At 38.9% G+C, this 133,376-nt stretch overlaps 8 protein-coding genes across 11 annotated transcripts in view; 4 read left to right on the plus strand and 4 right to left on the minus strand.

The window, feature by feature from the left end:
• LOC108681812 overlaps positions 1–12,330 on the plus strand; it is a 14,400-nt gene extending 2,070 nt beyond the window's left edge. The window contains exons 4-9 of the mRNA XM_018170887.2: positions 1,440–1,545; positions 2,153–2,368; positions 2,800–2,980; positions 3,522–3,930; positions 7,876–8,002; positions 8,779–12,330. Coding sequence (XP_018026376.1) covers positions 1,440–1,545; positions 2,153–2,368; positions 2,800–2,980; positions 3,522–3,930; positions 7,876–8,002; positions 8,779–10,893 — 3,154 coding nt within the window. The 3' untranslated portion in view covers positions 10,894–12,330. The remainder of the gene's footprint in view (positions 1–1,439; positions 1,546–2,152; positions 2,369–2,799; positions 2,981–3,521; positions 3,931–7,875; positions 8,003–8,778) is intronic.
• A 195-nt stretch (positions 12,331–12,525) lies between these two features.
• Positions 12,526–27,027, minus strand: LOC108681806. 3 transcript variants are annotated; one of them, XM_047883048.1, is made up of 10 exons: positions 26,893–27,027; positions 23,191–25,758; positions 22,799–22,887; positions 22,340–22,497; positions 19,855–21,595; positions 17,918–19,006; positions 17,572–17,680; positions 16,295–16,413; positions 14,787–14,881; positions 12,526–13,397 (listed from the first exon to the last, which is right to left on the minus strand). In XM_047883048.1, the coding sequence occupies exons 1-10, from the start codon at positions 26,928–26,930 to the stop codon at positions 13,320–13,322; spliced, it is 6,084 nt and encodes a 2,027-aa protein (XP_047739004.1). In that variant the 5' UTR covers positions 26,931–27,027; the 3' UTR covers positions 12,526–13,319. The 3 variants fall into 3 exon arrangements, with proteins under 3 accessions (XP_047739004.1, XP_018026369.1, XP_047739002.1); XM_018170880.2 differs by having other exon boundaries at positions 22,799–25,758; XM_047883046.1 differs by lacking the exon at positions 14,787–14,881 and having other exon boundaries at positions 22,799–25,758.
• A 15,520-nt stretch (positions 27,028–42,547) lies between these two features.
• On the plus strand, positions 42,548–47,323 carry LOC108681809 (SET domain-containing protein SmydA-8). Of its 2 annotated transcripts, none has more exons than XM_018170884.2 (4): positions 42,548–44,016; positions 45,021–45,116; positions 45,636–45,754; positions 46,593–47,323. In XM_018170884.2, exons 1-4 carry the CDS (start codon positions 42,780–42,782, stop codon positions 46,713–46,715), a joined length of 1,575 nt encoding a protein of 524 aa, XP_018026373.1. In that variant the 5' UTR covers positions 42,548–42,779; the 3' UTR covers positions 46,716–47,323. The 2 variants fall into 2 exon arrangements, with proteins under 2 accessions (XP_018026373.1, XP_047739024.1); XM_047883068.1 differs by lacking the exon at positions 42,548–44,016 and adding an exon at positions 44,351–44,485.
• A 14,039-nt stretch (positions 47,324–61,362) lies between these two features.
• On the plus strand, positions 61,363–80,138 carry LOC108681814 (transcriptional repressor p66-alpha). The gene is made up of 11 exons (XM_018170888.2): positions 61,363–61,606; positions 61,960–62,609; positions 64,528–64,919; positions 66,654–66,797; positions 67,222–67,411; positions 67,765–67,970; positions 69,001–69,195; positions 70,293–70,515; positions 72,341–72,489; positions 73,639–73,803; positions 74,594–80,138. The coding sequence occupies exons 1-11, from the start codon at positions 61,590–61,592 to the stop codon at positions 75,629–75,631; spliced, it is 3,369 nt and encodes a 1,122-aa protein (XP_018026377.1). The 5' UTR covers positions 61,363–61,589; the 3' UTR covers positions 75,632–80,138.
• A 1,236-nt stretch (positions 80,139–81,374) lies between these two features.
• On the plus strand, positions 81,375–87,039 carry LOC108681807. The gene is made up of 5 exons (XM_018170882.2): positions 81,375–81,680; positions 82,443–82,554; positions 83,225–83,333; positions 84,508–84,626; positions 85,423–87,039. Exons 1-5 carry the CDS (start codon positions 81,552–81,554, stop codon positions 86,469–86,471), a joined length of 1,518 nt encoding a protein of 505 aa, XP_018026371.1. The 5' UTR covers positions 81,375–81,551; the 3' UTR covers positions 86,472–87,039.
• Positions 87,040–90,385: 3,346 nt separating this feature from the next.
• Positions 90,386–98,221, minus strand: LOC108681808. The gene is made up of 6 exons (XM_047883073.1): positions 98,087–98,221; positions 96,597–96,815; positions 95,862–96,074; positions 94,492–94,666; positions 93,828–93,962; positions 90,386–92,671 (listed from the first exon to the last, which is right to left on the minus strand). Exons 1-6 carry the CDS (start codon positions 98,219–98,221, stop codon positions 92,457–92,459), a joined length of 1,092 nt encoding a protein of 363 aa, XP_047739029.1. The 3' UTR covers positions 90,386–92,456.
• Positions 98,222–103,323: 5,102 nt separating this feature from the next.
• LOC108681811 lies at positions 103,324–111,451 on the minus strand. The gene is made up of 8 exons (XM_018170886.2): positions 109,430–111,451; positions 108,881–108,937; positions 108,117–108,340; positions 106,464–106,671; positions 105,830–105,975; positions 104,924–105,080; positions 104,090–104,215; positions 103,324–103,822 (listed from the first exon to the last, which is right to left on the minus strand). The coding sequence occupies exons 1-8, from the start codon at positions 111,292–111,294 to the stop codon at positions 103,741–103,743; spliced, it is 2,865 nt and encodes a 954-aa protein (XP_018026375.2). The 5' UTR covers positions 111,295–111,451; the 3' UTR covers positions 103,324–103,740.
• Positions 111,452–117,723: 6,272 nt separating this feature from the next.
• LOC108681810 (vesicle-fusing ATPase 1) lies at positions 117,724–121,475 on the minus strand. The gene is made up of 7 exons (XM_018170885.1): positions 121,109–121,475; positions 120,305–120,497; positions 119,806–119,980; positions 119,543–119,668; positions 119,002–119,160; positions 118,268–118,357; positions 117,724–117,902 (listed from the first exon to the last, which is right to left on the minus strand). The coding sequence occupies exons 1-7, from the start codon at positions 121,266–121,268 to the stop codon at positions 117,816–117,818; spliced, it is 990 nt and encodes a 329-aa protein (XP_018026374.1). The 5' UTR covers positions 121,269–121,475; the 3' UTR covers positions 117,724–117,815.
• Positions 121,476–133,376: the final 11,901 nt, after the last annotated feature.

The following is a 133,376-nucleotide window of genomic DNA, read 5'->3' on the forward strand; positions in this document are numbered from 1 at the left end:
TAATAGTTATAATAATAACTAACAATAATAATAATAACTTTTTGGTTTCTGCCATATCAAACCAGGAATATTTTTTGCATATACATATTCCATATATTTTATGTACATTTATAGATACTTCATTTTAAATTTGTGTTTCATTCCTTTGCATATTTTGCGTTGGCAAATTTAAATAAATTTCTCCAATTTACAGGACTTTTAGAGGGATGTATTGTTGGTGAACTCATGATCTGCTTTATGGGAGGTTTAAATCGATGAAGTGAATGAAAAACTCTGAAGCTTGGGTAATGAATTGGCTCCACGCTGTCATTTTAGTCCGTTACAATCTTATTAATTTGCCAGAGTTCATGGCCATGAATGAAAATTCAACTGTCACACCAGATTATTTTAATACTAGTTTCATCTTAATAAGTGCACATGGCTCAATGGAATTTTTTGGTATTTTTAGGACCCTTATTCTAGCGTTCGCTTCAGATTTTGTTTCAAATTTATATTTTGGGGTATAATTTTGCCAAGTTATCAGATATTTATGTATCAACGAGGTGAAGTTTATATATACTGGGACTGCCCTTCATATATGCTGACATCATGACATTCCAAGGCATGATTATTTTAGCTGGCCTCTGAAATGAAAGGAGGCCAATTTCTTTACACAAAGTTCAAACATTATAGGACAGTATTTATTGACTGAATTTACAAATGCCTTTTTATAAGTTGAAAATACCTTCGATTATTTGGAAAAATATTTTAATCAACATCTACTACCGTACCTACAATTTTGGGACTTTGAAAAAAAGAGCTACATATTAATGGCCTTGTAATTAAGGGCTTAGCTGATTCAATAATTTATCAGGAAAAAATAAATTGATCAATGTTGTCAAAGTTATGTAACTGATTAAAAACTGCAAATATTCTGAATTTTAACCAATGAGATGTTAAGTTTACAAGATGGGGTTTTTATATTTATACACTTAAGATTGGAAGCTAGAAAATTTCGTGAAATATTTGTTCAAAAAAAGTCCTGTTTGCTTTACAGTTCATGTTAAAAACTATACTTCTGACTCAGGCTAGCATTCATCTTATACCCGGACTAAAGCTTTTTTCGGCATGTGATGGACTTGCTTTGACTTACCTTGATGGAAAAATAATTTAAAAACAAAGAAAACGCCCAGCAAGTTAACCATTTATTCAATGAAAACATTTTTATGGTGAACTTTAAAGATATGGTGAATTTGTTTTGACGTTTTATTTGCTTTAAATTCTTATTGTACTTGCAATTTAAGCAGACTAGTAATATGATGGACATGATGGTGTAAACTCTAACGATATGGTGAACTTTCTTGGACGTTTTCTTTACTTTCTAAATTCTTGTTGTACTTGCAATTTAAGCAGACTAATTATATAACGGACATGATGGTATACGAGATGCTCTTGATCAGATGTCTGCTGACGCTGGAGGAGGGAGAGCCGCGTGTGGCAGGGCTGGTGCTGTGCTCGCTGCTGCTGCCGTCACCCAGTCAGCACTGCCTTGTATATTTCCTCAATGTGAGACTAATTCACTTATTTGTACTTGAGTAAGTACCATCAAGTGGGATGATTTCGGCAACCAGGGGTGACTGCGGCCATCACTACAACAAAAACAAATGGCAGCAAAACAAAATAATAAATGTTGGCCAAAGTCACCCCGGTGGACAAGGTCACCCCAGTCACATTGGCCAACGTTTATTATTTTGCTTTGCTGCCATTTGTTTCTGTTGTAGTGGTGGCTGAAGTCACCCCCGGTGGCCGAAAGCACCCCACTTTACGGTACTTTCAGCCCTGTCCTTGCATTTCAAACACTAAGTATTTACCATTTCAACATTCTTAAATTGTTGTAGGTATTATTAATGGTTTAGTACTGTAAACCTTTTCTATAGATTTTCAAATGTTTTTCACATGGCTGCCTTCTCCTGCTTACAATTTGTGGTTAGTTAAATGTTGTCTTCTCTACCAGATAAGGATTTAAGTAAGACTTGCACGTATTTTATCATGGCGGTTAAATTTTTCAGAAATTCAAATGATTACTCATAATTCACTGTTTCCTGTTCATAAATATTTCATTACTTGCACACTTTTTTGTTTTCTCGTTCACTCGATAGTTTCTGTTCCCCAGTTCCTGAACGAGATAGTGCAAGAGAGCAGCAGTAATCGCATGGACGCGTACAACCTGGCCGTTGTCCTGTCACCCAACCTGCTCCCCATGACCCTGAGCCACCCCACCCTTACGACCAACCCTACCAACAACCCCACCGGCTGTAGGAAGTCTAAGTTCGATGCTTCTGCTATCACTGAAGACAACATCATTGCTGCTAACATCGACATAATGCAGGTCATGAGAGAAAATTAATCCTTGGCATGGATTATAAGCAAAAGAGGAGGAAGTAGAATAAAAAAATTAGTTTTTAAGTTGTTGTAAAATATAACTGGAAGAAATAAAAAACTGGTGAGGTCATGGTTTCAGAAAGGACGAAAAACGTTACCAGTAAGTCCATAGACTATACTTATTGAAGCGATATAACGCAGCAATATAATATTTGTACGTGATTGCAAACATTTACAATAATTGAATGAATAATTTAGAAACACAGAATTTTAGTGACAAGATCACACATACAGAATTTCATTTAGTGTGTATGGACTATCACGCAATCTCGAACGCTTCTTTTATGGTTTGGAGTGATTTTGTAAAACTTCAGAATTGCTTTGTTTGTGCGATATTATTTGGAACAACCCATCTAACATCGATATGACAATTTTCAGGAGCTGATCAAGCACCAACATCGCATGTGTCGGGTCCACGTAGACGTGTGGTCAAGCCTCTTGCAGGAGCAGCAGCTGCGCGCGTCCGCGCCTAACGAGGCGCAGGACGCCACTGACGGCCCGCGGGTTGCTATAGCAGCACTGCCTAAGAACAAGAAGCGGAGAAGTGCTTCCATTCATCGTCAGTTCAGTAGCACTCCCGTGTTATAACTCCTTCTTGTTAGCAATTTGGCGCTCTAATGTCATTTTTCATAAAATTTAATAGTTGATGATGAAAGATTAAATTTAAGCATATATACGACCTGTCGGCTGACAGTGGAAGCTAAATCGAAATTCATCCAAAGACAATTCTTAGGAAATTCCATCTCTAGAAAACGCATCCTAAGTCGTTCTCTTTGCTGAACCTTGTTCTTGATACCTCTCATGAAGTCTTTGTGATGCTTGATTGCTTGTAAGGCTTTAATATTGGGAAAATTTCATCACACTCCAGAACAATGTATGTTCTTATGTTTTTAGTTGGTCCCTGCTGCTTTCCTCTTAACAAAGATTTCTCTAGTATCGTTCAAGTCTACGTTCTCATGCGATTGATATTTTTGTATAAGGTTATTTTTATTAGTTTTTCAGGCTAAATGTTATTGCTTATTAATTAATCTGCAATGTTCATAGGGCTAATATTTTTGTGCCTAAAGTTCATTTGTCTCATCATCCATCCACTGCTCCAGGTTTGATGTCTGGTCTCCGTCGTGTGGTGGGGGCCCAAGCTGCTGCTGCTCTCCCTGAACATCTTCCCATTAACACCAACTCCCCCCATCCCCTCCAACAACATCGTATCACCCGACACACTTCTTCCCCACCTCCACATTCTCGATCCACCAGCTTAGCTCCCACCAATCGTCACCCATATCGTCTCCCCGCCGTATCTTCCCCACCACATCTCTCCATAGCCGGCCGCGTGCAAATTGCATCTTCCCCATTACGAAGCCCATCTCGTCTCCCCATAGTTCCTTCCCCAGTGCTGCTCTTCTCCCCTAGTCACGCCAAGCCGAGCCTTCATCCCCTTGGGGATGGCATTCCTCTCCGGCTGCGGAGTCCTGGCAAGCGGAAGAGCAGCGTACTGCTCTCCAGTGGAGAGTGAGACTTTGCTATCTGTTGAATTAGTCAAGCCTTCAAGCCTTGTTACATTCAATGCTTTCTGTTGAATTATTCAAGCCTTCAAGCCTTGTTACATTCAATGCTTTCTGTTGAATTATTCAAGCCTTCAAGCCTTGTTACATTCAATGCTTTCCGTTTAATGCTTGTCACATTCCGTGCTCTCTGTTGAGTGCTTCAAGCCTTGTTACATTCCATGCTTTCTGTTTAATGCTTGTCACATTCCGTGTTCTCTGTTGAGTGCTTCAAGCCTTGTCACATTCCATGTTTTCTGTTGAGTGCTCCAAACCTTGTTACATTCCCTTATTTCTGTCAATTGCTTCAAGCACTTGTTTTTCATTCACTGTTTTGTGTTTAATGTTTTAAGACTTACGACGTGCATTGGTTTATGTTGAATGCTTCAAGCCTCACTACATTCCATACGCTAGAAAAAAAACCCTGTGATTGTTTTAAACTAAACCGCACGTTTCTTCCAAAATAACCTTAGAATTTAATGTGCCGTCTGTGTCGAATCAATATTTGATGCTTAATTAAATTGTCTTGTCGAATTCAAATCAGTTGTTTCTTTTGAACTATGTGCATGGTGTGCTTCAGATTTACCGCATTACGCCTATGAATTAGTGCTGATTGTCTGGCTCTTTGATTGTCTTTAATTTAATTGCATGTTTTTAACCTATTATGAATTTCTTATATTTTTCGCTTTCCCAATACTTAAGGCTTGATTATAAAATCTACACTAAATTACAATTTATTTGCATTGACAAAACTCGATTTCAATTTGAACTTCCAACACCAGTGCAGCTTTAATTTATCTGCAAAAATGCAAGCACGGCCACAAGATTAACAGAAATGTCTGAACCTCTTCCGTCCAGCATATTGATGTTATCATCTGAAAGCATAGCATCGAGATAAGCATTGGTTATTCTAAAGCTCTGTTGTAATGTAACCATGAAAATTTATAATTTTTTTATTTTATTTCTTTACATTTTTACATACGGATCAACTTGTAGAGGATGAGGTCTGTCTAATTGACGGGATAGAGGAGTTTCAAAACTCCCAAGTGTTTCTTTGAATAGGAAAGGAATCTCCAAACGAAATGATCTGGGCCAAAACTAATTTATAGTAACTTTCCTACGTGTTATTGGAACAATTTACTCGGAAAATTTATCAACTTGGCTTAAATCGAAGTAATCGCACATTTAATTGAATTAACTTTTTTTTCATTTCGTATGTTTTGAATGTTCTTCGGCTCAATAGTGATAAATCTAAAAGCCATTTAGGCCTGTAGGCTTAATTAAAATAATACGCGCCTCGTTTAAATTAAATAGAAATTTTAATTAATCAACCATCTAATTATCATCAATATAGTGATTTCAAAATGAGACGTTGAAATTTATTTGCTGCGGCTAAGTGCGGAAACTAGGGGCCGAGTGGTTAAGACGACCATATTGGAGCAGCAAGTTGCAGATTTGTAACTCGCTGCTGGCTATTAAAAATTCTGCAACGTCAAGAATCGGCGTACCGCCAATCTTTGGTTCATCTTTAATGCTAACCACACTTTATTTTATAGGTTATTGATAAATGAGCGCTAGAACTTACTTTGCTTAACTTGATAGTGCACATTCGTAAAGACATAGCATTGTTAACGAGTTGTATCGTCTATGCTTTCGAATTACGGACATCCCATCTGAATGTGTTATTTACAGATAAAGGTCATAGTGCCGTGTTACCCGGAAATTATTTTAAAACGAAATTCAGACAGAAATTAAAGAGCTGAAACTGAAAATCTGTATAAGATATGGCATGCATACAACGGCCAAATAATTACCGATTACTACAATAAACTAGAAAGTTGATGAGCAGTAAACATGAGAGTAACCATTTGTCGATGTTTCAAGTAACGGCTCGGATAACCAAAATAACTCGAAAATCTAAACATTTTGCTCAATTGATTTATAATAGAAGACCTCGCAACTGAACCCACTCGCCGCGCCTTCCTTTATTGAAGATCTATTGAAAATTGGGGAAGATACATAACAGTTACTTGTTGGAACCTGCTTTATTTCTTGGAGCCGAGCTAGTGTATAAGGTTTCACCCATTTTTGATTGTCTATGATTGTCACACGCCCTACATCAAAACTTTTGCTGTGGAATGATTACGAGAGTCTCTCGTTCGGTCAGAGCAGGTTGGGATCGGTAGAGAGGGGTTAACGAAACGGGAGCCTACAAGCCCGGTGCTGTCGTGTTGCTAATTCTACCCTGATCGACGCCTCTATTTCCTCGTCGACTATGGTAGCTAGCGAGAGTTTCTATTGATATGGCGGCAGGTCATTGCCGACTAATGACTAATGAATTTATTCTTCGTCATCAGACATCCAACTAATGGAAAAAGTTCATTCTCTGGTTCTCATTTATCAGCTTTACATTTACGAGGGTTGAGAAGCTTGTTGGCTAGAAAGCTTCCAACGTACTCAGAGAGGCGTTTGAAAGCCCTTTATAAAGCTAACCTTAGTCCGTCATCACTTGGTTGATTGATTATTCCGTCACCGTCAACGAAGAAATGAGAACCTTGTACATCATCGTTACGAACTAAATCTTGCGGCCGAACAATTACAAGAGCACTAAAACGAAACATTCAAGCTACAAATTAAACAGGAAAATTTACTAAATCTAGTCCACCTGCTTTTATATGCTATGCCAGCTGCTAGTTGCAAGTTACTGGGGTTCTTATCGCTTGCCAGATGGGAACCTGTACCTTTATGGAGTGGCCAGAGTGCAACTGTAGACTTTCTCTCGGTGTCCATTAAAGAAAGCGAGATACTGAGTCCCTTCGAACGCGACTTGTCCTGACGTGTAACCCACAAGTTTTGACCTCTGTGCTGGCTGACCATACATCGCCGCTGGTCTGCTGTTCAGTGCCCTGCGGTAGGAGCGTCTCCCTAGACCGATCACCGTCGTTAGAACTTAAATTAAAACGTTACGAGTACTCTGACCTCATACACGCGGACGAAGTTACCCTGCCTTTAGGTGCTTTATCGTTTCCTTCCATGACACAGGCCAAAATTGCGCGAACTGTGTTACGAAATCAATGTTTGAACCATTGTAATTCTCCCGAAAGATAATTTTCCATTGAAAAAATGTTTGATACGCAGCAGCTAGAGTTGTGCTTCCAAGAAAATAATAATCATAAGGTTGTGGGCGACCGTGTCCTTCCTGTCAATTAAGTGTCGTTGTGTTTAATTGGTCATCGCTTGACCTTACTTGCTAGATCCGTTTCCTATCCGAAATTACTTATTATTTGTATATTATATTGTTATTGTTGTATTTCGGCAGAAGCCTTTTATGTAAGTTTGATTGAAGAGCAGAGCATGTTTTATTATTAATAATCTCCTTATTTGTTTTTTTTTTTCAACAAGTCGAACAAAATTTCTTGCTGGCGCCGAGAGATCAAAAAGCAGGTTACCAAATTACATTTAATGGAATGCGACGTTTCGAATATACAATACTCATTATAAAGCGGGTAAAGGGTTTTGCAACACTCGAAATTGAACTTTTGGAATGACAGTAGTACAAATCAAGGGTATTGGGAATACAGTTTGAAAACCAAGTTAAAATTACTCTGAAAATAATTTCAGTGTCCGGACGAATACTGTAGTTCAGAGGCTGATAGCTGGAGACCCGCTCGAAACGTTGCATTCCATTAAAATGTCATTTGGTAACCTGCTTTTTGATCTCCCGGTGACAGCAAGAAATTTCGTTACACTCATTGAAGAAACAAATAAGATTGTTAATAAGCAGGCATGCTCTGGTCTTCAATCAAACTTATATTGGTATTGAGTACCAATTTATAATATACATGAACCGCTAAAAAACGCATTCACTTATAGTATATTGGTCAAATAAGATAATTCAATTATTTTCACCTAGGATCCACGATGAAGACCTGCCGAAGAAGAAAGCTCGTCTGGGAGCAGCGCCCATGGAGCGCTCTGGCACAGCTCGACTCTCCTACGCGGCCGCCGTCGCGGCGTCCCCTAAAATGCCTCCACCTCAGGTACTGCGAGATTTTTTGTTACTTTTTTAAAATTTTAATGGGATGCGTTAACGTAATTTCAAAGTTCCTACAAAGCTAGCGCCCCATACATGTTTTTGAAGTAGCGGTTCTGAAGTGTGGTGTCAGTTGCACCTGGGCAAGCTGTATGCCGTGTTATAATTTTCAAATTATTCAATTTACCTTTTTCTCGGAAGAAGAAAGAATCGAATCCGAGAAAATTCAATTGTCTTCCATGTACTTTGATTGTAGATAATGATCTATATTTACTGTTATTCCCATGGACATGGAGAATTTGCATTTCAACTTGATTCAAGTCAGAGGTTAGGTTCAAAATTACTTATTGATCTCTCGATGGCAAGTTTATAATCTGAAATTACCTTCTCACTGAACTGTTGACTATATAAGATTAGCACCAGCTTTCAGTTGATTGCCGTATAACCTGTATATAGCTAGAATAGGATTTGCATCACTGCGGCTGAAATTATCCTTCAGACAGAGAGGTTTAGTTGATAAAGCAATGCATGTGGATACTTTTGCCGATGTGGATCGTTAACGGAGAAACGTCTGCAGACGGTGAACTGATTATTAGACATCGGTGTTTGGAAAAAATTGTTTGTTTTCTAAATCATGGTAATTTTACAGCTATAAATATTTTACATTAATGTTTTGACAGTAAAATAGTATTTTTAAAAAGTTCTGTGAATCTTGCATGATCTATAAATATTATCTCGAAGACAGAGTTCGCGTACTCGCCGCTCATGTTGCCGTGTGTGCAGGTTCAGCCGGCCACGGCGGTCGTCAAAGTTCGACGCTCGGCAACTACACGGGAATCCTCAAGCGGCATTCGTCGGTCGTCATTCGCACGTCACCCCAGCCTTGGTGTCTTCATTGAGCCTTCGCTGTCCTCAAGCAAAAAGTGTTCACCACGTCAACGCCGATCACTCAATTCGAACTTAGGCGAGATGCTGGTAGGCATTGGCGAGAAATGGATCGTCAAGTCCGATAAAATGATTGAGCCTAAGCCTAAAAAAAAGCCAACGCTAGTGCTATACCCTTACGCCTCAGACGAAACACCTATCGCTTCATCAGCTCCAATCACAAGTCAACGATGTCTGGCAGATGAAACAAAGATAAAGGGTGTTGAAACAAATATCGAAGTTATGAGTGGTGAAATACAACCGCTTCTTTTGTACAAGAGCAAAAGCGAAATTATTTCTCGCAGCTCTGAGCAACAATCGGTTTCTCGGACGCCTCTCAAAGTGAGCAAAGCAGAAGACCACGTCAAGTTCCAGACAACTCCAAGCATAGATTCATCCATGAAGTTTACTGCTGCCACTCCTAACAGAGACCAATTAGAGATCCCCGCTACGCCGGTTAGTGAGGGATTCACTCCTCGCCAGAGTTCAGGTCGTTGTAGCAAACGGGCTCGACGTAAAGCTCGCAACGCCCGCCTCGCGCTGCAGTCAGAGCTTGACGGGGAGTCCGATACTCCAAGCCGACCCTCCCCTTACGTTGAGCCTGCTGAGACTAAGCAAACTTCGCGCGACTCTCCAGTCGTTGTAGAACCCCCGGCGAGAGGCGGAAGCGATTTAGTGACTCTAGAAAGTCAGTATGAAACCATCAAAGGTGCGGTGGAGACTTTGGAGAAGCAAATGGACGACGCTGCTTTTGATGAACTCAAACGATCCTTGTTTGGGGATGAAGAAATAACCTCCATCGCTTCCCTAAATCACAATGAAATCATTCAGAGTGCGTACGATCGAATGAAGAAAGAAAGCAGTTTGCTTGGCATAAGTCCATCTGAAAATTTGTCACGACGGTTAGACCGGGAACTGAAGATCCGTAGACGGAGAAGCGGAGAAAATTGTGTTGTTCGGTCACCGAGCGCCCGTAAAATTGGGACAATCCGTAGACGGTCAAAAGAATTGGTAGTTAAAAGCCAGCAAGGGTGCACTTCAGTCGAGGTTCCAACTGACCTCAAGGGTGCTCGCACTCCACGTCTGAAGGAAGCGCTGCTTAAGTCTCCGCTATCGCATTCTTTGAAACGTGGCCGACCCAATTCAGTGCGTTGCGGCCTTCCCTTCGTTGTGCGTCCTATGGAAGCTGATGTTTCTGTAGTAAAACCTCGCAAAGACACGCCCCCACTCTCAACACAGTCCACTCTAGTAAATGCAAATGTTGAACCATCCACTCCCAACCTTTCAGGTAACCCCGAAGAACTTCAATATAAGCTCAGTCCTGGAAATATGGATGATCATTCCTTGCCTAGCGTCATGCCGGGTGTTACTTTGAATGAACTTTCATCCGTTGAAATGGAGAACGAACATTGGGTAACTGCTTCAGATTTCCTTGAAGAGGTCGAAAGTCAAATTTGCAACGAGACCTCAGAAAGCGGAACTCCCTTAGGCAAACAGAAAGACGGTAATCGCCCGTCCATTGCTGCTCTCAAGAAGCAGAAGAAAGTTACAGCTAACGTGCAACTCTTCAACCAGCTGGGCTGCAATACGCAGCAGCGACGGCAGTCTCGAGTGTGCGCCACTCCCATGGGCGCCTGCCCTGCGTTGCCCAGACCTGCGGTGTCAGAACGACGTCAACAAAATAGTTTATCTCAACAACGATCTCGTCCTCGTGCGTCTCTCACGCCTCGTCACTTCGCAAATTGCAGTGCATCGCGACGCCCCAGAATGGTGGCCGTAGTTTCACCCCTCAAAGAAAACTTTGTCAATGTCACACATGTCACGGCGATGCCCTCTGGTAATTTCGAACAAAGCGTTTTCAAAACGCCACAACGTCCGCCTCCTGCCACCCCTAAGCGACCCAAAGGCCATGTTAGCATTACTCATCTCTCGCTAGAGTCACCCGGGAGAGTTGAGCGTCAATCATCGTTCTGATGCTAATGATTTGTTCTTTCCTGTCCGATGATAAGGATTAATTTTCTACATAATCATGTCTGTGATTATTCAAAATGTCTTTTAAGTGTACCTATGCATCCAAGAAAGTAATCATCACTATGTCTGACCATTGTTATATATGTGAATCGTGCCCGCGAACTTCACTTACTCACCAAACTGCACTTGATGTTATGCAGTTTACATTGAACGAAGACATGTAAATAGGTTTTATTTGCTTTCATTGCTACTCAGGAGACAAGGCATTCTGTCGGGTTACTTAAGCGAATCGAAGACGAACTTATTTAGCCCAATTCATTTTTTGTCGTTCATGTATTTCTAAGATATACCTCGTTTGCATTCAATGGAAGTTCGACACAACCACCTGTCAAATACGTGTGAACTTCTAATTTCGTAAGGTATGACGTATTCGGTCAAGTCAAACCTCTGAGAAAGACATGCGCTATAAAAGGACGTGCGTTATGTCTGAAAGAAAGTTCCACATCCAGAAATTGTTTTTTCCCACGGTCATACTCTGAAAAAAAGCTTTTATGTTTATTTTCTAATAATGTATTACGTTCCAAATTAATTTAGATTCTACTGCTTCTATTGATATTTTTACGAAGTGACGTTGCTTTTAATTTCTGTAGGTTTCTGTTTCTCCCGACCATACCTACGAATCCTTCAATTGATTTAATGTGATTTATAACGAGGTCAAGAGGACGCGTCTACATTTTCAGAGACTTGACTCTTGAAGCGGTTTTTGTTCAGTGTGTTTCTAGACGTTTAATGTGTTTAACTATATAAGAAAAATCTAAATGGAAAGTTCATTTGACATGGAAACCGATTGTTCTGATGTACTTCGTTACAGGAACGTTTATTCAGAATTATCAAGGTTTACTGAACGTATTTGAGATTCTTTCAGTAGCGTAATCACTTCCCGCATAACGGTAAGTGTCAATTCAAGTGAAAATTTATCAACTCGATCGAACGCTTCTCATCGTTCATCAGAACGTATTCTGCTTAATTTTATCCAAAAGCTTCAATGAAAATAATCGTCTATGTCTCAAGTGGAATATTGTTTTTTCTGCGAAAGATCACACGAATATATTTTTCGTATCCTTGACGAAAGTTCCTAGTCGGTATGCACGTGTTATCAGCTAGATCCATGACATTAGGTATACCGTTATGTAAAATAAGGCATCCATTCATTCATTAAGCATGAACGAATCTTGTAAGTTTTTGTTTAAACCTTACAACGGATAAACTACGGTTTTTTCGCCCAGATCCTCATTGAATATTTAAAAGCCTTCACTCCTGTCATATTTGAATCTGCCTAATTTTTTTTATTCATTTTAGTGCTGAAGCGTACGGTCAGTATGAAGAATTTCTGTTCAGCAGAATCAGCTATCTGTACTGTCAGAAAATAACGCGGTTGCACATCACAGCGTTCTCACTTAAAATTTCCTTTTTGTTTTGGTGACGTAAAACGTCGCTCATGGTCACGGTCATTATTGAATTTTCTCCCATTTACTGAAATTGATGCACAACCCTCGTTCGTATCGGGAGGTTTAGTTGAAAATTCTAAACTTTGTTGTCGACGTCGCGCTTTGTGCAAAAGCCGAAAGAAATTCGTCCACTTAAACTTCTTTACTTCAAATTTCCGATTCGAAAAGTAAGGATGTGACTACAAATACCTGAAAAAACAGGCGCCACGAACGTTCAAAAAAAAAATACTAGAAATTATTGTGAAATCTCGAGAACATTCGAGACTCCTGAAAAGTGAGATTTCCTAATCGATCAAATAAAAACTTTTTCATAACGAGCAAATAAGAAAAGGTTGTATTACTTGGAGCATCAAGTAGTAGTCAATACGACATTCAATCTCCTTGTTAAAAATCTAGCACCGCTATGAAAGATCGGGTAAATTGAACTTCTAACCTCTACTCCACCATTGCACATGATGCGTATGTACTAATTTATCAAAAAACCTATATAAATAAATTTTCCTGTAAGAACCTGAATAAACTTAGATGAGCTTTCACGAATAAAAATGGATGTTATTTTTGTTCAGTACAGTGATTGATGGTAATACAGAGCTAACGGAAACTGCAGAAATTAAATAGGCAATGCCTACAGAGAAGAACATCCCTTGATTTATTTTCAGGTTTCTAACTATCATCAACTCCTATTAAAAAACTTATAAATGAAAGCAAGACTAGTTCATTTCCTCTAGGTCATAATGAAAATATAACAGAGAAGACATGCTGGAAAAATGACTTTCTTCTGTTAGACGCGAGAAATCCGAAAAGTGGAGCTATACTTTCTTCCGTTGACGCAAGAAATCCGAAATGTGGAGCCACACTTTCTTCCGTTAGACGCAAGAAATCTGAAAAATGAAGCCATCGTGACATCATTCAGAGGAGACATCACGGAGAAGTGATGAACGACAGAGGACCGGCGCAGAGTGGGCAGCTATTCTCGATCTGCTTCCAATGGTGCAGACACTGCAAATGAAAAATGAAATGAGAGTGGTTTAGAAATTTCATAATAAGGAAATAACACGTATATATTGAGCAATTATTCCTGGACATCCAAGCTAGTACGTACACATAAGTCGTACACATAGCCAACATTACAGATAGGCGATGGCTGCTGTTACAGGCCTCCTGTCATGAAAACCCGCGTGCTGGACTATCGAGATAGAGCGAGACTGTGAAGTGCATGACAAGTCCTCGTTTTTAACTGCCTATGTAATGCACCCAACAAATATCTATAAGTAATTATACCGCCTTAATACGAGGCATTCTATTTTAATAATCCCAGCATTGATGAAGATTCCCATTACGAAAGATAAACATCCATCGCGTTTTTACATATATGTTGAAAGTGTACTTTCGCATAACATAGTTTGAAATAACGTCAAGGTTTACCCAATTTAAAAATTATTCCTAACATGCGGTCAATCGATTTACACACATAATTAACAACAATATCGTCAGCCCATAAGCAACAACTTACGTAGACACTTGTAACCCACAGCCAAGACAATAATCGGCTGAGGCAAGTAGGTATTAGCAATAGAACATATTATTGTCCTAAGGCTGCCGTCAGAACAATGAAAATAATATAGGGTTTACGTAGTGTTAGAATAAACATATCACCTATATGCAACATGTACTGCGAGTTGTCGGATTCTAGTGTAAGGGTACGCACACAGTGAAAGCAGGTTGCCAGCGTGCTGGTTACCTGCTCAGGCTGGTGCCTGAATCCATAGAATACAGAAGCCTATTCGTACAGGTTTTCACTGTCAACACTTACATTATTATCCTATGTTCATTCTTGTGGCAGGTTGGAGCAGGTTGCCCGCACGGGCAAACCTGCTTCCACTGTGTGCCTACCCTAACTTCTAGGTCCCTTGCCTTATTTCCCTGTAAGAGGAAGCACCCGCTTCTCCTATCGCTCTCTAGCTTCTGGTCTTCGGCTTCAGCAGGTTCTAGCCGCTCTTAGTTACGGTGTTAAAGTAAACCTTAGCAGAAGACTCAGCTTTCATTCAACCCCACAACCGTGATACTACCATGCCATCGCACAGTGAAAGCTCAACAGGTAGTGAATGAAGTAGGCTAAAGGTGCTTGTACACGGGGACAGTACTGGCGGCAAGTAGATCTGCCAAATGTCTGCCGCTTGGTGTCTATCCCGCAAGTAAGCTTAGACACGAGGCAAGTTTAAGGTGCCGCCGTACCGGTAACGACTAGATACCGACACGGCGGCACCTTAAACTTGTCTGGTGTCTAAGCTTACTTGCGGGATAGACACCAAGCGGTAGACATTTGGCATTTTTCTCATCTACTTGCCGCCAGTACTGTCCCCGTGTACAAGCACCTTAACAGCTGACCTGGGCATGGAAGCAGTGGAAGCAGGTGAGCACTGACGTCTTCTTGCGGCCATAGGGACCCCCGCAGATCATGCAGCAGCTGCCCTCCTCGGACCCTAGGGACGTGAAGGATACATACGGACGTGGCTAATGGCTATACGAGCGATACGGACGTGGCTACACGCGCGATACGGACGTGAAGGATGCACGCGCGATACGGACGTGAAGGATGCACGCGCGATACGGACGTGAAGGATACACGCGCGATACGGATGTGAAGGATGCACGCGCGATACGGACGTGAAGGATAGCGCGATACGGACGTGGCTACACGCGCGATACGGACGTGGCTACATGCGCGATACGTACATGGCTGAAATAACAAATCAAATATTGATAGGTAAATCAGAAGAAGAGTTCAACACTCACAGACTTGGGCCAGCGGGCGCGTCAGCCGCACTTACCACATAGTCGCGCTGCTCCTACATGGATTATGGACCATGATGTGAATCCTCTCAAGGTAAAATGAATCCGTGTAGCCAAACCGAGAAGTTACTTATTCCTAATAAAGAGATCTCCCAGAACAGCATTACTAAATAATATTCATGAAATTTAACTTAAAAAAATAGAATTTAAACGCATCAAAGCAAAAGAGATCTCCCAGAACAGCATTACTTACCTGAATAATATTCTATATTTATGAAATTTAACTAAAAAAATTAATTTAAACTCATCAAAGCATGAGAAAAGAATCAGAGCTAATGATGGACTAGACAGCTAGGATTATCTAAGAACTTTTTAATGAAAGGGTCCCAGCATTAGGAGTATCTTAAACTAGGAGATGAGCCGCATTACCTTCCTAAAAAGATACACACAATAATTGTCGTGTAATTTTCGGGACGTCATTGAGGTAGAGTCTTGCCTTAGGCAATACTGACGAGAGTGTACTCCGAAAATATGGACCAATAATAATGAAATCAATGGTCCATACCATACCATTCAACTAATATAGTTATCCGAAAATATGCACAACTTGAAATATGGACCATTAATGCAATACTGAGGACAATTTCAAGGCAATGGACTAACGAGTAGAGCGTTCATGTACAATATAAACGGTGTAGGAGTTCGGGTCCAACGTAAGTGTGAGAAATCGATCCAGTAAAACAAAGAATAAAACCATAATTATTGGCCTGTCCTAGATATTAAATATACGCATAAGTTTATCTAAAACATGATCTAATAACCTAATAACGCATCATCCATTTACTGATAAATATTCGCGTACGTGAACTCTATCCGGATGTTAATTCTGATCCGAAATAACTCAAATTCTTTCCTTATGTTCAGAGGCGATACAGTGGAAATCTCATATCTGAAGATCATTTAAAACATTACTCACCTAAAGCAGAGCAAAAAGAAATAATTCTTTTTGTTTTCGATAAGTTTAACATAACAAACATTACTCACCTAAAGCAGAGCAAAAAAAAATAATTCTTTTTGTTTTCGCTAAGTTTAACACAACAAACCTTTACTGTGACAAAGTTTTTCCCTGAAGAGCGCGGCAATCTCAGCGAAAGTTTTGCCTAAGATGGAGCCACCAGCGCAGTCCTCCCGCACTGCCTTTAGGAGCGACTCGAGACGAGCCCTGGAGTAAAGAAATTATCATTTATTAGCAAATAAAATAGCAGCCCAAACTAGAGGGAATGGTCATAATGAGGGAATATACATGGAGTAGTAAATCATTAATATCAAGAGAATGCAAGGGTACATGTATGCAATACAGACAGTTAGGGTCGAGCGAAGAAATGGAGGGAATGGTCAAAAGCAACTGGAATTCGGAAGGCGTTTCGAATCGAATTTACTACAATTTAGTAAATTAAATCGAATTTACTTCTAATTGACTTGACTTCTAATCAAATCAAGTGTCTAGTAAGCATGCCACTTCTTTACTCGAAATAATTTTCGTGGTGGAAAAAAAGAAGCACTGAGATAATACACATTATGTATGAGACTAGATAAAGCTATGGAAAAATATATGTTCAGATTTGAAATGCCTAGCACCATATCGAACCCGGTGGAAGTCTAGTAGCTACTTGAAACTATCGTCAGTCATGAAAAGATCCGGTCAAATGACACGATTTTAGATCTTCTGTGAACAAGGCACGAAAAGGAAAAGAATCGGCGACAGGCCACATCAGGCCTACACTTCAGCGCCGAGATCAATATGTTATGTTACGTTATGTTATGAAGGGTTGCTGCAGACCTCTAGATGTTCGAACCCCATGCTTCAGCGTAAGTCTTTACAGTATACATGTTTAGCTCAACGATGCCCACAAGGCACGATGAGTGAAATAACTTAACTACACATATAAATTCGCCTAATTAATATCTTAATGGATTCCTGAGAGCGTAAAATTATTGGCAATCAAATACAAAATTATGGATTAAATACAAAGCAATTACAATGGGAGAGGCGCTCAACCTGCGATCACGACGAAATTAGAATTAGTGGTCACACCCCAACACATTTTCCCCCCATCATTATACGATAACTAACAACGCGAAACAATACTACGTAGTTTGTCACGGTATGTCCGGAACACATACTAAAGTTGCTCAAGTTTTTCTACAAGCATCACAAAAAAACAGCATAAATAATTCAATTCATAATCATGCAGATATACATCGATAAGTTAGAATGTTGTTGATAGTTTGGTATTATCAAAAACTATCATAACTCGAACGGTCTGGCACCCTGAACGCATTATTGGGAGCAGAGAAGCAGTAAGAGCTTCACACGCACCTGTCAACGCAAGGGAAGTGCTGCAGGAGGTAATATTTGAGCTCGTTGACGTCTACAATTCTTGAAGAGAACGCCGCTCCTCTTCTCACACCAGCAGGCAGACTGAATTCTGAGTGAGCCACAGCGGGAGTTAGTATATCATGCTAGTCAAAACACATTTAAAGCAGAGGCATTTAATACCAATTGTTTGAAAAGCATTTCAGAATATGCACAGAACATCGGTAATTAGATTCAATCATAACGTATATAATAGACAAATTAATCTATAACGAGACAAGAACCTCCGACGAGAAAATAATGCCAAACGTAAGTGCTAGCTACAGTCATAATTGATGTAGTTTATTACCGCCACCAACGATGGGTGATGATGGACCAGGCGAGACGGCGTCCAAAGATGTCGTCCGATGGCGTTCGGCGCGTCCGCTCATGGCGGCGGCGGCGGCGGCGGCGTCATCCGGTGTCGGAAAAGGAAGATCCTCGTCCCCAGCATCTCTCGAACCCGATGGGTGCATCGGGGCTAGGGCCTCTATGAGGACATGGCTAGGTTTTGAGAAGAAACTTTTTTCCTTCGTCAAGTAAGAAGGACCGTTCGACGATGCCACAGTATCGCCCTCACTTCCAACGACGCCAGACGTGTTGATGGTAGCAGAGGCAATGGGCTCATAGTTCAAGGAAGATAACGGAGGGATAAACGCAGGCACCTCCGCAGGAAAAATCTTGACAGTTTGTTTGGCTCTTGCTGAGTCAGTAACGACGCCCACAGGTGAGTAGGCACCAACGGTTCTTAGAGCTTCTGCGCCCCCAGATAATTTGCGCACACTGCTCGGCGAAGAGTTCCATGCCGTTGGGGAATACGCATTTTCCTCTTCAGGCAACACGGAGATCTTCGGTCCATCAGGAAGCAGCGACGGTAGGTGGTTGGACGAGGAACGTGTCTGAAGAAGGGAACGAGATGAAACAGGATACGGCGTCGCGGGTCTAGAATCGGCATCCATGAATTGATGGTTTACAAGGTTGCAGGAAGAGGAAGCCAAGAAGTCCCCTTTTTGACTTCGATCAGAATCGACTTCGGCCATCGCACGAACCTCGGACGAGCAAGCTGTCGGCAGCGATCTGGTTCGAGCCCTACGAACGCCGTGTCGCCAAAGATTGAAGGGTACCTTTTCACGGCTACCAGTATATCGTGAACTAAAACCACGCATACCGCTTACTTCTTCCTCAGGAGAACTAAATGCAAACAAACTAGCTTCTTCTTCACTGTGCGTAGTTGCCTTTTGTGGGACGCTCAATTCCCTCAAGTTCGTGCAGAGTCCAACGAATTTGCTTCCATCAGACTGCCGAACAAGATCTGCAGCTTGAGAGTGATTATTTTCAGTTGCAGGAATATTTGAAGGCTGCACCGATACAACTTCTGCGTTGAAACTGTCTTGAGCTTCTGAAAACCAACAAAAAATGTTAAAGATCGAGGAAACTGGAAATATTTCGATTTTTAAAATGGTTGTCACATAAATATGCCCCCGGCAAGCTGCACTACTAAACTGATAGCATTGGATTAGGTCTCGAACGGCTGCACGACAGAACCACAAGATGAGCGAGCTAAGTGATTCAAAGTAGACATTGAGTGGCAACAGAACTTGAGGGTTTATCTATATCCACTTCAATATATTTCAAATTATCGTCGTTTCATTCACGATAAAGCCCCAGTCGTAACTTTAAGTTGTGAAAGTTGTGTCGTAACTTTAAGGCGTGAAAGAGAGTCGAGTAAGTGAAATGCCTCAAATATCGGAAGTCAGTGTGCATTTTCATGCCTTTCAATTCAGAGACAAGTTTCGACAAATTTGAGATGGACCTGCATCAGCAAACCTGAAAAGAGGCGTAACTGTACGTTTCAATTAAATTATAATTATTAATGAATTCAACTGCTCTAATCATCAACGCATTCAACAAAATATTTGGGAAATAATACATACTATTCATAAAACACAAATATATTGTATTAGTTGGAGGTAATCGGCCACTGTACAGGATTTTCATGAGTTATTTTATTACAAAAAGTTTGGAAACGACTTGCCTAGACGACTCGAGTAGTCGTCACGAGCTTTCCTGCTACGAGTCGCGACGACCCAATTGAGTAGCCGCGATTGGTCAAGTCCTCATCAACCCCAAATTCTCAAATTTATTTATTCTATTACCCCAACTCATTCAGTTTTCCTGAATTACCTCAAACTCCCATATCGTATAACCACAGAAACTGCCGCAAGATTATACATTGCCTACACCAACCTCCATATCCTGCTCGAGGTTCAGGTTGCAGTGCGCGTGACGATCGCTGAACAAGTTGTGCCAGACATGCTTGTTGATAGCATGACAATTCGCTCTTCGTACAAAGACTTAGGGCTGGAATTAGTTTTAGTGGTGCGCTTTCCAACGGAATAGACTCTTGTTCATCACAATTGGTTCGTTTGACAGGAGATGTCTCAAAGGCGGCGTCACTAACAGAAGGTACTCCAGTTGCATCGATGTACAAGCCAGGAACTTCGACTCCTTGAACATTTTTACGGGAAGAAAACCCATCTGTTTGATCATTGCTCTCGAGAACGCCTGCTTTTTGTAAATCCTCCCCACTCTTAAGGATGGATGCTTCTACACTGTGATCTTCAGGCGAGTGCGCTAGCGGCAAATCAACGCCTGTCACGACACGATCTTGACATTGAACGTCTCCATGGACGAAGGACGCAGCTTCATGTGGTTTACCTTGCGAATCAACACTCGCGCCCATTCCTGCAGAGCAACGAATGTCATCCACGATCGCGCACGCATTCTCCGTATTACTTACGTCACAACTAGTTCCTTCTACTGAAGTTCGACGAAGTGGAATCTCGAGCGAGATATTGCGAGTGTCAGCTGAACAGACATTAACACTTGTGACATCGGTTTGAACGAGTTTGTTTTCAGTCGACGACGCTTGATCAGTTTGAGTGCGACGAGTTCGGAACATCTTGCCAGACGATGGTCCTCCAAGACAGCCTATTAAAGGCGAAATGGCGGAGGCAACAGACCGAGAGACTCCATGACGAATAGACAAGCTTTTCGGCATTACGTAAAAAATGTTGGACTCCCACCTATCACGACCAGGGAACACCATGGTCTTTGCTAGTATCTCAGTTTTGAAGTCCGCAGAAGCGTAGGACTGAGCGAGTGTTTTGCTCCTGTCAAGCAAAAAGTGCAAAGACCGAGTCTCCCACAAGTGAAGAAACTTTTGTCCAAACAGCTCTTCATTGAACAATTCAGGCGACCTTGATATAGCCATGAGAACATGCCAGACTTGATCTCTGAGTTCATCCATAGCCACACGATTGGCAGAATATTTTTGCAGCAAGCACTTCATGCTGACAGCCGTAAAGAGGTCGATTTCATTACTAGAATTTTCGTGTGAGGCTGCTGGGTCTTGTGAGCTACTAAGCTCGTGTTGCAAGACACAATCGTGCCCGTTTTCAAAGCCTTTAGCGTCGACATTGGCAGACTTAGGATCTTTCTCAGCTAGTTTGTTCTTTACTGAATCAATCCCGTAAGGGAAAGACGCAACTCGATCTTCTAGCGTCTCATTTTCAGGATGTGCGCTATCCGAAGACAGATTTTCAGCAAGCGCTAGCCTTTCAGTACCTTGTTCTAAACAAGGAGCCGCTGAAAGTTGTGCATATTTTATCTGGCTCAACGCTAGTTTCAAACTAACGCAATCTTCTAGAACAACTCTCAACATATTCATAGCTTGTTTCGATTCTCTCCGAAAACCATCGTTACTCATTTTCAGATAGAAGTTTTCCTCCGTCACTGCAGCGATGTACGACGCCAGGTCGTTCTTAAACCGAGAAATTTGCGCAAGCTGATCATCAGTTACAATTGGGCGCGTCTTCAAATCCATTACCAGTTCCCTGAGCCGAGAATTCTCACTCTTGAGACTTGAGTTCTCGTCGCGCAGGTGGCGACAATGCACCAAGGAATGACACGTTTCCTGGAAATGTTCCTGTAAAACGTCAATGGAAATTTATAAACACATCATAACCTGAGGCGACTGAATAAACTCTTCTTTAGGGAAAAAACTTGATAAAAACTTGCATTTCAACCGAGGTTTGATAATTTATCATCGGCGGAAAGCTTAGGTATTGCATACTCACATCCCCCGAAAAATGCGACGTTAATTAAGGTAAGAAAAATTTGATTATATAATAGATACCAATCGTTCAAACCAAATAATGTGAAAAATGAAAGAGCGCACATTCAGTGAAGCTAACGAGTCGAGTCTAAATATTTAATTGTGACTGATTTGGCGTTTTGATGTTGCTGTTCGTTAAAAATTTCGTTTGTGTGACGAGGGAGGAATAGAAATAGGAAAATTACGAAGAAAATACGAAAGATTTATGAAAATCTTAAACGCTGATGAGGCTATGGCTAGTCCACAGTCTGAGCGATTGCAAATTGATAAAACAAAATATTTTACAGCCGGAAACAAAATATGAGATCTGGGCACTCGGTACAAGATTATAACTGCCTGATGAGTGAATAAATTAAAAAATATTACTCAATACTCACTGCAGTGAGTGACAGAGAGCGCATTTTCTCGTCGACGTAAACTTGAGGTCACGGACAGACGGACAGACAGACAGACAGACAGACAGACGGACATGGCGAGCACAATAGTGCATTTTTTCCATAAATGAGAAAATGCGCTAACAAGGGTTACAAATGAACAGAGGTTCTATAACAATACCGTGGCCACAATGCGGGTGGCATGAGAAGATTGCTCGTCATCAGGCATCTCAGGAATAGGCTCCAGAGCGTACGGGTAGCCAGGACTGGGGCGAGGCGACGCAGATATCATCGGAGGTTCTGATCGATGGTCTTGCATAAAATGAAATGACGCAAGTCCTGCAGAGGTAGGTGCAAGATTAAGCCACAATTTCTCATTTAGGTTTTTATAATCAATTCAACTTACATGCTACCAAAATTGAAAGAGAAATACAAATGAGTTATTGCTCATTTGCGTTAGTTGGTGTTAGATTGTGGTCAATATAAGAGCACGTAAAGGTTCGTGCGATGAAGCGCTTGAATCAAGCTTTACGACCTATACAGGCCAAGGAGTCATTGTAGCGCGTTCGGAGTTCAAAGTTTGCATGCAATACCTAGGCTAAAATACAGACAATCATGTTTTCAATCAACAACCAATTACCTGCATCTCGAGCAGCATCGCCGAACCCGACAGGAAGTTCCTTCCCTTGTTCAGCGGTCAATAGTTCAAGAGGCTTCTTCAGGCTCGATTTCATCTTGTTATGAGGCCATGCCTCCATGACCTCACTTTCGCATGCTCCTAAGTGTGTAGGCATATTTCTTCCTGCGCTTGTAGAGTCGGCAATAATTTGGAAAGGTTCCCCTTCTTCTTTTGTAGCTTTGACAGCAATACTGTTAGGTTCCCGCGCAACGTTTATTGCTGGTTGGGATATGCACGCGCTTACTAGTTTTTGAGGTTTATCAACTTCACAAGAGCTACTCGATTGAGAACAACGAGCTAATGCAACAACCGGATCAACGTTAGAATAATTGAATTTTTCAGAACATCCTGATTCATCAATCTTGGAGTCATTATCTGTATTAACAGCGGGCACCATCGTATCTGCAGAGGTTTCAGATCCAGCTTGCGCAGTCGTGCTTGAAGAACTCCGGCAACGCAAAGAACTATCTCTCGTTTGGTCTTGTACTGAAAAACACTCTGTAATTTCAGTATATGATGCTTCGGGTCGGTCGCGACGCTCCAAAATACTAATAGAAATTGAAGAATTCTCTTCTTCTTTGTAAGATTTTGCCAATGAAGTTTCGTGGCGGTAATTTAAGTCTGAGTTGGCAGTGGAAATTGATGAATCGACGACTGAATCGTTACTAGCCTTGGACATAAGCTCAGGAGACTCATTTAACTCCGATCCACCAATAAATACGTAGCCGTCCAACAAATTAGGTGTGTGAAAACGATGCAACGCAGAATTTGCCTTCTCTAATATATTTGCGCGATGAGGCATTCTAGGAAATGTGGTAAACCTACGTGGAAAAGTCATGTGTTCATCCAAACTTCTATGATCATCTGGTAAAAAGTTACAAGTTGAGGAACTTAACTTTGGAGTTGGATACAATTTTCCATGAACTTCAGTTGTCGAAATTTGAGGAAGTTCAGAATGGCGTTGAATTATTTCAGTTGTTTCCTGGTTGTTCTGGAGGCCTTGGTTTGTGATTGCTCCAGAAAGGTCTTCATCTATCACAGCAGCCAACTTTTCATTGGCATCAATTCCTCCCTGTGCAATAAAGGGCTCAGGGGCATGATCATGCAGGCAAGGTTCTTCGGACTGAGGTGTAGGTGGACAAACGCTTAGTACTGGATAACAGAGTTCCGGGTTTGTATCACCACATCCACCGGGAGAGTTAGGAGCCGCGCATGGAAGTTCGACGCTATCGGCTCCTGATGACACGTGCTTATCATTTAGGGGATCTTCGGGAACAATCTTCGTGTTTCCAGCAGGTTCAGTTAACATGTTTGGGCACGGAGATAAATACGTGAACTCAGATGCTTCATTGTCTTCATCTAATATGGCAGCTTGGTTGAAATCAGACTCCGTCAATGAAGGGAACGTAAAAACATCCTGGTGAGAGCGATCGTACACGACGGGAGTATTGCTTGGTACCAACGGAGTGCTAACCGCTTGAGGCCGCCCCACGACAATATTGGTACGTCTTTCCTTATTCTGCGCGATGACCAAACGAAGCTCCGCTTTAAGTTCATCCAAACGAGACGCGTCGCTGTCACGGCTGTGCTCTTCGTGCTCCATGTGTGGTTTGATATTGAACGTTGTGGCATCGCTGTTCATATCTGAAGCTTCACGGAGTACTTCATTGCTGTGAAAATCTGAATTGTTAGATCTGGCAAGTTCCAAATCATCAGCCTCAGAATCTTTCATGAGGCTCGAAAGTCCATCAAAGGGGTTGGATCGTCGGTAACAAACAATGCTGGACAGAGAGAGGTTGCACTTGCTAGGTTTGCGCACTGAAGGCAATGAAGGTTCTTGGGAATCGTCAAGCTCGTTCTGATTACTAAGCTCAACATTGCAGCTAATCAGTGGCTGAGACGTCGATAGTGACTGCGATTCCAAGTCACTTGCAGAAGCATCGATGGAGGCAAAGCAATTTGATCGTGATGATAGATCCTTCGAGTCATCCGAAGGAAGGGATCCGTCAAATACCGAACTGTCGACAAGGTCAAAGTAAACAGTTTCGTCCACCGGGGGATAGACAGCCGTTTCTATGATTTTTGAGGCTCTTGCACTCTCACGTTTCCCAAGTAAGTTAGTCTTTACACCAGGAGAAGATTTGACTGCATCGCTCAAAGACAACCCATCGTTATTGTGATCAACTACACGAGCGCGATGCACATCAGGCTCTACAGTAGGCAGCAGAACTTTACGCTTAGATAAAGAACTTATCTTCAGAGACTCGCTGTTTTGAAGCGGAGAATTGGAATGATATGGACCTGATATCGAATTCCCAGATGTACTTCGAGCAGGTAATTTCACATTCACATGTAAATCGCCTGTCATTTGAGGGTAATTTTTGCCATTATTTTCGGCTGCTGACTCTTTGGAAGAGGTGACAAGAGAAGGTCGAACATCCCAAGCAAGTGGTGAAAAACCCTGCGCCAATTCGGCGTTGGCACCAAAAGCAGGCAATTTCATGACAAATCCATTTGGAGACGACGCGTGTCCATAATTCTCACAGACTGCATCGCTCGTTGACGCAACATCGACAGCAGAATTTCTTCTGGTGGCACCTAAGCTAACCGAGTCAATTTTAGAACTTGATTCTTTGTTAGAAATTACTGGCCCTTCATTACTTTTTTCCTCAGATGTAACGGCTTTCAAGACAGAAGAGCTGGAGTACGACACAGATCTAATGCTAGTATTCTTTCGCTTTAAGCTTCTTTTGAGCATATAAAAGCCTTCAGAATACCTAACTTGAGAGCTCGACTGAATAAAATTATGAAGCCCAGTGTGCTGCACAATCGTTTGCAGAAGAACAGAAGACCCAATAAGGGCTGATAGCTGAGCGTCGTCGTGTGACACTGGGCCATCCTGGAGCAGAGCATGAAGATTGCTGAAACAAAATAAAGAAGTTTGTCAGCATGTTCTTACAAGACTTAATTAGGGTTAGCAATCGCAAGGCTTCATCTCTTCATCGTTAAATTAACGATACTCGCGACTAACAAAAACAATGCCTAGCGGGTCAAAAATTGAAGAGAGTGGACATCAGAATAGGCTAAAATACACAATTTTGACGCTGATTTTAATAATTCGTGTATTGAGAGAAGTAAAAACTTGTTTAGTATACCTAAAGTACGATACAGAGGCAGTTCGATGGATATTCACTGTTCTTACTAGCAAACCGTCGATTCGTTCATTGGTTGACGGCGTGCAAAAGACGATATAGCACGGCCAACGGAGCAACCGTACGAATTAATTTCTAATTTAATGTCATCGTTTATCGATGCCATCGTTTCAGTTGGTAGCCAGCTAATCAGGGCATGGGTTTTGCATTATATTGCATAGCTTCCGTCAGTGTGCAAACAACTTTCATTCATAGTACCTGAATTTCTACTTTCAGATATATGCTAACAAGGTTTAGTACCTATGGGCAAAACTTTAAGGCCGTGCTGAATGCAGCAACTATTCTAAGAGGTAAATTAAAGTCCATGGCACATAAAAAAAAACACTGCTGGTATTTTGCATCTAGGTTTACTTCTCTACTGAGGAGCACTTGAGAACATGCAGAGCAAGTTTATATGCAAAATTTGAAATAAACTAAGATTAAAACATAAAGCAAATTCATGAAATTTTTATGGGTGACATTGAAACAAATAAAGATATGTACTTCCTAACTTATGAATTGGTGCATCAGTCAAAAAGTTGTATTTAGCTATGAATAATTCCAGCTACAAGCACTTGCCTGTTCATCTCATTAAATACCTATGTCGAGTGTGTAAATATGCCAACTCCTGTAGAGTAAATGAAGAAATAACACAACTAGCATTATTTATTATTTGAAAATGGTTGTTCAATCTCTACACCTCAATATTAGATTTTCTACCTATTCTGCAGTTAATAGCATGAATAAAATTCATTGCAACTCACAATGGGAGTAAATGCTTAAACAACTTAAAATTAAAAAAAACTGCAAGGGAGATTTTCTACTTAACATAATATCTTAAGAACATAAATTGAATTCACTCACTTAAAAAATTGTTTGATGTGACCACTTGCAGAACTCATTGCATATGTTTATTATATTCTGGGTCTGGCAATAGGTTTATTCTGTTTTTACAGTCAAGTTAATAATAATCTCTAGATCTGATGAATCTTCACAAGAATGAACTGAAAAGAATTAGTGTTAGAGAAAGCAAAAATAGCACAATGCATCATATAGGCTTCATGCTGAGCACATTTGTCAAGATGTGAAGCACGAGATACAAAATTAATAATTGTGAAAATCCCACTAAACAACCAATTGACATGAAGGAAACAAATTGGAACTTAGATAATGAAAATTTTGAACATGCATGGAGCATGCCGGCACAAAATGTGCTCAAATGCACCTTCAACGCAACCTGAGCTTGTCATTTCAAGCAACTCATACCAACCCTCTTACTTTGATCGTTCTGTGTTCAAACATATAATTCAAATTTTCTGACAACAAATTTGAACAAAAATTAGTTTAACAAAATCGAGAAAAATTTTCACCAAAACTTTGTTGCATTTTTTTATTACTGTTTTCTAATTCTTATAGCAAAATTGAATACACTACAAATCAATCAAAATTTTATAGTTTGTGAGTCAATTCACTCCAAATTGAAAATTGTCAAAAATTTCTGACTAAACGCAAAATAATTGTAACTGCACAAGAAAAGTGAACAATTTTTCAGTGCAGGCTGCAGAGCATTAACATAACTTCAGTGCTGTATACCTGTAGTGACTTCAATTTATATTTTAGAATATAAATGTTAAGTGCATTAGTCTCTCAGCTAAAACCTAAAACTCATTTAATACAGATTTCTCTAAAAACGTTACTCATGTTGATTTTTATCTATGTACCAAACTTTCCAAATGTTTACAAAAATGCGTTTATAAAAATATTAAAAATTCAATTTTCAGAAACCAATTATTACATTTTGATAATACCATTGTGATTCTTTAGTACCAAAACAATGATTAATTATTGGAATATATTGCAAACATAAAAATTGTGTTATTAGAATCAAGATTTTGAGTAAACTCTTGCTTATAACCATTAACTTAGCTGCTCCCACCCTCTAGTGTCTCTTATATTGGCAACCCCATATGAACTGGAGCAAGCTCAAGTCCCAGCTCTGCAATCAATCCCTCAATTAAATTCTAAAATTCATAAATCAGAAAACACCGTCCTCAAATGCAAAATTAGTCTTTCTATTTAAAAAGGTAGATAAGGCAAAATGTTTGAACACCTAGTCACCTACTTACTCTAGGGCAACTCTAGAATTCTTGTTATAATAATGTCTCAAAATTTTTCTTAATGTAAATACGTTCCAATGAAGTATTGCTGCATTACTTGTTTTCAAGTGCTGTAAAGTTCAGAATTATATAAAAGTTAAATTAAGTTCATAGTTAATAAGTTTAAGTAAATTTTCAAGGGACCTGAACCTTTATTTCATTTATTTTCCTTTCAGCTGACAGTAATGTTGAGTCCACCTCAAAATTCAAGTTCACTCAGAGTGTTCCCTATTTTATAGTTCAATTTCTCCTCCTTTAAACCTGAATTTCTCCTAAGTATAGTTTGTTGTAGCAGATAAATGCTGAACATGCGCATGTGGAAGCGTTTCTATTAAGGGGACCGACTACCCTAAAATTTTCAATTTTGGCGTTTTCCGATTTTTGTGCTCATCTTAAAGCTTACTTTTTGACGCATCCAACCGTACCAGAATCGTCATTCTACGTCGAAAAATGATTTCATAACAGCCTCCCGAAGGGAGGGAGTTTTTAGAGCCCTTAACTAAAGCCTATGGGATTAATTAGAAGGCTAGACACACTAAAATGGAATGTCTGGCGTAAAGCGGCCAATCATGGCATTATCCGGTGCTCATACTCATCTTAAAGCTTACTTTCTGACGATTCCATTGGTGGCAGAATCATCTGTGCTCATACTCATCTTAAAGCTTACTTTCTGACGATTCCATTGGTGGCAGAATCATCTTTCTACCTCCATTTTTACGTTCACCACGCCCCATGGAACGGGGGGCGGTGGGGGGCGCCTTAACAAATTCCTAAGGCATTAATTATGGGGCTTGACTTGATATACTGCCAGCCAGGTCTTTCAGTGCCCATCATGACAGCGAGGTGAAAGGTATGCAGCCACTTGCTCTATGCCTTCCTCACTTAGTTTTAAGGCTTGGTTGCGGTATGTTGGCTACGTTACGACTCTTTTACGTCATTTTACGTGCCGCCCAGCAGTTTTTTGGGCGTCCTGAAAACCTCCGATTGGTCACACGGCAAACCTATCTCCTCCTACAGTTTTCAAGCTACAGCAATGAGACACATACCATTCGACTTGCAAAGACCATACCTATTGAACTGAAGAGCATTTTTTTGAATTTCTGTCTGGTTCGTTTTTTATATGGGGGAGAGGGAAAAATGAGAAAAAATGAGAAAAATGGGATAAAATGCACATAAAAAAAACTAAGGGAAAATGAGAAAAATGCTCATCAAATCTATAGGTATGGTCCTTACAAACCGAATGATATGTGTCTCGATGTTGTAGGATGATATTTGTAGGAGGAGATAGATTTTCTAAAGTATCCCTTTTTAGCCATTTTCTATGAATTTCACGTTTTCTATCAATTTTTTCAAAAAATTCATAGAGGCAAAATGTTCTTATTTTTACATTTTACGTATGTATGTGAAGTTTCATGATGATCGGATAATAACTGTAGAAGTTTTTCCAGAGGGTAGTCGGTCCCCTTAAAATATAGGTAATGCTTACAAGCTTTCACACCTCAAATATTCTACAAACATTAGCACTGCCATAGAAAGAGAAAATAATTCTCTATTCTTATCATAGTAATCATTTGCAGTTATTGAAGGAAGGAAATAATTTATTCCCACCAACAGTGCACCAAAAAAATACTATTATATATAATATATTACAGATCAATCCTGCATGTTGACCAACTGCATGAGTAACAACACACAAAGTACAAAACTATCAGCCAAGAAATAAAGGTAAAGGACCAGTTTAAGCTTATTCTAGAGAATATAAATGATTATCTAGAATATTTGAGAATTAAGGTTATTCTCTAGAATAACTTTAATTATTATATAATTAATATTATATAATTAAGGTTATATTATTATATAATTAAGGTTATTATAGAGAACATGGAATGTGCAACAAGGCTGAAATAATATATGGAAAATGAGGGCACCAGTACAGATAAGATATTGAATACATATTTATTCGAGATATGTTTTGGTTATTACTAGTCATAACATGACATCTAAGTGGAGAGAAGATCTTTGTGTTGTGATACCCAAGTAATCCTGAGAAAATTTGTGAAATAATTTCATCATTAGATATAATTCCACCTTGTTAGCAGCCTAACATGTACTACCATGAAACTCGGGGCCTTGGAGCAGTTATAGCGCTTGCCTGTTTGCGATACAAAAATGGTAATGCACCTAGTATAATATAAAATATATTAGTTTATTGCATTTGTAGGTTATCTCATGGTACTTCTGAGCATATGGTTTTCTTTTCTTGAATGTCAAATAGTCCAAGCCACCCAATTTTATAGTATCCCTGATGAATTTCACACTGTGTGGGCCATGATCAGTGGCCCTGTGCCTAGGTTTGGTTGCAAAAATTGCGTGAAACAGGACACTTTCACCTGAAATTAAAGTAAAACGCAACTAATGGTGTATGTAATCTCTCCACAAAGAATTTTGACAAGAATCAGAAAAATCCAAAATGGGCTTTTCATGAACAATAGTGAGCCAATGCAAATTATTTAGTGCAAAGCTTATTGACAGGAGTCACAAATAGGGAAAGAATTTGTGAAAATTTCAAGCTATTTCCAAACTAACACTACATCATTAAAACCTATATCATCAACTTGTTCTGCTATCAACACTTTGTCAAATACCTTCACAGATTTTCAAAGAAAATTTAGAGACTTTTCAAGGAAACCTGTACCAAGAAAAACAAACATTTTCTGACAGTTTGCCACAAATTCCAGTGAAAACACAGGAATTTGTAGAGTAGAAGAAGCATGGTTTTTAAATCACTCAAATAGGTCTCTGACCCAAGAGGAGAATGTCATATTTTGTAATAATAAAATGATATGTGGCACAGGTAATCCAGAGTCCAGACTTGATTGGTTGAACTTATGTAGGACTCTACATTGATTCTGAAATGCTTACAGCCTCCACACGCCAGATGTCCAATAGTTTATCAAGGGTTTGCAGAATGTTTAGTTCAAACTTAAAAAACATTGAAAGTGTACTTTAAAATAACAATAATAATGCAACAAGGAACAAAATGGTATAATATACCATTAATTTATCTTGGGTGATCATTTTTTCATCCAGGCTTACCCATCATGGCCATGATGTTTTATGATCACAATAATATGATAAATTTTTAGCTCTTCCATTATTCTATCAAATTTATAATGCAATTAAAGACAGAGTGGAGCCAAGTTCCATCTGATATGGGGTTAAACTTTTTAATTTTTATTGATCAGGATTTTTAGTTAGAATAATTTGATACATTTATACAATGAAGAAAATACATGCTTCAGAGGCATGTATGCTTTGTCAGTCCTACGCCTATTTTTAAAACTCGCTCACAAAAATTGAAGACATGTGAGTGACAAAAAAGGCATAAATAATTTATTGATGAATTTACTAATGTCCATTGTGATCATACTAATGCTAAACAATGTCATATAGGTAATCATTTCATTGGCAGCTTGACATACCCCTCACCTAGTGAATGTTGTTATCAGTAAATAATAAATAGTTAAGCCCATACATCTAAGAAAAAGCATAAAAATTTCAGATCTCTAGAGCAATCAGAAGTGGGCTAATTTTTGTTGTCAATGTTAACAACAAACAAACAAACAAACAAACAAACGCAAAGCTAAGCTAAGAAAAACGTGTTAATTAACATATTTCTCCAGAACAATGGTAAAAATTTTTCATCACAATAATACTTGAGATAAAAAATTTACAAAATTTATCTCAATTAATACCAATTGAAATTGAAATCCTAGACTAGTATTCAAAATTTCAAACTATCTTATTTATGAGAAAGGATATACAGAGCCCATATACTTCCTATGTCTACTATGGGAACCTCATTCCATAGGAGACAACTTGGCTTGAAGAGGAAGCAGGCCATAGTACTAGTTGGGAGAAGTCCTACTTTTTTGCTGAAATATTGTGGCTCATATGTCATATAATTTCAGAAGGTATAAAATCTTGCAGCTCTAATGTATTTTTCGTTTGATTGAAGAAATTGCTGTTCACAAACAGGTCATTTCACAAAATTTTTAACTTCCACAGTACCTACTTAGTAGCTAGTACCATGCTCCTGCCAAAATATCCAGCATAATGTGTCAACCCAAAACCTTTTGTTGGAGTTTGCATAGTTGCAGTCATATCAGACTGAATTATAACTGCATTTATTCTTCAACAAAAACACAAACTGTAAGCAATACATTATCACTTGTTAAGTTGCTTCTAAAGTAAAGACAAATGTTCTTGTAGCTGTTTCTATAGTACAATTAGAGATTTGGTGTACCACATGCACAGGACTTTGCAAACGAGTTTGTGCCTCATAAATGGCTGGGATATGGAAATCACAGCTTGCAAATCCATAAAATCATGGCTTGTAAAATCAAATTGTGGTTCAGAGAGTAGACGCTTTCCTCACTAGCCATAGTAAACTGGCCTCTAAGGGAAGGAGGCCAAAAAAATTATAAAATAAATTTTTCAAAAGGGGTTAGTACAGTACTGCCAGTAATACTTTAGATAAGGTGCATCAAAAAAAAAAGGGTGTTTTTTTTTTAATTATACATTTTTTGGGGTGTAGATTAAGAATCTGAACTCCGTTTTTGGCAGTCAACATCGGAAAACCGATTTTTTCTGATTTTTTATATATTTTATATAGAAAACTAACCAAACCTAGCGCGATTTTGGGGTTTTACATAGGTTTACAGTCATTCCCAGATCGATATAGATCATTTCCAGTCAAAAAAAAATTTCTGATTTTTGATGAAGATAAAATGCAAGTTAAATCATGGATGCAAATGCCGTGTAGTTATAGCGTTTTTAACTTAGCCTGGGTGACCCATATACTCTTGTTGTTGTTTCTTAAATATCTATAAAAATCTGTTTTCCGATGCCGACCGGCAAAAACAGATTTCAGATTCTCAATCTACACCCCAAAAACATATAATTAAAAAAAATAACACCCTTTTTTTGGATGCACTTAATCTAAAGTAATACCGTACTGCCCTCTCCCCCATATGATGGTCCCCAATCCCCATAATAATTCTTGTCAATTTTATTGCATTTGCAATTATGGCAGACAGCTTAACTAATCAATTTGGAACTTCAGACAAAATTTTTCCAAAATTGCAGGTTAAAATGATTATTTGTTAGTATAATTAAGAAAAAAATCTAAGTACTGGTATACTTTTTCTCATTTTGTTAATGTAAATTAACAAGGGCCACAGGAAAAAGTTAAAATTATCCACAAGCATAGCCTATAGGCAATTTCTATCTCATTTCAGAGTGGTTTCAGACTTTCAGCCCAATTTTTCAGTTAGCTTTGCTAACAGCAATGTAACTAAAATATCTTTGACAAAAGAAAAAAATGCAGTATACCCAACATAAAATAATACTTGAGTAAAGCAAATTTGGATGCATACACCATTTTGATGCAAACACCATTTCACAATTCACAGTGCCAAATGTCAATGAGATTTTTTTTAGAATCAGTTCATTTTTAATTTCCTCATTTACTCAAGATTCAAAGTTCAAACCAATATATTATATATGCTGGTATCCATAATACTTTACTAGTTTACTGGTCTACCGTCTACTCATAAATCTCAAACTTTAACATGAAGAATTTTAAAAATTTCTGCTTTGCCACTACGAGTGACTACTTTGATGCAAACATCATTTGAACAAGCAATCTCCAGTTCTCTACAATTTCATGCAACAAGCACGGTTCAAAACTTCAAATAGAAATATTGTCTTCCATGGCTATAGAAATACCTAGATTGACCATTCCCATTCATAGATTGGATTTTTTTTTTTGCGCTGTAAATTCAGTTAACTCAAAGCTCCTAAAGACAAGTCCATATACCTAGAAAAGATTGTTTAGCTACATGCCTGACAGCCAGTGGCAGACTGGCAGGATCAATATTGTTAATATGAACCAAAACTTTTTGAATGATACTAGCCTATTACAGCCTCAGCATGGGCAGAACAAGTAGGCTAACATGTAATTTGTAAACGCTGAGTCGGCTAAGAAGAGACTTTCAGTCTTTCAGATACAGCTTAGGGAGCTTACCAAGCTTAGCACCTCAGTCTTCCACTTCCAGTTGGTCAGTCCCATGAGTCACGACAGTCCCATGACAGTTGGACAGTCCCATGAGCCATGATCTCATCCCCACCCCAGGTAAATAACACTAACAGACTGCTTATACTTTATAGCTAGTTACAGACGAAGGTAATCTAAACTCTAACGCTTTTTCAAAAGGTTAGAAAGTGTGCTGAAAAAGATTTGGAGAGTATTTGTACTTTGTAGAATTTTACCATTCATAAAATGTACAATAATATTGCGCGTCTTTGAACTGTATTAACTCTACATTTCACTGAATCACTGATTTCGATACTATGGAAATGACAAGCGCGGCTGGCAGCTGCGGTCGAAGTCGTACATTTAATTCAGTGTGGCACAGCCGCACAGCTCAGTCACATTTGAGGAATCCAAATCAAATAAATTAAATACTTACATATAAAAAATGAATAGGGTACATTTATATATACCTACGTATACCATAGTATTAGTAAATTGTAAATAAGTATACTTATAAGTTATAAATACATGACAATGGCATTCAAGATTTAAAGTATGACGACATGTTTCTAAAAATAATGCCCCAGCATCAATCGAAAACATTAACTTAGCTTAAAGAAGTGGCAAACATTTGCCATGCAAATGCATTGCAATTTGGGCACGAAATGCTACTGATTCGAAGCCATGAACCGGTCAACGCCTGAATGACGATGAAATGAAATTGTGAATGCACTTAGCTACGCAGCCAATCGGTTCATTCGGTTGATCTTTGATGGCATCTACATCTTTAAATGCCATACAATTTATAATCCCGCTATATTATTAGCCTCCGACTAAAAATGGAAATCAGAAATAATATCAGGTCATCACAGATCTATGTTATATTAGATGCCATTTTTTTATAAATTTGGCTCATCTTAGTATATCAAAAAACTAATCACACTTAACCAAATAAAAAATATTTATTCTCTTTTGTATCAATAATCTTTTAGTTCCAGAAATTTCTGAGACTGAAAGTTTGCATTTTTTCATTTGCTGATGGAGAAGTAGTAAGCTTCTAAACACATATTTGATCGCTTACTTGAAGGCATTAAAATTCGGCATTGACTTCCTGTTTGTTCCGAGATTACTCATTTAATTGTCGCTGAAATAACGAATTGAAGTAAATACAATTTAAATTTTTGACAAAAAAAAACTCAACCAACACTAAAATAAGAACAAAAAACTAGCGCGATGTAAATAATTCAAATTCTACCGAAATTGAAAGCATTCCCATTTATTTATTTGCCATTTACATATTGTGAGTTAAAAAATTGGCATATTCACGAGTCTCTCGGTCAGCTTATTCACAGAACTTAATAACACCGTCAGTCGTCACTCGAAGACCGAATCGGCACTTCAGCGAACTCGCATGCGCACTCGAATGCAAAACCTAACTTCACTTTCAAAAATCTAAAATAATTCCGTTTGCAGCGCATTGATAATATCTACTTATTTTTCAAATTTGAATTAAATCCGTTCATTATTGATGGATTTATGGCTGGCAGAGTTGAACGTGAAGTTGGGTTTTGCTATTCGAGTGCGCAGGAAGGGACGCAAACAACTGAAATAAAGCCTCCACAGCGCATCAGTAATACCTATTCACGTTCACCTCGCAGGTTAGGTCGAAGTCAGGGGTCAAGTTCCAGTATTTTGTGGCCACAGCTTATTGATAATATCTACCTATTTTTCAAATTTGAATGAAATCCGTTCATTATTGATGGATTTATGGCTGGCAGAGTTGAACGTGAAGTTGGGTTTTGCTATTCGAGTGCGCAGGCGGGTTCGCAGGCGAGTTCGCTGAAGTGTCGATTCGGTCACACGAAGGATTTCGTGGTAACGCAAGTAACCTACAGTGGGCGATCAAGTTTCCCGGCATCAAATTGGACTTTTCTCTAAACTGGATAAACTTACAAATCTTCTATCTCTTCCAGTTGCATTACCAGGATCTAACATTTATTAACAATATTTCTATTATAGGTAAGTATGAGTTTAGTGGGCTTAGTATCATGATTATTACATTTTAATATTTGTTGCTTGTTAACTTGCATTTATACTATCATTCATAGACAAGCTTATAAAAATTTTGGTTATAGCCGGAAATTTTAAACTGGATTTTTTTCTGATCACATATTACGATTCTGTTTTTATTGTGTGCATAATTTGCTAAGAAAAATATATTTTTTCATTATTTAACTCTTTAAAATTCTAATTACAGTTATCTCTTCAAGTTGTTTGACGTTACTGTTGACTCATGGAGCCAAATTTTTTGTTAAGGAAATTTGACTCACGAATTCCCACTTTCTCTTTATTCTTTGAGTTTGGCCGATAATTTAAACTTAATTTCATTGTTTGCAGGATTCTTTAATAACTAATTTTAATTGTGATCATGCGGACTTATCGACTTATCATCTGAAGTTTCGTGAGATTGAAATGTGTATAAGGATGCGTCTCTACCGGGCAGCTAATCCGTTATACTGTAAATCATTAGCATTATTTTTACATTTGAAGAAGATCAAGATATATTCTATTTGTAGATAATCCAGCGAAATGTACAGAACCCTTCTCGTGTTGCTGAGTAGATAATACATCGATATTTATACAGCGAGGCATACAGAACACTTCTCGTGTTGCTGTATAGATAATACAGCGATGCACACATTACTCTTCTCGTGTTCCTGTATAGATTATACAGCGATGTCTATACAGCGATAAATACAGAACACTTCTCGTGTTGCTGAGTAGATAATACATCGATATTTATACAGCGAGGCATACAGAACACTTCTCGTGTTGCTGTATAGATAATACAGCTATGCACACATTACTCTTCTCGTGTTCCTGTATAGATTATACAGCGATGTCTATACAGCGATAAATACAGAACACTTCTCGTGTTGCTGTATAGATAATATAGCGATGCACACATAACTCATCTCGTGTTCCTGTATGGATAATACAGCGATGCATGCATAACTCTTCTCGTGCTCCTGTATATATTATACAGCGATATCTATACAGCGACGAATACAGAAACAGAACACTTTTCGTGTTGCTGCATAGATAATACAGGGATACATAAATAATATAGATAATACAGCGATACATACATAACTCTTCTCGTGTTACTGTATACAATATAGATAATACAGGTTATCTACAGAAGGGTAGCAGCGGCCAAGTCTTGTACACTAGGCAGGGCTGGCACGGCGCTAACATAACACCCCGCATTACAGGGGCAGACCTGGCGGAAGAAGGTCGTGTGTGCGCCTAACTTCCGTCGTGTTTAACATAATTCAATATAATTAAATTTAAATTAATTATTCTCGTTCAAGAAAATCTACTGTCTAATTGAAAATTTACTGTCAAATTACGAATTATAATTCGCGGTTTGCACAATACTGTTTAGTGGCAAAATTGAAAATACTGAAGAGTGTCGATACTAATGTGGGGAAATTATATTCGCATTGGATTGATTTCGTGATTTGAAGATATATATCAGTGAAGAGCGGATAGATCAACTGGAACCTTGTGATAGATCAGCTGGAACTATCCTGTCTATCCATATATGATTATGTTTATTTGGGTCTTGGCGTGAATTCATAACAAGACCTAATAATTACATGCTTTTTTTTATAAAAAAATTGGCACCTAAATTTCCAGCTAAATAGTCTTGACTGTGCATTTAAGTCTGCACAAATTCATTCAAATATCGTCAGAAATAAGAAAATACACAACGCAATCTTTACAAAATTGTTAAGATTATCGTAAAAAATTATTTTTAACAAGACTGTTAGAAATGAAACAAGCACGTGCAGTTTCAGCTTTCGTTTTGTTTGCACTAGAGTGAAAAAGCTTGGCAGCGTCGAGATGGACGGTACGCGACGCTAATGTTACCGTGACGGAGACACTGCACGGCTCATTCTTCTGAGTGTGGACAATGCTAATGGAGGAGAAGCTAGCGTTTACTGCCTGCAAACTGTGGCAACACTGATGAATGGCAACACTAAAGAGTGGCAACACCAAAGAGTGGCAACGCTAAAGAGTGGCAACACTAAAAAGTGGCAACACTCAAAAGTGGCAACACTCAGGAGTGGCAATAATAAAGAGAATAATTTAAAGGACTGCCTAATTTTGCAGGAAATTTAATTTATTTAGACGAGATGTTACACCTGACACTTCAATTTTACTCTGAATATTATTCATTTCTATGAGATGTAACGCCTGATATTTAATTATCAAATTCTCATCGATGAATTTGATTAAAAATTAAAGGCAAGGTCCGTTTAACAAGCGGACACACAATATTGCTATGAGTAAACGAATGAAAGCTGAAGTCTTGCTTGAATAATAATTCATGAAGAAATTTTATAATGAACTTAGGTTTTTAGTATAAAACAGCGATGCTCATATTTTGATCCTCAGTCATGATAGATTCCGAACCAATCGCCACATGTGAACTAAATAAGTCATTTAGTTAATAGTATAAGAGATTTAACTTATCGCCGCCACATTGAGTCTTCGTCTCATTATCTGTTATTGTCAATGACATAGCTGTATTTTAATCTCACACCTCATCCGGCAAATATATTTAACTTTACTTGTGACTCATTTAATAATTTTGATTATAATTTAATATCACTGAACTCTACTTGAGTATACCCTCTCGATAACAAGCCAATTTAAACCACTTTGAGAATGGCAACACCGTAGAATGGCAACACCGTAGAATGGCAACACCGTAGAATGGCAACACTGAAGAGTGTCAATACTGAAGATTGACAATAATAATGAAAATTGAGAGGAATTTAAGGAACGGCTTAATTATACAGGAAATTCCATTTATGTAAACGAGATGTTACGCCTGTACCTGAAATTTATTTTAAATATTTTTAATTTCTATGAGATGTTACGTCTGACATTTAATTTCATCAATGAATATGATGACAAATTTACCTTAAGGCCCGTTGAACAAACGGACGAATATAAGCTGAATTTTTGCTTGAATTCACGAATAAATTTTTGTGATGAATTTGGGTTTGTAGTAGAAAAAAGTGATGTCCATATTTTGATTCTCAGTCATGATAGATTCTTAAACAATGGCCACACATGAAATTTATAAGTCATTTAGTTACTAGTATAAGAGGTTTTAACTTATCGCCTAAAAATTTGTGTGACGCTACATTGTCTCATGTCTGTCACAGTCCGCTATATTCTAATCTCATACCTCATCCTGCTAATATTTTCAACCTGTATCGTGACTCATTTAATAAGTTTAAATATAGTTTAGTATCACTACAGTCTACTTGAGTACGCCCTCTCGATAACAAGCCAATTTAAACCACTTTGCGAAGTACAGAGTAGATCCGTTCCAGTGGTCATGTTTGTTTTTATATGGCCAACTGAAGCACCAATTTTCAAGCTCCGTTTCTTTACAGCGGAGATACAAATCATTATCATAACGTGATAATTATTCTTGCTTGGTTGGATCCGTAGACAGCGGTAATGATTCTTGGATTCGTAAACAACGGTTGGTTGTTTACGGGGCCCAACTTGTTTACAGGCGCAGTCATGTTCCCTTCTCGGCAGGTATGAAGGTAACTCACAAGATTTCGTATTAATAGTGTACAGCTCAATACGCTGCAAAATTTATGGAATTTATTTGGTATTTCTTCCTTAAGGTGGCAAACGTTCCAGATAAATTGGTGCTGGTCAAGGTTTATTTTATATGCTCTCATTCAGGAATATTATAAAGGAAGAAGACTGTATTTTTAATAGCTTTCAATGAAAGATCTTAGCGTGTTTTTCAATTCTGTTTTCAAGTCCGATAGAATCATATGGTGGTAAAAAATTATAAATTATGCTACTTAATGCGCAATGTATTCCTTGTACTAAAAGAATTGGAGAATTTACAAAATGAGTTTCCTCATTTATCAATGGTAAAATAATTATTTCTAACACACACAATAATAATATTACAAATATGGTTTGTGAATTTTAATTATAAGGATTAGTTTAACCCAAACGATTTCTCAATCCACAATATCTATTGATACTCTTCTTAGTTGATTGTTCAATGGGTAGAATGTGAGTGCAAGTAGATGACAGCTCGAGGAAACACGAGTCAGACGGCTGCCCTAGTGCCCAGTCTGCTTGGCTTGTTGGCAACCTACCATAAATTGTCGGGAGTTCAACCGTGGACATCTCCATGCCACGTAGACAACAGACATGCCGTGGACATTCCCATGCCACGTAGACAACAGACATGCCGTGGACATCTCCATGCCACGTAGACAACAGACATGCCGTGGACATCTCCATGCCACGTAGACAACAGACATGCCGTGGACATCTTCATGCCACGTAGACAACAGACATGCCGTGGACATCCCCATGCCACACAGACAACAGATATCAAATGCAACGTATTTTATTTGATACGCGTTGTTTTGAGGAATGCAAATTCACGTTTAAATCGCGAAATATTAGATTGGCATACAAACAAAATGATGACAATTACAGAAAAACCAACTTTGTTTAACTCCTGCATTCTTCTATGAATTATTTATCTCCTCGTATATTTCGTGTATCGAACTACTGAGACTCTTTTTTTTTCGGGAAAATCAATTAATGACATTACTGTACTTGGGCTCGAGAAAACATTACATACAAGTATAACTACAGTTAAAACTTCTGTCATTCAGAAAAGTGTAACAAATATTACGCTGAGAGTTGAGTTATTTTGCTGAACTCTTGCTTCAGTGTCGTAAAGTGAATTATATTACGAGTATTTAAAAAATCTTGAATGAAAATCTAGTTCTAGTTGGGCCATCTAATCTTACATGCGCAAATTAACAAAATTATTATAACCGATTCATGTTTCCTGTTAAAACTTGCAACGAAATTCCCTCAAGTGATTGAATTTATTGTGATTTATATTGCACACTTTTTAGTAGGGATGTCCAAATCATGGAACTCCCAAATTGGAAATGTGACTAATTTGTTATAGTCGCTCCTAAAAAATAGAAAATTCAGTCAGTTTCTTTATATCAAAAGAATAATATTTTTTAGATAAACTATCTTATCTTTATTACATAAACCTAGTTTGTCTTTGTCTATTGTTTATTTCGATTTTCGAAATATTTTGTCTATTTTTTCGAAAAATGTGTCGAAATATTTTTGTCTTTTTTTTGTATCTCATGTTTATTTCGATTTTGAAAGGTTTTCGTTTTTAATGTATGCATGTGTATTTTAATGTATGCATGTGTTTAATGTATGCCTATTTCTTCAGCGCCGACACTTCTATTCTATGTGAAGCACGACGCTGTAAATTCACGTATATTAGAACTGTTTGAGCTCATATCCATGTTACTTATCGCATCGGTATATTATCTGAACCTGAAAAACAATCGTTTAGTTTTAGGTATTTTCAAGTGTAGTACATACAATAAATGGGGGAGTAGTGTCGATGAAAACTCCTGCGTGATTTGATTTGAAAATCTGACAATTTTGAACTCAAACGTTCACATTCATAAATAACAATTAACTTAAAACCAGAAAATCGAATTAAAATTCCGTTAGATTAGGTCTGTCATAAATTAGTGCCACTTGAATATAAAAATTATGTACAGGATTCCGAATAGGGAGATTTGCGGATTTTGGAAGAACTGAAAATTAGTAAATGCGCTGCTAGGAGTGAACATTGGAAATGAAACGACCATTTCTTTTTACTATGAATTTCTCGATTTCGCCATTGCAACTTTTGAAAAAATCATCCTTCTAGATTCAAGTAGACTTTGATTTTCCGATCTCAAAATTTTTACTTTGATTTTCCGATCTCAAAATTTTCTATCTCTATTTTCTAATTGATATTATGTTCCACAATTCATAAATGCTATGAATGCTGAAAATGTTATTTTTAAAAGAAACTGAATTCACGTCCGGAAGAGCGTTTATACGCATGAATTCCTGATTTGTTTGAACTTGAATTTGAAATTTAGATCACAATACCCTATCAAAAATGTGTTTCATTCACTGTTTTAAATTAAAACGACATTTTTGTACCAAAAGAATAATAACAAATTAATTTTTTCTTCATATTAGTGGACAGCTCAAGATGCTCGTACTGCAGCATTCGCACTGCGCAGTGTCATCATGGATGAAGGGCGCATTATATAACATAATTGAATTGTTTGAAACTACTTAAGCAATTTGAAAGTAATTTATCGTAAAATATATTCAAGCTTATCATATACTCGTATCAATACAGCATATACATCAAACTCGTCATTTCATATGAAAATTCACAGTGTGGTATAAAAAAGCGAAAGATATTTACAAATGTTTCGATATGCTTTTCAGATGTAATCACTGGATTATTACTTGCATTGCTTGTTTCTTTACAAAATTCAATTCATTCTTAATTTTACGCTTGCAATAAATTCCACAAAAACAGGTTAATGACTTCCTCAATGGCGGGACATGAGTCATTGGAGTTACTACAAGCATATTTCGAGAGGATATCCAATAGTGCAGCTGCTAAGACAGTCCTCGGTGCTGTCCCAGCAGTACGACTAAATAGAAATGAGACCGTTGGAAGATACCTGGAAGCAATAAGAGACATACCTGAAGGTGAAATACTCATTTGGGAGGCGCCCTTGATCGTAACTCCTCCAGCTGGAGCAGGACCAACGTGTTTAAGGTGTTTGAAGAAACTGAGTAGTTCAAATGACCGAAGTGCATGCACGCAGTGTGGTGCCCCGGTTTGTAAGGAGAAATGTCGTGTCAATTACCACAGCGACGAAGAATGCTGTGCGTTGCAAAACGTCAACGCAAACCCATGGGATGAAAGCATGATACCTCTGTTGAATGCCGCTTTAACGCCTCTAAGGACATGGATGAAGATTAAAGAAGACGTAACCATTCGATCAATTTTCTTATCCCTAGAGAGTTTCGCTGAGAGACGGAGGACGATGCCAGTAGGTCGGTTCATTACTTCGAAGATCGTACCCCTGCTGCGAGATACGTTGGGACAAGCTGAAATAACTCCTGATTTTATACATCACTGCTGTGGAGTTTTCGACACGAATGCAATTAAAGTTAGAAATGCCGATGATGAACAGGGTCGAGCAGTGATGCCGTTCTCAGCCATGCTCATGCATGAATGTGTGCCTAATTGTGATCATTGGTTTGCTGAAGGGTACCATGTGGTAAGGGCATCCACGCCAATACCTAAGGGTACAGTTCTATCCATTAACTACACAAGCAGCATGCTGGGCACTCAATCCCGACAAAAACACTTGTCATTCACCAAACTGTTCAGATGCCAGTGCAAGCGGTGTTTGGACCCGACCGAGTTGGGCACACACATCAGCTCTGTTCGGTGTCGTGCTTGTAAGAAAGGTCTTCTGGTTCCGCAGAATCCCTTTAACCAAGAATCATCTGATAGGTCATGCACGCCGAACCACTCTGGCCAGGAACCATCTGACTGGTCATGCACCAAGTGTTGCACAAGGTTTTCTTCGGAGATGGTTAACACAATCTGCAGGGCTGGGTCTTTCACGTCTGAGTTGTCTACCCCCGAGGAGCTGGTAGACAGGATTGAGGACGTGCAGAGGATGGTCGGAGTACAGCACTACGGAGTTCTTCAGCTCCTGTTGACTCTTTTCAGAGCGATTATCAGGAAAACAGCTCAAGGTAAACAATTATCAATTGAGTTCGTGATGAAAAATTTAAGGTATTTGAAATTAAACCTTTCATCAACAGCAGCTGTCACAGGCGAGTGTAGTCTATCTTGCGCAAAATCCGGCAGCACATAGACTGATGCGAGCATTTAAATAAAAAATTTGAACATCATCACAGAAATTGTTAAAATTAGTATGGGTATATATTCTCTGCGTCTGCCAGCAACTTCTTAGTTCCTCTACTTCACTTCTTACACATAAATTTTTATTCAACTATATTTTCTTCTCTCAAGTTAAATGCGAAAATCAATACCAATATCAAGCTTATTCCCACGACTGATGTGCTAATAAAGGTGCATTTACACAGGACCAGTTATGTCTTTTCATTGCCATAGGAAGTTCTGTGATGGATAAAAAAGTTGCAATTTTTAGTGAAACAGAAGCAGCTTTCTGGCAGCCACTCCAACTAGCCACTATAAACGGTCAGTGATTATAGGGCTAGAGGCCTCGTGAAGAGGCGTACACGTAATGGCTTCTTCAGGGTTATTTTAATAAGTATAAACGGCCAGTAGCTGCTCACGTGACAAATTAACGGCTGCCGGATAGGCTGAAAATTAAAGCAATAATATTAATTTAGAATAACTCATCGATTGTACTTATTCTATGTAAATTTTAACGCCGCACAAAATCTTATAAATATTGAATCTATTTTATAAAATATATTGTAAGGTATTTTCATTCTCAAGTATAATAGCCTCACATAGGCTATTAAATGTTTCGTTCTAAATATTTATTCTCGATTAGAAATTATCACTTTCTTGATTTATGATATTTATGTGACTCATAATATTTTTTGAGATCTAAACCATTTTCACCCCACTTCTAACGTACTATTTTTTCCCATGGTCTACTTTAATTATTAATAGTATTGACGAATGTTATAAAATCAGTAATCAATGAGTTAAATCACAAAAAAATTTATTTATATAATGGTACAGGCGCTATGTTTTCTTGCAGCTTCCACTCATGAAGAGCTGTTGCAACTGTTGACTGCATCAGAGCACCTCTTGCCAGTTGCTCACATCCTCGAGCCAGGACTCACTCTTCTCACAGGTCTGTAGCTATCATCTTAGCTCTCATACCAAACAATGGCTGAGTCTGTAGCAGATATAAGGACTTTTTGCTTTGAAAATTCACCCCTGCGTTGTGGCCGAATCAATTGTCTGTAAATCATGCATGTAGAGGCAAACTTGGTCCTAATAGCGATTGCCCTCATGTGGGTCATCCTAACCCAGTTTGGCCTGGCATAGAGGTGTGTCACTGGCAGAACGTGTGCCACGGTAATGCAAATACAATTCACTAATATATATCTGAGTGTATAGGCGAGAGAAATTAGATCGTAGCTGAAAACATTGCAAATAACAATTGTTTTCAATTGTAAGATAATGATGAGAAATTGATTGATCCTGGGTAAAAAGAATGCACTTCACCGCTGATTAAGAGTAATTAGTGCATTCCCTATGTAAACAGAATGCACTTTGTCTCCCCTGATTATCCATAGACAGCGCAATATCACAATCGTATATAATAAGTCGTGTTTGACACCAGCAGCAGTAAAATTATTGTCTTCAGGTGAGCTATTACTGGGCAACCTCCAGGCCCGCGCGGAACTGAGCACGCGGCGGCTCCTGATTGGCTGCAGCAGCGAGCTAGCTTTGCTAGGCACCTCAGTTCCGCCCACCACTCCAGAGGTGAAGCTTAAACTTAAAATTTCCTGTTTTATATTCGCTCATATTTTGGGCAAGTTGATCAGTGTAAATTCAAAAACTTACCTGAAATGACTTTAGGTAGGCACTCTGTAAGGCTAAGCAAAGTAAAAAAAAATCCACCAGCTTTTCCGCACCGTTCCTGAACTCGCTAACTAATGAATGGTCATGAACTAATCCGTCAACTTGCACGTTGGAAATTTGTTAGGGTGAAATTCCATAAATCCGCCCATATTTGAATCAAATATATATATGAGTTAATTGTGTTGAGGGACCACCAGTTTCGAATGAACTGTTTACCGTTGTTCTTGCTCTCTCAGTATGAAATTAAACACAAAAAATTAATTAGAAAAAATTTCAATAGATTTTGGAAGAGTCATTTCAATTTCTAAGATTTTGGCATAAAAGAACGTTTGGAAAAGAAAGGTTTGGAAAAAAGAAAAGAATATCGGTTTCCTCTTTCAATGAATCAAAATGTTCAGTTCGTTACCATCACATTCGATTTTCCATTTAACTTTTTTCAATTCCTTTTTAAACATAAATCATCATATACCAAAAGGATTAGACGATGTGTAGATAATTTCATGTGTCCGTCCTTTTCGCTGCTCTGGAATTTTTCGGCTCTTTTATGCAATGTTTGTAAAAAAAATCCAATCCATGATCGATTTTTGTTACTCCATTGCTTCTACGTCTCCTTTAGTCTTACAATCTCCTTGCACGCAGCGTTTTTCTTTATATTATGGCTCGTAAAGTTCTATTTCATTTTAACATTCAACTTTCTCTAGAGCACTTTCCACAAAACTCCAGCTTCTTCCATCCACAGCTGGTGCAAAAGAGGCTGGATAAGTGCAAGCGTATCCACCAGTTCCACCCAATGCTCCGGGAGGTGGTGAAGGTAGCACATGACTTCGCTGCACCAACCGACCTCAGCAACGGCACTTCATAGACTTCAAGAAACTTTGGGGAATATTAATTCTAAATATTTTGTTGCAATCTTGAAATCGGGAATATAGAAAATTCTGACGTCATCGTTCCTACTAAAGCGATCTGATCGATCTCCGTTAGCTCAGATCTATAATTTCCTCAAGACTGAGACAATCGTTCCTACTTCGAGAAATTGTGCTTTAAATGCCAACGCTTCTTACGAGGCAATTGTTCTGTTAATGGAGATATTTTCTTCCAGGATGATTGTTCCCATTATTTGCCACTGGTCCAAGAAAAGAAATGTGATTAGTGTATGATTTCTTTTTGTGTAGGGTAATATCAATTATAAATGCTTGCCCCCGCGAAGTAATGGGTTCATTTCACTCTTATTGGTCGGTAGGATCTTTTCTCATCGTTCCATGGAACTTATTGCAGTCAATAGTCGCTGCACTGCAGCTTTTTGGCAAAAATATTTCACATTTATACGTGCTTAATTTGTGTTTCAATCTTTCATTGATTTAATTGTAAAATTACCTCATATTGCTTCAATTTTTATTCTATTCTGTAATATAAATTAAAGTAATCTTGTCTGTACTGATCCTTTCATAATCCGATCCAGTGCCAACTTGTCTCGCTGGTTTTTATCCCTCACGATAATTACGATTCCCACTCATCACATTAATATTTATTCCATTGTTACGTTAAAATCCCACGTATTTTGCCGATACCGGCTGAGGGGAAGTAGCTGTGCAACAAGTGGACGACCCTCGGGGCAGGAATTCTTGTCTTTTCCCCTCGACGCTGAAGCCAAAAACTCGCTTGTTTTTCTGCCTGGCGAGGGCAGCGGTGCGATCACTTCTCCGCCAGGCATCGTCCAGAGCAACGACTGCTGGCGGGACGGCGGACCAAAACATGATTACATTACAATTGTAATCGTTATTACAATAATAATAGTTATTAAAATTATAATTATTGGTATAAATAAAATCAATAATATAATTAACAAGTTATTCAAAAATTTGCATGAACGATTTTAGTAAGCCTTGTGAGTTTTAAAGCCAAAATCAATCGAAACCAAATCGTGAACACCGCGAGGAACAATATTTCATAAAATTTCAGTATTTATCAGAACTCTGCTAATAACATATCGTAGTAGGGCAACTAAAAAAGTGAAATGGCTAATAGCCGAGTTTATGGGGCGAGAAATCGCAGAAAATATGCGACCGATTTGGAGACTGAATGAACATGAGACCGCGCAATATAGCCCCAGCCGACCGCCCTCGATCTCCTCGCCCCTTGGAGGTTGCCTGTAAAGATCGCGATAAATACTGAATAGCGTGAGATATGATTATTCGGGTTTCAAAGTAAAATTTATTTTTTATGTGCATCAAAATTCAAATCTCTCATGTAGGCAAATCAGTGTAGATTCAAGACATTAGACTTAGGCTATTTAGAACATTCAAATTGAATTGGCCAAAGATCAGGAAGTAAGAGGCCAACTGTTTCCTCGTACCTTGATTTGCTGATGATGTCGAGGTATGATTAGCCTATTAGGGCCTCCAAGCAGTCGAATTAGGGACCGCATCCACCTGAAGTGCTCCGCCAGACCGTCAGAGTCCCGTGAAAGCGAGTGTATAACAGGTGAAGTTGTGTGGTAGACAAGCGTATATAATGCTCAGGGCCAGCAGACCATTAGATGGTCTGATCTTGGAAGACGAAAGGGGACCCGAGCAGACCATTTGATTTCCTTCTTAAGATGAAAAATTAAAGGAGACAGGAACAAATAATTGGCCCCAAGGAATATAGATTGAATTGAAAAATCACAATGTTACAATGTAAGATTGTGCAATAATTATAATCGTTACTACAAAGATAATCATCAGTGAAATTACCAGCATTATTGAAATTGCATATAATCTTAGAGCTAGATTCATTACTACAATTGCAGTCACGAAATTGAAATTGCAATCAATTATACTCTTACAATTCAAATCCATACGCAATAAAAAAGTGGGTAGGTCCATCTGGAGAGGGGACAAGAGAAAAATGTCCCTATAGGAAGAGGTCCCTCATTGGATGAGGTCCCCCATAGAAAGAGGTCGCGATGTTCCTGATGTCATGAACATGCATGGGATGCGTGATGTTCCTGATATCATCTACCGTTCTTGTAACGCAATCAGTAGCTGCTTAAGCCTGATACATTACTGATATGCCTTTATGACTGACATGCAAGATTCATAAAGGACAAAACAACCACCTTATACACACTGCCTGATAATTAATCACTCATGAAATAATATATCATTTATCTTTCCAGGTAATCTACTGTTGGCCACATTAAATAACACGTGCAGGACGCTTCTTCAATTTTGTCCCATTCAAAAATCCTGGAAGCCTTCTTAAGAGATTAAATATATAGACAAATGAAACTTAAATTTGTTTTCGAAATAACTCGGCACGTAACCGACCGTTCAATATGTGACCAAATGACATCGCACCGACCAACCAAATGACATCTCACCGACCAGTCAATGTGACCAAACTCACCGACCAGTCAATGTGACCAAATGACATCTTACCGACCAGTCAATGTGACCAAATAACATCTCACCGACCATTTAATGTGACCAAATAACATCTCACCGACCATTTAATGCGACCAATTAACATATCACCGACCGATATATCCGCATAAATAACGAATACCCATTAAATTTCGATGCGACGAACATCAATTGCTATTTGTTAATGTGTCTAAAACCAATTCTCACTTATGATATCTGTTCATCATGAAACAGTTCTTTATCTATATAGTTGCGAACATTTTTAAACCTAACAGTTTAATTTCGTCAATCATGCTTAACTTCTACGCCAACCTACAATCCGTCATCAATTTTATTGTATATATATTGCTTGAATTCGCTACCTCATTACATCTCATGCATGCACTTCTTCAATTAATGTTCATTCGCCTGATTATTTTTCCTTTTAAAAACAGTGGATATAAGATAATAAAAAATTTTCATTTTTAAAACCGCTTCGATGCCACCGGAGCTCTGATTTTAATCGGAACAGAGCAGCCAGAGATTATATCACGGCTAACAGGACGTTAACAGAGCAGCCAGAGATTATACCACGGCTAACAGGACGTTAACAGAGCAGCCAGAGATTATATCGCGGCTAACAGGACATTAACAGAGCAGCCAGAGATTATATCATGGATATTTATTTTATATTACCTCCATGAGCCTGATAGCCAATCTGATAATTACTCTGTTGTATATTTTTTCAACGGATTCGTTAGGAACCTCTCTCTGTTAACTATTCTGTTTATTTCTCTCTTAATGCAATTCACCTCATGATACTTTTTGTAAGTAAATATGAGACGATAATGTTTAGATAGGTAAATAACGATCAGTCGGAGCTGCAGGCAATGTATAAGGATCGCTTATTGATATGCTTATAACTGAACACAAAAATATTGAATTTGTTGACTTGAAATTGTTTCATGGAAAACATTGTCTGCTGGGCGCCGAATTCATTTCATTTATTCTCTACCGCATCGAGAAATTAGGATGCGATAGACTGAAAGTTTGTAGATTAGAACACCATGTAAAATGAATCGCTTTCCCGACCGTTGCAAAAAATCACGAATTGCGATGAATTTGGGATGCTGAATGCATATTGATCATAAAGTATAAATTACCATCAATTACCCTGTCGCAGTTTCAGTTTTATTCAGTTGGTAAACAATATATATTACCAGCTGTATAGGTCATGGAAAAAGATGCGCGGAAGTCAAGTTCGGAGATTTTGCAGCCGAAAGCATCGGTCGCCGCGCGAGTCCAGCGGTCGGTATTCAGGCAAAGGCTGGAGAAGCTCGCAAGTTGGAGGTCCATTGGAAGCAGGTTTTAAAGTTGACGTGTCATTTGAGGAGGCACACATTCAGACCAAGCTTGATCCTTGCTTCCTTCTCTTTTTGGGGCGGTGTTGGGAACAAAGATATTATCCTGATGGTAGTCCTCAGAAACGATAAACGTTCGATTCCGTTCATCGCGCAGCAATATTCAGAGACAAAAAGATATTAAGAAATTCAGAAGCCCAATTTGCATGATCCGACATTAATGCGCGTTATTAGAGTGGCATTGCCAGGGTTTGTGAGAAAACGACTACCAATTCACCGGTAAATGTCGACAGAGATGACGCGTTAAATTGGTTATGCGTGCTAGGGTATGCACACTTTGTCAATATCATTTTAACAGTTATGAAAATGAATCTTCCTGTAATATGAGATTGAAATTTTTTAGTTGATATCTCTTATATCAACTAATTATATGAGCAAGGGAAAAGAATGAGTAACCATATACCTTAGCCCACATGAAATGACGCATCATGAATGAGTGTACCTCGAAGTTCATTAATCATTAGCAGGATATAGCGGAATGCTGACATCTGTCTATCCTGTCAGCTACTGGTGTCTGACAGCCGAAGATTATACGGTTATTGCAAGTTTAGAATTCTGCGCTGCTCTACATGACGTCATAATTGTACAGCCCTACTCGTAGCATTACAGAGCAGCAGCATTGCAGCCTCTGGAGCAGCATTATACAAACGAACGACATTTCTCTGCACTCCGAGCAGCATTACAGAACATCATTTTTCATCACCATTCGCAGCATTACAGGATAGCATTTGACATCGTCCCGCGCAGCAATACACGGGTAAGATTTGTCATCCCTAGGTGCAGCAATACACGGGTAAGATTTGTCATCCCGCGCAGCAATACACGGGTAAGATTTGTCATCCCCCGGTGCAGCAACACATGGGTAACATTTGTCATCCCCCGATGCAGCAATACACGGGTTAGATTTGTCATCCCGCGCAGCAATACACGGGTAAGATTTGTCATCCCCCGGTGCAGCAATACACGGGTAACATTTGTCATCCCGCGCAGCAATACACGGGTAACATTTTTCATCATCCCGCGCAGCAATACATGCACGGGCAACATTTGTCATCCCGTGCAGCAATACACGGGCAACATTTGTCATCCCGCGCAGCAATACACGGGCAACATTTGTCATCCCGCGCAGCAATACACGGGCAACATTTGTCATCTTGCGCAGCAATACACGGGCAACATTTTTCGAGAAGGCGTGCGGGAAACTAGGGCCGTGGCGAGGAGAGTGGGCGTGTGACGTCGGCTCGTCCCTTAGCGACACTTGCTTATGGATCTTTTGCACTCACAGATTCCGGTCTCGGGACAACACCGGCGATGCTCTTAAAGATGAGCTGCCTGCAGCCAACCCCGTACAACCTACTCACTCAAGTCAAGACTTTGCAGCCTTCATCGCATTATACGTGCACGTGGTCACCCTACGTGCACTTGATCGCCCTACGTGCACGTGATCGCCCTACGTGCACGTGATCGCCCTACGTGCACGTGATCGCCCTACGTGCACGTGATCATTCTTCGTGCCCACCATGTGCCCAGCGTCGTGTGTCTGGTCCAGCGCATTAAAAAATTCGTGCGTTTGCCTACGGTGCGAAAAAAGCAAGTTTTACCTGAATTTTAGTGTCCTTTAAAACCACCGGTTGGATGACGTATATTTGCTGACTCCAATTAATAAGAATTACTCACTAGATGCTCCTATTTCAAGAGGAGTGCACTCCGTAGGTAGGAATAACATTGTGGCAAATGCGCAATGTTAACCACTAGTGTAAAACAAAGTTTTTACGAGGTTTTATTGCCCTAATAACTCCTATTTATGAGCAAACGTCAACGCCCTCGATTTTCGGGCGTTGCATTGCAATCGCTATTATAAGTTCCAGTTAAGCCATACCAGGTGCCACGCATAACTACTGATAAATTTCTACACTATTTAAAATTTAAATAATTTTTATTCGTTTTTGCACGTGTTTTGGATAGCCAATCAATGCTTAAAGACTTTGGTATGCGGCCGTTGGTATTTATGATTTAGTCATAGCAGATTCAAGTCATTCTTCACATTTTGTTGAGTACAATAGATCACGGGATCTTGTTTAATTTAACTTTGTTGAATTTTATTTTGGAATGAACAGAAGAATTTACTGCATTATCAATGAATTGCACAATGTTAACCACTAGTGTAAAACAAAGTTTTTACGAGGTTTTATTGCCCTAATAACTCTTATTTATGAGCAAACGTCAACGCCCTCGATTTTCGGGCCTTGCATTGCAATTTTTGCATTGCAATCGTTATCAAAAGTTCCACTTAAGCCATACTAAGGGCCTCGCGTAACTATTGATAAATTTGTGCACTATGAAAAATTAAATTAATTTTATTTGCTTTTTGCACGTGTTTTGGATTGCCATTCAATGCTCAATGACTTTGCTATACGGCCGTTTGTATTTATGATTTAATCATAGCGGATTCAACCCCTTCTTCATATTTATTTGAGAACAATAGATCACGGAAGCTTGTTTAATTACAACTTTGGAAAATTAAATTTTGGAATGAACAGAAGAGTTTTCTGCGATATCAACGAATAAAACATTTTTACATACCTGGTATAGCTATTAACGTAATGAGAAGCTGGGTTATGTTATTAAGAACTATCGTCAGTCCTGAAAAGATCCGGTCAAATGACACGATATTAAATCTTCTGTGAACAAGGCACGAAAAGTAAAAATCGGCGACAGGCCACATCAGGCCTACTCCTCAGCGCCGACATCACTATGCTATGTTATGTTATGTTATGTCATGTTCCATTATGTTATTTTAGGTTGTTAACTTCTTGTGAGCTAACGAATTGTTTGCGGGTCATTTGCCGTGAAACTTTCTCTCTTTTCCACCATATTCGGCCACTGGAATAGAATTATTTGTTTGTACATTTTATATAAGCAATATCAATGTTTTAATTTTCCATACTTTTCAAACAACATATGAATTTTAGTAATTTTACCACACAACCTTCACAAATGAGTAAAATAAAATCATTGCATTGTATAAGTAAACATTAATCGTTTTTTTTCCAGCTTATGTAAAATCGAGGATTTTTGTCATCGGCATGTTTTAATTCGCTGGCCTACAAATCCTTGCTTGTACAAAAACCAAATTTATAAAATTTTTCTTCGGCGATGAACATTATTGCCTGAGGCAATATAATGACGAAGATTGAATGTAGGGGAACGCGTATCCGGAAAATAAATGTTTACATCTATTAAATGAGGGCATATGTTATTATTATTACCATTATAATTATTACCATTATAGTTATTATAATATTTATTGCTATATAATATTTATTGTTATTATTATTTTTATTATTAACACTATTATTATCAGTTTAATGAGATAAAATGAGGTGTTGGAGCGATTGTGTTCATAACATTTAATATGCGAGAAGATCGAAGTCAGGCACAAACCCATGATCGAGGTCAGGCACAAACCCATGATCGAGGTCTGGCACAAACCCATGGTCGAGGTCAGACACAAACCCATGGTCGAGGTCAGAATAGCAAATATATTTTCTTTTCATATTTTATTCCAAATTCGCATGAAAATAATCACCAGCAACCCAAAATGAATAAGATGTATCTATACCAATTACAATAACAAATTTTATAAAATACTTGCAGGCCCAGGCTGGATAATTCCTGCAATTTAGAATTTTGTTATCTCAAATCCAGTCATTCCGATAATCCCTAATCCCGGTAATAAAATAAAGCTTATGTATTCTGATTAAAGTAAGACCGCTTCTAATCCACATTTTACCTCAGACATAGAAACCCCAATATACTTTCGTTTCAGGCTTTTTCCTCATCTTGAAGTAAATTTATAATTACCCATTAGAAAATAAAACTTCAATTTTGATAAAATTTATTCTCTTAATTGACTCCAATCCTTTCCTATTTTCTCACTAAAAATGTAACTCAAAGTCCTAGCAACAACCCAACAAGATGCGTATCGAGTAAGTGCCCGCAATAGCCCCTATATATTTGTGCTGCCATTCTTCATACCCGCAAACTCACCAAAAAATCTATAAAATATAGTTTTACAGGCAAATTTATGTAAGTTGACTAATCAACTTAGTAATTTTTATCAACTTCAGCAAATCTCTGCCTTTGAGAGAAATGTTTCACAATGTTTCGCTGCAGTAGCGGCAATAACTTCTTCAACAATCTTACAAGTAAATATTTGATTATTTTTGTAAATGTATTAAATGTAGGAAGATTATTAACTAAAATTTAATTTTTAACCCGAGTCACCTACTGCACAACCCCCGATCTTGTCCTGTACGGAAACATGAGCACACGCATCAAAATGGATCACTTCGCCGCCAATGATCACTAGATTTATTCTCGATCAGCATTGTTTCCCTTCGTTCCCGCCATAAAATCATTACATTATAAATGTAATTAAGTTACGCTAATTCTATCCTCATCTGCCGACACCGTGTTGAACTATGGCGAACAACCGATAGCGACGCAAATTAAAAACGTTCCCCGGTATCGAAAAACGGTGTGTAAAATGACTGTGGTGTGGCAATGATCGAACATCGTTCTCCTGTGATATTCCTACGAAATATTTTCATCGATATTTTTTTCTGAGAAATTTTCATGGCAAGTTGCATTGCATTATCAAGCGCCCATGGATAATTTTTTTCGACCTCTTGAATAAGAATGAAGATCATTCCCATCAACGTCTGCCAAGCAGCATGCGACGTTCGAAAAACAGAAAAAAAAATCGTGTCGAGAAATATAATTTTGTTTGCGCAAATTTATAATTTCACATGTTTGGCACGAAAATTTTTAAATTGAATAATAGAAAGTATTTAATAGAAGGCATATGTACTAAATTGATTGGACTAATATTTAATTCGTAAAATGTAAAGATATGTGAGTAAACATCGCTGGGGTATTCCGTTACACTAAAATTAGGCATATGTAATTTAAATCGTATCTGCATGGGAATATCGTTGAGGTGAGCGAGGACGAGCGATATCTGTGCAAGGAGTGATGTCTGCGTGGTCGCATTAAAATAAGATGTATTGATCCGCTTGGTCGGCGCACCGCTATGCTGCTGGCAGGGTGTCCATTTGAGGTGGCCCTAGCCGATTGTCTTTCTTCATTGCTCTACATTGCAATCTATCACGGAGTTAAAATTCGCATTCCTAAGCATTAAATAGCATCTTTTATGTAAAATTATAATATTATGATGCATAATTTGATCATTTAACAAGAGAGTAACGACTTTCTTCGGTGAAATTAAGTAGTGTTGAAGAGAAAAGAGCGCACACCTTAACCTCCCCCGCTAGGCAACTACGTTCGTCTAGCGCTTGCCTCGCATGCTTGTGTCAATCACTCCACTTTATATTAGTATTTTTTGTTTATTTGAAAAAAAAAACACGCATGACTGTTAGAATCAGTGCAGTTTCCTTAGTTTACCTCCAATGGAGGCAAAAGTTTTCTGGAGCGCGAGCGTTTGCAAAAAAAAAACAAAGATGGTAATAAGTGTGAGTGGTGCGGCACCCCGTGCGTCCAGCTGGTTGGCCCCCGTAGCTATTAACCGGAGACAAGACGCCATGTTGGCTGCACTCAGGATTATCTCCTAATTTTTGCCACATGTACGTCGCTCTCCTTACTTTTCTTTGAAATGTTGTGAGGTATCTGTTCATGAATTGTTTTTTGATGGTGTTACGTGAACATTAAATGATAACGTAATGAAAATTTTAGGAAACTAAGGCGGAAGTGTTCTTTTGCTGTGAAGAGTTAACGTGTGTTTGTTGTGAAATAGAATCGATATGGTTGTTGGCACAAATTCAGTCCTTGAGCGATTGACCCCCCCTACTGTGCACCTAAGTTATTGGAACCCTATCATGTAGGGTATCATTTAAGAGCTTAATTAGAGCACTGTGCGTATTTATTACTAAAATTTGTGCAAAAATTATGCAATTCAGACAAAGTCATGACAAATAAAGTTACGTTATTTTTCCCGGAAGTCGTAATATTAATCGTGATATTTTTTTTAAATTAAGCTAAATTTATGAGGGAGATAACTATTTGCAATATTTACTGTTAATTTTGATGATTTTGGCTTTTCAACTTAGATGGCTGCCTTTTTTCGGTCACGAATCCTTCACGCTATTCATGAACGTTTACGCAGATTTATAATAATCATTGTCAACGTTTGTTTTTGTTTTGATTTATTGCATTGCAAATATTTATGTAAAGTTTGATGATATTGCGCATTATTTCTGTACTATTTAACAAAAGATGACAATAAACGTGATCGTCGAAGAAGAAAGTTGTGTTGACACGGAACGCGTGCACCGTCGCGGTAGCGGTGCCAGCCGTACGAGCGCATATGCTAACCCAGACCATTTTGAGTAACGAGGCGAGATTTGATTAAAAAAATTACATTTTGTTCGTGCGCAAATGTCTAATTGATAATCGATTTTTCAATATTGAGATATTGCTATCGTCTATTACGTTTTGTGCTACCTACGATTGCCAACCCCTCGATGTTCTGCCGTTAGCACCCCCTCTCCTCACCCTCTTTTACTCGCTTTCAAGTGTTGCTGGTCACTCAACCTCCCGTCTCCGCCACGCTATAGAGCTCCCCTGTTCACTCCCCCTCCCTTCTCAGCTGCCTTGCATCCAACTCCCTCCACCCTCCCTACCTTGTTACCGTGTACATTGCCTGCTACATCTCGACACTCTTTGTTGGTTGGCTTGTGTTTGGGGGATTGTGCTGCGCGATAGTTTTCCAAAATTCTAACAAAACTCGAGTCATTCGAATCCAGAGTGTTTCTTGAGAATTCATAGCAAGTTTGTGAATGTTTACTCGAAAGAACCGTTATGGAAATGGAGTGTGTGAACGTCAGGATAGTTAGTAATTGATGAGTTATTAATGGCGCTGAGCCGCTTGCGAGTCGTACGCAAGGAGTCAGTCAGGCGATCGGATGTGCTGATCTAGTTCTCTTTACTAGAAATTTTTTCCTTTTCGCATGCGCTGTGCTGAAAGATTCGTGACATGAAAATTGCTCACGGGCTTGGATATGTTAGTGATTTCTATTGATTTTTGTTCTGCATGCATCAATGAATATGATGTTTCACGCAAATTCACGGACGAAAGTGACTAGGTATAATTGAAAATTGATCTTCAATCACTTGATTAGTTAGTGACATTCGATAATATTTATTTACCTATTATAAAATGGGGAAGTTGATTTTAAATTATATTTTAATGATTGTGAGTGAAAAAAAATACCTAATTATTTTTGTTTCATGTTATGATTTCTGTTCCTAGTTTGTTGATGAAAAATTCAAGTTAATGGCATTTCTCATCATCATTAGACTAATTCCTCTTGATGTTCTAAGTATCAAGAATGTAATTGTGCTACTGCCTAACAACTTGGCTTGGTGGTTTGGTTATTTTGGTTATTAAGTTGCCAAAATCAGTTTTTTTGGCCCAAAATATCATCAGTATTAATAGGCAATGAAATCTTCTGTTACATTAAATTTCATGCTATTGTGTCACTAGAAGTAAAACCCTTCAGATTTTTTGCTTACTTTCTGATCAGTATATGCGAGTCCACTAGTGTAACTGATGTGCAAGACTCATTTGCTGCTTATAAATAATATTGTTTTTCTGGTGAGAGTTAAGATTTTCAGCATTGGTTAACTTGCAAAAATTGCACAGCTTTTCAGATTTAGTGGAAAGTTCTTCAATTCTGTTGATATAATCATTTCTGATGGAGTCTAGCAGCTATTAATTTGATATTTAAATCAATTGATGGTAGAAAAAATAATATTACCATCAATGTAAATGAAAATTAGGGTGTTATTTTGTGAATGGTGGTTCAAATATTCAATAATGACCTAATCAGGTCACTAGTTCTGGTTTAAAAATATCAGCCAAGGTCCAAAAACAATTTATTTAGTGTTTATGATCTAAAATGCCAAGCATTTTTGCCCATCAATTACCAATTCCAAATTTCACCATGGGCTCATGGCTGCATCGTTTCAAACAAGTTCTCATTGTATTCTCTTACACTTAGAAGAAGTTGTGCTAGTTTAACACTACTGTAAAGTTTTATAGGAATTTTAATAATATGATTATTTCTTTTGGAGGCTACTCATGCATTGCTATGATTTCAATTTGGAAAATGCAATCTGCATTTTCTTTGTTGTTTGTTCACTTGCATAAAGTTGCATTGAGCAAGTGAAGGATCATACACTGGTATTGAATATATCTACCATTCAAGCTGCGACTAGAGCTTCCTGTAATTTTTGAAACCGCAAGATTCACACTAGATGAATTATCTCCAATCTAATTGTTAATAAAACTGCTAAATCAGACTGCAAGATTTCAAATAATTGAAAATTTGCGCTGTGAGATTTCATTCATAAGTAGAAAAATTCAAATTTAGGATATATATAAAAAATTAGATGATACCTATTGTGCATTGAAATCTTGAACTAGACCTATCTGAAGTGAAGCTGACATTTTAGTGCCAAGCTTATATCATGACGCAACAATACTTTTTATATGAACCATCATTTTTTTAAAGTCCATCTTGATATGTATATATTGAATATTTATATATATATAACTTTTTGTAAGACCGTGACAATGATTAGTTGTTTTTTAATGAGTAATATTAGATTAAAAAACTTTTGTCGGCTGGTCCAAACCTTAGTAAAATTGTAAAAAAGTTTATAAAAACTATTTTTACACCTCTAACCCTAACTCTAACCCAAATCTAACAAGGTTTTTGTTAATTAGCATATCCCAGAATAGAGTTTATCTTTTTTTTGTCAAACTATTGGCAAATACTAATTATGGGTAGATTCTGTGACATGGGTACTTATTGAGACAGTAATTGTGCAACATTTTGCCGCACAATATGCATAAAATTTTGCACTAATGTCAAAAATATAACTAAAGTTTTGATCAAACAATTCTGTGACTCGCCTGTCACGCTATTAATGAATGGCAACTAACTTCCTACTAACTACTACTACTACTAACTAACTAACTTCCTTTTTTTGCAATTATGTTAAAGCAAGACTCAGATCAGTAGCTCGTCATGACATGAAGTTCAGATCCTCAGCCTCAAATACTTCAGCGCTGGAACACAAACAATTAAAATCATTGTAATTTGGTTATAGAAACATTTCTTCATGTGTCTGACCTATTACTAGTGACAATACATTTGGTAATCTTCAATGACATCAGCAATTCACATAGATTTTTACTGACTATGAAACTGATCACCATGCACCCAGGCATTTGCTACAGCAGTTTTTGCCAATAACTTGAACAGTTGTCTGTATCACTTCATGCTTTGCATCAGAAGCTTGTAGAACTTGCTTAGACAAGAGCAGCGCACTAGCCCTTATCTCGCTGTCTTGTCTGTAACTAAAGTTATTCAAGTTTGAATGAGTCGCATCACTGGAATACAGGCTATTTTGCGAGTCGCAGTCAAAGTCTTAAGGTACTTTTACTACAAAATAATTAACTGGATTTCAGCACAAGTTGAGCACCACAATTACAGCACAAGTTGAGCACCACAATTACAGCACAAGTTGAGCACCATAATTACAAGTTTTAAATTTACTGTACAACTCCTTTGATATGGTGATCTTTTAGGAAATTTATATGCAAAATCATAGCATGGTTTTTTTATCGCATTTATAGATAACCTAATCATTTGGAAATATGTTCATTAAACACTTATTCTAATGAGTATAAGCTTTTCATATTGTCCGCATGAGTTTATTCTACTATTGAAAGAAGACACAAAGATAGTTCTTAACTCATTCCAACTTTTTAGCGCATTTTCTCTTTATAGAAAAATGCACTATTGTGCTCGCCATGTCTGTCTGTCCGTCTGTCCGTCCGTGACTTCACGTTTTTGTCAATTTTAAGAAGCGGGCATGCCTGTATCAAAGATACAACATCTCTAGCTCTAATGCACTGTAATAATTGCAATGAAAACTGATTTATGCACTAGAAAATGCACTCTCTGTCACTCACTGCTGTGAGTGCCGTACTGAGTTATATTTTTTATATTTTGAACTTGACATTGCATATATGCATATGTACCTTCAGAAAGTTATAGTGCAGTTAACTGTAATTAAAAAAACTGTGGGAACACTTGTTTCACTTGCCTCTTTCACTCATTAAAGTTTAAGTGCTAAGCATGAAAATAGCACACATACCTCAGACCTTGCTGTCCATAATGGCATGCTAGACAACAAACTTGAATAAGCCTATAATAAAGATAATTCAATTGGATTAATTCTGATACTTTAGGAAAGATTTCTGATAATGTAGGGAATGGAGAAGCTACAGTGGCATAAAATAGAAATTGTGTGAGAGAATCAGCAAAGTATCTATTTGACAGTATTTGTGAATAGCACTACATATAGATTCAGTTCTGGTGCTATGGTATAAATTGATCTAATTAATTGTAATTTAATGGAATAATTTACTTTTGTTCTCATCCTGTATTTGTTCTTATTTGCTCTATTAGAATGGGTTTTAATGAATATTAAATATTGTATTTATTCCAATTGTCATTTTGAGTGCTAATTTTGATAATTGCCACTATTGTCTTTTTCGATAGTATTACCTACAATACAGCAATTTCAAGTTCTCTTCTTTCCTGCAGGAATTAGCAATATGTGAAGATGAAGCAAAGCTCATCTAGCAATTGTTAGTGTACTCAGGATTACAGGACTGCATAAAGCCTGCAAATTCAGCTATATTCCTGTGGTGTAAATGTTCAGTTTATTGTCACATACTCAGTTGATATTTTATGATGTTCAGGACCTCAAGTGTGACAAGTTAGTAGTTCATTAATTATTTTTGCCTGGGTTGCCTGTTGACTGCTGCTGGCAGTGATGGATTTGAGTATCAGGTAAGTTGTGCACTCGTACAATTGAATCATGGCTTCAATATTTGAAATATTGAGAGTTTTGTAAAATTATTGACAGTCCTGATGTGCTTCTCATGATTCTCTTTGGTCATCTAATTTTTATATTGTTGGATAGCAAATTTCTCTGTACATGTTCCTCAATGTGTCTAGTTTTTGAATATCCTTTGTTACTCTTGCCTCAAATAAAATATTGTCACATTATCAGTCATTAATTCTCATACATTTTCTCTTGCTTGGTAATTTAAAGGCAAAATATATTTTGTTTATTAAAATATAGATATAATATATAGATTTTTTCCGCTGAAATGACCTGTCATCTACCTTGCACTGTGCAGCAGTAGCAGCACAAACAGTGGTGCTGCAAGTGGTACCGGTGTTCTGACTGACTTGCCCACCATGGAGGGCACCATATCACCTGGTCCTTCTCTGACCAGCGAGTCTCCCTTGGCTGCCCTCAACTCCCTCACAAGCTCTGTGTCAGCGTCTGTTGGGAGACACCACAACTCTGCAGCTACCACTGCTTCTCTTCCCAACCCTACCACCCACACAAACAATAATAACTCTGACAACACTACTAACAGTAATAACAATATCAGTGCTAACAGCAGTACTAGTAATACCAACAGGAGCAGTACACATGAGAGTGCAATGGCTCTCAATAGTATCAATAATCCCTCAGCTGTTCTGCTCAACAGTGATAAATTAGGTAAAACTCATTCAAGTTGGTCCTCTAGTGACCCAAGTGATAATAGCAATAGAACTTCTTCTTCAAGTAGGTCTATAAATATTAATAATTTTTCTAGTTCTCTGGGTAATAGCACTCATTTAGAACAGATAAGCCCCCCTAGCACCTCTTCTCCTAGTAATACTATCAACAAAATGAACACCAACTGCAGCCGTCCCAGCAGCAGATGTTCTACAGAAGGCAATGAAGCTTCCATTGATCTCACACGCCCCTCTTTGACAAGAAAAAGAAATCGTGAAGGTCAGAACTATTGTTTTATTTCCTAACTTTCATAAAATACTATACTTTTTTCTACTCAAATTTGTGTAGATGAAGAACAGTTTTGGCTTTTCCCTTTTTTATCTGTGTTATTGTTATTGTTGTTTTATAGGTTTTAGGCCAGTTCCTTGAGCGGTGGAAGAGCCTATTGTGATAACAGCTAGATTTGAGTTTGAACTTTCATAAAATTTCTTTACTATGCTTCAGTCACTCAGTACATCCTCACCTGTTAACCAAATTCGCTCATCTTGCTAGACGTTTCTCTTTTGATTACTTTCAGAACATGAAATTGAATCATTCCCCTTTGTAATGAAAATATTTTTTTTATCTCTAAATCATTTCTCGCAATAAATCTCATTCCTAAATTTGTGGATGAAATTGTCACATACATTGGTGTTGAAGATGCGGTTATGAACTTGTCCCAAAAGCTATCATCAAGAGTGCCGCTTTCACTCCATAAATCAGCTGAGACGTGCATTCTGCATACTGATGATTTCTAGTATAACTTGAGATATCCGCCTCATGGTCTATGTGCCTCTTTAATATTCTATAATTCTATACCATTTATGCAACGTTCTCATCATGGATACTTATTACATTAAACCAGCTAGGCTAATAAATCGCGAGAAACAAATTTTGTGTTTTAGTTTTAGATATTTTTGTGGCAATGTTATTATTTTTTATTTTTCCCATTAGCAAACATACTTTGCTAATATTTTCTTGGGCTCAACATTAGCAAAGTGTGTTTGAATTTCATTGTTGATAACGGGTAGTAGTTGATCATAACCGTAGCGTCAAATGCCTACCTCACTTCCTGCGCTTTAGTAGCATTGGAAAGGAAGTGCACAATTGCATAAGTTCGTCGCTCGATCCGCTTGCTACGTAACCAGCGTAACATGACTTTTACTAATATTCTATATCGACTACTACGATGACGACGACCTGAATCACGCTTAGTAATAACGATTGTTCACGCTTACTTTTGCTCGCCATCAGTTTTGTTATGATTCATATATGAAATGAAATTCATGTTCGCTTTTTTAACTATCTTCAGAATGATGGTGCTAGCCTTATGTATTGTGCAACTTTTCTATATTGTAAACTTAAACTTAAATAAAAACTTAAGCTTGAATCAACCTCGAGTCAATGCCATATTTACTGTCGTCAACGTAAATCCTTTCCAAAGTCCTAGAATCTAGAATTATTTTTTAGTAGACAAATTGTTAATTTACATGACTAGTAAAGACAGCATGACACATTGGCGCACGCTAAGACGGCGATGCGCCTCTTTTAACGAAGCTGCGGTGATGCAGTTGTATAAAAAATAATTTATTTACACAGTCGAGAGCAAAATCATGCCCCACTTTGACTGCCCATGCGATAGTGTTTTCTACGTAAGACTTTGTAAATCCTAACTCAATAGGAAGTAATTTTTTCAATGCGGGACTGAAGATGAACCAGCTTCAATATAACAAGGTTAAAAATTTCTCAAGTATTCCAAACAATAAAGCTCGCATCGTTCGTTTGACTTGCTATTTCCGACTAGCGTTGAGTTGTTTATGAGAACGTGTTGCAGGCTATGAAATTGCAGTCGCTTTAAGTCAATGCCAATGTTTCGGCAGCACTTGGCAATGGATTATCTGGCCATTTGGCGTCAGTCTGACGTATTGGGAACGATCGTTTATTAGATTTTGGGGTTTCATATAATTTAAGGGATAATTTGCTTTAAAAATGTACTTTTTTCGATTAAATTTTCGCGCGTACCCACTATTCAATTATGTAAACATTAATTCGGTATAATTACACTTCGATTTCGAGCCACAATATTTTGACTGTTATCAGTGAACGTTTATGTTGTGATGCCTCTTGTGATAATACTGACGAATTACGTTCGTTACAGATGATTGGTCGGGCCCGAACTCCGTGAACGGTAATGCCGGTATTGAAGAAACGCCACCTGGACCCCAAACCTCCCGACGCAAGCTGAATACCAGCAACCCCACATACCAAAGCAATGGCCTGAGTAACGGAAGCCTTACTAACGGCGACGACAACGTCTTGGACGAGGACGACGAAGACCTGGATGCTGGTGACGATCTTTCCTCGCCTAAATGGAACGGTGGCAAGAACGGCGAAATCGGCGGCAAAGACGACATGGACCCCGAGGAATCGTTCAAGGACCTGAGTCCTGAGGAACTGGCCAAGAGGAAGGAGATGGTCAACAGACTACAGGTGCAGCTCCGCACTGAGGAAATGAAACTTGTGCTCCTAAAGAAGCTCAAAATTTCTCAGGTGAGCTCGCCTCTTGCGAGTGTCTACCTAACTCACCATGCACTCTTTCTGGGGCGATGCGGGAGCTTGCAACTCATGAACATAGCAAACCTTGCGTCAAAAAGATTGCTTAAATGCTATAAGTTATAGTATCGATCATTTTCCTCAATTTTTTTGATAGATATTAGTGCTAATATAATTTTTTTTAACATTATACACATCATATTGCTGTTACTATTGATAACAAAGCGTTCTTAATTTTTGTGAGATTTTCGCAAAGTTTTCTCAGTCAAAACAACGGAGCTGATAGAAACTTTAAGGTATTATTTAAAAACGCCTAACCTATACTGAAAGTAACTATCTATTCGAAGTTGCAAGCTGCCGTATAGGTTCTTCGGTTTCGACTGTACCTGTTGGGTTTACAGGTTTCTATATTGCGTTATATAAAATGGTAAAAAGGCAAGGAATCTCATTTAAATTGTTTATACAAGGATCCATCACCTAGGATTGAATTTTGTTGCATTTGTGATAAGAAGTGCACAATTAATGTATCAGTGATACGCCGTGGTAGTTGCGACGGGGTAAGGACTAATTGGTGATTCACGCGCGTGTATGTGAATCGGCAAGAATTACCATACCGCGTTTTGATACACTTCAACTTTCATCGTCTTGATACTGTAATTTTGTGTGAGGCAAGAATTACCATACCGCGTTTTGATACATTTCAACTTTCATCGTCTTGATACTGTAATTTTGTGTGCGAATTGTATCGTATTTATGAATCATCGTTGACGCTGCATGACGCTGCATCGTTGACGTTAGTTTATTTTGACGTTTTGGCAAGGCTGAGCAAGATCGCGTCAGAGATCAACGTAGACTGAATACAGTGACGATGTAACTGTAAGTCGAAAAGTTGTTCGTGTATATGTCGCGCTGAAATCGCGGAATTGCCGATTCTATGGAATCGGCAGCCAGTTTTCCGAATTTGTTGAATCAGTATTTCTGTACTATAGGAATCTGTGGTTAGGTCAGTCAGCAAAGTTTTTTTTAACTTGACCGAACTTGACCTAACAGTTTCTAACTCTAACTATCGATTTATGTTTTAACTCTAACGTCCGATTTTCTGAATGAGCAACGAAATGCTGTTTCTACAGATTGAACAAATTGGCTGCCAATTCTATAGAATCGGCGATTCCGCAATTTCGGCACGACTTATATATGGTTCACAGTTCATTTCAGCGCCGAAGTTTTGCCTCAAGTGACGGAGTATTTGGTTTGTCTATACAAGGCAATAAATTGATCCTGTTTCGTCGAAATGTAGATCTCTAGTTGTGGTTTGTAAGTTGCGCCATTTATTCAACAGTTCGACTATGCTTGGTATCGTAGTATAGATAGTTGATAGAGACTTGAAAATTTTGCAAATTCGCTCCATGAAATTCGATATCGCATTGGTAGGAAGTATTTTTATACATTATAGGAACACCATTATCATTATCAGGGACCGTATTTGGTAGCATTTGCTACGTCAATCGTGCACTTTTTATAACTAATCTTGAATACTTGCTGGCGTTCAAATGTTACCGTTGTGATTCGAACGTCATGAATTCGAGTGGACCGTGTCCATTCCGCCTGTCTTAATGGGTTATAGTAAAGAATTGAACTGATACTACTTCGTTTTATATCTTATATGGATTATTTGTTGTTCATATATTATATTTTTAGTTGTATATTCTGAAGTGGGCTTGAAATGTGCAGCAAATGCTGAAAGAGAGCCTCCCCAACTGCGACACCAAAGCCGCTCTCATCAAACTTCCTGCCAACACAACAGCCATCAAACTCCCGCCATCCACACCTTCTCAGCTCCACAATCATCACAAACAAGAGTCTTCGTCTTCTAAGGTATTGCAAGCTCTAGCTCGTCAATAGGTTTGTATTGCATTAGCAGATTAGCTCATGTTCCAATGATTTTTAATGTAACATTAGTTTATGATGTATGAATTACATTGAGATGGCCATTTCTCTTATACAAATATTTAGAACGATTCTTGAAAGTTTAAAAATCGTAATTCCTCGAAATGGCAGCAGAAGTAACTGACATCAATGTTCTGAAAGGCAGTTGAATACCCTTCTAAATTCTTCGAATGTATCTTAATTCTTAATGCAATGAATATGATGTCTGTTTTCAGATTCATCTGTTACATGGGTTGTGTTCCGTATTGCTACTTTGAAATCTGTTTTTCATTTTTGGAATATATTTTACTCAAAGGTCAATTTGTATGAAAGATTGAATTTGATGATCATGAATCACTGCCTCCTGCTTCAGGTATCCTCTCAATCGACGTGCATTAGCAGCAGCAGCAGCAGTAACAAGGTTCAGATCTGCAGCACCAATTCCCAGTCGCAACGTAATGGCAGTAGCAGCAGCAGCAGCGGTAGCAGCGTCAAGACACCTAGCGTATCGCCCTCTCTGTCACCTACGGCACTACAGGCGCAGAGGCATCTTCTTGCTAGAGGTTTGCGTCTAGATTCATATTCTACTTCTTACTTGATGTGCAACTTGAGTGAGGTCTACACTTGTGACGTTACGCGTAAGTGCGTTATTAGTTCTCACTAGCGTTTGTGAATCAGCTTGAATATTGGTATAAGTTAGGCAGAAGTTCTTCTTTTACAAAAGAAATACAACTTATTGGAAAAAAATTACCAAATTCTTAATATAAAGCATTCTTTGGATCTACAATCAGCAAAGATATGTAACGTACCACGTTTTGATACATTTCAACTTTCCTCCTTTCAATATTCCGTTTGTTAACTAATCGATGAAGTCATGTTAATGCTTCCAATGAATGATATTAACGTACGATTGCAGGAACGACCCTAACGAGCACGGTAGGCGGTACGAGCAGTAAGCCAGGGAGTCCGTCCCTGCTGCCACCATCTCAGTCGTGTTCCTCATCCAGCATGGGGTTGCCTGCGTCCCTCAACCTCCCCTTCAACCTCTCCCGCGAAGTCGAAATTATCAGAAAAGATTCTCCTTCAGCCAGTCCGCGTGACTCTCCGTCACACCACTCCAAGGTGATAAAATCGATTAATTTGGTAACAATTTGTATAGCTTCTAAGATGAGTTAACTTATAGAACTTTTTACCTGACTTAGGTAAGCCATTAATTAACGAGTCCACGTGACAGATCGTACATGTTACTTCTATTACTGTACGATAAATTTCTGCGACAACTTTTTTTTAATTAATAAACTATTTTATTTAGGAGAAAGTCAACTATAAGACACTATATAACAATAGTAGAACCATAGCTTGCCTGATACGCGTCGGCGAAGCGCCGATGTATGAGGGTAGTATCCGTGATACCGAGCAATTAGCTAGCCAAGAGGGGTTTTAACCCATGGTTGAACTATATAAGGTTGACCCACGAGGATTTCCGTCTTTCAGTTCAGATTTCTTCTTACGTCACTGAGATCGAGAAACGTAAACAAGCCCGTCATTCCCATCACGGATTGGTTGACTGATTTGATCGCATTTCGGTGAATGGTTCATGCCCGTGACGTCACTAAGACCAGTGATGTCACAGGCGAACAACAAACTACATCCGCAAAAATTAGCTTCTCATGGGCCAACCTTATACTAGTTCAACCATGTTTTAACCAGCCCTGGCATGTTGTTATTAGGCTTCTCCGATTATTGTCCAAATTCGAATCACTTAACGAAATGAAGTCAATCTCGCCATCTAGTAATTTGTTATATCTCTAAGTTATTTAGCTAGTATTATTAAATTTACCGCGTGCATAGGTCTTTTTAATTATTGTCATTTTTCTTACCGTACTCTGCTGTCGTTCTAAAAAGCTCATGAGATGGCATGGCATGGCTCTGATCATTTAAACTTGTCATCAGCGTTTAATAACGTGTCATTGGCTTTAACTCTGTTGTAGTCTTCGTGTCAAAATAACCCGCAATTCCGACCGAAGTGCGGTCGGAAGTGCGTGTTTACTTTAAATACATATTTAAATTTTAATATAATTAATTCACACAATTAATTAATTTAATTACACCGAGTGTTCAATTTATTTACACTATTAATTACTGGTTGCAGGTAAGCAGCAGCAGCCTACAGAACAACAGCAGCAGCAGTGCAGCGGCACACAGCAGCAGAAGTAGCGGCAACAGCAGCAGCGGTGCAGCAGGTGCTGCTGATGACGGCCTCAGCGGCGGTGGCCAAACTCCAGCACAAAGACAAGCTGCCGCTCGACTCGCCCTCAGGAAGCAGCTCGAGAAAACGCTGCTAAGAGTGAGATATTACGGGCTACATACAATTTATGCTCATGATTTGATTTTTTTTTATATTGGCTATTAGCATTTGTAATTACGGTTACTTTAAAAAGGAAATGCCATTTGTGCAGTGTTTGTGAGAGACACAGAAGGACTTGAAGATAATTTTCTAATTAGCAGCTTCTTATTTAAGGAACTTCAGATTATATCCTGACTTTACAAGTTATAATAATACTCAAAGTACCACATTTAAAATGTATTTCTCTCTCTTTAATTCGCTGATGGCTCACACATGGGATTTTTCTTTTATTAGTGCAATTTCTGATGCCAAAAAAATATAAAATGACCAAAAATGAATATCCATGTACGAAGATTTCATATATACTTTCACTTTCAGATACTTCACTTTCAACTGTTTATATCGTAATTCATGTGAAACATGTTGAAATAATATTTTAGATCTTGTTTTTTGAAGTGTACAATTCCTCAATATATCTAACATAAGACTTTTTAAAGCTTTTTGCCTTGAAAAATAGTCAGGGACCGTATTAGTAGAAAAATAGTCACATATTGGCAATGCTGCGCCTAAAGTTTTCTTTCATTTGAAATGTACAAAACCAAACGAAAACTTAAACGAGTCTTTACAAAAACTTTGTCAAAATTTATTTACAATATCCTGAAACAATCATAGAATGTAATTTCCGCGATTTTCAACGCAGTTGCTTTCTACAGCTAAACATTGTAGATATTTATTTCAGTATTTTGTATTGTGCCAAGTATTTTCCATATTCCTACCAAAAATTGCTTTCCTCTTATTTACATGCTCTGATGATCGTTCACTAATCATTGCTTATAGGGAATGTGCTCTAAGTTTTTTATGATATCCTGACAATTGGTAGCCCTTGTTTTCTCCTTCCGATCTTTCCATTATACAAAAATTTTCATTTTATCTAAATTATATTTCAAATGTCTGTTAACTCTTTTTACTTCTTCTTTCAACAATTTGTTCATCAGTGTTGCTTTATTTTCTAATAGTTCTATCATATAGCCATGCTCCTTTCATTAGATTACTTTCACTCATGTGCCAATGCATAATTTTTCCTATTCTCTTCACAGATTCCTCCACCGAAACCTCCTCCTCCCGAGATGCATTTCATTCCGAACCCAAGCAACAACGAGTTCTTGTACCTGGTGGGCCTCGAGATGTCCGTTAATAGGATCCTGCATAACAATACCAAGGAACCGGTGGAACAGCAACCCACGCCCTTCATTTGTTCCCAGTGTGGAACTGACTTCACTCCTGCCTGGAAACTGGAGCCTCATCCAATGCTGCGTGAAGGTTAGTTGCAGGCTGCTGCTTTTAATATAATATAATACATTTCTCATCCCTAAGTTTGGCTATCTGGAATCAGCTTCTTAGCTGATTTGAGTAACTCATTCGTGGAAGCGTTCTAAATCTCTCTTTACCAAATGTTCATGGTGATTAACGGAAACTTCCTCATTTGAAAGCTCGATAAAAAAGTATTAAAGAAAGCATTATATTATAATTTTATTCTAAAGAACGTTACCTGAATTTTTGTATCTATTAGTTTTAAAGATGACATCGGACAAATGACGGTCCCCATTGTCAATGCATTCAGTTAGTCGATTTTTGAAGTTCCGTTCAACTCGTTGAAGCATGACGGGTATGTTGGTGATGGCCTGGTATATGTTGTTCTTCAAATGAGGTAGGGTCCTTGGACAGTCATTGTAAACAATTGATTTAAGATAATCATATAAAAAATCACGCGGAGCCGAATTGGGGGGATCGGGCCGACAAAAGAAGGTACCTCTCAAGGAGAGGGGGTGTGCAAAATGTTGTCTCAGAAGATTCATTGAACAAGGCGCTGTGTGGGCCTTGGCGCTATTCTGGTGGAAACCAGACATCCCTGACATTCATTGCAGCCAGCTTTAGCACAAAAGGCCTCAATCATTTGTGTGTACAGAGCTGTCACCGTTACTGCGCATTTGTTTTTCTCAAAGAAATAAGGGCCAATTACGCCGACTTTTGACACGGATTTTTTTTTGTTGCAGTCCTCTTGCTACCAGACTCTCTTGCTTTCACACTTCCACTTGCCCTAAATGTTTTCACCCACTTGACAATCAATTTCCGATCAGGAACCGGCCTGAAAGACGAATACAGAACCTAGTACGGAAAGCTCGTTGAGTACCGATAATGTAACGGCCATTAGAAAAGTACGCCTTGACAGCAAACGCACGCTGGTCACTTGTCCAATGCATAGTGCCAACTGAATAGGCGGAACACAAAACTTCATAACCTTGCCGTCAGAGTGGNGTTTTGGAGTTGTAAATATTACTGACTTGCTGACTTGGTTGTTTATTTTTGTTAAATGACATGGATGCGATCGTGATGTGAGTGAAGCGCATTGCCATAACCTGTGAATCGATCTTTTATGTCTGTAGATGCGTTAAAAGTAGATACATACTGCTGGAATGTGCGTGGAAACAGTGGTGGCGTTCAAGAGCTTTTAATAAACCATTGTATGATTTACATTAGAAACTACAATGCCACGTGCATAGGAGAAGGCGTCTTTAGTGAAGGAGTCCAAATTCCCTAGAGGTACACAGGACATAAAGCCTTATCTTGAGCTTTATGGTGTACTTTTATGTATTATTGCTGGTCTGATGGATGTGTGGGTATACATGAACATTCGATTGCAATAATGGCCCGGCAATAAATTATAATTTTATTTATTCTTCATGCCTTTGAACCCATGTAATAACCTTTTTTCTTTACTTATAAGCTGGTAACTGCTCCTACTTTCATTCTCAATTATGTATTTCATTATCAATTATGTAGGAAGGTAATTTCTTCCAGGGGCAAATATTTTACGTAGCGTTTAGTACCAAAACTAATGTACTCTGATTTTATAAAATTGAATTCTGATTTTATCATTTGTTTTACATTTTGAATTTTCTGATAATCCAGTTATTTCCATTGTATTTGAATTATTTTTTACCACCAAAATTGTCTGAATTAAAAACATTTTTTATAATTTTCCTCCGTAAGAATAATACACGTCCAGAAACTTTTGGTTCCTCTCCGTTGTTGAGATGGAAGGTTATGACCAAGAGCTAAACTTCTAATTATATTAACGTTTCAGGTTCGCCAGACGTTCGTATCATGTGCGACGCCTGCGTGACAACCAACATAAAGAGCGGCCTCAAACAGGAACACACGAACAGACTGAAGGCGGCCTTCATGAAAGCTCTGCAACAGGAACAAGAGATAGAACAGAGACTTGCTGCACAGGTGCGTTAAATCATCAAATATCATTATTGTGTTCACGATTTTATGCCATCAGGGGCCATACTTACAAAATTCGCTAACTGAACGTAAGTACTTACGACTATTTTCTTGTCTATGATTGGTAGATTTTGCTTGAAAGACCGTCAATGATTGGCTGATGGACTTACGATCTCTTAACTTTTTTTGAAAGTATGGACGTATGGACCCAGGTCTTTCTGAGCGCACGTGCTCCTCTCAGACCAAAGTTTTCTTCCTTTTTGGGTTTTCTTGGGTGTGTCTGAGGTTCTTTTTACCGGGATGATTGTTGTGGGATGCGTTGTTGCCATGAGCCCATTTATTATGTGCATTTATTCCAGTTTTTAACGTTCATTTACTTTCAGGTATATTTGTGTTAGGTTTGCCTCTATTATCAAACCATCAATTTATCGAGTGAATTATTTCTTTTCTGGCTGATCTAACTTCATTACCATGTAACTTGATCTCATAGGGTGCGCAGTCAACACGTTCCTAGCTTAGTACTCTGAAATATTTTTCCCTTGTATATTTCCACATATCTTGACAGATTTTCTGTTCTCAGTTCTGAATTTTATACTTCTTGTCGCTTAATAAAAACTATGTTAAAATTTACTTCATAGTATTCGAATGTTTCTGCTATTCTTAGCTATTCTCATGTTGATGAGTGCTCTTGTCTTTCTGCTGACGCACTCTTGGTTATTGATGTATTATTGGCCATATTTGTGTTCATAAATACCTATCTGCTCAATGCCTATATTAGAACAACTGATATTTATTGACTCAAGGAGGGAGCTTCTTGCAAAAAAATGTGATTTCGGGCCTATGCGCATTTTTTACAGTAAATTTTCCTAATTTAAACAGGCAAATTTTTACTACATCTTGAGGCTAGGGTATGCTTCCATTGCTTGCACAAATTGTACTTGGAATGAAATTATATTCAAAATGAGTATGATTCGAACCGCTGTTTCTACAGAGTCAATTTAGGAGAGAATTTTGACCTGATTTTGCATTTATAGATGAGTGACGAGTTTCTTGATTTATGGTTGTGCAAGTTGTTTGTTTGATTGCCTTTGTTGATTTTTATTATGTGCTTATTAGCGAGTCTCGAATCATTTATTTATATCGGTGATTGTTTAGAGCTCGTGGGAGAATGAAAATAGGAGACAACAGCAGCAGCAACAACAGCAGCAGCAGCAACAACAACAGCAACAGCAGCAGCAGTTACAGCAACAATATCGTTCTAGCAGCAGCCGCAGTCATCACTCCTCTCATCACAAACGCTCTGAGCTCACGCTCGAGAAGGTAATCACTGGACCACCAACAGTTGTCGCTCAGCAACTCTCACTCTTAAACACAGCATAATGCTACCTTGCTTTTCATTGAACAAAACTTACAGTTTGAAAGTCATAAAAAGTAACATCTTAATCGTTTCAAAGTTGAACCGTTTGTCTTCGAATATATAAACTCAAAAAATAAATTTTCAAAAAAAAATAAAGGTACCTAAATAAAAAATAAATAAAAATATAAAAATTAAAATAAATTTTCAAAGGTACCTAGATGCCTAGTAAAATAGAGTTCTAATCAACAAAAGCTTAAGCATTTTTAGCTTGTAGAATGCAAATGAAAAATATTTCAAACTTTTGTCATGATTAAACTTAACTGAAAGTATGCCATTATGACTGAAAACTTTGGTCAAGTCAGGAAAGACACGTAATCTGTTATTTTTTATACTATGAGAAGCCAATTCAAGTTATTTTGTAATAGTTTTGTGTTGGTGTTAGAAGTTTTTGCTATATTACCAGCGTAAGTAACGTAAAACTGTAAGTGCTTTTTTTTTACTTGGGCTGCACTCTTATTGATTGATATTTGAAGGTTTAGTTTGTCTTTGGTTCGTCTCCAATGTCTTTAGAATTTGACATTTTTTTATGATATACCTGCATGTTTATGCTTGAATACTTACTTACTTATAATACTACTTAGGTCATCCCCTACTTAATCCCCTACTTAGGTCATTTATTCAAAGTTGATTTTATCTGACTCGGTTACTTGTTCCCGCTCCTTAGAGCGATGGCTAATGGTAAAAAATTTGCAGGTAAACGTTTCCGACAACAGCAACAACAACAGCAGCAATTTGCATCGGAGCAGCACCCCCAGCGTATCTGTGACGTCCATCAAAGACCTGCAACGTCAGCAGCAACCTCACCACAGCAGCAGCCGCAGCAGCAGCAGCAGCAACAATAACAGCAATGCGATCTCCGCGTCTATAGCTTCAATAAGTCGCCAACATGAATTGATGCTACAGCAGCAGCGCAGAGAACGCGAGAGAGAAATCGAAAGAGAAAGAGAGCGGGAGCGTGAACGACAATTACGAGAGAGGGAACGACAGCAAAGAGAACGTGACTTGGAACGAGAGAGGGAGAGAGAACGAGAAAGAGAGTACAGAGCAGAAAAAGAGCGTCGGGAGCGAGAAAGAGAAAGGGATCAAAGAGAAAAAGACATGTACTTGCCGCCGGGTTTAACAAAGCAGCAGAAGGAGCAGTTCATGGCCAGCATGAGCACTGCAGCAGCTATGGCGCAGGCCATGAGCAGTCCTGCAGCTCTGCAGCAGATGCAGGCCGCCCAGCAGCAGCTGCTAAGGATGCAAGGCTTGGGTGGAGCGGGCACCCCTCAGATAACTCCTCACTTACTGGCTCCGTACTTGCTGGGCCATTACAATCCTTTTAATCTGCAACTGCAGCAGCTAATGGCGGCACAGCTTGGTGCTGCAATACAGCAGCAAGGTGCTAATGCTGCAGCCGCTGCTGCTGCCGCTGCCAGTGGTGGTGGCGGTGCAGCAGCAGCGGCTGCTGCGGCCGCTGCTGCTGCTGCCGCTGCTGCTTTAGTTGGTGGTGTTGCAGGCGGAAGTGGTAGCAGTAGCAGCAGCAATAGTAGCAGTACGCAGCAGCAACAACAGCAGCAGCAGAACCTTGCAGTTCAGCATGAGTTTATGCGGCAGCGGCAGTATCTGCTGGACATGATACCATCAGCCGGGCTTCAGGCTGCCGCGGCCGCGCAGCACGCGTCTGCTCAGGGCGGCAGCAGCAGCAGCGGCGGTCACTCTTCTGGCAGCAGCAGTAAATGGAAGAGTTGAACCAAGCCTCGCAGTAGTCAGCTCAACAACTTGTAACATTTAAATCTATTACTATGACTAAACTACTATTACTATAGCTAGACTTTTATTTACTAGACTCCTTGATGCGACATTTTTACTACCTTGTCATTTTATTCATTTCGTCTCATGGTATCACATTTAAAGACGCCATTTTATCAAATTTCCTTCAGCAGCTGTCCTGAAAAATTTGTGAGTTTTTTCAATAATTGTGCATTTCTATTTCTGCGAGATACTTTCGTTTATCCAACGCCTTCTAAATTTTCACATAACATATCTCTGGCTTTCATCATTTGCGATTGCGGGCAATGTTTTTCTAGAGCCCCATTATTTTTGCTATTCGTTGATTGACGCATTGGTCATTCTTTGTGGCCTCGGTTCAAGAAGAACTTAGAGGTTTTGTTGTGTGAATGCACTTTTAAAACATCTCATGAATGTTCCGTTTCGGTGGAAGGGAATTATTAGATTTACTGAGTAACTTTACATTAATGTCTAACTTCCATTATTTCGTTTAAACTGTTCTTACCATTATTAAAAGCGCTGAATTTATTGCTTACCCATTTATCATATTTTGCTGCACAAATTTTGACCCTTCATGATTTTGGCAACTAATTATCATCGCATTTTTCGTATCCCCTCAGGACTGAACGGTATGAATCTGTTTACAATTAAATGAGTCAATTCAGCAACATTTTTTTTACTCTATTTTTATTTCTAAAACTCAACTTTTAAGACTTCCAAGGAAGCTTGTGGCGGTGTATGCATGGGTTCTTGTTTTATCAAGTCAGTTGTTTCTGTGCTAACAACATGAAATTACTGATTGAATCTGACCACCATGTTAACTTTATTAGTACCGCAACTTTATTTTCCTTTGGGAATTCAGCACTGCCAATCGGGTTTTTTGTTCCTTTCTTTGGTTATGGGTTTCTCGCTCCGTTTTTTTTTCGTGCATTAATCATAGTTCTGATGCACAATAGGAATGAAACGTATTTCGCTATTCTTCCTTTAGCTGAAACCGTGAACTGGTTGCGGTTACAAACACCGTCATCGGAATAGCTTGCATTTTAATTTGCTGTTGACACTTAGGCTGTTTTTGCTATTAACCGTGTAGTGGATCTCGTACGAAGTAGCAATAATGCTGGCATAACTTTAAATTGAAATTGCCTCGTCTTGCTATACATTAAAACCGAAAAATAATTGTTGCGCTCCTCTTGCCAGTTGAATTCTGTAATTATAATTATTTAATCGTTAAACTATATTTTTGCTATTGTTATTTTTTGTGCATATTGATCCTGTGTCTGGTATCATTCTCACTCATAGTATTTCTTAGTTAGCATGAACGTAACCGTGGTTTTCAACATTGAGGATTATTAAACAAGGCTTCATTGTGGGATTTCCGATCTTACTCGGTCACGGCATTGCGCTCTGTAAACGACATGGATGCTTTAGGTCTTGTAATTAATTGGTTTTTAATGTCATTTCTGGATAGTTAAATCAGAGAGTCGTCATCTTGAACGTATTGAAATTCGATCATTTATTGCTTGTGAGGACAAATTTACCCTGTCCTTGGTAATATTTTTTAGCCATAGCTTATAAGTTACAGTATTGAGCTGCAACATGGACGATAATCTTCATGCTTGAACTTATGCAGGACAGATAATGCCGAGTGAAAGTCGTTATGAACTTTATTGCGGTATGTTAATGCGTTTAATGCTATGGCTATGGGCTGGGGTTTAAATTTACTGCCAGAAATAAATGATACTGTTAACTAGATCAACCACCCGCTATAAGTGAACAAAACGAGCAATGCCAGCAAAGAACAAGAAATAAATTTGTTCTTTTTTATTTGTAGCGCTGCTTATTGTCATTACATTGGCAAACTTTCGTACTAACACCATGTAAACCTCTATTGAAAATAATTCCTATTACCCATTTTATTTCCGACTTTTTCATCCATATTTTAGCCGTGATTGGTTCAAAATTATTTAAATTCTTGAACTGAAAATTCTGGAGGTAAGGAAAACGTTTTGTGATCAAAACTTGTTACTCGCTAACCTGTACAAATTTGCATAGAGTGAAATCTGTGTCTCTGGAAATCGACTAAGGTGTTGTACATTCTGGTTTGTTTACATCAACGAGGCGACGAAGGAGGCAAGTCTCTGTTGAATACGAGCGCATCTGATGAATTTCTTGTGGTATGACCCTAACAAAATTTAAAGTCGCCCCAGCTTCTGGTAATCCAAATCAGAAGCTGCCGCGTCTGTAAATTTTCACTGGGGATGTACTCGATGGCAGATTTTGCTGCGCTTCTTGTGAAGCTTGTCTAAATCTGTGTCAGTCTTGCTCTGTGTATCCTTTCTTACTGTACATAGTGACCAAATTTGTAAGATATTGTACAGTGACAACGGAATGGTATCTTTTAAGGTTTAGCTATCGCCTGAATTCGAAGTTTCAGCTGTGAGCAATTATGGTGTTAAAATTCCTCTGTAATGAACAGTTTCTTCTGTTACTGTCCAACATGGAATTATACCGAGTACCGTACGCTATTTGTCTGGAGTAAATTTCTCTTCGTATTTTAACTCGTACATCTTAAATTATATTTCGACTTTTGAGACCACTAAATTATATGTATACATAACTTGATTATTTGCATTTTATAAACTCGGCGTCGAGTTTTTATCCTGTGCTTATCATTTTATTTGTCTGATGATAATTTATCATTGTTTTAACTTGAGGTTATTAGTTGATTATGGGTTCTAATTTGCTGTAGCACTTGTTCTTGTTTACTTCAATTTTCACGACGTGTTGAATTGGAACTTGAGTGTGCAAGAATGAAATCGATGGTAATGCTATGCTGTCTGGCTGTTTTATTGCAGATTTAACCTCTCACTTTTTCTTTTGGAGGAAACTTTCAATTGGGGCTTGCAGTTGTCTTGCTAAAATTAAGTAATTTCTCACTTTTGCATTCATTAAAACGTGAGATTTTCAAATGCACAAAAGCTTTGAAATCTTTCTATATTTTCTCTACGTTCCGAAGATGGATATTCGTCTCGCGTTTAGTTAGCAACATGTTATTTTATTTCAAGTACTAATCTGTTTGCTTTTATTTTCAGAAATAATTGAAAAATAGCGCGTAAATTTTAAGTTTCCGGTACACGATGGAATTAGTTTTGTTGTAGTGCTTATATTTATTAATAATTCCATTTGAAATTGTAGTTGTAATATCAGCGTTTTTGTTATGTTAATATTACCGGGCGTTCTTTCATACGTGTCAGGGCCTCCCTGGACCAACTGTCCTAGTACGAGTGATTGATTTATGAGCGATTTTCTCTGAATTATAAGTGATACCCTGTCGCGTTGTTTACCCAAGTTCAATTCTTGTACAATTTCCGTGGTTTGTTCTACTGTAAATTGATGAGCTATTTCTAAATAAAATTTTATATCAATATATTTCCCTGAAAGCGGAGATAGTGCTAACAATTATATTTATAGACAGTCTTTCTTATAATTTAATTTGATATTTAGTTTGTTGGAAATTTTATCACGCAAAAATTTCTGTTCCAAAGAATGGCTGCGGAATTTCTCCCAAACCATCAATATAACCGACTAGCTTCCATGTTCTTAAATGCCACAATTTTGAGCACCGTTTCTATTTATGTGTTATCATGCATTTTTCCATATTTGGCAGAATTTAGTGAGGAATATGTAATAAAGGGCTGACTCACTCTCCCACTCGTGACCCATCAATCATCTCAAGTGACTTCTTCTTACCAAATTTAATTCAGTTTGTAAGCACTGCAACTCTCATATGTCGTGAATGAAGCCTTGTCGTTTGATGCATCGAAAACCCATCCCCGCACTACCTGCTGAATCTGACGCACGCATCGCATCAAAGTATTTGCTGCTGGAAGTCATTTTTCTCGATTTACTGTAAAAAATTTATTTGCATTTTGAATTTGGGGTCTGGTGACCTTGAAAAAGAACATTCAGTTAACTGCCACTCGTCAAGTGTTCGCGATAGGAAGATAATGTTGCTACCGTAACCGCATGCGTGAGCATGTGAGTGTGACCCTTCTTCATTCCGCCGAGCATGCGTGTTGCCTAGGGATTAATGGGTTATGAATAATAACTTGAAACGTGCTTTTCTTTTGAATACTCGACTTCATTGTGGGCCTTCTCGGTTAGGCTTAGTCGTGTGTGTGTGGTGCAGAGCTGTGGTGCGAACGAGCTCCTCTATCGTGTTACCTTCTACTAGGCTTGTATCCAAGCTCCTCTATAGTATTGTAGCTGTTAGTAGTATGATGTTCGCGCGGAAATGTTCATAAGATAGCAGGTAAATAGCTGACAATGTAGATACACCGTGCATTTAATCTTATAATGGTAGGGGCAGTTCATGGTTTTTCGTGTGTGAGAGAGCAAGCGTTGAACGGATAACTTTTTCTAATTGTGACCAAAATGTTGAAATCTTTAATAAAACTCCTAAACTACATTGTTGATTTTTTCTTCCTTGCCCATTTCAACGTTAATTGGTGGCTTTTTCTATTTCGTGTGTAGTAGTGCCCACGTCGTTGTTTTTTTTTTACAACGATTGTTTCTTTTGATGCGCTTTAGCATTATATGTTGTGATTTTATATTTTGGTTGACGAAGAATCTGTAACGTTCCTTATTAAACTTTTTATGACAAGTTATGTGAAGTTAGGCTGTGCCAATACTCAGTTAGGAAAATATTGCGCCGAGCGTTTGCATTTCGCAAGTTATTATGCGGCGTAGCATCTACTTTATTAGTTTTTCGTACGATTTTTGCGTAATTTATTACGCTTATCAATTGATAGAAGCTGCATTACGCCCATTCAACGTTGATGAGAAGCATTACACTCGATGAAAAGTCGATGGAACGCTAGCTTGTGTGTGTGGCAAAACTTAAATTCCACCACCTTTGTTAATTATGTAAAGTTGTGCATTATAAATCCATTTACAAGATTGCACTTCTCAATGTAATTCACAAAGCAAAGTGTATTTATAATTTGATGATATATTAAAACGCGGAGAAATGAAAGCTTTATTTTAAAAATCATCACTTAAATGATGCATGACGCCTTTGATGCCTGCCCTCCATCAACTAATTTCACGGAAAATACTCATCGAGTTAATTCTAATTGTGAGTAGTTGTCAGTGGCAGCGTTGCCATGGCGACGCTCCACCCAACAGAAACAGCTGCTCGGTTGAGCGTCTGAGCGAGTCTACACTGGCAGATACGTGCTCAAGTGAACATGTTATTACGTGGTAACTATAAGGATTTAGAGAGAATTAATGGACTGGCACTTATTCGACGGTGCTCCTTTCTAAGATAAATTTGAAACGCTGAATCCCCGGCTGTTGTATTTAACGCAATTTACATATTTATGTGAATTTTATCGTTTGTTTCGTTGTTTTTGAAAGGTTCGCCCTGTGTTTCTCACAACTTGTCTTAATCAGAAGTGATGGGTTAAGAGATTTCATCAGGTTTGTATGCATTCGTGAATTCATCCTTCCTTTCAATGTGTATATTCATATTTTTTCGAGTTAAGAATTGGAAATGTGTTCTGCATATCGTTAATTCAAATAAAGAATTCGCCTGTCACATTATTTGTTAATGTTCTTGTGCTTTTATTTGAAGGCGGAGCAACGATTTTATTGCTATTATTGATTTCAAATTATTTTCCTCAAGGAAAATTATGATAATTGAAAATAATTACAGCTAAGCTTCCAAGCGCCAATTACTCAAAATATCAACAATACAGCACCTAATATCGAAATAATTACTCCTTGTTCATTCGAATATTTTATCTTCAGCTCTTAGAGAACATGATCATTTATAGTTACTTTTATTAGTTATATCTGTGAAAATTCAGAATCTGTAAAAATGTCGGAACAAGGCAGTGTGTTTGTGTACAACGTACGCGGCCTCGTCGAAAGTGGCTACGACTTCGACGGCGACGACCTGAGCGTCAGTTACTGCTACACATTCGGACAAGACTGGCAACTGGTAGCGGTGAGTAAACAAATGGTAGCGGTGAGTAAACAACTGGTAGCGGTGAGGAAACAGCTGGTAGCGGTGAGTAAACAACTGGTAGCGGTGAGTAAACAAATTTTAGCGGTGAGTAAACAACTGGTAGCGGCGAGTAAACTGCTGGTAGCGGTGAGTAAACAACTGGTAGCGGTGAGTAAACAACTGGTAGCGGTGAGTAAACAACTGGTAGCGGTGAGTAAACAACTGGTAGCGGTGAGTAAACAACTGGGAGCGGTGAGTAAACAACTGGTAGCGGTGAGTAAACTATACTGGTAGCGGTGAGTAAACAAATGGTAGCGGTGAGTAAACAACTGGTAGCAGTGAGTAAACAACTGGTAGCGGTGAGTAAACAACTGGTAGCAGTGAGTAAACAACTGGTAGCAGGGAGTAAACAACTGGTAGCAGTTTACTGTTGATTTGTTTTGTACATTACACGAGCATTTCATTTATCATGCATTATCCTATAAACACTGGGGGTCAACTGTGCAATTATCCATACGAAATAACTCTCCCATGAAACGTATGCTTACGTTCAAGAAATGTTCAGTAAGCGTTGTTTGTCTATTAGTACTTATTTACACTTGACCGCGGTATGTTATCAACATTAAACAGACCAAGAAAGCCCCTTACTAATATGTAATACGCTGCACGGAGGATGAACTATCCGTTGACCAAATTTTATGTCGAAGATTCCGTTAACTCTGTTGATAATTATTTGAAATAAAGTCAGACTATCCGTCTCAGGGGCTGGAGGAAGGAGTCTCTCAGGTTACACGTCTCGGCTTCGGCCCAGATCGGCACTTTGTATGGAACTTCCCTCTGGACGTTACCTTCTCTTCGACTAATCCATATGGATGTGAGTGCTAACTTTTGTGTTTTGATCACTGTAATGCATTCTATGAATCATTATTTGCGAATTTTATAAATAGCTCTTGAAGATTATTTAGTGGAACGTATTTTACTCGACGTGTTCTTCAACTATTTTACTCGGCGTTTTCTTCGCTATTTATGGATTCTTCTGTGGAAAAAATATTTTCTAGTGGCCGAATTAGGGAATGAATAAAATTGCTATATTTTTCTGTGCCTCTATCCCGATAGTTCAGTTGAATCTCGAATGGATATGAATTTTTCGTGCAAGCAGAACTGAATAATTCTGTTATTAAACGTTTTCTAAAAGTATTTCTGAACATTAAATTGAAATTTAATAGGGCCAGCCGCTAGATGTATTTTTCCAAATTATTGGATGATGTTTTGGGTGGCCCAGTGATTAAAGCTGTGATACACACAACAAGCTCTGAATGTTCTGCGATATTGAGAATCGGTGCCAGGCCTATGGCCCAATAAACGCTGAACCCGCTATATTTTACCATTACATTATGATCGTGACCTCTTTCAGTAGTAACCCCTGCAAATGTTTTCGGATAAATTGAAAACTATTGTGATTTTCTTTTCTTTTTTGAGGGGTGAATATAATTTTTGGTCGTTTTCTGTCCTAGTCCTTGATATGCATTTTCATGCATGCGCAGGGCCTCAGTTGGTTCTGTACGTTTACGGGAAAGACTTTTTCGGCACGGACATCGTACGTGGTTACTCAGCCGTTCATATGCCCATCTGTCCGGGGCAACACGCACGCAGGTCTGTCATGCGTATTGGGTAATAAGGTAATAAAAATAGAGACCAATCGCCGAACTTTTCTTGACATCAGTTAGTCTTTTAATTCGTTTGCTTGAATTTTCATACAGCTTAGGTTTCATACAGCTTAGGTTGTAGGTTCGTATACAGTTAATTTTATGAAAAAAAATATTGCATGAAGGAATTTGGCATATTTTCATTTTTTTTTTTTGTTCAGGGAGTCATGTTGTGGGTGTATTTGCTTTGAACCTTTTTTGATATCTCTTACTGTCGTGAGTCGTCTTATTTTTATGCTTTGGGTATAAGCAAATATTTAGCAATTTTTTAGGAGTCCTAAGTGTAACGTCAAATATTATGCATGCTCCCGCCGGCATTGGAAAACTAATAAAATACAGCCATTAACGTTTTTTTTATTTCTACGGGAACAATATGGAGGAGGTGATGTACAATTTAGAACGATTTAATCCTTAAATTTTCTAAACTGATGGTAAATAAGAGTCTAAACAAGTCATCTTTTTAGTCAAGATCATTGAAGTTAAATAATTAATAAGATGGAAGGTGAGTTTTCCCCGCCCAAACGATATTAGAGTCCACACGTTATCGATTGCTATGTCGTTATCGGTAATACATGTGACCTATAATATAATTAATATAATACTAAATATGATATTTTGATTAAACTACGTAACAGAAGTTTTGCCAAATGCACCTCATTAATTTATGTTTAAAATTTAGATTCAAGTCGCTTTTTTCTATCACAATCGTGCTCATAAAACGGCATTTTTGGGGACCCCACATCCCAAAAATATATCCCAAGGAGTCCCGGATGCACTAACAAGCAGTATTTTAAGGTCCACTCTTATGAAATTATTTCAACAGCATCTCATTTGCCGTCTCCCTTGTACATTGTCCATACACGTGTATTATTTGTATTTATTAGTATTACTTTTTAGCGCAATTTCTCATTTATGAAAAAATGCACTATTGTGCTCGCCATGTCCGCCTGTCCGTCCGTCTGTCTGTCCGTCCGTGACTTCACGTTTTCGTCGACGAGAAAATGCGCTCTCTGTCACTCACTGCAGTGAGTACTGAGTTATATTTTTATACATCTATGTTTTATTTGTTCAAAACAAACCCCGGGGTGTTTTTCAGTGTCATAAATGTTAACCCCCACCAGGTTGGACTGCTTCGTACCGTCATCAGCATCGCTGCTGCAGAGGGCGATCGCTTGGCTCACCGGCAACACGCCTGAGTTCCTCGACCCGAAGATGGTGGCTCAAGCCCGAGGCCGAGAAGGTCGGAAAATATTCTGTCTTGTATTATATCGTGTCCTTATGATGATAGGTATTGATGATGCTGATGTAGAAGGAGGCATAAATGAGAGATTTGAGCAACTGTAAATGTGTGATATACATGTATGAATGAAGTGTTCTGGCTGGTCTGATTGCGCCCACCTATTGATGCCGACTGTTATAATTATTAATATAGTATAGTATTGATGCCAACTGTTATAGTATATAGTATACTATAATATTTAGTATAGTATATATAGTATATAGTATAGTATATTGCAACTGTTATAGTACATAAATGTAGTATTTTTTACGATAACAGCAGTTGCATCAATGCTTAGAATGATAAAAAAGAGCTCAGAGTTAGTTTAAGTTCCATGCAAGATCAGCTAATCGTGGATAACATGGCCAGGATAAAATTAAGTGTTCGCATCTGTAAAGCTAATATCAACTTTAGTACTTTAGTCAATATCAACATTGAAATGGGAGTTTATAAATTTGTAGCTTGATAATTATGGCCAGAAGCTAAATAATATAACTTAGCCTAGATGAAAGGTGAAAGGGGATGGAAACTTTGCATCGTTTCTAATTTTTCTAACGACTCATGTTCTTCGCTTTCCTGTTTAAGATTTGAGTTTAAGTAACATGTGAGGAAGAATCGCTTAAATGTTAGTAAAAAAAACATTCCACCGCACATTAATACCCATTCTCTGGACTTTAATGGGGAAGAACCATTACATATTTTTTGCATGTGCCACTTTTGAATTCATTAATTTAGGATAATTTATCGCTTTTTACAGTTACACGAGTTGAGTCGCAAGGACACATTAACGTGACTTTCAACGTAACAATGAAGGATTTGGGCAAACTTGGCTACGACTGCGGGGTGGTGTCACTGGGTTCCTTAACCACCAGTGCACTGTTAGCTGCTGTTCTGGAGGCTCGTGGAGTAAATTCAACTGCAGAACTAAAATCAGGAAACAACGCCAAGAAAATATCTGCTGGTCGAGGAACGGCAGAAGAAAAAGATGACAACTCGGAGACAGGGAAACGATCGAAGGAGAAAAACAAAGGGTATTTTGATACGAACGAACAGGCGACTAGGAGGAGAGGCTTGTTCGCTCAGTATCCGTCTGGAAGTTCAGAGAATAAAGTGCAGGATCGTGGTCTTGTGATGGTAAGTGGGAAAAGATTTAATGACTCAGCCGAGGCGAGCACGTCAGGAGTGCGCAAATCCGAGATTAGTTCAACAGCGATTGTACACGCTGAAAGTTCCTCACATGGACTGACTGTTGAAGACGCCACGGACGAGGATACGAGCTCAGACGACACGGACGACAGTCAAGCTAAACTACACAAGGAAAGTGCATCGAAGATGAGAGGAATCGATAACCTTTCACATGACTGGAACAATCCCGACCGCGAAACCTCGCAACCATCCTCCAGAAGAAAATCTTCGAAATCTAAGTCGCGGCAATCAAGTCCCGAAAAAGAATCCAGCGCAAGAAAATCAAACGAATCTGGAGTGGTGTTTTCGAAAGAGTCTGGTATCAAATTCGTCTCCTCGCCAGAGGACAACGTCAGGAAAAACAAAGGTGTCACTGCGAAGACCACGCGAAGGGCAAGCACCGAACAGTTGAGCAGTCGCAAAGAGACATCCGACACCGTAGCGTTGGAGTTAAGCAAGCCTCGCAAGTTGAGTGCTAGCGCTATTCCAGATAATCCAGCGACTGGAATCACCACTTTGTTTTCAGCGAGCAGAAATGCGCCTCAACCTCTTGCACGCAAACAAGTCCTCCAACCCATTGCTCTGAAGAAACCACTCCCTAGAATCGAAGACGATGGGTGAATAATCATAATTCGACTTTTTGTATAAAGACTATTTGAATAAATACGAAAGCTCACATGATAAATCTAAGAAATTATGTACGACGTGCAAACGGTCTCTTGCCCTCATTTTAAATTTTATCTAAATTAATTTATAAGGTGGCCAATGTCACAGTAAGTAAAGGTTTATATTTCATCAATCTCTTGACATATTTCTTCTGCGTGTACAAGCCCTTAATACCAAATTTTTTTTCAAATTTTGAAGTGGGAATTTCGACGCCGACGAGTAATTTGTTGTATGACTTCGAGGCAAGGGTAGGTGGTCAAAAAATTTAATTTTACAAGTTAATTTACTTGTAACAAGGAAATGAACAAATGCATATCATTGAGTACACGCTAAGTTTTTCAAAATTACAACGCCTGATGAATACTAGAGAATTACAAGAGAGTTTGGGAGATTGTCTTCGTGAACTTTCATCGCACTGAACTCCTAGGAGGTCTTTTGTATGCAAATTCACATCATTATATTGAGAAGTAAATAGTATCGTAAAAGTAAAAAATATGTAATTTTCAACTGCTCGGAAAGTTTTCGAAATAGAGAACGTAATTTATTTGTGATAACTTTAAATATTGCAAATTTTTTGGCAATCTCTCATGAATTTTACAACTGCTAACATAACAAAATGTTTTATATATGGTTTATACAAAAATGAAAACTGAAGGTAATACCTTGATTGAGACCCTGTCATAAGATACCGATTACAGAGTTCACCTAATCCTAATTTGGAACTCGTACCAATAATACCGGCCCCTAAACGATCACGATATGAGCATCGGTCCCTTCGAGGGTGGTAATCAGTCACCCATGGTGAAGGTGTCACGAAAAAATTAGCGTATACATTTATCAATATTATAAATAGATATCAACCGAAACCAGCTCGGTGAAAAAACTGTCAGGGTCACACACATTATACTGTAAATTCTTCATATTCCTGTAGATTGTAGAATCATGCCAATCCTCAATAAGGAGACCACGATTTACGAACAACAAACTCCAGGTATCAAGTGATTTTCTATCTTATTAATAATCCTAAGTAGATAAAGATTAGTACAGTAGATTTATAATAAGATTAACTGAAATGAGACCAAATAAAATATCTGTACGTATATGCAGGACAGAGAAGCGGTTTTTCTGTAACTATTCTGATAGCGACTCTTCACTGAAGGCAGTTCACTTCATTCGCCTGTGCTACGATATCAAAAAAGATAATACGTCGTGAAAATATCGGAGAGACGTTACATTACGAGATAATGTTCTGAGACGATTCTAAAAAATAAAATCGTTTGTATTTCAAATGATTAAGAAAAAAATAAGTTCAAAAGCTGAATACGTTATAAAATCCAGAGTATTATTTAAATCGAAGTATGTTCAGCGTGATCTTGATTGGAAGATCAGATTTTAGCGTAAAATGTGCCTGGAATTCTCCACGTGAAATCGGCACGGTTTACACTTCTCTCAAAATAGTGGTAAATATTTCCGATATTTCTCTAAGAAAATTGGCATTAAAATTTGCAAAGAAATTATGAGCTCGACTGCAAAGAAGTGTGCGATATAGAAATAGAAGACCCAGCTTCATGCGTGGACATAACATGATTTGCCACGCGGTTATGAATAAAAACAGGTATTTTATTATCAACAGTGCACACAAAGGTAATTAGATCACAGGAAAAGATTCACCGCACATTAATGTACACAAACCTAACAAAGTGCGTTTAATGAGACATTAGGACTCCTCGAACATGTTAAATATATCGATATCATCACTAAATATCTAAGATTAGATTCACGTTGCACAACATTGACATTATCACACCAACGTTACATCGAAGAAACGCACACATATTCAGCTTTGTACGAAACACGCTCTTAATTAAACACGCTCTTAATTAAGGATCGTAAGGCTCAGAAAGTTGATGAGCTAGGAATACTATAAGCACATCACGGATAACTACTTCATGAAATGTGAACTGTTAAACGGTTCTTCATTTCCTATCAGTACCTTATGAATGCCGACAAAATTGCATTAGATAATTTGAAAGTAAAAACATGAAGGTAGCAACGATAAAGAGACAGAAAAGTAAAGCTTATGTCGAGTAGCAGCCCCTTAAATCACTGATATTGACCCTTTTGAAAAAAATTGCTCAGCGAAATAATTAATAAGAATAACTAATAATAATTAAAGTAATTAATTAGTTTGAATTTAATTTTTTTACGCACTGTGAATAGTCGATATGAAGTCTCAAAGATATCCGTGAGGTCGAGACAAATGGCACTCTTAGGTACCCAGAGTTTCTTCTGGTGTACTGTTCAAATGACTAACTTCCGAGAGCATTGACCATGAAAAATTTAAATAAATGAGTATTATTCAACGCTCTCCCTATAGCGAAAATTGTGTAATTCTCACTTGTTGTAAATAGAAAATACAACATGAAAAAGTTCTCTCATAAAATACAATATAAAAAAGTTCTCTCATTGATGACTCGTACATTTTATCGATGAGTTTTTACCTAAAAAAAGAATTAGTGTTAAGTACAGAATTAAGGAATATATTCTGAGGGTCTGACACTACAGTGAACCATAATCGTCTCGGGCAGGGTCCAAAATTTCCTAAATTAAATTAACCTATAATGAAAAGTTATCGTTTCACAGTATTTTTCTGCTCAAATACTCATCAAATGACATCGATTCCTGCTCTCGAATCATTAAAATGTAAGCTCAGTGGATTTATACCCGCGTTTCTAAGTCATAAACATTTCGGGCTGGATTGAGCAGCGCATACTGCAGCAGCACGACCAGGCGCCTGTTCAGGCGCACGTAACAAAACCACGACTAGGCGCGTTCGCTGTAAAACGCTGCACGACAGAGCTGCGTTCCCGCCTAGCTTCTCAGACATGCATTATAAATATTACCACCAAAATAATCTCTAATTAAAAATATCGCTGCATTTGCATTAATAATATCAGAAACGTATAACATAACCCACGCTAAGTTTTAGAGTGTTGCTGCGCCTAGCACCGGAGACGATTAGGTTAGCCGGCTGATGAAGCATTTGTTCACATCACTTCGACTGACTAAAGTTTTTGTTTTCGGATTATGAGAGATTCTTGAATGACTAGATGACTCGGTGGTACATTCAACTGGAAGAAACATACATCGGTTATGCGTCCATCCAAACAAGTAACGTAACATGTGGATACTCAAGGGGCTGTGATATAAATAATATGCGTTTAAAAATTACTTTCTAAAGACAACGCTTCTAAAGAACTGTGTCTACGATGTTACAAATGTAGAATGAATTTCAAATTTTTTTATCAAATATATCAAAGTATAACATATATTTATCACGAAATTTACTTTATTATCAAAGTAATTTTTAAATTTCATTTTTAAAATTAAAAAAATGTATAAAAATTACGTATTTATTCTGTCAATTGAATTTAGGCGACGCAGGCAAAATTTTCTCTAACTTTACGCAAGAGATCAAAATTTCAGTTCGATTGGACAGGTAGGAGTGTGTTAAATCGCGATTATAAGACATGTAGCAGACAAAAATATTTTTTAATTTTTTTTAATATTAGAAATAAATCTTTTTTCAATTTTAAAAATTATTTATTCTTTCAATTGATTCATGTATTGTCTCCAGCTTTGCACAAGTGCACCAAATTTCAGATCGATAGGACTGGTAGAGGTGTGTTAAATATCGATTATAGCCTAGGATGTGTAGCAGACAGACAAACAAACAACAAGAAGTGAAGTTAAATAAAGAGAAGTGTTGTAAAAAGAACTCGATTTTTGTCGTTCGAGATTGATTAGTCATGGCTGAACGGATTAATGTTCCAGTCTATGTAGTTCGACTCGCTGATCCTGATACTAACATCAACAACATTGAATAGAATGATCAGTTAAGATATCCATATATGCATATCAGTTCATCGAAGAAGAACATTTTTGAGCGACTGTAATTAATATAGAACTTATGTTAGAGAGTTACATGTTCACAAACAACTTCCAGCAACCTATTGACAACCATGTCATGTCTAACAGGAACTTAATAGTTAAGTATTTCCTATTGCTTCTGAAATATTGAAATATAGCCTGATCTACAGTGGCTTCAGGAATCAGAAGAAACACATCGAATTACTGAAGATGAGGAGTACATATTTCTTTCACAAAAAAATATCATCATTGAAAGATATAATTATAGGTTGAACACGTCTCACCTGTTACAAACATTTGAGAATATTCTAATGGCAGCGATTTTTAATTAACAATAATTAAACCATACGACGCTGTTAACATCTTTCAAAAGCTCGCCTATAAAGGTCTAGAAGGCTAAAAATAAGATGCAAAGGTTTGCATAACAAATTAAATCGCAGTCGCCATATTAAACCTATTCAAAATTCTACTCACAGTCATAACCGGTATGCCAAGCTCGCCTCCAAGAACATCCACGACTAGAATGGTTAACTAGAAGTTTGCTCACAAGGATGATTTCAGAAATACACCCAATCTAAGATACTCCTAGAGATAAATAATCCCGTTCGAATGATTATTATGGCTTAATTTGAGGACAATAATATTACTGAAATCAATAGATATAACTCAGAAGGAAGTTTATCTAATGTGCAGTTATTATCACCGTAAACAAATACTAAATCAAATTCATGTCGGAAAAGTGTACTGTAAAACTCCTTCGAAAACTGCTAGTAATTCAAGCTAGTTGAATATAATAAGTAAAATACTTTAAAAAGTCAGGATCCAAATAGATGCCTGAACCATAAATATCGTAGTGAAGCAAAAATATATTATATAAAAAGATGGCAGAAATTGTTATCATAAAAATTTTATGAACACATCTGAGTAACATAGATCTATAGTATAAAGCTTTCATTAAATCTGTTCTTCCAGAAGTTATATTTTTTCTCCCTTTAATACTTTATACAGATATTAGACATCGATTTCTGTCAGTACATGCCAAGATTATTCGTCGTAACTGCAATCTATTCTACCGGTTTTCCACATAACAAATTTTTCAAACTTTTCTGCAACCGTTCAAATCTCGAATTTAAATGACTTAGATGACGGATTTTCCACGTTCAAATTAAATTCGAGTCTCAAGTATGTGAGGGAGAAGCAGTACGGAGAAACTACCTACTTATCTGCTCTAAACTACCTGCCGCTGAATTCAGTTAGATTATGAACGGGAAAAATTATAGTATTTCTGGTATTCCGTACTAATGAATTTCTTCCTCGTATGCATACATTAAAAAAAATATTTTTTCATCTTATTCTCCCGCACTGAGTAAGAATGAATATCAAAGAAGAGGTCACCAAGACGACGAATAAGAATGTTTCTAAAATTGAGCGAATTACGACCACGCACCACACATTTCGTCTCATCTCGTATATTAAACTGAGTTGAGCCGACACAAATGATACTGACTTCGGCTAGCAATACGATTGACCGGCCGATGTTCTCAAACATATTTCAATCACAACCGCCATCCAAAAACTCTTCTACGGTCCTCACGTCAGCTCGAACTCTTTGCCTTTATTTTCCTCATTACCGTAGATTTTTTCATCAAATTTAATATCTTCAAGGCCTGGTAAAGTCATGATATAACTTCGGCTAGCAACAGGATGGACCGGCCAATGTTCTCAAACATATTTCAATCACGATTTCAATCATGATAGTCATTAAAAAACTCTTCTCTGGTCCTCATGTCAGCTCGAACTCTTTGCCTTTATTTTCCTCATTACCGTAGATTTTTTCATCAAATTTAATATCTTCAAGGCCTGGTAAAGTCTTGTGCGCGATGACCAGCGTGATGATACGGTTACGCTAGCTCGAACTCTTTGCCTTTATTTTCCTCATTACCGTAGATTTTTTCATCAACTTTAATATCTTCAAGACTCAACAAAGTTATAAAAAATCTTCTACGGTCCTCACGTCAGCTCGAACTCTTTGCCTTTATTTTCCTCATTGCCGTAGATTTTTTCATCAACTTTAACATCTTCAAGGCCCGGTAAAGTCTTGTGCGCGATGACCAGCGTGATGAGGTCCGCGCGCCCGGCCAGCGCCACCACCACACACCTGCTGTCGGCGCTCACCTCGCACGCCGTCACCGGACTGTCGGGCGTCCACACCGAGAGGCTGGCTCCTGTCGGGGTAGTGAATCTAACGATAAGATCATTCTGATTTAAATTAACAATAGCGCACGCTTGAAAATTATTTGCTCCTTATTTATCTCCATATTTTTCTCCTTATTTCTATCTTTTTTTTCTACATATTTTTTCCATATTTTTTTCGTATTTTTTCACGATATTTTTCTCCATATTTTATATCCATATTTTTATCCTTTAATAACTAGGAGTATACAATTACATCAAGTCACTGAATTGTATATAATTACAGCAGATCAGCTGATTTCGAGTCAACAGACAAATTGGGCACAAATGGTTAGCAGCCATGGAAATAGTGTTTGAATGATCTAAAAAAATCATGGACTATCTTACATATTTTTTGCTTTCAGGTATTCTCAACAAGCAAAACGCTTCAATGAAGTTATGGTGCTTCTAAGGTTATCCTTCAATGAGGTTATGATGCTTATCCTCTCGCAGATTGCGAGAGGATAAAACTGCGGTAATTCAAGATGGCGTCTGTGGTAAAAATTAAATTTCCCCACCAAGCTCTCCTCGAGGCCGCGAGAGGCCATCGAAATCAGACTTAGTGACGCATGATAGCGGGATTTCGCTCCAACAAACTGACAATTCAAATTCTTTTGCCCAAAGTAAAACTACAAAATATGGTTTCTCATTGGGTTGACAGATATCTTTGTACATTACTCGAGTGGTCGAGTGGTGTAAGGAAAAAACAGGGATGACAACAATCCCAATCCCAAAAAACAAGGGATGACGCATTGGGGTTTATGCCGCATGTAGAGAAAAATTGTCTGCAACTTGGCTTTGCTGTGTAATACTTGGTTGATGTACTACTTGAAGATAAGTTACCTGGTTTTAATTTGCAAATAAAGGAATTAAAAGAATATTCCTTGCGCCAACTCCGACATTTAGCCTGTGGCAAATGCACTTCAACTTGTGCCTCTTTATATCGTACACATTATACAGCGGCGCTTGTTTGACATACCTAGTTCAATAGTTGAAACGTTTCCATTTAAACCACTAAACTAAATATTTCAAGGGGCACAGTCACTGTAAAAAAATTGAATTGTTTAAAATTTGGGAAGTAATGAAATAAAATAAATGAATTCGTCATTCTTGAAGAGAAAAATAAGCGAAATTATGTTGATTGTTGACCTGTTTGCATGTCCCAGATTCGAATGGCCCGATCGTGCCCCGTGGAGTCATAGGTGAGCACGAACGTGCCCCTGGGGTCCACGCGTATCGTGTCTGCGGGGTACGTGTGACCTTTCACGAGCCAACGCGGGTTGCCTGCGTTAAACGCAAAATTAGTTCATTAAAATTCATACAGTATTCATTCATAAAAGGAAAGGCGTCTCTTGGCGAAAGGTTTCACCAGAGAGCTATCAGCATATCATAAATATTGCACGAAAAATCACACAAGTTTATTAAAACAGATTAGGGAGAACTAGACAATGAAAATATAGAATTCCTAAACAAAATACAAAATGGTCATAAAATAGTAATACATCCATAATATCTTGATGGTCTGAACATGCAACCCGCTAAGAGAATTCCTAAACAAAAAATAAAATGGTTTCAACATATTAGTAATACATCCATAATATCTTGATGGCCTGAACATGTAACCCGTTAAAAGAATTCCTAAACAAAAAAACAAAATGGTTTCAACATATTGATAATACATCCATAATATCTTGATGGTCTGAACATACAACCCGCTAAAAGAATTCCTAAACAAAAAACAAAATGGTTTCAACATATTAGTTAAACATCCATAATATCTTGATGGCGTGAACATGTAACCCGCTAACCGTACCTGTGACCAGGTCGTTGGCCGTTACCGTGGCGTCCTCCAGCGCTGCCACGACGCTGCCACCGGGCGTGGAGATGGTCAGGGCCAGGCTGCTCGCGCCAGGCTTCCAGCGCTTGAACAAAGTGCCGCTCGCCAGGTCGTAGACCACGATGAAGTTCACCGCGTGCTCCTCTTTTTCCTGTCAACACACAAAGTCTTGAAATGTGCAGAATTGGTGAAGTTGAACTTTTGAACTGATGAAGTTGACCGCGTGTTCCTCCATTTCCTGTGAAGGGAAAAGTGTTGAAATGTACAGAATTGATGAAGTTGAACTTTTGAACTGATGAAGTTGAATTGATGAAGTTGACCGCGTGCTCCTCCATTTCCTGTCAACACACAAACTGTTGAAATGGGCAGAATTGATGAAGTTCACCCCGTGCTCTTCCATTTCTTGTGAACACACAGTCTTTAAATGTGCAGAATTGATGAAGTTGAACTTTTGAACTGATGAAGTTGACCGCGTGCTCTTTCATTTTCTGTGAACACACAAAATGTTGAAATGGGTAGAATTTCAAGATTGGATCTCCTTTTCTCTAGGCGGACGGGTCAGTGAATAGAAGCAAAGTATAAGCAATCGAGCGGACAGTCGAAAATATGCGTCAGAATTTTCTTCTTTGACGATTGTTAAATGTTATGTACATTCCCCACGAAGTGTATGGCCGAGAGCATAACATAGTCAAATGTGATTATGTTATGTAAGATAATCAAATGTGTAAAGTAATTTTGTGCTTGGTGGTAGCGTTCCACTCACCCTACAGACGCAGGCGACATAGCACTCACCCTACAGACGCAGGCGACGTAGCACTCACCCTACAGAATCACCCTACAGACGCCGGCGACAGCACTCACCCTACAGACGCAGGCGACAGCACTCACCCTACAGATACAGGCGACATTGCACTCACCCTACAGACGCAGGCGACGTAGCACTCACCCTACAGACGCAGGCGACGTAGCACTCACCCTACAGACGCAGGCGACATAGCACTCACCCTACAGACGCAAGCAACATAGCACTCGCCCTACAGACACAGGCGACATAACACTCACCCTACAGACGCAGGCGACATAGCACTCACCCTACAGGCGACATAGCACTCACCCTACAGACGCAGGCGACATAGCACTCACTCTACAGACGCAGGCGACATAGCACCCACCCTACAGACGCAGGCGACATAACACTCGCTCTACAGACGCAGGCGACATAGCACCCACCCTACAGACGCAGGCGACATAGCACTCACCCTACAGACGCAGGCGACATAGCACTCACCCTACAGACGCAGGCGACATAGCACTCACCCTACAGACGCAGGCGACATAGCACCTACCCTACAGACGCAGGCGACGTAGTGTCCCTCGCTGGTGATGGCAACAAAGCGGGTCAGGAACTCATGATGCGGGATCCTGAGGTCGTACATGAGCTTGCGCTGACTCAGGTCCCAGACGAGGAGCGCTGACACCTTCTGCGTGTCGTCGCCGCACACGCACGTCTTGCCGTTCTCTGACACCGTCAGGCTGTTCAGGAACCTGTCTTCCCCAACCTGTTGTACGGGGCGGTGGTTCAGGTTATAATTAATGTTAGTGGTGATTAATTAACGGCACGTCTTAACGTCTAATTGATTAACGGATCGTCTGATAACGTCAGGCTGTTCTGGAACCTGTCTTTGCCAACCTGTTGTACATAGGTGGTTCAGGTTATAATTAATGTTACTGATGATTAATTAGTAACATTAATTGTGACATAATTATTTATTATATTATATAATATATTATGGATATATTATTATTATTTCATTATGAAGTTATTACTAATGGATTTATATTTAATTGATAATGTTTTAACATATCAACTATTTGTTAATTACTCCGAAAAACTATACCGTTTAATGTTCATGCTACCAGTCAAATAGTGTTCATGAATTATTGATAATTAATTGAAATCACGAGCAAAATTGTGACAGTCAGTAGGAAATGAAAAACATCGCTGAGCGAAAGAAAACATTCGGGATTGTATACTCGGAGTTCTGAAAATATACGTCAAGAAGACTCTTCTCTTCCCTCACCTTGAATGTTGCGACGCACTCCCCCTTGGCAATGTTCATCATGTTGACGTACATGCGGGAGCGCGAGAGGGCAACCACGTGGTCAGGGCGGTTAAGACCAAAGAACGGCATCTTTTGGTTCATGACCTCACGCAGCTTGATAACCAGCTCCCCCGTGTCCAGGTTGTAGATGCGCAGCTCACGACCACACAGCAGCAAGCATTGAAAATCATCTATCATCTGCAGGATAATGACAGGAAGTCATCTATCTATCATCAGCAGAATGGCATGCAGTTATTCTAGCTGAAGCAGCGGTACACTAGGATGGCGCTTCAGCGTGACCTGGGACTGCTATGTCGGAAGCGCTTACAAAGTATTATTACCAGAAAAAAATTATACACGTGTTAGTGCAGTAGTTATTAGAGTAAAGGGCCTGTAGCGACCATGTATATACATTTCCTTCAGTTACCCCCGTAACTCATTTTCGAGGAACATTGCTAGCCTAGTGAATTTTAGCAGAGTTACCCATTAACTCTGGCTCAACATTATTATCCATGTTATTGCCTTAAGCATCATTGTCAATTAGCAACTGCAGTTAATTTCCTGTTAGATATTATTTGGCTACATATTTATATTATTAGCACCGACCTAGGATATTACAACGTCAAGTAACTCCAGTTGTCATAATCCTTTACATATCTGTAATACTGTTCGTAATCTGGCCTTCGGACCTTGACCCAGTAAATTAGGAGAACTCCTACTGTGTTTCATTTCCCAGTACGAAACACAATTGTAAGACGCTAGCACAGTCTGGTCTCTGACTTACACGCCTTAGCCGAACCACAGGGCGTTTGGTACAACCAAACGTTTGGCACGAGTCACAGACCTTAAGGGACTCAATACCGCGCTGCTAGCATTCCCACGTCTTACAACTGGCGACCCTGAGCTCTCATCAGAGTTCACCCACTCCTCGCACCACTCCGCACTAGGGCAACGATCGCTACGTTGCGTGAACGGAAGCTGCCCCCGCGCGGAGCCTGCCAGACGGTAGTCCTACACACTGCGCCTCACTGCTGCGCACAAAGAGGTTTCATTCACGTGGTTCTCCTCGGCACAACTGCAGAATCTCCTACCCTGACACCGGTCAGGCAAGCCGCTTCAACCGACTCCCACACAGACCTGTCAACCGACTCACCGTCTGTATCGGCAGTTGCACTGAAGCTGCCACAAATATGGAGACAGGACCCGTTTGCCTGGTTTGCATACGCCGAAACAAATTTCAACCTACACGGCATACTGGTCGACTTGAAAAAGCGCGTTTTAGTGGACGGTACAACCAATTTGAAAACAACTGGCCACCCCGTTAATAGTGTTCAATGTAGGATTTCGATTATCAACAGTGCAAATGTCAGCAAGTACGATAAGCTACTATTGAAATTCCCATCTCTACTCAAGCCTTTGAACACCGATGTTCCTTTGAAACACTCAGTGTGCCACCATATTGAAACTACCGGTCCTCCAGTGCATAGCAAAGCACGCCGGTTAGCACCAGATCGCTTGCGAGCAGCAAAACAAGAATTTGAGCACATGTGTGAGTTAGGCATAGCGAGACGTTCTATCAGCAGCTGGTCGTCAGCCTTCCACATGGTTACCAAGAGCAACGGTGACTGGCGTCCATGTGGCGACTATAGAGCACTTAACACTCGAACAGTTCCTGATCGTTACCCTCTGCCATTCATACAAGACATTGCATCATCCCTCGCGGGTAGCACGATCTTCAGCAAAATTGATCTAGTGCGCGCCTACAATCAAATTCCGATTTACGAAGCGGACATTCCGAAGACTGCAATCACAACTCCCTTTGCCTTTTTGAATTTGTTCGCATGCCTTTCGGACTACGCAATGCCGCGCAAACGTTTCAGCGTTTTATAAACGAAGTTTTAAGGGGCCTCCCACTTCGCTTATCCGTATCTTGACGACGTATTGATTGCCAGTCCCAACTGTGAAGCTCACTACAAGCACCTTGAAGCCGTTTACAAGCGACTGGAGTCATTCGGCATTTCAATAAACAGAGACAAATGTGTTTTTGGAACAGCATCCATTGATTTTCTTGGACACAATATTACAGCTTCTGGTATATCCCCTCTGAAACAAAAATGCGAGCTTATCAAGCAGTTCCCTCGGCCTGAAGATCAACAGGCACTGCGCCGTTACTTAGGGATGATAAACTTTTACAGGCAATTTATCCCTAACTGTGCTGCTTTACTCGCGCCTCTCCATGGGATGTTGACACCTTCAAAGCGAGGATTGTCGACAAAACTTACCTGGACGGATGCTCAGCAACAGGCTTTTGAAACATCCAAACAAGCTTTATCTGGTGCTCAGGTGTTATCTCATCCTCGGCCTGACGCAGAATTGAACCTTGCAGTAGACGCATCTGATTTTGCAATCGGAGGAGTTCTACAACAGAAGATCGACGACCATTGGCAACCCATTTCTTTCTACTCACGAAAACTTTCGGCACCAGAGAAAAACTACAGTGCATTTGGAAGAGAATTGCTAGCAATTTTTGCAGCAATCAAACACTTTGAACACCTGCTCGAAGGTTGATCTTTCCACGTTTAACCGACCATAAACCATTATCGTTCGTTTTTAATGCTAATAGAACTTCTCACCCACCTCGTGTGCTGCGTCAACTAGAGTTCATATCCCAATTCACTACAGACATTCGACACATCAAAGGCAGTGCCAATGCCCCTGCTGATGCACTGTCCCGCATCCAGTAAGTGTCTACTCCACAAATTCTCGAAGATATCGCAACCGCGCAGGCTAAATGCGCAGAGTTAGCTTCTGTGGAAAAGAACACATCTCTGGTTCTCCGCAAAGTCCAACTTCCAGGATTGCCAACTGAAATCTGGTGTGACGTAAATGGTACTCGAACACGCCCCTTTGTGCCAAAAGATCTGCGTTACCAGGTTTTCTCGTCGCTCCACAACCTCTCGCACCCAGGTATACGGGCGACTCAACATTTGATATCGCAGAGATACGTCTGGCATTCAATTAATAAGGACGTACGATCGTAGGCACGCAAATGTTTACAATGCCAACGATCGAAAGTTCACCGACACACCCGATCCCCTCTAGGTACCTTTGCCCTTCCCTCGTGCCGTTTCGACCACGTCTACGTCGACATCGTCGGTCCACTTCCGGTAAGCCAGGGATATCGATACCTATTGACAGAGGTGGGCAGTAGCGCGCTACATGTAGCGGCCGCTACTAGCGGCCGCTACATTTTCAGTAGCGGTAGCGGTAGCAGCTCTACATTTAAGCCAATGTAGCGGTAGCGGTAGCGCCCGCTACATATTTATGTAGCGATACGAGGTTTTGCCGCTACAGCGCTACCGCTACATTTATAGACAAAGCCTTTAGATTTTACTTAAGAGGACCGGCTACCCTCCAACAAAACTTTTTTGTTTACAGACGGATCGTTTTGAAACTTGGTACACATATGTAAAACAGAAATCTAAGACATTTTTGTTCATGTAAATTTAAAAAAAAATGAAAGAAAACGTGGAATTAATAGAAAACGGCACATAAGGGGTACTCTAAAAAAGTTTATAACTTTTGCAAATCACATGCTACAATGTCGAGACACAAGCATTCGATTTGTAACAACAATATCTAGCGACTGTAGAGCCCCGATTTTTTATATTCCTCATCGGTTTTTTCGCGTTCTTCCCATTTTTTTGACATTTTTACCCCCCCCACCTTCTTCCCCCTCCCATATATAAGTCAAACCATGCACATATTAAAAAAAGGCTTCTAGAGTCGCTAGGTATTGTATTTACAAATCGAATGGTATGTCTCTCATTGCCGTAGCTTGAAAACTGTTGGAGTTATAATTTTTTTAAGATGGCGTTTTTTGGATTTTTAAATTGTTCAGGGGAGCCAAATATAGTAAAATTCATTGAAAACAGAAGAATATGCCCAAAAAGTCTTGATATTGTAGCCCAAGCTCTCCTATTGTCAATTATTTGCATTTAAGGTACCAGCACGCGTCTTTAGACCTATTTATGTTCAATTTAACGTGGATAATACGTTATAAATGGGACTTTTTATGTATAAATATATATATAAAATATTCATTTTACATAACTTTACAACTGCATAACGCAAAAACTATTGCATGAACATCCATGGTAGTAGCTTTGTTAAACGCGTCTTGTTTGTAGCTTTCAAACGAGTGCAAACACTTTGCAATTAACCTAAATAATGACATATAAATACCATCTATTTGTAAATAATGATATAAAATGATCATTTTATAAAAGTTCAAGACTGAATTGCAAAAAAAAAAATTGCATGTACATCTATGGTAGTAGCTTTGTTGAACGCGTCTCGTTTGTAGCTTTCAAACGAGTGCAAACACTTTGTAATTAACGAGAGTAATGATTTATATATACAGATTTAATTCAAATAAATCTTTGTACATATTGTTAAAAAATGTTCATATATACATTTTTAAAATTGTCTTACGCAAAAATTATAGCACGCACAGATATGCGGTAAACTGCGTTAGACGCGCCTTTTCAGCAGCTACAAAATGAGTACAGAAAACGGTAAAGCCAAAATTTCCGATTTTTAGGGTAGCCGGTCCCCATAATAGTATTAAATATTATTTAAAAACCAGCATGATACATATACAATATAAATTACAGAATAAAACTGTACGAAAGATTTCGGTGTAATGTTGTCAACCTCAGCCTGTTACTAGTGTCAACATTTTAGTTGTTACCTGTTAAATTGTTACCAGTTACCACTTACAGGTTTTTTCATCTCTCAGTTTGCTTACAGTTATTTTTACACATTTATTTTTATGTTTCACCTTCCCTACATGGATGTCTACTTTAATCTACCAATGTCAAAAATAATCCACATATATATACAAAAAAGACTGATTTTTATATGTATATGTGGATAATTATTTAGGTTGGTAGATTAAAGTAGACATCCATGTAGGGAAGGTAAAACATAAAAATAACTGTAACTTTTATTTACTGTATCTAACCCATACTAGTTCGGTTAGGTTAATTGCAATAAAGTTGCATTGATATGTTTTAAAAATGTTTTATTATCATTAAATGTTAATGAGTAAATCCCAATAGCAGAACAATGAATATTAAGAGATTTCTAATAATTTTGGCCATTGTAGCGGCTAATGTAGCGCGCTACATTTTACTGTAGCGGTAGCGGTAGCGCGCGTTACAATCTAGTGGATGTAGCGGAAGCGGTAGCGCCCGCTACATTTAGAGCATGTAGTGTTAGCGGTAGCGGCGCTACATTTCAAAGTAGCGCTGCCCAGCTCTGCCTATTGACATGCATAGACCGGTTCACACGATGGCCAGAAGCTATCCCCATCACCGACATTTCCGCCGCTACTGTAGCACAAGCTTTTCTTCACCTTTGGGTTAGTCGATTCGGCGTACCCTCCACGGTAACCACAGACCGTGGTCGCCAGTTTGAGTCGTCCCTCTGGCGTGAACTGCAACAGTACCTTGGAGCTCATCATATCCCCACTACAGCATATCATCCGCAAGCTAACGGGTTAGTGGAACGTTTCCACAGACAATTAAAGTCATCCATAATGGCTCACGGGACATCTCCCAGCTGGATGGTTTCCCTGCCACTTGTTCTGCTCGGCATAAGGTCTGTGTTTAAACCAGATTTATCTTGCACCGCCGCAGAATTGGTATAGAATTGGTATATTGGTAACAAGTCTGAGGCTCCCTGGCGATATCTTTGTCCCTTCTTCTACACCAGTCGACCCTCAACAGTTCATTGGCCAGCTCCGAGAACGAATGACTGAACTTCGGCCAACAGCTCCACGAAACAGAACATCAATGAAACCCTTTGTATCGGATGATTTAAAAACTTGCACTCATGTCTTTCTGCGTCGCGATATGATTCGCTCACCATTGCAGCATTCTTATGATGGCCCTTATAAAGTTTTGAAGCGTTTCAATAAAACTTTTGTCATCGATTGTCAAGGAAAGCATGAAACTGTATCCATCGATCGTTTAAAACCTGTATTTTTAGAAAATGATAGCCAATCTACTGGCTACAAGACGCGTTCAGGTTGCTTTGTCAAACCTAGTCGTAAGGTAACGATCGAACCTCTTTCGATCTAGAGGGGGATATCTGTAGCAACCATGTATATATTTCCTTCAGTTACCCCCGTAACTCATTTTCGAGAAACGTTGCTAGCCTAGTGAATTTTAGTTACCCATTAACTCTGACTCAACATTATTATCCATGTTATTGCCTTAAGCATCATTGTCAATTAGCAACTGCAGTTGATTTCCTGTTAGATATTATTTGGCTACATATTTATATTATTAGCACCGACCTAGGATATTACAACGTCAAGTAACTCCAGTTGTCATAATCATTTATATATCTGTAATACTGTTCGTAATCTGGCCTTCGGACATTGACGCAGTAAATTAGGAGAACTCCTACTGTGTTTCATTTCCCAATACGAAACACAATTGTAAGACGCTAGCACAGTCTGGTCTCTGACTTACACGCCTTAGCCGAAACACAGGGCGTTTGGTACAAGCAAACGTTTGGCACGAGTCACAGACCTTAAGGGACTCAATGCCGCGCTGCTAGCATTCCCACGTCTTACAGGTTAAATAACAATAACACGGGTTCTGTTGCTGGTTTAGTTATTTGCATCTCTAGCTACCTACCTTCACCTTCCTCTATGACCCTCACAGCAACATGCAGCTGACGACGAAATGACGGAGGTGGATGTCTGGTTTACGAGGTAATTGCTCTTATGTTTAGTCAATGTTTGTTATCAACTACCAAGAAAAAGTATCTCACTTAAGTGTTTCGGCAACAACGCATTCGACGACCAAATGTTGCGGTATGGGTTACAGCAATCAGTTGCTACAACAGGGCGTAACGAAAATCAAGTGTTTTTCAAGTGTGTTTTGGCAAAGGTGTAGTGGCCATTTAGTGTTCACGCACTCCATCTCCACTTGTAGTGTTGGATTTGTGTTATCGTATCTAGCGATGAAAACAAAACGTGTTGCGGCCATCATGTTTTGTAGCGATCAAATGGTTTGGAAAATTTAGTGTAGGCTGAATTTCTCTTCCTCTATAAATACTTTAGCTGCTTCGTAGCTCGTGCTCCTGGTGGGGGCTTGTCGCTGATGCAGAGGTAAATTCTCGAGCCACTCCTGTCGGAACAACGTCGATTTATTCTCACCTTAGTCCGAGTTGAAAATTGGTATCAATTTGTGTAGAAAATATAAATTTTTAATCAAAAATAAAAGGTTCTAAGAAGGAAAAATTTATTGAATGGGGTCAGACTGTGCAACTTATAGGCTCCTAACGGTGAAGATTTTGTTAGCAAATCTACGATTTAACAAAGCTTGCGTAATTTTTGTCTGTTTACAAACCCAAATCGTTGCCACGATCAAGTGGCTCTACATATGTCTACTCACTCTTCGCTCCGGGTGCACGTGTCGCCCTTCACTTCGGTTCTGATGTGCTGCTCGAACAGCCTCACCAGCAAGCTCTGCACCTCTTCAGTACGCAGCTTGCACTCCCACAGCACCAGCCATGCAAACCTGAGCACATAAACTTTAATGCTGTTCTGGACTCAAAAAATCGAACGTGCCTGCGTGTATACGAACGAAGTGCAACATTTTCACCCATCCCCTAACCCTTCAACGCTTCCAACAAGCCATAAAAACTACAGCGGTAACAGCATAGAAATAAACCCTAATGCTGTTTTTCAGAAAGAATTAGCAAATTGAAACGTTTATGCCGGGTTTCAAATCACAGATAGGCTCCTAGTCTTTCTTCGACCTTCAAATCCACCTATGCGATACACCAATTCCCAAGCACCTTTCCATCTACATAGTACGGATACTAATTGTTTTGACGTAAGCATCCTTCAGCGTAAGAAAAATCTGAACATCAAAATAAAATTATCACAAAATTCTTTACAAAACAGACACTCAATGAAAGTCCAAGTCTTGAAGGTGGTCTCGCATGAAGAGCACTCTTTGAAAGGCGACTCGCATCACTCAAAAACGTTCACTGTCAGTTGATAAGTTTTAATGTATTCATTAGAGTTTCAAACTTTAAACTTTTTGTAGGCAAACGTATTTATCCGTCTAAAAAATCAAAAATAAAATTCCTAGAATAAAACAGACATAATGGGATAGTATTACGTTTTTAGACGAACTTGATGAATTCAACTTGTCGTCAAACGAATACACATCTTTTACGTTTATAAAGACTCGGATAAAAATGCCTCCTCTAAGATTCACCTTTTGCTGAGAGGTGCGAGGGAGGTGATTAGGTGAGCCACGGCCTCCCACGACCCAAGCTCTGCCCCGTGCACATTCAGCCCAGGATCAGGCGGGGCAGGCAGCCTCCAGACATGGGATTTATGGGAGGAAGTGGGCAGAGGGCGCATCGTCACATCTGAGTGAGGTTAAATTAATTAACGATAGCAATGTGGACTTAAAAAAAATAACGGTATGGACTTCAAATAAGCTCTGAAATGGCAGTGAGTTGGTCTTTGCAATGGCGGTCACTGAACTGCATGGTGGATATGCCAGCACCTTGACAGAAGAAAATATCGCCTTCGACCATTGTAAGTGGTCAATGAGTAACGAGAAGGGTGCTGGCCTAATGAACAGCGAACCGACAACGATATATTCTCTACTTCCAATGTCTGACTCGTTTCATCTAATTTTATGGAATTCGATGATTGGATCTATGTTTTCGATAGAAATTATTTGTTTAGCGTAAAAAGCGTTGATGTGGAGTTACATCGGAGCTGCAGTCATACGTTTGTTGTGAAGTTAGGGTGCGCACTGCGCCGTACTCGAAACTAACTAATGTAGGTTCAGAATAGCCATAAATTTGTTGACGCGGAGGGATATATTTTTGGGTGGTACGTAAGAGTCCGAGTACATCTGGAGAGCTACTGCACTGTAGCGTCGCTGGTGTGTGGTTTAATAGCAGCTCAATTCTTGCAATTTATTCATAGCAAAATAAATCATTACATTACAGCTTAGAACAAATAGAATTTACATGAAATTTTAGATCATTCAGAAAGATGAATAATTGAGCGTCAAAAATGCAAACAAATAAGTTGGCATCTAATACGCACAGGTGGTCCGAGGGTCACGAGGTTGAAACCTTAGGAATAACTTTGCAAAACTCACCAAGTCTCTCGTATTTGCCACTGAGGGCGCTGAGGTCCAGGGGCGCCGACATTCTGACGGAGAGCTCACAGGCATGAGCCACCGTGACAAGAGCGGCCACACCAGCAGGAGTACCAACGCACCCGTCGAAGCGAACCAGTCTCAGTCTGTAGCATTCCGAATGTTTTTCATGCAAAGTGACGGCATGGGAACTATTATTCTAAAATTAAGTCAATCAAGCACTAATCTTTATTACGATGGCCTACCAGGCGCCAATGTTCAGTACAGAAACTTTCGTACGTTCATATAAAATTAGACAGCTTTTTAAACGCACATGTATGCAAATGTTACATACATTTATCTAGTGAATGTCTGAATATTAGGGCTTGACGCTTTTCATTCAAACTCTACGAATGCGTTATTTTGAAAAACAAATAAGTTGATTCGATTTCAACGTAATTTGTTAAAAAAACTACAGTATTTCTCTCCATTGTTTGCAATAGATTAAAACCTCCAATTCAACTAGTTGCTCCAGAGTCACGGTTTAAGTACATTTTTAAAAGCTACAATATCCAACTTAATTCAGAACCCGATAGTTGCATAACGTGTTACGACACAGAACCCACCTACGCAGCTTCTTTCGGAAGATCCTTACTTGCTGTTGAGCAGCGGCAGGAGTAGGTCGTCGTGACGGTTGAATTTGTCGTCAGGAGGGCTCAACAGCTCGAGCCAGAGGGTCCCTATACGACGGTCCACCACCTCCCCCCAGCGCGTCTCCGTCAGGTCCAAGGGAAACATCTTCACGTGCAGGAGCAAGGGCTGCGCGTGAAGCAACATTGCCGCAAGACACGCGACATCTCGACCTGGAACACGTAAACATGGCACACGTAAACATGGCACACCAGAGGAGGTCATGCTGTAGGCTATGTATGCCGAGGAAGTACAATACAGTTTGCTTAGTGAATGTAAATGTTCATTTCTCTAGGTAAATTTGAATCTACACTTATTTGAATTAGAAAGGACTGTGAGTTATGCTTATCCATTGTCTTAGGTTTCGAGCTTGAAGAATTGGTAAGGCGCATGACAAACTTACATATTTCATTTCATTTTACTTGGAATTTGATTTTAGAATTTTTAATAGTTATCTCCGTAAAATTGTCATGCATTTTATATTTATTCTTACAACAGGAAAATCCTAAAATAATACTATAGTGTATTCACTTAATGAAAGCCTTAATAATAATATGTATCAACTTAATGAAAGCCTTAATATTGATTAAAATTTTGATGGAAAAATCTAAGGCTGGAGTACATATTTAGCTTTCCAAAATTATAAGAGATGTTGTTAATTTTCATTACAAGGTAATAATTTTACTAGGCAAGTACGCAAAGAGTTTACCCTCACACTTGTTCACGCTCTAACGCACGATAAATTTTCAATACAATATGGCAGTATGAGTGCACCCGAGGAGCACGATTATCCAACGCCATCAGCGTCAACTTCATCGCGCGTCACTATGTTAGAGATGACGTTAATGATGGTGAGAGTCAGGAGATCAGAGTCGACGGCTGCAGTTCAGCGGATGGCGAGAGCGGCGTCAACTGTGCAAGCTTGCGATTTACTGGCTACGGAGTTTGCTAACGACACCGGAATTGACTTTACTAATATTACTTTAGTAGTAGTTCACTACCAACTAATAATCCTTGAAAACTAACAAATAACTGAGTGAGTAAACTGATAAACAATTCCAGATAACGAAAACACATCATATATCACTGGTCAGAGACCTAACATCGGTGTTAGTTGAGAAGTATCTTCCCAAATGAGACGGTAACTTTGACGTTAACTTTAAAATAGAATAGAAGTGTCGGCATTGAAGAAAATAGGCCCATGGCCGCTGATTAGTCGAATACAACTTCATGGCCTATAGTCGAATACAACTTTATTGTATGATTATTTCACACGAAGTTATTTTGCTTCAAAGCAATGTAATTATAATTTGATACTTGCAAATATCTTTGTCTCATATTACATTTTCACATATGCGCTGAAATTTTCGTACCGGTATACTGATACCTGTACTTATTAAAAAAATATAACTCAGTACTCACTGCAGTGAGTGACAGAGAGCGCATTTTCCCAAAATCGACGAAAACGTGAAGTCCCAGACAGACAGACGGACGGACGGCCATGGCGAGCACAATAGCGCCTTTTTTCCATAAATGAAAAAATGTGCTACAAATGTCCGTATTCAAAATAAAAAAAATAGTCCATGTTCAAAAATCAAAAAATGAAAAGGATGCTCACCAGATTTGACTTTCCATGTGGTATTCTCATTAAGCGTGGTGAGGGCGGCGAGCTCCGCCACCTGCACCACGTCAGGGCATCTGTACAGGCAGTCCTGCCACGCGCGGCCGCTCAAGACGCCAGCGTCGCCCAGCGCGCGCCGCAGCTCCGGCCAGCGTCTCTGGAAGACCAGGGGGCTGCTGCTGTGCAGTTCGTGCACCACGTACTGCAGCACCTCGCGGAAGCTGAACAATAATGTTTATACAGATTTAATTGGATTGCTTGTTAAGGCATCGATTGATAGTAAAGCGTGTACTGTCAGTAAATCTCATAGATGATAAAGGCTGTCAGGTCGTCCGACGAATGGCAGTGAACACAAGTTGTTTGATATGGTATTAGAAATATAATATAGAACATAAAACTAGGCACTAGGCAATTTAAAAATAAGATACATTTTTGCATTCACGATCAGAATCGACAGTGCTTTCAAATTTTGATTGCCCGTCCCCCTACTTATTTATGTTAAATATTTATATACAAGACGAAGTCTGCTTTTTACCCGATTAAATATTTTTACTTGAACATGGAAATAGTAGTGACAATAGTCTCGAGAAAAGACACGCTTCGTGGCAGATGCGCTTCAGATCTTTGCTTTCGCCCGCGGGACATGACCTGAGTTTCGCTAATATAGGACGGCAGGTCACGCCGAGCCTCAGGTAAGATATGGGGGGGGGGGGATTGTGATAAGCAGCATAAAAGAAAGCTTTCAAACATCCCTAAATTACCTTGCATATTTTCGATCTGCCTTGCAGCATGAGCACAACAGCTGTCGCCAAGACAACCTGCTGAATTAAATGTGATTAGAATGAGTTAAATAAGAAAAAGGGAGGGAGAACTAAGAACAATATAAATAATATAAAGTAGATAATGCTTTGCGCATGAAAATTCTCTAAAATGTAATTGTTGAATAGATTTTCCGTAGTATCATTGATCAAGACTGAATAGAGATTAACAGATTTGTAATTTTTTATTTTGATTTTCGTACACAAAATGTGAACACCTCACCAGCGAGGTGTTTCTACCATGAGTGATACAATTATGATTCAATTTTATGGCAATGTGCCATAAATCCGATGGCTTCTAAGATACAAGCATAGTGAAAAAGCATATTATCTCTATTGAGGTTTGCAATTATTCCTACAGGCTCGAGCCAACGCCGTGGTAAGGCAATGACTTTTTTCTCGCTTGAAGACTAATTTTTACTGGTGCTTTGTTTTTGTTCTACATTATGACTCGTGCACATTCTACCAGTACAATGTTTCCTGGGTGTTTACCAAGTTCCTCCATTTGCCGAGACTCCCATGATGTTGTTCAGAGAGTCGTCGCTGTCCTGCAAGCGCTCGCTGATGTAGTTGGCAGCGAAAATTTCTTGAATGCTCTTATGGTGGAACGTGTAAGTTACGTGCAATTTCGCAGAGAGTGGCCTTTGCATCTTCAGTACCACCGATAGAACAACTTCAGAATCGATCTCTTCACTGCGTTCCCAAGTTTTAAGTTTTTTCTTGCACTTCCTTTTGGTCGAACGTAACTCATTTTTTGAGAAAGTTACAATGTTGCCGTGAAGAAACTCCAATGCGGCAGCACCGATGACAGAAAACTGGTCGTCTACCAAGACTTCTATGTTTGGATAGTTCGCTTCCGATAGTCTGGCAAGGACAAGTTCCTTGTACAAGCGAAGAATATCATGTGCTACATCCCCGGGCGTTTTCCAATAGGAAATTGTCTCTGGTAAGTATTTATGAATATGGCAGAATAGGATCAAGTTAATGGGTTCTGTGAACAAATTTCGAACATCTTGGCTGAGTGATGAGAAGCTACTTGTCATTTGTCCTGTCTGGGCACCCTCGACCAAAGCCAGCTCATACCTCCTTAAGAACGCTAGTTGGTCCTCCAGCTTAGTGATTGGCATGATCTCGTACTCGGTGAAACAGACATCGTTGCTGGACAGGAGCGGCTTCAGCTTCTCCATGCCGTGAGGACGAGTCGTGATTAGCACACGGCAGTTACTTCGCCATGACTTTTTGATGATTTCGTTCACGACTCTCCTTGAAACTGAGTTGACTTCGTCGAAGCCATCGATGATAAATAAAACATCGAGACGCAGAATGGCCTTAAGGACGTTTTCTCTGCCTAAATCGATGCATAGATCTTCGAAATGTTGCTCGATTACACCACTCAATGTTTTCGTGGTACGGTCCCTGCACTCGAACAAGATGAGTTGGTTGAATGATCTTAAGTGATCTACATTCACTTGCTGCAAATCAAAAAATTGGAGCAGGATATTTTTTAGAAGAGTTGTCTTTCCGGCACCAGCGACGCCCGTTACCACGACGAATTTCTCAGGAGATTCGAAAATTTTAGAGTAGGAGATTATGTCTCCGCCAGCGCCTTCTCTCACCATCACGTCGAGGGCGTGAAACACGGCTTGACGCTTCACCTTGTCGTTGTTAAAGAGTAACACTTCACTAGATAGTCGCGCTTCCCAGAGGAGTTTCACGGCATCTTTTCCTCTTGTGGTCAACTTTGAGCACCAATAATAAACGTTTTTCGTGTCGAGAGACAGCACCTTTGCGATTTCTTTGTTTAATTCTTGTTCCTCATCCACAAGCTGGCGATGAGGAAGAGAATAGAATTTGCCTGCTTCTGCTACAATCTCTAAGAGCGCCGTAGTGAGTTCACCGAATTTTTGCGGATTCACTGTTTCCGCATAGTTGTGCATGACGTCGTTTCGCAGGTTCTTGAGCACACGCAATTTGTTTAGCATTTCACTAAATTCCCTCACACCATCATCATCACATTTAAACAGATTCTCAAGCAGACAGAAAAGATCCGTGACGTCTAGACTGTCAGGATTCCGTGCAGTTTCTAGAACACTCCGCGATATTCGACAAGCATCTTTCCATTCCTTATTAGTGAAGAGATTGCCTCGTCTACGCTTCATGTACTGTCTGTAGGTCTCGACGTTCTGCTTGTCTTTGCATTCTTTATCAACTATTAACTGCATGATTTTGGGACTCAGGTACAGGTTGCCCACAATATTGCGGTAAATCGAAAATATTTCACTCGGCAGGCTGACTACTGCGGCACCTGACATTGAGATGGGAGAAGGCCCTGGAGACATCGGGTACGTGAAAGCCATTTTCAAGATTTGCAAAGAAGATTAAATGCAATTTTTAAATCATATGCTCGGATTTAGAAATTTACCAGGCATTCCTAAGAACTTGTGGAAAGAAAATTAGGATTAAAATCATATTGCGGCGTTTCTCTGGTCACTGATGTGCATCCACACACCACAACTGTTGCAGTCAATGCGGACAGCAAGACTGAGGACTGCATGAGGACGCCGAGATAATCCAGAAGCTGATAAGGCCGGACATTCACACTCAGACAAATTAGTGAGTCCAAATAGTGATGAACTTTTTGCTCTTATATTGGTCATGTTGACCCAGTGTAACCCGAAAAGGGTGTATATCAGTGCTACGTTGGTGGTTAAATATATGTCACTATTTTGACCAAATTAGCCATTCATTTATCTGCGTGCCTGAGTGCAGTTTAGACGTCCTGTACTGAGATGACGCAACGCAGTTGCTGTAGGACGGTGACCAGCAGGATGTTCAATTTTCCTGCCTGAGATTTGTTTCTTTTGTTAATATGTTTGACGAGCCTCTATTGTTAACCCAGTTATCTGCAATAGATATATGTGTTCAATGAGAATATTTTATAATGATAATCATCATGAAGGTCATATTTACAGTTCCGCAGTAAACTGTCCTGTGTTTAATTGCATTATTCACGAGGAAATAAATAACCTTCGAAAGGCTTTAATTCATTAATAATTTTAATATATATTAAATTCACTGCGTAAAATGAAAATTGATCTTGCATTTGTAAAGGAAATTATGTTATTTATTTCGCGGTAAGAAACGATGAAAGTTAAAGGTTCTTTACATTTAACTTAGGAAAGTCGGCATAGTAAACTTTTACTTGGTAAACTCAGTAAACTGAAGTTCTCAGGGTCCCTCTCGATCATACAGAATTTAAAAAATTAGCTCATTAGCACTTCTCAATGTTTCCAACTATAAAAAGTTTTACATGTAACTAGATTGGGAGACTAGAGTGAAGCTCCGTACCTTATTGACTGCTTCTCCTCTTGCCCAGCTGTGTACAGAGCGCATATTTGCATTATTCATCCTCTTCTATGCATTGATTTTTTACGACTGCATTAAAGGTGTGATGAAAATATCTACATATAGAGTGCAGATTCAATCAGCAGGCATCGTAAATTTATATCCGAAATATTTATTATCCACAGCAGCGATGCATTTACATTCCTCGTATGAGATAGGACGTCTCGGCTCTTTGTTCGTCTATGATAATTACATTAACATCAACAATGATTGCATGCAGCCTAAGAATTGTTACTCATGGAGCTGCTCAGATTCCTGTTCAGTTAAAACATAGCGAGACGTTTGCAATACTTGTGCTAGGAGAATAATATCGACATCAAATTATCTTTTGCGTTCAATAAAATCTGCATGACGTTAATGCGTTTCTTGTTATGAATAAACAGATTTTGTTGTCATTCCCTCCTGACTGCTACAGGATTTAAGCCGCCGCAGTGGCTTGCCACACACTCACTACTCGCTCCGGCTCAGGTGGGTGGTGTGACCCGTGCATCTGAGGTGGTACTGTTGTATTATTATATATTATTCATATATTGTTTTTATTTTTTCCTACAATAAAATGCTTATGTGCATCATGTAGGAAGTTGTTGATTAGATTTTATTTGCTCTAGTATTAATGCTAAATTCGCCTTCTGAATTTGTACTTCAACCATGCGTATGCGTTCACTTAGGCGCGTTAAACCTGGATGGGAATGCAAGCGCGGTGTGAGTCCCTCAAGGTATAACTCGAGCTAACGTGTTAATTTGTTCCAGTGAAAATATCCGCCCCTGGAAGACGAGATGAAGACGTCGGTGCTGTGCCTCCTGCTGCTGGTAGCTGCTACTGGCGCTACTCTGCCTGCTGCGGACTGGACTGATCAGGTGGTATATATATCGATAATTTCTTGTTGGACCTTATTGAACAGCATTCAAATTTTTGGAATTAATTTCCAGATTTTACTTCAATCCGTCTTTTCAATCTTTGTAAATTATCCGCTTTTCTTCTTTTAGACTTATGATTGATATATTATAAAATTATTTTCCAATTAAGAATTATTTATTAATGTAAGATATCAATGAAAAATTTCATCTCGACTATCGAACTAATATACAATTTATAGTGTTGACTATTATGGAGCCATTTGTCTGTATCGTTTTGATTCCTAGTTTCTCCAAAAATGTCAGTAAAAAAGATCTCTCTGTAAGATCAGTTTGAAGTCATTAGTATCCAACATACTGGCAGTCTAGAAAAAAAGGCTCCCAGTAGAAATACGTGCAATAAAATATGGTTACCCTAGGTCCCCCTGGAAATAACTGTTAGATATGAGGTTCCCCTAAAAAGCATATATTGACTCCGTCCTTTGGTGTGGCAGAGCAACATCACAGTTTCGGCGCGCAGCGAATTGGCCGGAGGTGAGATTCAATATTTGTGCCTTATAACTGTCCGATATTATTGTACTAACTTATTGCATTGGATTAATTGCATCTATTGTATTTTACACATTTTGTGTAACGCATTTCTGAGTTTCAAAACGTTATCTGGAGAAAAATATGAATGTTTATCGTCAGGTACGTTAGTAAAGCTATAAAAAAGTGAACGAGTTTTTTTTTAATTTTAATTTCTGTTAAAGTGAATTGCAATTTAACAAATTAGCCTATTACGAGCAAAATAAAACGGCGTAAATTCTATTTAGAAACTCAACTGCTTAACTTTGAAAATGTAAAGCTACTGCAGATTTTGGTTTCAACACTGCGGGCAGGGTGGCCCTGTGACTACAGTTCAGAGTACCGAGTTATGATAACAGCAACGAGTTGTAGGTATGTGATTTTACAAATCTAATTTAATAAAGAAGCCAGAATATTTGATCTAATATAAATTATCGTCTACTCGTGTTCCAGAAGGAAGGGATGTATGCACTGGAGGATGCAGAATAAATCTCAATGCCGTGAGTCAATCATACGACACTTCAGTGCTGATATTGTTCAATCATACGACACTTCACTGCTGATATTGTTCAATCATACGACACTTCACTGCTGATATTGTTCAATCATACGACACTTCACTGCTGATATTGTTCAATCATACGACACTTCAGTGCTGATATTGTTCAATCATACGACACTTCACTGCTGATATTGTTCAATCATACGACACTTCAGTGCTGATATTGTTCAATCATACGACACTACACTGCTGATATTGTTCAATCATACGACACTTCAGTGCTGATATTGTTCAATCATACGACACTTCAGTGCTGATATTACTTGTCATTTAATCTAAGTTAACAAAATTGGAAATCTGAAAAAAATATTAGTACTACTACATAGACTTCCATTCAAAATAATTTCCTGTGTTTTTACAGATCTTTGACGAGTCTACACATATGAACCGATATTTGTGTAGCATCAGCCTAATATGACTATGACACATATACGTCGTCAAAATAACTTTCCTTGTTTCACACTAGTGAGGTTTTCTTTGTGATGCCCATTTGCAGTGTACCATGCTTTAACAAACTCCACGTTATTATGATTCATACAATCGTTATTAATTAAATACTAGCACTAATTAATTAAATACTAGCACTAATACATCGCTACCAACCATTGCACCGCAGTACGGCTTCTACATCTTGGGCACGCAGTCGCCGACACTCCCCACCGGCCAACAGATCTGCTTCACCATGACGAGAGTGCCTCTGTGCTACTGCTGCGCGCCGGGCGGCCTCATCTGACAGCCCACCATACCTTCTCAGCCACTATCATATGTTGGAATTCTTGGGCTGTCAGATATTAAAGAAGTGGTACCTAGAAAATTGTCTTGATTTCTTTAGTGTAATTTCAGATAACTTCAGCGACAAGTAAACGAAACTCGCTACAGGATCGTGTTATTCCTCATGGAGAAAATTCTGACAAGTTTTGGTGTTTATTAACGTTAAAACTTGTTTATGCTGATATGATTGCGAAATGCAATACTGATAGGAAGATAACTGAAAGATTTCGCACTGTGAGTATTTGGCCGAGGCATCGACAAGGGCCATTTATTGGACACTAAGTTAGTCAATTCTAAGTATTTAAAAAGGTAATTTTTACAGTAGGTTTCTATGGCCCATCATGTCGACTTGAGGATGTAGGAGCACATGATCCTGCCTACACAGCAATAAAACAGGGCAGGGTGGCCCAGTGGTTAAAGTTCAGAGTACCAGGATTGCCGCAGAGAGTCGCGGGTTCGATACCAGCTCTGTGCGCCAGTTTCTGGTCAGAATCGGCAAGGAGGCCGGGCGGTTAAGCACAGCAGAATTGTAGCAGTGAGTTGCGAGTTCGAGACTCGCAAAATGCTGTGAATGTTCTGCGATGTTAAGAATCGGCGACAGGCCTTCGGCCTAATAAACACTGAAACCGCTATTATTATTATTAAAACCTACCACTGAGAACCACAGACATAGCAGGTCCGTACAGTGGCACTCAAGTGTTGAATGCTACTTAGCCACATTGCTAACATGCCAGCCAATTCAACATGCCACAACAAACATGATACTTCTCCCAAAATTTTTACCAAGTTTGACACGTTTTACTAAATTAAAACTTTATTCCACCATTACCTGTGGAAATGGTTAGAATTCCCCAGTTTATGAACCTCTGCCTCTCGGCCTTCAGCATGATAAGTGTGCGATGTACATACCAAATTCTATTTATAGTGGCTTAATACGTGGGCCTATTTATTCGTTGTTATAATGGCTTAATATGTGGGCCTATTTATTCGTTGAGCACTGCGTAAAAGTGTAATTTCTTATATAGTGATGGATAAATTGGGTTATAAATACAGTAATGAATGAATTCTTCGAAGGACAAAAAACCAGAGAAGGTAAACATCGTTTTTCCAGCTGCATATTGGATATTAAATCACTGCACGCTATAAATTCAGATAGAAAGCTGAAAACACGTGCAGACTATATCGTAAGCTCAGGTTACCCGAACGCCAACACCCATTTAAGAAAAATCCACGTTCAACTGAATATCGTGCCAACGCACCAATGGACGGCGCAGGCATAAGCTGAGCCATGAAAACTTGGATGTGACGAGACAGGAACACAAGCGCTGGGAAACATCAGTTGCACTACGCGCTACTCCACCTAGTAAATAAGTTCAGTTTCGGGAGCCTTCCAACTCGTCGTACCGCCTTAGTCTGTCGTCGTGGTTCTTAGTGAAGTTAATCGAGAAGAACAGCATGCATCATATCTCCTACTATACAGTTACTATGACCTCGATCGCATTGTTCAGCACAGCTGATCTGCTAGAGCAGAGCCTCTCGTTTTCGAGCTGCGTTGGTGGGCAATGACTAAAAAGACTTGAATTTCAGAGAACAAGCATTGAATTGTTTTGATGAAATTTAGAAGCCAAATAGAAATCGTGATCAGAAATACAAACTTCACACGCCTGTATTAAAATTGGACTCTCCCCATTACATGGAGTCGCAACTCTGCCATGTTCCGAATTGTATGCACGAGTTTCGCTGGTTTCTCGGGACTAAAAATTCAAGTCACTACGGACGAGAATAATTGAAATATTACTCCAGGTTATACGAAGACGAGAAGCCATTACTGTCGGTAGTGTAGTAGTAGTAAAAGATTTACTAGCGCTTCAGATAGCTATCTATTTCGCGCCGGAGGTGAGGTCTTCAGCTACGTCAAAGATGTTTGGTCTCTTCCGTCTTCAAGGCTTATAGCCTGATCCATTTTAGGCGCAGGGGCTGGGCGGTATATTCCCTGCTCATGGAGCGAGGGTCCGCTCCGACTTCATATATCAACTCCAGCGTAAGTTTAGTGAGGCTTGGTCTAGGTGATGGCATGGTGCGATTATAGTCTCGCTAAAGGCGGTGGTGCAAGTGCATATGACCGACCGGCGGTCGGTTACTGTCGGTTCTGGTCGGGGCTCGCATCGTAGACACCTCGAGCCTAAGAGCACGGAGACCTGCTTCACTGTCCATCACGGCCACAATTTGTGCGGGGACTGTAGCTAATCTCACTCCTCTGTTCTAATTTGCCACAGCCTAGCTGCTTGTGCCATATATTGGCCGTGGATACCTGGCCGCGGCCTGGCCGTCGATAGCATACTTGGCCATGGCCTAGCCGACGACTGCCTAACTAGGCCGCGGCCTGGCCGTCGATAGCCTACTTGGCCATGGCCTGGCCGACGACTGCCTAACTAGGCCGCGGCCTGGCCGTCGATAGCCTACTTGGCCATGGCCTGGCCGACGACTGCCTAACTAGGCCGCGGCCTGGCCGTCGATAGCCTACTTGGCCATGGCCTGGCCTACAACAGAAATTTCAAGGCTCGTTATGGTCTCACGAGGGAAAACAGGCATAACTATCCAAGAAAGGATTTAATGGAAAGGCATAAAACATAAAATAATCTAATGGTAATATTTGCGCGAAACAATCGTCTGGTAATAGTAGCATAAAACAATCTTTTGCTAACATAACTCCTTATTTTAATACTGCTCATCGGGCGCGTACAATTCCTGGGGAGGCAGCAGGTCATTGCAGAAAGCCACGATGCGGTCCTCCGACGACCCTCCCTGCAACAGTTCATTATTCTTCATTACTCATACCAGCTTCTTTATCAGGCTGACTAATTGCAGCTTTCTTTGTAGCCAGAAATTCAGCATTAATTAATATCCCATGCAACCATTGTTTCGGTGAATGAAAATAAAAAAAAATATAACTCAGTACTCACTGCAGTGAGTGACAGAGAGCGCATTTTCTCGTCGACGAAAACGTGAAGTCACGGACGGACAGACAGACAGACGGACATGGTGTGCACAATAGTGCATTTTTTCCATAAATGAGAAAATGCGCTAAAAAGGAACACAAGTTAGGATTCCCCTGAATAAAAGCAAAATGATTTTATTCCAAAAGAAGAGTTAGAAGAGTCGTGACAGACCATAACGTGCATGGTGTCCAGCATACAGAGCAGCTCCTTCATGCCCACGCGGAAGCTGCCCACGGGGATGCGACTGCACACCTCATCCACCTGGCAATAGTTAGCAGCTCATTAGTATTAGTACAGGTGGGTTACGTCACAGGTTAGCTAAGCCACAGGATATTTGAGTCAAATCTTGATCACTTCACAGGTATTAGCCCCAACAAACACGGCTGGGCTAACTTAACCCCCACGGTCGCGTGCTGTTCCTACATCATGCGTCGGCATCACAATCTTGTTACCCTCAACTTTTCTAATGCGATTACCGATCTATGTAGAACAACGCGTCTCTAGCCAAGTGATGTAGCATACGGTCAGATAAGGTAAAGCGGTCAGATGTAATAATAAGCGGTCAGCGGTAATAATGTAGTGTACGGTCAGATTATTACGGTAAAGAAGGGAAATAATTCTTGCATTACTTTTGAGGGTAGAGTTTCCTCCAATACCTCCAAAAAATGATCATTTCCAGCTGCGCTGTAAGCATCTCTAAAAGTCCATGTTTCTTAAGTCATTGCCAGAATTCGGAAGCGCTGGACCTTATCTTTAAAATGATGTATCATAAATAACCCAACCGATGTCAAAACTATTGTTATCTTTATGGTCAAACTATTGATCGTCAGAAGAATTTCATTGCAAAAGAAACATTGAAGCTTGTCTTACTGGTTGACTACAACACGTCATTGCTCGTTCGTCACCTCCTGCAGGGACATGGACTTGGACTGCTCCAAGACGAGTCTGATGTCATACACGTCCTCGATGCGCGGCACCTCCAGCTTCTTCGAGAACCTGGCGGGCAGCTGGCCGTCCAGCGCAGCATGATTCTGGCTCGTGCACATCACCAGCAGCTTGCGATCCTGTCATGTTCCACTTCTTAGTCGCAACAAACAACAACAACACACAACTTTACGAATATATAGCAATGTTTAAGACAATGGTACATGAATGGGAAAATTATAAATAATCATGAAGTTTATTTTTTTAAGTTTTAGCTTTTAGCATAAAAATGTCCTAAAAATTTATTTCCTAAACGCACTATTCAGCTTTGTAGTAATCTAACAATAGTGTTATGCGCCACCAAGGTATTGCAAAATACAGACCACATTGTGTTGGGATTTTAAGTTAACAATATTTTACCACATACCCAAGTTACAGGTAATAAAACACTACATGAAATAGTAGTTACATTACACAACGTAAAATAGAGAATAGTTTTGTGGGCACAGTACTCCAGTTCACCTCGGGAGGCGTGTACTTGAGCAAGTCTCTGACGGCGCTCAGCATGACGGAGGAGCTTCCTATCATCTCATCCACATCGTCCAGGATTATGCAACTCAACCGTGACCTGCTTGAGTCCTCGAATATCTGAAACAAAACGTTCAACTTCTTGAACAAAATCTTTACAATTTTTTTGTTACACTATTTTGCAATAGAATTATGGTGCACTTGCAACCACTATCATTATCATGACCAAATTACCTCATCACCTTGTTGCTACGCACCTTCTTCATGAACAAGCACTTAGCAGTCTCAGAGAGTCCAATCATATCAAAGGGCGTGAGGAATTTGACGGCATTGAAGTTGCCCTGCTTGGCAAGGTGAGCAGCCAGGGCAGAGGTGCCCACCTTGGGCCCACCATGTATCAGCATGCACAGTAGCCTGCTTGTCTTTTGCGACCTATCACGGGAAATTTATTAGTTAAGTATGCTCTATTTATATTCTTGACTGCAACAACCTGGAAGCAAGAAATATTAAAATGTTATATATTTTAAGAAACAAACAAAAAAATTACGAATAGAATTTTGCTGAAAAAGCAGTGGTTTATGCATCTGAGAATACAAAGAACAGAGTCGTGGAAGTGTAATCATGAGAAAAAATTTTCAAGTCAATCATTTGGGAACATTCAATTGTTATTCACAACAATGTTGGAATTGTAATACAGGTATCATTTTAACAATGAAAGCAATTATCAAGTTATTAATACAGCAATGACCAGCTCACTTTGACTGCTCAACAAAAATGTGACCCCTCTGCAGCACACTCTTGATTTGGCTCCATTCAATAATGCCCCGTTCAATGACAGTGTCAAGGGCATCGTGTCTAAAGCTCGGACTTGGCACCACAAAGATCATAGCTGGTTCAGTGGCTGGATCTTGACCTGGTCTTTGAACTTCATCACTCTGCTTTATTCTTCCTGTTGAAATTCAAAACCTTGTTAAAACTGTCAATAAATATTTAAGAAGTGGATATGAAAAGTTTTCATTCAAATGCAAAGAAGATTAATGATCATTTTAGGCAATGTCTTCTTCTAAAGTGGGTTTTGAGCATGCAGGAAAAAATGTCATGTACTTTAAACTTGAATTTTTTTTTGCAGTATATAGGTAACAAAAATTCACTTCATGCTGCCCTTAAATAAACTATAAAATAATTGAACCAAATAGCCAAAAAAAGTTGATGCCATCTGCTCTGAATATTGAAGGAGATAAAAATTCATGTGTTTTAACTTCAGGAGAAGAGTAAACCCTTTTAACCCTTACATTTTTACTTTTTTTAATGTTTCTTATGTTAGAAATTAGGTATGTTTTTTATTTCAAATCATTTTTTTTATATTCCAAGCTGCATTCACTTGTGGGATTTCCTTACAATCTGAAAAAATAAAGTCTGCTAAGCCTTTGATGGGGTGACCATGTCTGGTTACTATAGGAATGACATAGCTAAACATTTTGTAACATGAAATAAGTTGACATGAATAAAAAAATAAAAACCTGAATTTTAATTCAAGATTCAACAATATTATGCGCTTACCAGTATTAATTGCTGAGACGTGGCTGTTGGACTGATAACTACAAGCAGAGTGGTGCATTGCTTCTGAAGGCTGAGCTTCATCATTCTCTAACAGTGGCCAGGGATCTCTTTTTCTGACTGGGATCGATGATTTGACATGACCAATGGGTTGATCTGACATCAAAGCATGCTCCCTTTTCAAATGCTTTTTCGTTTTTCCATGGTGAATGAAAGAATCCTTCTTTGGCCTTAGCAAACAATGACATAATTTGCAATAGCCATATTCAGAACCATCAGAAGCTTTAGTGATCCATGGGAAGTCCTTTTCCCAAGCCTTGTGATATTTTCTTCCACATTTTTTCTCACCTTTTTTCTTTGGTGAGCTATTTTTTTCCATTTATAACTATAAATAGGATCTGCAAGAGAAAATAGTATTAACATCACTGATGATGATACATAGAATAATTGAATTATAACAGATATTGAAGTAAATCTTATATACATTAAGAAGGCAGTAAAGTGTACTAAAGAAGGCCATTGTTATAATTAGCTAAAAGCTTTATGTAGTAGTATCGGATTTTAGATATATTAATCAGTGATAAGTTAATAGATATCAATGGAGACTTTTACATTGATTTTGGTGCAGTAGTGTAAACAAATTAGACCTAAATTAATACCATATAGGTATTCACAATGATAATTGTGAAATGGTGACAACTATTTTGATACCAATTTAAATATGCATAATAATTATAGTAAAATTGTTGCAACAAATTAAATTTGATTTAAGAGGTCAACTTATCAGTTAGGATTCAGATTTAAGGCACAGGGAGCACACAGAGAGGCTTATATAAATTACACTCAAGAATTGATCAAACACAACCCTAGATGTCCTTCAACATTGATAATTGCAGAATAACCTGAAGAGAGCACTCAGCACACTCCTCAGTATGAAGTAGCTAAGATTACACAGCATTAACAGTGGGCAAGATGGCTGTAAATGTGGCCACAGCATATGACAGGCTGTTCAGCTAGTTCAGCTCACAGAAACAAACCAACAAATATACTATGATAAAACAGAACAGTGAATGACAGCATACTGTTAGGCTTTCTGATCAATGGCCTACAAGGTGCAGTGAAATTCTTGATGGGAACCAGGCTGCAAGGACTAGTTCAGCCACAGCACGATAAATATAAGTTAAGTGTTTAATAAGTGTTTCAATATATAAGTGTTTCAATAAGTTCACCAATGCAAGAGAATAAGAAGATAGTCTTGCATGAATAAGTAGCTATAAACAGTTTGCTAGGTCTTTGTATAGGAATTATCAATGCATCCTACATAGGTTGGGCAACAGTGCATGGAGGTGGCCTGGTCGAAGTAGTGTGGTGAATATGATTGAATCAATGTATCAGGGAGTCAAATTTATTAATTAGGAGCCAAATTAATATATTATGCAGTCAGAACTAATTGAAATATTACAAAACTAGAAATAGTAGCATAAACTTCAACATTTTTCCAATCTATGTAGCATAAAGGAAGTTAAGAAATCATACATTTATTAGCTCTAAAAATCACAAAAAAATGTGGAAAAGTGATATTTCAATAAGGTACCATAAAATGGGGTAACTTTGACAACTTTTTTTCAAAATGATGCCATTTTTTTACTAGATAAGTTAAACTTAAATTGAAACATGCAAAATACAGGTCTGTACTCTAGCTTTACTCACCATAAATTGCTGGCTTCTGCCTCTCATAGTTTTGATGTAATTTCAAAAAAAGTGATGGTCTTTGTTACCCCAGCTCTTGGGGTTTCTTTGACCGGGTGGTAAAATCAATTTTATGTTTTGGTAAAATAACTCCAGGTTTTGGTGCATTGTAGTAGAACTCTTCTAGTTACATATGCAAATGACAAATTTGTGGGAAGTGTCATAGTTTGCAAATTGGGGGCGCTGCCCCCAATGGGCGAAATGTGACCACCTAATGGCAGCCATGATGGGGTAACATTGACCGGCTTGGAAATTAAGTTAAAATTACCATATATAAGACTCTGTAGAGTCAGAAACACAAAGAAAAAAACATTAATAGGCGTATCAAACATAAAATATGTTTTATAGGTACCTGTGGTAATTTTAACTTAATTTCCAAGCCGGTCAATGTTACCCCGTCACATAGTGGCAAAGCAGAGAGTTTTTTAGACTCTCCCTCAAGTTCATTTTTGAGTCCTACATGTAGACCATTAAAGTATCCTGGATACCAGCATTATCATACTTAAGAAATTGGTTTAAATCTTGAGTAAATGAGGAAATTAAAAATGAACTGATTCTAAAAAAGCTCTGGTTTGCCACTATGCCCCGTCACGGCTGCCAATAGGTGGTCAAAGTTTCCCCATTGGGGGGCAGCACCCCCTATTTGCAAACTATGACACTTTCCTAAAATTTGTCTTTTGCATATGTAACTAGAAGAGTTCTACTACAATGCATCAAAACCTGGAGTTATTTTACCAAAAAATAAAAAAATTGGAGGGGGTACTCCGACAGGCTTTAAATAATAGCTCTTCGTGGGTCACATTACTGATTTTTTAACCTATTAGATATGCAAACTTTTAAAATCTTTCTATTGTGTTACGTAGCCTCAGTATTAGGCCTTTGATGGCCATTGACAAAATTTTTCTATGTCAAACCGTTTTTGAGTTTTGGGGGTTTTTGTTAAAAAAACAAAAAGTGGTCAAAGTTACCCCGCCGGTCAAAGTAACCCCATTTTACGGTATGTACTTAAGGCACCAGAAAAGGAGGGAGATGGGTGAAGGCAGGGAGGGTGGCCCGGAATGCTGCTGCCTCCACAGGACTGTCCCACAGTGAGGAGATGCTGAGGGACATGGAAGAAGCGGGGCAGGCAAAGAGATGCTGGATGGACTGGAGGGATAGCTGCACTCCGGGCAGGCAGAGCTAGGGGAGCATCTGATCCTGGCGGAGTAGGAGACCAGGGAGCTGCAGTATCCCGAGCAGAGCATGAGTAAAGTATCTTGGATACCAGAATTATCATACATAAGAAATCTGTTAAAATCTTGAGTAAATGAGGAAATTAAAAATGAACTGATTCTAAAAAATCTCTGGTTTGCCACTATGGCCAGCAGGTTTTCCAAAAGTGGCAACTTATGATTATGTGGCAATGGCATTGATGTTAGAATAGATGGCCTTATTGGCCAGCCTACAACAAGAGCTTTCTACTTAAATTCTACTGGTGATAAAATTTTCAAAATTAGTTTATGGGAAAGCTAGAAATGATAGTTTTTTCACAAAAAAATGCTAAAAATTGGTCTATTTTTGGGATTTGATTGAATTTGAATGGTGGAAAAAGTTTGTAGCCTAGGCTTTTTCAACTTTATTGGTACTTGGTACTGGTAGTTGGTAGTTGGTACTCCACTTAGCCTATATTTATATGGTAGGTTGGTAGGCCCTATTTTTTCTAGATTTTTCCATAATTGGTATAATTCAGTAAAAAGCTTTTCTTTTATGCAAGTTTAATTAAAGGCCAGAGCATGTTTTTAATTAATACCTAATCTTCTTTTTCGTTCTTTCAATACCTAATATAAGTAGACTAGTGAGTAGGCTAGTGAGTATCTTGGATACCAGCATCATCATACATAAGAAATTAATTAAAATATTGAGATGAGGGAATTACTAAAAATGAACAGATTTAAAAAAAAATCTCTGGTTTGCCACAACACAATGTCAATGACACTGTCACTTCAACTTGTCCAGATTTTCAATTGCCTAGCCAGAAAAGCTGAATTTTAAAATACTGGATATAAATAACTAGTAGTACATTACAGGCTAAAAGTTACACTTTCTACATAAATGGCCCGAAACGGCCAATGTAGTTTAACCGGCCACCTCAAATGGGCAACGGCACAAATAGGGGAACTTGGCCTAAAAATGGCCTATATCATATATGGCAACCTGTTTCGGCGGCCCTTCTTAGTGTTACCATTTGGGCATGAGTGTTCACTACCACTTGGCGAAATTTCAACAATATTGTTTCAGAAAACATCCACGGTAAAAACCAAGATGCACGGATTTGTAAAAAAATATAAATCTGTACTCACTGCAGTGAGTGACAGAGAGCGCAATTTCTCGCCGAAGAAAACGTGAAGTCACGGACAGACAGACAGACGGACGGATATGGCGAGCACGATAGTGCGTATTTTCCATAAATGAGAAAATGTGCTAAAAATGCTCGTATCTAATATATTTTAGCCAGCGAACCCAAAATGCGCTAGTCATGTACATTGATGATTGAGGTATAACATAACATAACATAACATAACATAGTGATGTCGGCTCTGAAGTGTAGGCCTGATGTGGCCTGTCGCCGATTCTTTTCCATTTCGTGCCTTGTTCATAGATCTAAACTCGTGTCATTTGACCGGATCTTTTCATGACTGGCGATAGTTTGAAGAAAGACGGCAAAGTTCCTTCGTTCAAGGTTTTTTGAAAGAATACTGTCAATGGGCCGGCCAGAACGGATGCTAATTCTTTGAGCAATCTGGGATGGAAGCCGTCTGGTCCACATGACTTGTTGGGATTTTGAGCTACCAGGCGCTTGAGAACCTCTTCTTCAGAACCTCCTCATATGTCAGAGTGATGTACCCAGCTGGGTACATATACCCATGGTTGAACTATATAAGGTTGACCCACGATGATTTCCGTCTTTCAGGTCAGCTTTTTTGTTACGTCACGTAGATCGAGAAACGTAAACAAACCCGTCATTCCCATGACGGATTGGTTGACTAGTTTGACTACATTTCGGTGATTGGTTAATGCCCGTGACGTCACTGAGATCAGTGACGTCACAAACGAACAACGAACTACATCCGCAAAAACGGGTTTCTGATGGGTCAACCTTATACTGGTTCAACCATGCATATACTATACTCGCTCTGCATTAGTTCGATTCTATATCACCGAGATCCTAGCATCAAAAATCATGTAGACTTGTGTCACAAACTTTAAAAATGTGATTAATACAACTGAGTGAATGAGTACACTGTCAATTACCTCTAATGAGCCTCACAATGAATCCTCCCAAGATATGCAAATAATGATTAAAGCCTATTCTATCGCATCGAATCGGTTGTTGTTGAACTTGTTGTTGGCAGCTTGAAAGTGAGGAAGTAGCCGCACGACGACCACTTGTTAAGCATGGACTCAGAATTTACTTGGAAGGCATCGAATTAGGATCTCATTTAGATGCAGCTTTATTTCTGAGTAGGTCAAATACTTCTCCCTTGACCTGTTAGCGGACAGCAATTAAATAAGCGTATATATGTGCCAAATTCTTATTATAGTCGGATCTTGTATGCATCTCTATTACCTGGATCAGAAGATCAGTATAATAACCGTATTTATATCCAAACATATGAGAATTATAGAAGAAAAAGTTGCGGGTAATTTAATTTATTTTCAGCTGGTTATATTCTCAAGATGCTTACTTGTGAAGAAAAAAACTGATAAGATTTGTCATGCATAGAGCAAAACTCGCTTGATCATTGAATTTGGCATTTGGATGTAGTAGCCGCTTTATGACAGATGCGACTTAAACCACATAGGGGATTATTTTTAACAGCTTCTCTAGTTTCAAGCTAGGGTATTAGTCCAAATACTTATAAAAACCATGTCCCAACTATCTCACAGGGCACTTGGCAACAGGGCAAAGGGCAACTACATCACAGGGCAAAGTCCCCATAATTAGAGCAAACTCCGTTTTAGGCTGTTTGCTTTGAACATTATAAAGCTCTATTTGATCTTTAGATTGTTTCTTCCTCGAATTTAATCGTAGCGATAAAGAAAAAGGAAAAAAGCGGCCTTCGGCAGCTTTGCTACCGTTGACCTTGAGTGGTGCAGCAGCCAGCTGGGGTAGTCTGCCTGTATTCAATCGTCGCTACGACGCAGTCCGTGAAACTACGCAGCTCTTCTTGACTGCTTTGCATCACATATACAGTCGTACGATCAAGTGAGTTTTAGGCACATACCCCTGCAATTATCATTTGGTAATTGTAAGGCTTTTTAGCCTTCATCATTTGCTATGTGTTAAATAAGTGACCAGTTATAATAACTGCTTACCAGTTCGCGAGTGCAGTGTTTGATTTTGCGCTGGTAAGCGAGAGGCGCCTGGCGCCAGCCAGGCTGAGTCACAGTGAGGCGCCGGGCGCCAGCCAGGCTGACTCACGCTCATGGGCGTGATCAGTGCTCCGGACTCAGTGAGATTACTTTCTTGCTCTGCCAGTGATTACTTAATAAGGTTCAATTTACAACGAGTTTAGATCTATGAACAAGGCACGAAAAGGAAAAGAATCGGCGACAGGCCACATCAGGCCTACATTTCAGCGCCGACATCATTATGTTATGTTATTGGTGCCTGGCTTGTTGGGAATGGCGCTTTTGCCAAGAATGTTGAAGTAAGCCCGTGAATGTTTGCCTGAAGAAACCGATTCGTACGAATGTTTCAAGCTTTCAACCGTGTCCGCTCTAATTTATTAGCGCTGCAACATAATTCGTTAATTTTCACTGTTCTCTTAACCACGTTACAGGTACCGTAGTAATTTAGTCGAGTACTGCTGTCGAGTACTGTACTGTTTTGGTCGAGTTTCATTGAGCGCATCTTAATGTGTCGTCAAGAAAACGTGAGTAATCAATATTTCAAAAAGGCTGATAATAACCGATATTACTAGCATAGTTGCCTATCGTATGTATCTGATTTATTGTGCTCTGAGATACATGCTCAAATTAGTTTGAATCGCTGACAGTTGTGGATATCATCACTTTTCTTTACACTAGACATTGTCAGCGATGTGTCAATATTTGCATTGAGAAAAGCTACCTATGTTTATCTTATGTTTTTGAAACCAATGTGCAGGGATTTATTCAACGTCCTCGTTCTAAGTTCAGAATTAATCCAGAATCCTGGAATTAAAATAGCGGATTGTGAAATGCTCATCATACCAGCTCGTTTTACATTGAAGTAGTTTCGATTTATCGTTATTTCATGCTGTGTACATTCCGAAATATTATGTTCTATGCAGTTTATTACTTGATCATACGAATCTAAATGCTCTTAGAATTACAAAATATATTAAATATTTTTAATTGAATTCTGAATGTGCAGGATTTATCATGGAGATGGGGAAAAGTAAAGAATAAACCATGCTTCGTCTTTTGAACCCTCCACTGTCCTTGGACCCGTGATTAGGCGGTTAGAGTACGCCAAATAACTTGGTAAATCTACTAGAGCCGCGACATTGCTTGAGCATGGGACGCTACTGTGCCGTTGTTGGATGTACCAGTCGTTCCTACGACTATTTAAAGAGGAAACTGGACAATGGAATACGTTTCTTCAGTTTACCAGCCATGAAGAAAGACCAAGGCAGCGAATTTATCGACAGCAGATTTTCATTCAGCCGGATTGAATGCAGCACCTGAGAGCAGAAAGTTATGCCTGTTAGTGTAATATTTATGATATATGATACTATATATTTTCCAGGGACAAAATCTGTTACTTGCCAGTAAACAAGCTACATAAGTAGGAATAAAAAGCAATAATAATTACAGATCTGATTATATTGTCATGATCCATTATCCTCACCTTGGCAGCGATGACAGTGTTGTTGCAGTTGGTCTGTGGGTGTATATCTCTTGCACCCATCCATCTACAAATTGTTTGATAGCTTCAAGCGTCTTGTTTGCCTTGAATTCTCGCATGGTGTATTGGCTGACAGTCTGACACCAAACACCAAATTGTCGCGTTTATAAAATAAATATTAACGCGAAGGAACAGGAAACAGAAACTTCTCGCCAACCTCGAGGATTTTTCCGCGAGTTGGAAACAGAACCGACGCCGCCCAACATTCAAACTGAACGTGCTCTGCAGCTCGAGAACGCTGCAGCTTTTTGTGCTCTTATTTCGCGATGAAATTTTGTTATTAGCATAAACAATCATTTAAATTGTGCCTAAGCTATTGAATTTGACATCCAGTAGGAGCGAGAACATTTAATTGTGAGATTAGCTGAACTGTGTTGTGTCGAATCGAAAAGCTTGTGGGAGACTGTGGCAGCCATTTGCAAAGGCGATTCTCAGCTTTCTGAGCCTGGTAGAATTCTAGTGTTAAAGTAGTGCCTGATTGTTCTGTACTATGAGATTATTATTTACTAATTAATTATCAGTTAATTAGCTAACAATTTATGCCTCATTCGTCATACTAGCCTGACATGTTCTTCTCTTAGTTGAGTTGGAGCCTGTTTGATCAGATCATCAATTAGTTATGACTTATGAGTGCCTGAGGTAGATTTGTGCAGCTGTTATTAACAATTTCAAAATGGTTTATTTAACCGATTTGGGTTTAATTAACTCGTCATTTAATTTAGCCACGTTTAATGACCTTGCCATTTCACTTAGCTTTGACATACTGTTGAAATTAGAGAAGTTGAATCTCTTTGTTTGAATGATAAACCATTCAAGTGGTAAGAGTGCCAATGAAGAACACAATGTAGTAGATCACAATCTATTAAGTACCAGTTGGATGGATCCAGTATGAATGTCTAGCGTGTCTGAATTTTTTAACTAAGAGATCATTCAGCACAATCAAAGGATACCTGTTACTTTGTCTATAAGATGTCAATCTTCTGCGCAGGATGCAGGTATCGAAAAATAAAGAAAAGAATGTTTCAAACTCAGTAGTAAACTCAATTTTTGGCAACCCCAGAGCAACGTGAGTAATCCGTGTTTAACTAGGGCGTCTTTTCATTGCAAGATGTAATACCGTGGCCAGTATGATACTCGATATTACTAGCATTAAAAATATCTTAAGAAGATGATTTGCTTTAGAGCTCGGTATGTTTTGAATTAGCCTGAGTTGGTAGTTATCATGGTGTTTACCATTTTTTGTCCATTAGATTTCACCTTATGCTAACATGAGCATAGAGAATCGACATGTTTAATGTTGTCAAGACTTGTCTTACATGTCTTCGTGTCTTTGATTTTCAAGCGATGAGAACATTTGAGTCAAGCTGTGGAATGCTCACATTTCTTATATTTGAGTGGCGGTGAAAATTCTAACTTATATTTAAATTGATTCCTGTTGTGAGCTAAACAGCAAACCATGTCCTTTGAACTTTATAATAATAAATTTAATATTTGATTTCATTTCTATTTGCACTATCTCTAATTACATTCTGATCGTGCAGGATTTACGGTGGTTAAGAAGTACACATTCAACGAAAATATCAAGCTTTCCTTGGACCTTACTGAATTTAACACGCCGTCAACTGCCTAGACCGCCTTTATATCCTAGAGACCCGGGCTAGGCAGTACACAAATAGTTCAGTAAATCACCGCGTGAAACGGGAGGCAGGTTTGCAAAATCTGCATTCCAGTACTTTGCAGGCACTTCGGCATCGTTAATGTCGAACAATTTTCTTAAATTCCGGTCTCTCGCTGAAGGAAGGAATTTTTGACATAGCTTAATTCTTTCTGCTTTGATCTTTCTTTTTTCATTGCCACCAGAACATGCAAACGCGTAGGAACGAAAAAGTAAGGTAAGGCGCGAGTATGCAACAAATATGGCGGGGTAGAAACGTGGATTACGTGGAAACGTAGGAACTTGTTGAGCCCGATTGCGGGAAGGCCCCATAGAAGTTTTTTTGTCAGTAGTCCAAACACTGGGCAAAGTTGAAAAGAGTATATATGAAGAGTTTGAGGGACATATGTGCACAATATAGACGTTTGGGGTTTTTATGGCGTTTGTAATTAATCTATTTCTGAGAAAAGCATTCGATTGCAAATCGAGAGGTCCCCAGTTCACATCCGGGCGGCCCCTGTTTTTGCCAGATCGATTATTTCATCGCCACACTGATTCATTCATCGCCATATTCATGTAGGGCAACATGGGGCAGCGCGCCCCCCTCTTTTTAACTAAAATGTTGATGAAGTTTTAATTGATACGAGGTGGTTCTTTATTTTGTTTAAAGGTACAACTAATGAGGAATGTATGATGTGAATTAGACGCCTATAGAGTTATTCAATTTTTAATGAAACACAGTTTTGTAAAGTCTAAATGGGCCCATTGCTCCACTCCTGGGGCAATGGGCCCATGGGCTTGGGGCAAGGCGCCCACCCTTGGTCCCTTTACATCAATTGCATATTTTTCGTTTAAAAATGATAAAACAACACTTTATAGTTAAAAATAATAAAAATGTAATAAAAAATATGACATTCATTCATTTATTAACAACTCAGAAATAATAAATCGGACTTTATTTTTATATAAAGTTTCAACAGTTTTTCAAGTTTTCTAAAAACTTCCTTTTCAATTACACTTAGGCGTCGAATAATGATTCTGGATAAAAAAGACACGATCGCAGTTCTGAAATAAAAATCCATATATTCTAACGTTTCGGCTATCTACACTTTAGCCATCATCAGAGTAAATAAGATGATAATCTGGAAAGAATAGGAATTCAGATAAGAATACAGTAGTTATCAGATCAGATTTTATCTATACAAATTGAGGAAATTTGACATCTCTTGGTATTTTACATTGATGAACGGATTATTTTGTCTAATAGCTATTGCCTCAGCTATTCTAAGGTCTAATACTTCAGAAAAAGAATGAATTATAGAGAAACAGTCGAATATGTTGTTGGGAACAGGGCTGTTATGGTCTTCAACGAAGTGCTTGTGGATATTGCTGCTACTATAACGGTGCTGTTTACTTCTTCGTTCCAAAGTGCAAGTGGTGTATCCGAGATATGAGGCATTACAGCCATCAATGGGGCACACGAAACGATACACAACACGAGCCCTTGTGGAACTGGTTTTATTCCTTTTTCTTTATCGCTACGATTAAATTCGAGGAAGAAACAATCTAAAGATCAAATAGAGCTTTATAATGTTCAAAGCAAACAGCCTAAAACTCCGAGCTCTAATTAGATTGTTTTCGTTCCTCAAACGAAAATTTATACGTCTTGAGAAGTGAACTGGAACTTCCTAGATTATAAGAATCTATAAGAAAGAAGCTGAGGCATTACTATTAAAATAGTTACGAGTTAATGACTACATCAGCCAATCACTGATAGATTTTCAGAGTAAACCCACCGATCGCAGACGAAAAAACGGCCGCTACATGTACTTGGGCGAGTTTTCATAGTACGGTCCCCAACTGACCAAAAGCCGTGTGACGTCTATCTCAAATACAGCTCATGATAGGAACGTTGCAATATTTTCAATCACTCATCAGTGTTAATAACAATATGTGTTTACACTTTAAGTGGCCTAATTGTGAACAAAACGATCGTCTTTCAATAAAATACAGTAGAAACATCTAACCGTATATCAGCTTCGAAAGGATGACGTTATGGCACCGAATCGCGAGATGCATTGTGGGATCGGCAGCCATAGTTGTTGCATGGTCTATCTTTCGCCTACGTGTTCAATGTACTGCGCTTGTCTCTTTTTGAAGTTTTTGCTTGTCACGTTCACTTGAACGTGTTAAAATAAAATGTAAACGCTAATGTAAAGAAGGTGCCGCATAGTGTTGTGACGCTCATCGAGCAAGCCACTGGCCCGCCAGTTCGTCTCACCGAGCGCCAGCCGCACACGGTTATCCTCTTGAGTGTTCCTGTATTTCGCTTGTCTCGAATATTCCTGTATTTTTTTATTATTGTCATGAATTGTGTCACTAGGAGAGCGATTAGTGTCGAGTGAATGCTCGAATGTGACAAATTGACAATGCTGTAGCACAACTTGTTAGCAATTATTTTTAAAAAAGATTTGTCGGATTTCGTTTAGAGTGAGAGGCTCATTCTGCCGCCAGTGTCAGAGTGCTGTCTTGGTAAATTTGCCTGAAGTCGAAGGCTGATTCGCGTAATATGTCATTATATTGTTCTTACTATTATAGTGCCTGAAATGACGAGAGCTCGTGTTTTTTTTTTTTTTTTTTGTTTTAATGAAGTAATGTATGATGGAAGTTTGCCCGAGAAGCGGTCACTAAACATTTTGTGTGAGCCCGTTTTCCCGCCAAAAACAGGCGACCCACGCCTGAGATTCAAACAACCCACGCCCGCCTCGCGTTGTGATTGGTGCATTGGTAAAGTTTTTGTAAAGAAAGATTCCACCCCCTTAGAGAGGGCGGTTTTTCGCAAGAAGTGGCAGGAGAGAATCAGGCGGAAAGGCAAGGAAAATCAGGTCAATCACTTTCAAGCTGCCAAGACAACACCGGCTGCTCAAGGACAGTCA

This window comes from Hyalella azteca, unplaced genomic scaffold (assembly GCF_000764305.2).
Source record: "Hyalella azteca isolate HAZT.00-mixed unplaced genomic scaffold, Hazt_2.0.2 contig1591, whole genome shotgun sequence".
Classification (NCBI taxonomy): domain Eukaryota; kingdom Metazoa; phylum Arthropoda; class Malacostraca; order Amphipoda; family Hyalellidae; genus Hyalella; species Hyalella azteca.

Bases quoted from the DNA above. Each gene is read 5' to 3' on its own strand.
- LOC108681811 (XM_018170886.2), bottom strand. From the start codon at position 111,294: ATGGCTTTCACGTACCCGATGTCTCCAGGGCCTTCTCCCATCTCAATG. The intron at 106,672-108,116 runs GTGAGCATCCTT...TACGTGTTCCAG, and splicing joins CACATGGAAAGTCAAATCTG to GTCGAGATGTCGCGTGTCTT. The intron at 105,976-106,463 runs GTAAGGATCTTC...GGAATGCTACAG, and splicing joins CTGCCGCTGCTCAACAGCAA to ACTGAGACTGGTTCGCTTCG.
- LOC108681808 (XM_047883073.1), bottom strand. From the start codon at position 98,221: ATGTGGAAGGCTGACGACCAGCTGCTGATAGAACGTCTCGCTATGCCT. The intron at 96,816-98,086 runs GTAGTTTCAATA...ATTATCCTGCAG, and splicing joins TGCTATGCACTGGAGGACCG to ATGATAGATGATTTTCAATG. The intron at 96,075-96,596 runs GTGAGGGAAGAG...CCCGTACAACAG, and splicing joins AGTGCGTCGCAACATTCAAG to GTTGGGGAAGACAGGTTCCT.
- LOC108681810 (XM_018170885.1), bottom strand. From the start codon at position 121,268: ATGTCAGATCAACCCATTGGTCATGTCAAATCATCGATCCCAGTCAGA. The intron at 119,161-119,542 runs GTGAACTGGAGT...GGAACATGACAG, and splicing joins TCAAGTACACGCCTCCCGAG to GATCGCAAGCTGCTGGTGAT. The intron at 117,903-118,267 runs GTCTGTCACGAC...GAACTGTTGCAG, and splicing joins TGGACACCATGCACGTTATG to GGAGGGTCGTCGGAGGACCG.
- LOC108681807 (XM_018170882.2), top strand. From the start codon at position 81,552: ATGTCGGAACAAGGCAGTGTGTTTGTGTACAACGTACGCGGCCTCGTC. The intron at 81,681-82,442 runs GTGAGTAAACAA...TATCCGTCTCAG, and splicing joins AAGACTGGCAACTGGTAGCG to GGGCTGGAGGAAGGAGTCTC. The intron at 84,627-85,422 runs GTCGGAAAATAT...CGCTTTTTACAG, and splicing joins TCAAGCCCGAGGCCGAGAAG to TTACACGAGTTGAGTCGCAA.
- LOC108681814 (XM_018170888.2), top strand. The intron at 62,610-64,527 runs GTCAGAACTATT...CGTTCGTTACAG, and splicing joins AAGAAAAAGAAATCGTGAAG to ATGATTGGTCGGGCCCGAAC. The intron at 67,412-67,764 runs GTTTGCGTCTAG...GTACGATTGCAG, and splicing joins GAGGCATCTTCTTGCTAGAG to GAACGACCCTAACGAGCACG.
- LOC108681809 (XM_018170884.2), top strand. From the start codon at position 42,780: ATGACTTCCTCAATGGCGGGACATGAGTCATTGGAGTTACTACAAGCA. The intron at 44,017-45,020 runs GTAAACAATTAT...GTTTTCTTGCAG, and splicing joins TATCAGGAAAACAGCTCAAG to CTTCCACTCATGAAGAGCTG. The intron at 45,117-45,635 runs GTCTGTAGCTAT...TATTGTCTTCAG, and splicing joins AGGACTCACTCTTCTCACAG to GTGAGCTATTACTGGGCAAC.
- LOC108681806 (XM_018170880.2), bottom strand. From the start codon at position 26,930: ATGAGTTCTGCAAGTGGTCACATCAAACAATTTTTTAA. The intron at 19,007-19,854 runs GTTGGTGTAGGC...GTTGGTTTTCAG, and splicing joins ACCTCGAGCAGGATATGGAG to AAGCTCAAGACAGTTTCAAC. The intron at 14,882-16,294 runs GTTTGTTGTGTT...TCACGTCCCTAG, and splicing joins AAAACTTTGTCACAGTAAAG to GGTCCGAGGAGGGCAGCTGC.